Source organism: Macaca mulatta, chromosome 1 (genome assembly GCF_049350105.2).
Source record: "Macaca mulatta isolate MMU2019108-1 chromosome 1, T2T-MMU8v2.0, whole genome shotgun sequence".
Classification (NCBI taxonomy): Eukaryota; Metazoa; Chordata; class Mammalia; order Primates; family Cercopithecidae; genus Macaca; species Macaca mulatta.
In genome coordinates this window covers 65,042,052-65,186,230 of record NC_133406.1, presented here as the reverse complement: position 1 = coordinate 65,186,230, position 144,179 = coordinate 65,042,052, and the positions used below count along the sequence as shown (strand labels likewise).

Sequence of the window (144,179 nt, the reverse complement as noted above, 5' to 3'; positions counted from 1 at the left end):
ACTTTTCCTGAGTGGTGTCTGAGGTCAATACTCTTGGAATTTCTTCTACTACTTGCCTGAGAATGGATGCTCACATTCTGGTGCCAATTCCATCACTAAGGGAAGGACTTTGGTCAATTCACATTCTTTCTCTGGACTTCGTTTCCTCCTTTGTAAAAGGAGGGGTTGAACTCTAAAATTCTTAAGGGCTGTTTCAGCTCTTATGTCTTATGATTTTATAAAGTCTCTTCCTTAGCACTTTCAAGACTGATCTATTGAAAACGGACCTACAGCCTCACCTATAGAAACTCTGCCTTTGTCCTGCTTTTTCAGTTCAGCAATCCTTGCTCTAAGGAAACAAATTACTCTCCAAAACCCAGTGTCACATGTTTGAGTATACACAGTGAAAGAAGAATCCAGAACTAGATAACAGATATCACAGAAACAATTCTTGAGTGTTGCTGGCTAATGTTCATGCTGACTAAAGGACTTTTGTGCTTTGTAAAACTTTTAATCATAAGCAATATTCTTTCTAATATGTTTTTTAAATGAGTGCTCATCAGACAGTACAGTTGGATATTTGGACAAAAGACCCTGTTCTCCTTTTTGGAAAATCCCTCTAATCAAACCAAGAAAGACCGGTGCTTTCTGCAGGATGGTAAAGGGGTATTAGATTTGACCCTGGGACTTCCATGACATCTGACAAACATCAGTGTTCTTAGTCAACCTACTGGAATAACTAGACAATAAACAAACTAGTGTTTGTTCTTTTTCTTCATGCTTCCAAATTCTCTTTCAGGTGATATTTTTAGGATATTCTTATAAATTAAGTATAACAAAATAAATATAAATCAAATATTAACCTCACTGAATATTTTCTCAGGCCATTTGGCCAATAGCAGAATGTTTCATAAGCATTTGGAATTACAGGGTTTAGACTGGAATAGAATTTTACATTCAATATGATTCAGTGATTTCTAAACATGGCTGGCCATCACAATCACCCAGGAACATGTTAAAAATGGATTCTGTGTCTGAACCTAGGCTAAAGAACTTAGAAACTCCCAGATGAAGGATCTAGAACCTGTGTTTTTGATGATTTTCCAGGTGGTCATTTTGACACAGTCAGTTTGGCACCCATATTTGAAAATGTTTGGGGCTTCTGAACATTTCCTTCCTGTGCTTTATGCAATATACTCTCTTTTATTTTATTTTATTTTATATTTTTGAGACCAATACACACTGTTTTAACATTATCTGCAAAGAGCTTTATTAGTCCCCTCTTCACTAGAAATTTGTTTAGGCATTCTCTCCTTACTTGTAATTTTCTTGTTTTTGTTTTTTGTTTGTTTGTTTGTTTGTTTTGACAGAGTCTCGCTCTGTCGCCCAGGCTGGAGCGCAGTGGCACGATCTTGGCTCACTGCAACCTCCGCCTCCTGGGTTCACACCATTCTCCTGCCTCAGCCTCCCGAGTAGCTGGGACTACAGGCACCCACCACCATGCCCGGCTAATTTTTTGTATTTTTAGTAGGGATGGGGTTTCACCGTGTTAACCAGGATGGTCTTGATCTCCTGACCTCGTGATCCACCTGCCTCGGCCTTTCAAAGTGCTGGGATTACAGGCGTGAGTCACTGTGCCCTACCTCTCTCCTTACTTGCTTTGGCATGGAGACAAAATTGGCCCACTTGCTGTTTTCAACCATTGGCCTTACTGAATTCCGCCATTTGCTAATTCCCGTATCTGACACCAGCTATCATGTGCTTCCATAGGCCAAGCATTTTACTTCTTGCATTAATTATATTATGGATTCAAGTTCTTGTACCAGTTTCTTCACTTGCTGTTGGATACAACATATTTAGATTACTCTCCTTCTAAAATGTGGAGGCAAAGCTGACCTCAACATTGTACTTTATAATCAGCAAAGAAAAGCATGAGATTGTCGTCTTTTTTCCTGAACACTAAACTTGTACTAATGTGGTCCAAGATGACAGAAGCGATTTAGACAGTTCTACCACATTATTGACTCACTGAGTTAATTACATTGAGAAGTTGTTTTCATACGTGGTCTTCATAAGCCATCTTGATATCCATATTGAATTTATACATTTGAACATTTGAAGATTTTTATTAAATTAATAATGCAACAGTACTTATATATAACAAATAGTTATATTTGTAGTATTTCTATATGGTAGATTTGACCTAAAGCTTTCTTAGGTCAATATTATTTTGGATGCTTATGCTTTTAACCAGCTCTGGCTATTCATCCCTACCTCACCTCAATCACACATTTAACACATGTGTCATCAAAAATTCTTCCAGGTCAGTGAGAGGGCCAAAGTCAGGTTTCTTTTTGTAATAAACTATCAATTGCTAGGAATAATTATTTTGTGAGATTAAAAGAAAAATGAAAGCACACACTTATAGATCGCACGTAGGCTCCAGTAGTGTTTTTGTAGTTGAACTTTATTCCTAAACATATGGACTTCAAAAGGGTTTAATTTCCTTCACCTAGAGTTGGTGAATTTTATAACTATTTTAATCTGCTATTCTCTGGTTTGTCTGTGTTACGTAATTGAATTCACTTCCTCCCTTCCCCCATGGGTTTTGTCTTAGACTCTCACAAGAGTTCCCATAGGAAATAGGAACCAAGGTACATTGCACTTGCCTTTCAATTCTTCTTTTAGGTTAAAGTATGTGTGGTACAACTGCAAATTTGAAAGTTGGTTTTAAGTCTCTGATTATTTTTTGGTTCAAAAATAAGTTAATATTAGGAATAATTGTATAATCTGAAATAAGACTAAATATATTGTCTCAAACCAAAATTAAAAAGACTTCTACTTTGCAGCACTTAAAGATATGATTAATAGAAAGTTAGTTTTCAAACTCCTATAGAAATGTGAAGATATTATTACTAATCCCAACTTTTTCTATCCTATCTTATAAACCACTTTCAACCTTTCTCTTTTTTTCGGGTCCATTCTGCTATTTTTGTAGTTTTCACCATCGTCACCACTAACCTAGGCTTCTACAATAGCTTCCCAAGTTCTCTTTCTTTTTTTCCATTTCCAAAACTCAGATATGAGAGCATAGGTAAGAAAACAAGAAAACTTCGCAATTGATGTTACAAATAATTATGCCGTTTTTACTGTAAAGTCTACACACAATTATAATATAATAGTCTTGCAATAAAATTATCATCTAAGTGTTACTCTTATAAAAGAGAAATCATGAAATAGGTAGCCCCTTTAAAAAAAAACAGGTGGTAACATAATAGAATTATCTTAATATTTTAAAAGTATTCAAAACCCATAAATTAGCACTAAAAAGGAAAATTTTATCTCCATTAGTTTATAGTTTGTGGTTCCTTCTTCCAGCATTCAAGCTGGTTCCTTTGGGATGTGTAGCTCCAGAAATTTGTATTGAGGAATTGAGAAGTCAGTGGCAGATCTACTGAGGAATTCTTACCCATCTCTGAGGGCAATGGTTGTCATCCCTGACCGACTGTCAGAATCACCTGGGAAGGTTTTTTTTTTAAATGTACAGATTCTCATGCCCCACCTGGGAACTACTGAATCAGGTTCACTGTTCACTGAATCAGAACAGGCTGAGAATTTATGAATTTAAAAGTTCCCCAGGTGATTCTGATAACCAACCAAGGTTGTGAACCACAGTTTTAGGAAATTCTGATAAATGGGTAAAAAATTTGAATGTCATCAAGAGGAAGTATGCAACCCTAAATATAAATTGTTACAGTTGCTATCAGTTGAAGACATGTAAATGCAATTTGCGCGAATGGATTTAGAGACTGAATATGCAAACTTATCCCTATTGGATTTATTTATTTTTGACAGTATAAATGCCAATGCCAGGGTTAAAAATTATAAATATAATTATACTGACTTTGGAGAGTGAGGTTCAAATTTAGCATGATTTCAAGGAGATAGTTCCAACAGAATACTCCCTTGGTAACACCCTAGACTTTGTCATGTCCTAATATGGCACCCCTTCCAAAATCACTAATTCAGACATCCTGCTGTCTACATGCAACCTCATCTGCATTCAGCTTACCTATTCCAATGTCAAACTACTTGACCTTTGTTTGACTTCATGAGAACTTTCTGTCACCTTTCCCCCATTCTAATCTACTTGTCCACTCTATCTTCAGTTCCTTCTTTAATCAGTCTAGAGTCTATACCACAAGTTCAATAGCACTCCTGCCAATAACAAACTCCTTTGCCTGTTTCCTTATTGCAACTGTTTAGAAAATCCCAAACCTCAATCATTGTTACTTTCTGCTTTCCTTACCTAAGCACTGAGATAGAGTCACATGGCAGGTTGCACTAGTAGATAAATTCAGGATAACCAATTTCAAATGGATTCTCAACCTTGTGTGGCAACCTTACATTGTTTTCTTTTTTTTTTTTTTTTTTTTGAGACGGAGTCTGGCTCTGTCGCCCGGGCTGGAGTGCAGTGGCCGGATCTCAGCTCACTGCAAGCTCCGCCCCCCGGGTTTACGCCATTCTCCTGCCTCAGCCTCCCGAGTAGCTGGGACTACAGGCGCCCGCCGCCTCGCCTGGCTAGTTTTTTGTATTTTTTAGTAGAGACGGGGTTTCACCGTGTTCGCCAGGATGGTCTCGATCTCCTGACCTCGTGATCCGCCCGTCTCGGCCTCCCAAAGTGCTGGGATTACAGGCTTGAGCCACCACGCCCGGCCTGTTTTCTTCTTTTTAATTCACTTTATCAATGATTACTTTGTATCTTCTTTATACTCTTCACCCTTCCAACCATAACTGACCCTTTTCTGCCTGCCGTCTCTCCTCCTTCCTCACTGAGAAGCTGTCGGAGATCTAGTCTCCCAATTTCGTGCTAGCAACTCTAGGACCCTCCATCTGCATTCTTTTCTTTTTTCCATTTTATCTCTTCTCTTATTGAAGGTCAGTTCTTTCACATGAGGTCTTGGATTCTACTCTTTCCTGATTTTTCAGAAACATTTAACTATCAAACAATTCCACTCTTGCCTGTATTTTCAACTGTGTTCTAACATTGGATCATTCCCCGTGACATTTAAAGAGCTAAAAAATGTCTCAACAGACTTTCTTCCCCCAACTTCTTCTCCTCAGACTCTCTTCTAGCTAGCCCTTTCTCCGCACTTCCAGAGCTAAATTTCTTTCTTTCTTTTTTTTTTTTTTCCCTGAGATGGAGTCTTGCTCTGTCCCCCAGGCTGGAGTGCAGTGGTGTGATCTCAGCTCACTGAAACCTCCATTTCCCGAATTCAAGCTATTCCCGTTTCAGCCTCCCAAGTAGCTGAGATAACAGGCACGCACCACCACACCTGGCTAATTTTTTGTATTTTAGTAGAGATGGGGTTTCACCATGTTGGCCAAGATGGTCTCGATCTCCTGACCTCGTGATCTGCCCGCCTCAGCCTCCCAAAGTGCTGGGATTACAGGCATGAGCAACTGTGCCCAGCCTGAGCCAAATTTCTTAATGTCTTGAAAGAGTTACAGATGGCCTGTCCTTTTCAACACCTTTTATTAATGTTCAACCTACTTTGATTTAGCCTCTATCTCTCTCATTATGACTAACAATCACCTTCATATTGCCAAAGCCAATGAACATTTTTCAGTTCTTGGTGGAATTTGACATTAACCACTCTTTTCTTTTTGAAACAATTTGTTCTGCTGTCTTCCCCACATATCATTATCAACTGGTTATCTGATTAGCTCTCTGGTCATTCTTCCTCTCTATATACATATATATCTTTTTTTCCAGATTTATCCTCCTCTCGCTGGTGATTAAATGTTGGAGTTTCTCAAGGCGGAATCCTGGGCTCTTTTCACATTCTATTATATCTCCACAGGCAAATATATCTATTACCACATATAAGTATATGAACTGAAAAATTCTAAATTGAGCTCACACCTGTCTTCTATACCTAAGACCCTGTATACCTTATTTTGCCTCTCCATGTGGATACTTTAATATCAATATGTCAAACACCAAACTCAGTCCTCTCTGACAGAGCAGGAGCACCACATCTTGGACAAACACCACCACTTTAAGTTCCAGCTCTTTTTCTAGCCTCATGCATTTCAAGGATATCACTTCTCTTCTAACAACAAGCGGCCAGAAAGAGCAGACAATAAAATACAGATAAGACAGCTTGGGCACAGAGGGAGGTGGTGGGGAAGTCTCTTGGGTAACTGCCAAACTTCACCGTCACACAACAGGCCCCAGTAAAACAATGAGCCTTAATAAGCACATTCCTTTCCCTTTAAGTGCGCTAAGACAGGGAAGCTAAAAGTAGACTTGGAGGGCAGGGGGATGGGTGCGCCTGCAGCTGCAGGAAGATGTATGGGAACAGACACAAAACTCTCCCTCCCAGATAAGCACAACAAAGAAACACAGAAGCAGTACAAGTCTCTGATAAACGATTCCAACCTGAATCCTTAAAAACTCTTTGTCTGTAAGAAAGTGGGCTCTAACCTAACTTGGGCAGAAGCCCCCTCATGTTTGTTTTCTCCAAAATAAACCTGTCCTTAACTGTCAAGCCACCTTTCATGTTTCTTTCCTCTTTCTTTAATTCTTACTCCCTCCAAAGTTATTGGTTCCTGCCAATGTTTCTAATCTCATTGAATAGTACCATCATGCATACAGTCACCTAATTTACAAATCTCAGGTTCATCCATGACACCTGACGCTTTTCATTCTCCAATATCTAGTCCATCTTTGAGATCCATCTGTTTTTTGTTCAAAATACCTCTTTATCCATTCATACTTCCCAAATCTTCTGCCAGCATATTCCAAGCTACCACCAACTGTAGCTTAAAATAATGCACTAGTCTTTTAATTGATGTCCCTTCAATTTCTGTGCCTCCCATTTGAATTCATTTTTGACAAGTGATATCTAAAAAATACAAGTCTCATTTTGTTCTATTTGATAGAATAAATTCCTCCTTGTTATTGAAATACCAAAAAGGTCACCACCCCTCCCCATGCACACACAATTTTACCTATCCCTGAAGCTTTCAAAATTGTTAAAGGCTTTCCATTGTTTTTAAGCTATGGACCAACATCCTTAATATCCTCAAAGTTCTTGGTTCCAAGAAGCTGCATTGTATGGCTCTTGATGATCATCATAGCGCTCCTTCTACTATCCTCCTGAGTTTCTCTCTGCCCTAGTCATGCTTAGGGCTATAATATTCTTTGAAATGAAGAGGTGAACAAGGTTCCTACAGATAGATTAAGACAGATAGAGAATTGATCTAACCCTAAGTAGAACAGAAAAGATGTGTTAATAACCATGCCAGGTGAAAAGAAACTGTTTCTGGTGTATTTTATTAACAGGTCAAGATAAAAATATTTTTTTGAATCAACAGCTGCATTGCAGGTAGAAGGGTACATGTTTATTGGCCCTATCAATTGGAGTCAGGCTTTCATTAAGTTAATGTTAAGCCAATATCATTTTCATGACCGTTTCTTTTCTGCATTGGCCAAGCAGGTGAGATGAATGATGTTGTATAAATCATAAATGATGGTTACATTAATCTGTGCAATTTATCCAGGAAAGTAGTATTGCTTTTGGTTTACTCTTTTGGTAAGTACAGGAAAGTTCTAAGGGTTTCCATTGTCCTTCCCTACCAGGAAAATAAACTGAGTAGGAAAACAATATTTGTAGTCTGCAAGTTATTGAGCATATGTATTCCAGCTTTGCATTCCTGAATTGCAAAATAGCCATAAAATGTGTTCAGGGACCACATGTGCCCATTCATCATAAGGGACAAGTTACTCAACTGGCCAATGTCAAGTATATCTGTGGATCAACCACTCTGAGTACTGCCCTTTTGACTGGGTGTTAATTACAATAACCTCCTCCATCTGGTCTGTTGAGTAAGTGCTACCACTTGGTCTTTATCCCTTCAGGATCAAATTATCTCCACTGGATTCAAAGAGGCCTTCCCCTCCCCTCCGCTCCCCTCCCGTCCTCTCCTCTCCGCTCCCCTCCCTTCCCCTTCTTTCCCCTCCCTTCCCCTCTCTTCCCCTCCCTTCCCCTCCCTTCCCCTCCCCTCCCCTTCCCTTTTTTTTTTTTTTTTTTTACTTTAAAAGCCAGATATATTTTTAAAAGATCATGCTTACAATAAGTAAATTACATATTAAGGAAACATCAAAATAAAGTAGATGAATAAAAAGGCACACTCGAAAAATGTGAGCGCAGAAAGTACAGTTCTTTTTGTTTTGTTTCTAATGTCAGAAGAAAGAGAAAGAGATATATTAAAATCATTGTTTTCAAGTGAAGGTTTCCGTCAGTTGAAGTGGTTAGCATTGGCTTTTTTTCTCCTGTGTCCAAAGCAGGCTTTTCCTGTGCTGGCTTCTGAGGAGGTGTTCAGTCTTCTGCCATGTATAGGTGATACATGAAGGCGACGGCCACTGCAGAGATGGCAGGGATCACCCAGTTGGTCCACCAACTGGAACTAGAATCAACAGTAGTGATAAGAGTTTCCGGAGGCTTGTTTAACTTTGGTCTGTCATCTGGATGGAGCTCCCCAATGATGTATGTTTTGGACATTTCCCTGGCATCTGTAGAGTGCCCGACATCCTCAAAGTTCTCAGTAGTGTCACCTCCAGCTTATTACCTTAAGACTTCTTCCCCACCAGGATGCTCTTCCAGGAATTTGGTCAAATCGTACACCTTGTGGTGCAGGATCAGCCAGGTGCTGTTGCTATGGTTGTGCTTCTGAATCTCCTTTAGGGTGTAGTACTTCACAGCCTCCTCCAACTGCTCTGCCACCTCGGTTTGCCACAAGCCAGGCCCAGCACACACAGCCACGTCAGGTGGAGGAGAGCGCGCCACTCCGCCAGCCCCACCCAGGACATTCCCCATGCCGGACACAGCACTGGGGGCTGGGTCTTCTTTTTTTTTCTTTTTTTTTGAGACAGGGTCTTGTGCTTTCACTGAGGCTGGAGTGCAGAGGCATGATCATGGCTCACTGTAGCCTAGACCTCTTGGGTTCAGGTGATTCTCCTGCGTCAGACCCGTGAGTAGCCGGGACCACAGGGGAGTGCCACTATGACTGACTTTTTTTTTTTTTTTTTTTTTGTACTTTTTGTAGAGACAGGTTTTGGCATGTTGCCCAGGCCAGTCTGGAATTCTTGGGCTCAAGCAATCAGTCCACCTCGGCCTCCCAAAGTGCTGAGATTACAGGTGTGAACCACCTCACCCAGCCAAAGAGGCCTTTCAATGACAGAATTTCCCACTGTAATTTCTGGCCTGCAAAGGAAATCTAGTACAGGGGACTTAAAGAATGCTGGAATTCCTCTCAATGTATTCCTCAAACTCTTGGGAAGGTTGTAGCCTTTGGATTTCATGAGGCAAAATTAGGTAGCAGGTGCATAGCTTGAACGTATTTCATTTCAGAATTCCAATATCCCTTAGTGTTTGAATAATAAGAAAAAAAGCCTTATATGTTTACGTAGTTACCATTTCTGGTGCTTTTCATTCCTTTAGATAGGACAATATTTCCATCTGGCATTTTCCTTCTTCCTTAAAAAACTTTCTTTAACTACTATTAATATTATCTTGTGAGGTAAATCTGCTGGTGGTTAGTTCAGTTTTTGAATATGTGATATGGTTTGGTTGTGTCACCACCCAAAATTTCATCTTGAATTGTAATCCCCATAATCCACATGTGTTAAGGGTGGGACCAGGTGGAAGTAATTGGATCATGGGGGTGGTTTCTCCCATGCTGTTCTCATGATAGTGAGTCTCAGGAGATCTGATGGTTTTACAAGCATCTGACATTTCCCCTGCTTGTACTCGCTCTGTTCTGCTGCCCTGTGAAGAAGGTTGTAGGTACATGAATGTGCTTTCGTCAACGAATAGGCCAAGGTGGATATCCAAGCCTGCACGACTCAGTGAGTTTGGCGCTCAGGCGCACACCTCCACTTGTTATATAATCTGTTTGTGTAAGTTCATACTTGGCTCTGAGCCACTATTGTCTGTAAAATGTATAATTGCCCTGCTAATGCTGTACAGGGGCTCTTGGGGCTTGGCTTGGCATAACATGGCTTGACATGATGGGCACGCTTGCACCCAGACAAAGAGATAGTCAGAGCTGTCTGTCCTGAGATGGACAGGAGGGAGCCAGGACACAGATTGGCCCACTAGTGCCCAGAGACAGAAAGAGTTAAGCTGCTGACCCTAAAGGTAAGGGAGAGCCAGAAGCACAGCTGTATGTGGGAGCCAAAAGCTCAAGCAGTGGAGGCAGGTTGGACAGTGTAAAAAGCTACTGTGAGAAAGCTGTTCATGAGAGCTATTGCTGAATAAAACCATATTCACCTGCCTACAGTCCCCCCAGCGTGACAGTTGGCGTAGTCGTGGACCTGACATTTGGCGATTTCAGCAGGATGAAGTGAGTGATGTTCAGCCCCTGAGGACTCCTGGGTCAGCTATGTGGCAGCAGCATGGGCTGTGGTACCCGGTGGCGGAGGTGCTGCTTGGATAAGCTCCAGTAGAAATGAGGGAGGCAGTGGATAGGTCTTCCTCGAGTGTGGAGAAAGCTCTAAAGCAGCTGGAAGCATACAGAACCAAGAAGGAACACACCTTCGATGGCAGAGTCAGATGGGCCTTTCTGACTGCACTGAGGGAAGTACATGCTCAGTCCCACAGATAAGGGGCCTCCTGGCACAAGCCCACGCCTGGGGCCCCAGGTGCACAGCTTGGAGCAAGACCTAGGGGTAGGGGACCTTCAGGTGCAAACAGGGCACTTGGAGGCTCAGATAAACAGCCTGAAGCAGGAGATGGAAACAGCTGTCAGCTCAACCTTGAGCCTGTCCTCCTGGCCAGAGACTCCCGCTCCTCTGATGCTGAAAGGGAGAAGGCTCCTCCACCACTGCAGGGTCACCCTGTAATCTGCCCGAAGGTAAAACAAAAGCAGCCGATGGGACCCCAGTGGAGAACCCAGGGACGACCCCCCACCCCCTGCCCGTCCCAGCAAAGTGGTGGAACACACCTCTTTTTTTTTTTTTTTTTTTTTTTTTTTTTTTTGAGACAGAGTTTTGCTCTTGTCTCCCAGGCTGGGGTGCAGTGGCGCAATATTGGCTCACGGCAACCTCCGCCTCCTGGGTTCAAGCGATTCTCCTGCTCCAGCCTCCCAAGTAGCTGGGATTACAGGCACCTGCCACCATGCCCGGCTAATTTTTGTGTTTTTACTATAGACAGGGTTTCACCACGTTGGCCAGGCTGGTCTTGAACTCCTTACTTCTGGTGATGTGCCCGCCTTAGCCTCCCAAAGTGCTGGGATTACAGGCGTGAGCCACCACGCCCCGCCTGAACACACCTCTTATTGTGCTTATACCCCTACTGAGTAATGGGAGTTAGGTAAACAGTGCCGGCAGCGACCCAAGGAGCTGACAGTATTTCTTGCGCCTCCTCCAGGAAGGAGAATCTGGCTTGTATCACAACTCACCCCTCCCTTCATCAGCGGCTACACCTGTGCCAACGGTTGTCACAAGGGCAAGGTGACCACACGTTAATTGGGTGGTTAATGACAGCCATACAGACTGCTAAGAATAATGCCGGAGAGATAACAAAAACTGAGTAAACGGCAATCATGTACTGATTTGGTGCACATACTCTGGGAGATGCGGCAGGCTATGTTTGATCTGAATACCCAGGGGCCAAATAATGAACGCTTTACCTCCCACATGAGGGTTCTTGTGCTGGACTCAGCGCTCCCCAGTGCTTTTGGCTCTCTAGCTGCTATTTTCACTCCATATGTGGGGCGCTGCATACATGCAATGACTACTGCTGTAGGAGCCCTTGGGGAGGCACAAGGCCCGTCCGTGGAACCGGAAAGTCCGCGTGGTAAAGAAGGAGAGGTGACCTGCCCCCCACAGGTAGCCACCCCACGAGATCAAAAGGGGCCCCAGTGGGCAGCTTGCATGAAGAGGTGGATTGATTTAATTGCAGCTGGGGTTGCTTGGGAGAAAACTGACAGGCGACCCAATAGAATGCTGTTGGCTCTGTGGAGGCAATTGAACCCAGAGCAACAATTTCAGAGAATGCCCAAGATGGGGCAAAGCAATGTTGTTCAACTTACTCCCGCCCGGACACTGCAACTCAAGGACTATTTGCAGACAGGCGGAGATACAGGGCCTTTCCTGTTTGATTAGGGAACTGGCCGAGGTGCTGGGCACCAGCGGGGACCTGATGACCGGAGTCTATATGTGGAGCTGGTAATCCACTGGTCCCCCACTAATGTACAGCGGGTCCTAGCATTGGTGCACACTGCAGTCTTGTTTATGGGAACCCGGATACGTTTCCGGGCAAAGCTGCTTTCACTGAGGGTTATGGGGCCAGCCGGTGAAAGTGAAACCTGCCTTCCTGCATCTTGGCATTGGCCTCTTGGCGCCCCCCCGGCCTGTACACTGTGTATGTCTCTCCTATACCTGAATATATTCTGGGGGTGAACATTTTGCATGATTTGGACTTACACACCATGGCCAGAGAATTCAGACTCCCAGTTCATGTAGTGAAGCTGGTACTGCGGGGACATACACATCATCAGCCCCAAGTTCTGCCACAACCCCAGTGGGTTACCTCCACTAGTCAATACCTTTTGCCAGGGAGGCATGCCGATATAACTGAAACTATTTAGAAGTTAGAAGAGGTACAAGAAGTTAGAAGAGGTGCAAATAGTGCGTGGTACCCATAGCCCCTACAATTCCACGGTATGGCCAGTAAGAAAGCCTGATGGGACTTGGCAGATGACAGTGGATTATTGGAAACTGAGTAAAGTAACACCCCCACTGCATGCAGCTGGACCCTCCATCACAGGTTTGATGAACTGCTTGACAACAGAACTGGCACAGTACCACTGTGTGGTGGACTTGACCAACGCATTCCTCTCAATAAACATTGCTCCAGAGAGCCAGGAACAGCTTGTCTTCATAAGAAGGCAATGATGGACCTCCACAGTGTTGCTGCAGGGCTATATGCATAGCCCCACCATATATCACGGTCTTATTAATGATGTTATGCTAACCTCTGATTCTATTGCAGATTTAGAAGCAGCAACACCCCTCTTGCTTGGGATTGGATGATGTGACTGAAACAGTCTTTCTGGCACATAGGTTATTTAGCAGGCACAAGCCCTATGGGTAGTCGAATAGAGGTGCCCATTTAAGCTAGATGTGCATGTCACCACAGATAAGTTTCAGTTAGGGCTTAGCAGCACATGGAGTGCCTGAGCATGCCAATAGGTTTTTGGTCCCAACTATGGAAGGGAGCTGAGCTCCAGTATTTCTTGGTAGAGAAGCAGTTAATAATAGCAGGATGGGTATGTTCATGGGTAACCACTCCCTGAATTGGGAAAACAGTAAGTACATATGCTGCCCTTTAGGTTCAAAAAAGTGTGGCAGGATGGGTTACCTAATAGCAGGATGGGTGTGTTCATGGGGAACAACCCCCCAGACAGGGAAGGCACAAACATTCACTTTAGCGAAGTGGGGTGCCTACTTGGAGCAGCAAAGTATGCCAAGTACAAGTCCCTTGGCAGCAAAGTTGCAAAAAGTCTTGGGACCTGTAGTCCTAGTGCAAAATAAGGCTGTGGGGCCTAAGGCATCCCTAGATCCTATGCTTTCACCATTAGGAAGAGCATCCCCCCATTCCTAATAGGGCATGGTATACAGATGGGTCTAGCCAAGGTGCTACTGCTGCCTGGACTGTTGTTGCAGTCCAGCCTAGTACTGACACCATATGGCTTAAAACCAGTGTAGGCAAAGTAGCTAATGAGCTAAACTCACGGCAATGTAAATGGCAGTCACCAAGAAGGTAACACTTATGGTAATCAGTGCCAATAGCTGGGCAGTTTATCAAAGCTTATGTATCTGTCAAGCCTGTGTGTATAAATCGGGCCTGTGTGCCCAGTGCTTATGGGTCAGGCTTATGTGTCAAGCCTATGTGTATGTATTGGGTTTGTGTGCCCAAAGTTTGTATATCAGGCTTGTGTGCCAAGCCTGTGTATCAAACCTGTGTGTCCAAGGCCTATGTCTCCCTCGGTCTAGAGGATGGAGTGTAAGGTACATGGATGTACTTTGGTCAAAGAAAAGACCAAGGTGGATATCCAGGCCTGCATGAATCAGCAAGTTTGGCGTGCAGGCGCAAACCTCCACTTGTTATATAACCTGTTTGTGTAAGTTCATACTTTGCTCTGAGCCACTATTGCCTGTAAAATGTATAATTGCCCTGCTAATGCTATACAGGGGCTTGTGGGCTTGGCTTGGCTCAACATGGCAGGTGCACTTGTGCCCAGAGAAAGAGAGAGTCAGAGCTATCTGTCTTGCAGACAAACAGGAGGGAGCAAGGACACAGCTCGACTGGCTTGTGTCCAGAGACAGAAAGAGTTAAGCTGCTGACCCCGAAGGCAGGGGAGAGCCAGCTGTGCAGCTGTATGTGGGAGCCGCTAGCTTAAACAGCTGAGACAGGGAAGACAGTGTAAAGAGTTAGTGTGGGAAAGTTGTTAATGAGAGCTGCTGCTGAATAAAACCATATTCACCTGCCTAAGGCCCCCTGAGTGTTCTTTCTGCCCATCCACCCACTTCCCTCATACTTCAGCATGGGCTAGATCTAGACCCCAGGATCTGACAAAGGTGCCTGCTTCTCCTTTGCCTTTTGCCATGATTGTAAGTTTCCTGAGGTCTCCCCAGCTATGTGGAACTGTGAATCAATTAAGGCTCTTTTCTTTATGAATTACCCAGTCTCAGATATTTCTTCATAGCAGTGTGGGAACAGATGAATACATATTGTCTCTGACAATAAATGTGCTCTCGTATCATTTTTCCTCTATACATAAGTATTTCTGATTACTTTTACAATTTTTTAAATTGGTTTTGAGTAACTGGATTAAAATGTGACTTGGTGAATTTTTTTTCATATTTCTTGTGCCTGTAATTTGTTGACCTTCTTTGGTCTGTGTTATGATTTACAACAAATTAGTAAAATATTTGGCCGTCATTTCTTTAGTTATTTTTTTCTGCCTTCCCTTCTCTCTCCTTATCTTTGAGGACTCCACTTCCATATATATATATTAGACCACTTGAAATTATCCCACAGCTCACTGATGCTCTGTCCTTTTTTCTTATCTTTCTATGTTTCATTTTGGATAGTTTCTATTACTATTTCTTCATGTTCATCTTTTTTCATGAAATGTCTAATCTGTTAATCGTATCTAGTGTATTTTTCTTTTTTTCTTTTTCTTTTTTATTATACTTTAAGTTCTAGGGTACATGTGCACAACGTGCAGGTTTGTTACATATGTATACATGGGCCGTGTTGGTGTGCTGCACCCATTAACTCATCATTTACATTAGGTATATCTACTAATGCTATCCCTCCCCCATGCCCCGACCCCACGACAGACCCCAGTGTGTGATGTTACTCTTCCTGTGTCCAAGTGTTCTCATTGTTCAATTCCCACCTATGAGTGAGAACATGTGGTGTTTGGTTTTTTGTCCTTGCGATGGTTTGCTGAGAATGATGGTTTCCAGCTTCATCCATGTCCCTACAAAGGACATGAACTCATCCTTTTTTACGACTGCATAGTATTCCATGGTATACATGTGCCACACTTTCTTAATCCAGTCTATCATTGATGGACATTTGGGTTGGTTCCAAGTCTTTGCTATTGTGAATAGTGCCACAATAAACATAATGTGTGCATGTGTCTTTATAGCAGCATGATTTATAATCCTTTGGGTATATACCCAGTAATGGGATGGCTCGGTCAAATGGTATTTCTAGTTCTAGATCCTTGAGGAATCGCCATACTGTCTTCCGCAATAGTTGAACTAGTTTACAGTCCCACCAACAGTGTAAAAGTGTTCATATTTCTCCACATCCTCTCCAGCACCTGTTGTTTCCTGACTTTTTAATGATCGCGATTCTAACTGGTGTGAGATGGTGTCTCATTGTGGTTTTGATTTGTATTTCTCTGATGGCCAGTGATGATGAGCATTTTTTCATGTGTCTGTTGGCTGCATAAATGTCTTCTTTTGAGAAGTGTCTGTTCATATCCTTTGCCCACTTTTTGATGGGGTTGTTTTTTTCTTGTAAATTTGTTTGAGTTCTTTGTGGGTTCTGGATACTAGCCCTTTGTCAGATGAGTAGATTGCAAATATTTTCTCCCATTCTGTAGGTTGCCTGTTCACTCTGATGGCAGTCTCTTTTGCTGTACAGAAGCTCTTTAGTTTAATTCGATCCCATTTGTCAATTTTGGCTTTTGTTGCCATTGCTTTTGGTGTTTTAGACATAAAGTCTTTGCCCATGCCTATGTCCTGAATGGTATTGCCTAGGTTTTCTTCTAGGGTTTTTTTTGTTTTGTTTTGTTTTGTTTTTGACGCGGAGTCTTGCTCTGTGCCCCAGGCTGGAGTGCAGTGGCGCGATCTCGGCTCACTGCAAGCTCCGCTCCCCCGGGTTCACGCCATTCTCCTGCCTCAGCCTCCCGAGTAGCTGGGACTACAGGCGCCCGCCACCTCGCCCGGCTAATTTTCTTGTATTTTTAGTAGAGACGGGGTTTCACCGTGTTAGCCAGGATGGTCTCGATCTCCTGACCTCATGATCCGCCCGTCTCGGCCTCCCAAAGTGCTGGGATTACAGGCTTGAGCCACCGCGCCCGGCCTCTTCTAGGGTTTTTATGGTTTTAGGTCTAACATTTAAGTCTCTAATCCATCTTGAATTAATTTTTGTATAAGGTGTAAGGAAAGGATCCAGTTTCAGCTTTCTGCTTATGGCTAGCTAGTTTTCCCAGCACCATTTATTAAATAGGGAATCCTTTTCCCATTTCTTGTTTTTGTCAGGTTTGTCAAAGATCAGATGGTTGTAGATGTGCAATATTATTTCCAAGGGCTCTATTCTGTTCCATTGGTCTATATCTCTGTTTTGGAACCAGTACCATGCTGTTTTGGTTACTGTAGCCTTGCAGTATAGTTTGAGGTCAGGTAGCATGATGCCTCCAGCTTTGTTCTTTTGGCTTAGGACTGTCTTGGCAATACGGGCTCTTTTTTGGTTCCATGTGAACTTTAAAGTAGTTTTTTCCGATTCTGTGAAGAAAGTCATTGGTAGCTTAATGGGGATGGCATCGAATCTATAAATTACCTTGGGCAGTGTGGTCATTTTCACGATATTGATTCTTCCTATCCATGAGCATGGAATGTTCTTCCATTTGTTTGTGTCTTCTTTTATTTCATTGAGCAGTAGTTTGTAGTTCTCCTTGAAGAGGTCCATCACATCGCTTGTAAGTTGGATTCCTAGGTATTTCATTCTCTTTGAAGCAATTGTGAATGGGAGTTCACTCATGATTTGGCTCTCTGTTTGTCTGTTATTAGTGTATAAGAATGCTAGTGACTTTTGCACATTGATTTTGTATCCTGAGACTTTGTTGAAGTTGCTTATCAGCTTAAGGAGATTTTGGGCTGAGACGATGGGGTTTTCTAAATATACAATCATGTCATCTGCAAACAGGGACAATTTGACTTCCTCTTTTCCTAATTGAATACGCTTTATGTCTTTCTCATGCCTCATTGCCCTGGCCAGAACTTCCAACAATATGTTGAATAGGAGTGGTGAGAGAGGGCATCCCTGTCTTATGCCAGTTTTCAAGGGGAATGCTTCCAGTTTTTGCCCATTCAGTATGATATTGGCTGTGGGTTTGTCATAAATACCTCTTATTATTTTGAGATATGTTCCATCAATACCGAATTTATTGAGAGTTTTTAGCATGAAGGGCTGTTGAATTTTGTCAAAGGCCTTTTTTGCATCTATTGAGATAATGATGTTGTTTTTGTCTTTGGTTCTGTTTATATGCTAGATTACATTTATTGATTTGAGTGTATGTTAAACCAGCCTTGCATCCCAGGGATGAAGCCCACTTGATCATGGTGGATAAGCTTTTTGATGTACTGCTGGATTCAGTTTGCCAGTATTTTATTGAGGATTTTTGCATCAATGTTCATCAGGGATATTGGCCTGAAATTGTGCTTTTTTCTTGTATCTCTGCCAGGCTTTGATACCAGGATGATGTTGGCCTCGTAAAATGAGTTAGGGAGGATTCCCTCTTTTTCTACTGATTGGAATAGTTTCAGAAGGAATGGTACCAGCTCCTCCTTGTACCTCTGGTAGAATTCAGCTGTGAATCCGTCTGGTCCTGGACTTTTTTTGGTTGGTAGGCTATTAATTATTGCCTTGATTTCAGAGCCTGTTATTGGTCTATTCAGGGATTCAACTTCTTCCTGGTTTAGTCTTGGGAGGGTGTATGTGTCCAGGAATTTATCCATTTCTTCTAGGTTTCCTAGTTTATTTGCATAGAGGTGTTTCTAGTATTCTCTGATGGTAGTTTCTATTTCTGTGGGGTCGGTGGTGATATCCCCTTTATCATTTTTTATTGCATCTATTTGATTCTTCTCTCTTTTCTTCTTTATTAGTCTTGCTAGCAGTCTATCAATTTTGTTGATCTTTTCAAAAAACCAGCTCCTGGATAAATTGATTTTTTGAAGAGTTTTTTGTGTCTCTATCTCCTTCAGTTCCACTCTGATCTTCGTTATTTCTTGCCTTCTGCTAGCTTTTGAATGTGTTTGCTCTTGATTCTCTAGTTCTTTTAATTGTGATGTTAAGGTGTCAATTTTAGATCTTTCCTGCTTTCTCTTGTGGGCATTTAGTGCTATAAATTTCCCTTTACACACTGCTTTAAATGTGTCCCAGTGATTCTGGTATATTGCATCTTTGTTCTCATTGGTTTCAAAGAACATCTTTATTTCTGCCTTCATTTCGTTATGTACCCAGTAGTCACTCAGGAGCAGGTTGTTCAGTTTCCATGTAGTTGAGTAGTTTTGATTGAGTTTCTTAATCCTGAGTTCTAGTTTGATTGCACTGTGGTCTGAGAGACAGTTTGGTATAATTCCTGTTCTTTTACATTTGCTGAGGAGTACTTAACTTCCAACTGTGTGGTCAATTTTGGAATAAGTGTGATGTGGTGCTGAGAAGAATGCATATTCTGTTGATTTGAGGTGGAGAGTTCTGTAGATGTCTATTAGGTCATCTTGGTGCAGAGTTGAGTTCAATTCCTGGATATCCTTGTTAACTTTCTGTCTTGTTGATCTGTCTAATATTGACCGTGGGGTGTTAAAGTCTCCCATCATTATTGTATGAGAGTCTAAGTCTCTTTGTATGTCTCTAAGGACTTGCTTTATGAATCTGGGTGCTCCTGTATTGGGTGCATATATATTTAGGATAGTTAGCTCTTCTTGTTGAATTGATCCCTTTACCATTATGTAATGGCCTTCTTTGTCTCTTTTGATCTTTGTTAGTTTAAAGTCTGTTTTATCAGAAACTAGGATTGCAACCCCTGCCTTTTTTTGTTTTCCATTTCTTCCTCCATCCCTGTATTTTGAGCCTATGTGTGTCTCTGCACGTGAGATGGGTCTCCTGGATACAGGAAACTGATGGGTCTTGACTCTTTATCCAATTTTCCAACCTGTGTCATTTAATTGGAGCATTTAGCCTATTTACATTTAAGGTTAATATTGTTATGTGTGAACTTGATCCTGTCATTATGATGTTAGCTGGTTATTTTGCTCGTTAGTTGATGCAGTTTCTTCCCAGCATTGATGGTCTTTACATTTTGGCATGTTTTTGCAGTGGCTGGTACCGGTTGTTCCTTTCCATGTTTAGTGCTTCCTTCAGGAGCTCTTGTAGGGCAAGCCTGGTGGTGACAAAATCTCTCAGTGTTTGCTTGTCTGTAAAGGATTTTATTTCTCCTTCACTTATGAAACTTAGTTTGGCTGGATATGAAATTCTGGGTTGAAATTTCTTTAAGAATGTTGAATATTGGCCCCCACTCTCTTCTGGCTTGTAGAGTTTCTGCCAAGAGATCTGCTGTTAGTCTGATGGGCTTCCCTTTGTGGGTTACCTGACCTTTCTCTCTGGCTGTCCTTAACATTTTTTCCTTCATTTCAACTTTGGTGAATCTGACAATTATGTGTCTTGGAGTTGCTCTTCTCAGGGAGTATCTTTGTGGCATTCTCTGTATTTCCTGAATTTGAATGTTGGCCTACCTTGCTAGGTTGGGGTAGTTCTCCTGGATAATATCCTGCAGAGTGGTTTCCAACTTGGTTCCATTCTCCCCATCACTTTCAGGTACATCAGTCAGATATAGATTTGGTCTTTTCACATAGTCCCATATTTCTTGGAGGCTTTGTTCATTTCTTTTTACTCTTTTTTCTCTAAACTTGTCTTCTCACTTCATTTCATTCATTTGCTCTTCAATCACTGATACCTTTTCTTCCAGTTGATCGAATTGGTTACTGAAGCTTGTGCATTTGTCATGTAGTTCTCGTGTCATGGTTTTCATCTCTATCAGTTTGTTTATGGACTTCTCTGCATTGGTTATTCTAGTTAGCCATTCGTCAAATCTTTTTTCAAGGTTTTTAGTTTCTTTGCACTGGGTTCATAATTCCTCCATTAGCTCAGAGAAGTTTGATTGTCTGAAGTCTTCTTCTCTAAACTCATCAAAGTCATTCTCCATCCAGCTTTGTTCCGTTGCTGGTGAGGAGCTGCATTCCTTTGGAGGGGGAGAGAAGCTCTGATTTTTAGAATTTCCACCTTTTCTGTACTGCTTTTTCCCCATCTTTGTGGTTTTATCTACCTTTGGTCTTTGATGATGGTGATGTACAGATGGGGTTTTGGTGTGGATGTCCTTTCTGTTTGTTATTTTTCCTTCTAACAGTCAGGACCCTCAGCTGCAGGTCTGTTGGAGTTTGCTCGAGGTCCACTCCAGACCCTGTTTGCCTGGGTATTGGCAGCGGAGGCTGAAGAAGAATGAATATTGCAGAACAGCAAATGTTGATGTCTGATCATTCCTCTGGAAGCTTTGTCACAGAGGTGTACCCAGCCGTGTGAGGTGTGAGGTGTCAATCTGCCCCTAGTGGGGGATGTCTCCCAGTTAGGCTACTCAGGGGTCAGGGACCCACTTGAGCAGACAATCTGTCCGTTCTCAGATCTCAAACTCCATACTGAGAAAACCACTACTCTCTGCAAAGTTGTCAGACAGGGACTTTTACATTTGCAGGGGTTTTTGCTGCCTTTTGTTTGGGTATGCTCTGCCCCCAGAGGTGGAGTCTACAGAGGCAGGCCTGCCTCCTTGAGCTTCGGTGGGCTCCACCCAGTTCGAGCTTCCTGGCAGCTTTGTTTACCTACTTAAGCCTCAGCAATGGTGGGCACCCCTCCCCCAGCCTCGCTGCTGCCTTGCAGTTAGATCTCAGACTGCTGTGCTAGCAATAAGGGAGGCTCCGTGGGCATGGTACTCTCCAAGCCAGGCGTGGGATATAATCTCCTGGTGTGCTGTTTACTAAAACCCTTGGTAAAGCGCAGTATTAGGGTGGGAGTGACCCTATTTTCCAGGTGTTGTGTGTCAGGGTTTCCCTTGGCTAGGAAAGGGAATTCCCTTCCCCCTTGCGCTTCCTGGCTGAGGCGATGCCTCGCCCTGCTTCGGCTCTCGCTTGTTGGGCTGCACCCACTGTCCTGCCCCCACTGTTGGACATGTCCCAGTGAGATGAGCACGGTACCTCAGTTGGAAATGCAGAAATTACCCGTCTTCTGTGTCATTCACACAGGGAGCTGGAGGCTGGAGCTATTCCTATTTGGCCAACTTGGTGCGGATCCTCTAGTGTATTTTTCGTTTTTGGATGTTGTAGTTCTCACTTCCAAAAGTTCAATTTAGGTCTTTTTTTTTTGTACTTTCCATACCTTTACTTATCTTTTAGAACATACAACCTATGGTCATAACTGAGTAATGTCGTTATCTGCTCACTCCAACATCTGTGCCAGTCTGAGTAGGTTTCAAGTGATGGATTATCCCCTCATTGTGGACTGTATTTTCTTGCCTCTGCACATGACTGTTAATTTTTTTATTGGATAGTAGACTTTCTGAATTTTACCTTATTGGGTGCTGAATATTTTTGTACTTCTGTAAACATTCTTGCACTTCATGCTTTTGTGCAGTCTACCTAAAAAATGTGATCTTTTGGGGTCTTGATTTTAAGATTTTTTTAGGTGAGGCCAGAGCAGTGCTCAATCTGGAGATAATTATTCCAATTCCAGAGCCAAAATCATCTGGCATGCTACATAATCCCCCATGAATTGTTAGATTTTCAGTCAAGCTGGTGAGAACAGGCACAGTTTCTGCCTGTGTTAGGGGCTGCTCTTGCATTGCCATAAAGAAATATCTGAGAGTGGATCACTTATAAAGAAAAGTGGTTTAGGCTGGGTGCACTGGCTCAGCCTAATCCCAGCACTTTGGGAGGGTGACGTGGGTGAATTGTTTGAGTGCAGGAGTTCAGAACTAGCCTGGGCAACATGGTGAAATCCTGTATCTACAAAAAATACAAAAGAAATTAGCCAAGCATGATGGCATGCACCTGTAGTCCCAGCTACTCAGGAGGCTGAGATGGGAGAATCACCTGAGCCTGGGAAGTTGAGGCTGCAATGAGCCGTGATCACACCACTGCACTCCAGCCTGAGTGACAGGAGTGAGACCCTGTCTGAAAAGAAAGGAAAAAAAAGAGGTTTAACTAGCTCATGCAGGATTTATAGAAGCATAGTGTTGGCATTTTCTTGGCTTCTGGTAAAGCCTCAGGGAGCTTTCAATTATGGTGAAAGACAAAGGGAGAAGCTGATGTCTCACGTGGCCAGAGCAGAAGCGAGAGAGAGAGTGGGGGACCGAGGACTGCCACAAACTCTTACAAAACCAGATCTCACAAGAACTCACTCATCACCAAGGGAATGGGATAAGCCTTTCATGAGGGATACACCTCCATGACCCAAATACCTCCCACCAGGCCCCATCTCCAACACTAGAGACTACATTTCAACATGAGATTTGGAAGGGACACATATTCAAACCATATCACTGCCCTTTTGTGAATGGTAAGCACTGTCACAGCTAAACCTTTTCTCTAGCCATGAGTATTTTTCTCACATGAATGCATTGAATAATATTCAGCTAAATACTCAAGAGCACCTTTTGCAGATCTCCAAAGTTCTCTTTTTTCTGCAGTTCTCTCTCTTCTATGCCTCCGTCCTGTGAACTCTACCTTCCTAGCTTCCTTGACCTCCCCATACTCTCAGTATTGTCTCAACTCAGGTAGTTCACTGCCCTCCACTGCCCTCACTGATTCCCCTTCCCTGTGCAGCAGTCTAGAGATTCTTTGAAGACTGCAAAGTAGGGCAATCATAAGTCTTACATCATTTGTTTCCCATCTCACAGGGATCCCGGTCCTTCATTGTCTGATGTCCAATGTCTTTCATATAATTGTTTCCCATATGTTATCCACTTTTTTGTTATATCGATGGAAGGGAAAACCCAGTTCCTCTTTTTCACCTTTGTTGGAAGCAGAAATTTCCTTTACGGTTAGATACCTTCCTCTACAATATACCTAGAAAGCTCTGACATCTCCAATCTATTCAACATAGGTCACCTTTGCATTTAGGTTTTAGTCAACCAGTGGAGCAGATTTTTAGAACCACTCCCAGTTGTCTAAGCTAATGCATCAAACCCAGAATCTTTTGTTAGTGCTCTTATGCTAAAAATGCATTAATGCTAGCACTCACCTGGTAAAAATATGACATTTCTTTCACTCTGATCTAACATGTTTAAGATCCACTCCCTTTTATATTCCCTAGATTTCTATGGACACAAATAGAGAAATCTGGAAATTCTTTCCATGCATATAATACTGCCTCCCAGGTCACACATACAATCAAGCCTGGGGAGCTGAGAGAACTTAAAAATAATTATAGATCTAGAAGCAACGAGAGCTGCTGGAGGTGGGTCTTGATGAGGATCAGCATTCCCCTCCAAGGTAACTTCTTTGGGAAGTTCATTAAAGCCTCTTCAAAATAAACATTTCTCATTGTAAGTCAGTTACCCACAGGATATAACTTTAGTTCTTTTTGTTTTGTTTTGTTTTTATTTTAAGAAATGTTTACTCAGCTACATGAGATAATTTTGGGGGGCCTTCAAAAAATTTCTTGTTCTTTATTCAAGCTTGAATTGAGAATTTAAAGTCTTGAGCATATAATTTACTTTCTCCAAGTTCTCTGATTCAGAATTGGTTAGTAAACCATATACTCCTTATATTTATATTATCTTCATTTCCATTAAGATTAGCTCTATAGGCAGATGCCAAGATGAGAACAACATTTATTTTACTCACAGTCGTAGGTGTTGTGCTTGTTCATACAACTCCTAAATATGGCATTATTCAGTTTGCCCACTGTATGCTAAGTAGGTAGGGTTTGTAGCAAAGTTATTTAGGTATCTTCCTGTGGATTGTTACTACCATGTTTCAACAGTAAAGCCATTCAATAGGGTCTTGCTCTGTTGCCCATGCTGGAGTGTCATGGTGTGATCATAGCTCACTGCAAACCGTACCCAACCATAAGAGATAGTTAAGAAAAGTAGCGTATAGCTATGGAATATTATTACATACCTTTACAAAAAATAATAAAATATTTATGAAACATTGAGAAGTTAAAAAAAAAAAAAAGCAGTGTGAAACAAGAAAAAGTCATTTATAAAACCAAATTTTCCAGTGGCTACTTCAGCATTTTAGAACAATGACAGAATAGCAAAATTCTTCTTGGGGAAAAACTGCTGTTTTGTTTAGGGAAGCTTGATGAAGGAAGTCCTTTTGCTCTAGGAGGCAGGGCCACAGGCCAGTCTAGATAGGGAGAGTTTCAAAAAATCAGGAGCCAAATTGTTCAGCATGACAGAATAACAAGAGTTTTTAGTTTTTACGTTGATGGCCTAAAAGATAGAATGCTGGAGCACGTGATCAGGAAAGAGAGCCAATAAAAAGGTCAACAAAATTGTAGTAGGCCAGGGACCAGGAAAAGGTTGTTTCTGTAATGACAATAAACATCTCCTAATTGCATGAGAATACCTGCTCTGGATTGTTAACTTTATATTCTACCTATTAGATGATGTTTTTAATTAGAAGAAAAGATCGTGATAGATAGTCCTAGTCCAGTAATTCTTGGATAAAAAATAATTATTATCTTTCCTATCAGTTGCTGAACTGAGGCCCAATTGGTTAACTAGTTGGTTGGATTTATACACTGGGTCAGTGCAGGTTAGCAAATTTGTGCAATATTGGCACCTGCTATTTGTTTTTAAGTTGTTTTTCTGTTTTCTTTTGGCAATAATCTGCTATTGCTAAATCTTTATAAAGTGCTTTTAAAAAAACACGTCCAGCAGCAATGTGTTTTTGATGTTTGAGGAAATACAGGAATGGGAGCTAGATGGTAAAAGGAAATGATAGCAGGTGCAGAGGAGGAGTCAGATTGAGTTGAGGTCAGCTAGAACACACAGTTTAATAGAACTTTCTGCAACAATGAGGCGTTCTAGATCTGCACTACCTAATACAATAGCCACTAGCCATATGTGCCTACTGAATATTTAAAATGTGGCTAGTGTGACTGGGAGCCGAAGTTTCCATTTTATTTAGACTTAACTAGCTCAAATTTAAATAGCCACATGTAACTTATGGCTTTGTATTGGAGGGCATAGAACATCTATAGAAAATCAAAAGCAGTGGGTAAAAAATGAGGAATCAGAAGAAGGTAAGCATGTTCTCTTCCATTCAGAAAACTCAAAGCTAGTAGAAAGGGCACTGGGCTTCTGGAAATCACATAAAATAGAAGCTTAAAATATTTTCTTCAATTACTTAAGAAAAGGTGACTCTAAAATGTTGAAAGACAAGTAATATATATTGTATGAACCTTTTTTTTTTTTTTTTTAGATAGGGTCTCGTTCTGTTGCCCAGTGTGGTGGCACAATCATAGCCCAGCCGCGGACAAAACCTCTCAGACATCGGCCAAATAAAGCCAAATCCTTCCTTAACCCGCTGTCTGAGAGCACAGTTCTTGAGATATGAGTCTGCCGGTGCTCCCAGCCGAATAAAGTCTTCAGAGAGCTCAGTTCTTGAGACGTGAGTCTGCCGAAGCTCCCAGCGGTTTGGATGTGAATCTGCCGAAGCTCCTAGCTGAGTAAAGCCAAATCCTTCCTTAACCCGGTGTCTGAGAGGTTTTCTTTGGAGATAGGGTCTTGCTGTGTTGCCTAGGCTGGTCTCAAACTCCTGACCTTAAGCCATCCTCCCACCTTGGTCACTCAGAGTGCTAGGATTACAGATGTGCATCACCACACCCGTCCTGAACTCAAAGTTTTAAGGCACATCTCTGTTCTTACAGAAAAGACTGAAAGACTGTATATCAAAATGTTAACTTCAGGTGGTATGATTGGGAATAATTTCTGTTTCTTTATACTTGCTACATTTCTCAAATTTTCTCCCAGAGCATGTCCAAGTGTTTATATTTGTATTTGCTTAAAATCTTGTTATTTGTCTAGATATTTTGAGTGTAATGACCTCCTTACCCTTGCCCTACCAATTTCCCCCATTTCCTTCCTCATTCAATTGATCACTGTGACTGCACTTCATAGCTTCTGGGAAGGTATAAGGTTGGTAAGAAAGCAGAAGTTATCTGCAAGGTTTCCGGTCTTTTATTTGTGAGTATAAATGTTTTCAAACTTTTTAAAAGAAATTGGGAGTTTGGAAGAAACAGAAGGGGGTCAGTGAAACTCCCTCTGGAGAACAAAATGGTTCCCAGGGGCTGAGAGACAGGCTTGAGTGTTTCAGAGTAGAGGGGACCTGAGATTGACTTTCTGGTGGTGGTGGGTCTTGCATGACCTCGCAGGGAAATGGCAGCATGCTACAGCTGGAAAGTAGAATTGACAGGTGCTGGGTGCCTCTGCCTTATGAGAATGTCTCATGTGTCACGTGTGGTGTAGAAGCCACAGAAACCTGCCAACCCTGAAAGCGTCAGACAGCAGAAAATAACATTTCAGTGATAACTTTTGTGGACCCAAGGGTTCAAGCCCCAACACTTTGTGTAAGTTCCTTGAACTTTGACACAACCTTCGGTTGGGTGTGGAGGGCACAAGAAGGAATGAAATGGAATTCTTCACCATCTGAACAGGAAAAATTTAAACAAATTAACTTGCATTTTCTAAAAAGATGTGGAGAAATTGGAACCCTTATATATTGCTAATAGGAATTAAAAATGGTGCACCTGTTGTGGTAAACAGTTTGGCAGTTCCTCAAAAAGTTAAAGTTAGACACAGAACAGACATATAATTCGGCAATTCCACTTCTAGGTATATACTCAAAAGGACTGAAAGAGGAACTCTAACAGATACTTGGACACCAATGTTCATAGCAACATTTTTCATAACAGCCAAAAAATGGAAACAACTCAAATTTCCATCAACAGATAGTAGATTAAAATCTGATGTATATGTACCATGGAATATTATTCAGCCTTAAAAAGAATGATATTCTAATAAATGCAACAACATGGATGGACCTTGAAAACATGCTGAGTGAAATAAGCCAGAAACAAAAAGACAAATACTGTATGATTCCACTTATATGAGGTAGCTGGAATAGGCAACTTCATAGAGACAGAACCTAGAGTAGAGGTTACCAGGGGCTGGAGGCAGTGGGAACAGGGACTTATTGTTTAATGGGTAGCATTTCTTTTTGGGATGATGGAAAGTTCTGGAAATGGATAGCAGTGGTGGTTTCACAACATGGTGAATGTTCTTAATGCCATAGAATTATACACTTAAAGATGGTTAAAATGTTAAATTTTTTGTGATATGCATTTTACCACAATTTAAAAATCTTAAATGTTAGCTTTTTCCCCCCCTGTTCTGAAGTTTGTTAAAGAGATTCAGAACAGCCTTTAGTCTAGAGCAAGCTTGTCCAACCCATGGCCCGTGGACCACAGGTGTCCCAGGATGGCTTTGTATGTAGCCCAACATAAGTTTGTAACTTTTTTTTGGTCATTTTTTTAAAAATAGCTCATTAGCTATCATTAGTGTTAGTGTATTTTATGTGTGGCTCAAGACAATTCTTCTTCCAGTGTGGCCCAGGGAAGCCAAAAGATTGGACACCTCTGGTCTAGAGTGAACATAGCCTCAGTACTAAGACAATACCCCTTTAGTTTTCTACTCGATGTCCCACGTGCATGTGTAGAGTCCTTTCCACTCTAGCTAGTGAGAACACCAATTATTCCCAACCTAGCTGAGCTTCGAGAGTTTTCTGCCTATGTCTTCCTGGTGCTATGTCTCTGGCCTCAGGTAACTTCCTATACAAATGTAGATATACTCATCTAAAGACTTGAGAGTACCCCTCTGTAGGTCTCTGTGCAGCACCTCCCTCTGATCTTCTGCCCTTGTCCACTAAACCCCAGCCTCTGACCCCTCAACTCCAGACTGCTGCCTCTCTGGGCTGTAACTTGGTAACTGTCTCCAGGTAATGAGTTGTTCGTGTGATGCACGCAGCTCACTTTGTTTATTTTCCTTCTCCTAAGGTCACAGTCCTGTGCTCCCTCTTACATAATGACTTCAGGTGGCCCTTAGACAGATTTCTGCAGCTCTTTCTGTCTTTGGCTCTATTATGTACTTTCCCCAGGAAAGTCCTGCCACCTCAGACTCCCTGAACCTTGATCTCTATCTCTTAAAGTCTAGGAACCCACTGTGCTCTGCTTGGGCCTTCCCTGTCTCGGTTGTGGTCCAAAACTCATCTCTATGCAGAAAGCAGGACAATTGTTGGGGCAATTAATGTATGAAAAAAATCACTTTATATTTTATCCAGTTTACTTGTTTATGATAGCAGGGAGAGTCTGATTCTAATTATGCTGTCTGGATGTGGAAGTGTGAATTACTTTATTTTTCACTTTTAGAATTTCTGTTGTGTTCTTTCTTAAACGTGCCTGATCCTTTTCATTATGTCTATTATGCTTTCTCCTGCTTTCTTCTCTTTGAATATTGTAGACATCCTTAAACCATTTTCATATTTTTCTATTCTCTGTATTTCTTTAGATGTGGTTTCTCTAATTCATGGCATCCCAGATACCTCTCTTCCCTAGTTCTTTGTCTCCTCTTGAGGATTGTACATTTTTTTCTAGGAACTCGTCTTCAGTGGGAGTTTTTCCACAGGCATCAAGTGCACTGGTTTGTGGCGGTTTCCTGTTGCAAAGGGCACATTTGATTCTACCATGGGCACAGTAGTTTCAATTTATATAAGAATTTCTCAGTGGGGGTTTTCCACATAGACAGGATAATGTAAATTCATACAATAGCATCAGCAAGGTTCAGAGATGTGCTTCCTATGTCTTTTTTTCTCCCACAGCACAGAGTGGTTGACTTGCTTCTTTGCTGCTTCATTGGCTTAGTGGTAAGGGTGTTCTAGTTTTCATTTTATGGACTGGCTGTCAGATTTATTAAAGAGCCCATTTCTAGGTGCCAGTGTTGCATGGGACTTTAGACTCAAATCCAGAACCCTGGTATGTGCTAAAATCATGGGCTCCCCCTAGGGATTTACCTGGTTTAGCTCTTACTCACTACATTGATTTTGAATATTCTATTTATTTCCTGGCCCTGAGGATCTCTTTCTCTCTCTCCCTCTCTCTTTCTTGCCTCCTTCCCCCTTTTATTAGTCCCGAGTGTCTATGTCCATGAGTACTCAATGTTTAGCTCCCACTTATATATGAGAACATGCAGTATTTGCTTTTCTGTTCCTGCATTAATTTGCTTAGTATAATGGCTTCCAGTTGCATCTGTGTTGTTGCAAAGAAAATGATTTCATTTTTTAACGACTGTGTAGTATTCCATGGTGTATATGTACTGCATTTCCTTTATCCAATCCACCATTAATGGACACCATTAATGGACACTTAGGTTGATTCCATGTCTTTGCTATTGTGAATAGCATGGTGATAAATATACAAGTTCACATGTCTTTTGGTAAAATGATTTCTTTTCTTTTGGATATATATATATATGTATATATATATATAAGGAATGGGGTTGCTGGGTCGGATTATGTATTTTCTTTTGGATATATACCTAGTAATGGGATTGCTGGGTCAGATGGTAGTTCTAAATTTTTTGAGAACTCTTCAAACTGCTTTCCACAGTGGGTGAAATTACATTCCCACCAACAGTGTATAAGATTTCCCTTTTCTCCACAGCCATGCCAGCATCTGTTGTTTTTTTGACTTTTTCATAATAGCCATTCTGACAGGTATGGGATGGTATCTCATTGTGGTTTTGATTTTCATTTCTCTGTTGATTAGTGAGGTTGAGCATTGTTTCATACATTTCTTGGCCACTTATATGTCTTTTTATTTTTGAGATGGAGTCTCGCTCTGTCGCCCAGGCTGGAGTGCAGTAGCACGATCTCGGCTCACTGCAAGCTCTGCCTCCTGGGTCACACCATTCTCCTGCCTCAGCCTCCCGAGTAGCTGGGACTACAGGCGCCCGCCACCACGCCCGGCTAATTTTTTGTATTTTTAGTAGAGACAGGGTTTCACCGTGTTAACCAGGGATGGTCTCAATCTCCTGACATCATGATCCACCTGCCTTGGCCTCCCAAAGTGCTGAGATTACAGGCGTGAGCCACTGCACCCGGCCTTGTATGGCTTCTTTTGAGAAGTATCTGTTCTTGCCCTTTGCCCACTTTTTAATGGGGTTGTTTTATGCTTGTTTAACTGTGTAAGTTCTTTATAGATTCTGGATATTAGAACTTTGTTGGATGCATAGTTTGTAAGTACTTTCTCCCATTAGTCTTTAACTTTCCATGAATATAGTATTTATTTTATGCTTTGTTTCCCAAATAAATTTTAAGTGCTAGTATAGGAATTTATTACCTCCTTATTTGATTGTAAAGTACTGGCATGGAGCATGCTATTTTAATTTGTGTGCTCCAGGGCTCCTAATGGAACCCCAGCCTAATACAGTGATGAATAAATATCTGTTGAAAAGAACACCAGAAGCTTTCTAAAATTTTATTAAGAAATGATATTAAGTTTAATTTCTTTTTCTTTTCGTTTTTCTTTCTTTCTTTTTTTTGAGATGGAGTTTCATTCTTGTTGCCCAGGCTGGAGTGCAATGATGCAACCTCCGCCACCGAGGTTCAAGCAGTTCTCCTGCCTCAGCCTCCTGAGTAGCTGGGATTACAGGCATGTGCCACCACTCCCAGCTAATTTTGTATTTTTAGTAGAGACAGGGTTTCTTCATGTTGGTCAGGCTGATCTCGAACTCCCGACCTCAGGTGATCCGCCCACCTCGGCCTACCAAAGTGCTGGGATTACAGGCATGAGCCACTGCACCTGGCCAGTTTAATTTCTTTAAAATGAAACTTAAGACAAAATTTTACCTTTTTGCCTCCACATAATTGTTATATATTCAAGTGTGTAAATGATCTCTCAACTAGCAGCTATTTTTTATTTTCTCTAAATCCGATTAGAAATATAGCATTAGAAAAACTCAGTAAGAAGTTATACCTTCTCGAAGAAGCAGTGCTTTCATTAGCTAGTGTGGAAAATGATAAAATAGTTCCAATCCTTTTCCATTTTATTTGTTATAATTAATTCAGATATACAAAGATGTATAGAGACTGATACAATAAACATCTAACAACCAGCGAAATAAACAAAACCTTATAAATGGGAGTAGGAATGGAGAAGAAATGAACAGTGGCACTCTCATGTGGCTGTCATGGGACCACCCAGGGACAGTATCAGAATCTGGAGCCACAGCAGAGTGGGATGCAGGGGCAGAAAGACCCTTCTGTGAGAAGGAAGTGGGGGCTGGTGAGTGTCCTAAAACCGCTTCCTGCTTGCTTATGGCTCCAGAAGGAGTGGGTGTCTCCCAGAGGGTTCGTGTATGTGGGACTGAAAGAGTCTCTGGTTGGCCTCATAGCTGGAAACTTCAGGAGTAGTTGGAAGCACTTCATAACTCCTTGCTTTAAGAAAATCCCTAGATATCCCTAGCTGGAAATTTATGCAATTGGATTGTCCCAGATTTCCCTGAAGAAGACGGGACTTCTTGGGGTCTTCTGCAAAGGAATAAATCATTTGGAAACCATGGCACTCTGGATATTGTTTTTGAGAATTTTTGTAAAAGTCGGGGGGACAAAAATGTGGGTATAGGAGAGCATGACATCAACTTAGGGAACACAGCAGGGAAACAGCTGATCCAGGTGCCTGATTCCTCTATTGGGCTGTTAGGAGAGCCTCTCTCCAAAAGGATCCAGGATCACTGGAGGGGCAAGTAGTAAGGGGTGAGGGCAGGTTGGGAGTGAGATGGCCTTCGCACTGAACAGGGCAACCTTGATGGGCCTTGTTGGCTAATTGAGGACAAAGAGCAACTTTCTATCCATAGGCAACTCCTCTTTCAGAGAGGGAGCCCAGAAGAGTACCTTAAAGGAAAAAAACTCAAATTATATGTCGGAAAAAAACTGAAATAACCCAAATATCTATTTCCATGAAATTTTAAAATCTAGATTAAAGTTTACTAAGAAAAAGTAAAAGGAAGACCAGCAATGATAATTGTGATTCTCAAGAGGCAGAAAAAAACACCTCTGAAGTTGAGTGTTTATCCATTTGGCTCTTGAAAACACGAAGATTAATTATGTTAAATGACATGTTAAATGTAAGGGAAAGGTGGGATCCACTCTTGGAAGAGCTTTTAACAAGCTTGCTTCAGTTATCTTCACAGCAGGTTCTTCTGCAAGGATGGCTCAGAGAATCGATTCATTTCACTACCAGGGACTATGAAGGAAAGGTCAGCAATTCATCTCCAGCTCTTGCTTAAAGTATAATCATGTTAGGAGACAGCTTTAAGATTCTCTACTTTAACCCCTTAAATTCTCAAAGAGGGAATTAAGGTCCTGAGTGGTAAATGACCCACCCAGGATCCTATCTGCCAGTGACAGCTGGGGCTGGAATCTGATTTTCTGACCCTCAACCCAATGTCTTTTCTAAGTACAACTCAAAATTTCTTGTGGTTTGGAGAATATGCTAAACATTGGTCTATCTGTGAAATATGATTAAGATAATATTGACTTCAGGTTAGGAAATCACTTGTCTAGATGTAACAAAACCTTCTCAGGGGCAGGAAAAGATGTGCAGCAGCCCACATTTGTTTATTGCCTGTGATGGGAAGGGAAGATAGTCAATGTTTCCAAAGTCAATTTTAGGCCTTGTATTCATCCTAAAAGAAACATTTGTGATTAGTTTTGAGTATGCCTGGTTAGATTATTAGGACCACAGGTAATTCTAGTCCTCTTCTGTTTTCTGTAGTGGCAGAGAAGGAAGAGAGCAAGTATCATATTAGTTCTTTGGGTTTTGCTGCTGCTGCTGCTGCTGCTACTGCTTCCTCCTCTTCTTCTTCCTCTTCTTCTTCCTCCTCCTCCTCCTCCTCCTCCTCCTTCTCCTCTTCTTCTTCTTCTTCTTCTTCTTCTTCTTCTTCTTCTTCTTCTTCTTCTTCTTCTTCTTCTTCTTCTTCTTCTTCTTCTTCTTCTTCCTCCTCCTCCTCCTCCTCCTCTTCCTTCCTTCTTCTTTCTTCTTCTTTCTTCTTCTTCTGACACAGTCTCATTCTGTTGCCCAAGCTAAAGTACAGTGGCACAACTCACTTTAACCTCGAACTCCTGGGCTCAAGCAATCCTCCTACCCAAGCCTCCCCAGTAGCTGGGACCTCATATGTATACTACCATGCCTGGCTAATTAAAAAAAAAAAAAAGAAAAAGCAAAAGAAAACTTCTTGTGGTGGGGCGGGGGAGTCTTTCTATGTTGTCCAGGCTGGTCTCAAATTCCCTGCCTCAAGGAATTCTCCCACCTTGTTCTTCCAAAGTGCTAGGATTACAAGCATGAGCCACTATGCCTGGCATGCTTCTGTTACTTGTAAAGATGTTCATGGATTGGGTGGGGAGGGGGTGCTCAGGAGGCAGAAATTTGGAGAAATTGAGGTTGCAATTCAGCTTTCCTTCTACATAGAGCATATGCTCAAAATCTGCTTTTCTACAAAGACATACAACAAGTACTTAAAGATACCACTGAACTTAAAGACTGGAAGGTGACTTGTTCAGATGTTATGTGCAGATGTCATGAAACAGGAGCAAAAAAAAAAAAAAAAAAAAAAAAGGACTCAGTTTTTATTTCCCTTTCCCGTTCCTGTGGTTCTGTCATTTTATGCAAGTCAGAATCCTTTTGATGGGAACAAAGTGAAATGGGAAAGGGAAGTGGTGGAGAAGGGGAAACAAAAACTTCAAGGGAAAGAACCTGACATTACTGTTCTTTATAGCAGACTCCAGCTCCAACATACACACTTGTTACATACAGCATCTTATATATACAACCAACACATACAGGCATTTAGTTAGTTTGGGTTTGTTGTTGTTGTTTGCTTTTATAGACATACATTTGTTAAATTATGTAGCTTTTTTCTTGTTATTAATCTAATTTATGTAAGAAAACTTAGCAATAATTCACCTACTAATGTTTTAAGAAGATGGCCACAGAAAGAGAGTGGGAACATAGAAAAATATATATTTGAATAGATTATATAGGCTTCAAATTTCTAGAGAATTTTCATTTTGAGGGTCAGCTAAATTCAGCCTGATGTATATGCTTTTACGAAGGATTCTCTGTCTGATCTCCCCCTAAGTGTCTCACACTGAGGGACCTCATTATCTTTATTATGTAATTTTACAATAAATTATGGTTCTATTGGACTTAAGCATTTATAGAAACATTAGCTCCCTTAATCATCATAGTTGTAAATGGGGAAAATCTTACAAAGAGCATTGAACTTGGAATCAAGAAATCTAATATAAATTTCTAACTCTGCCATTTGCCAGTTTATTGAGTTTGGATGAGTTATAAGATCTCTTTGGACTACATGCTCCTCATCATAAGATAGAGACAGTAAACACTTTCTCTATTGCCCTCAGGGGGTGGTGGGAAGGATTACATGAGACAATGTATATAATTGCAGAAAGTATTATAGGTTTGTGAAGTGTTTATTGACATTGTTACATATGACAGAATGAAGGCTCAAAAGGTTCATTTAGTAAATGGAGAGTCATCCCAAAGGTATATAAATGTTATACCTGGGACCCTTCATATTTAAAAAGGTCTGAAGGCTATAAATAAGTGTGAATAAGAAGTCTTGGCTCTGAAGTTCAGGAAGAACTGATAAATGGCCTATATAGCTAACGAATCCATAACTAAGGGCCACTAGTGTTTTTAATATATATCTAAAATTTTGAATTTTAGTTAATGTTTGAAAAGACTTTGTGAATACCTCAAAAACTTGATGTTACTAAATTTGCAAGTAGGAATTCAAATGAAAGTTATCAGCAGAAAATATTATTTCATTCCTGTATTAAAAGCAAAACCAGGTGTGGTGCCCACACCTGTAATCCCAGCATTTTGGGAGCCCAAGGGGAGCAGATCATCTGAAGTCAGGAGTTCGAGACCAGCCTGGCCAACATGGTGAAACCCTCGTCTCTACTAAAAAAAATAAAAAAAAAATTAAATAAATGAATAAATAAATAAATAAATAAATTAGCTGGACGTGGTGGCAGGTGCCTGTAATCCCAGCTACTCAGGAGGCTGAAGCAAGAGAATTGCTTGAACCTGGGAGGTGGAGGTTGCAGTGAGCCAAGATTGCACCATTGCGCTACTACAGCCTGGGTGACAAGAGCAAAACTCTGTCTCAAAAAAAAAAAAAAAAGACAAATTGTGGTGACCCTGATGATGTGTACCCAATAAAAACCACAGACTTCCTATGTATTCAGCACTTCAGCTGTTTCAGTGTGACAATGGCCTCACTTATTGTGCAAATCCTTAGAGTACTTACCTACCACTAGATGGAGACATAACCATAACTGATCAAAGGCCATTTAGCTGTTTAAAATAAAAAAATACCTTACCTTCCAATAACCATATATGAAAAAGTACATATTCATTAGCAATACTAACTTTCTTTGATATTTTGATACACTTGCTTGAATTTTTAATATTTCAGAAATGTGAAATATTGTCAGCTGTGAAGGTTCCAAGTACTTTCTAGATGGCGTATTTATACCTCAAATCTCTGGAACTGGGTAGCAGAAGACAGTCAGTTATAAAAGCAAAATAATGTAAAAAAGTATATATATGTTTTTAGAATAGCGTGAAGAATATATTTTCTATTGGGGAACATGAAAAGATCTAATAAACCCAGTAGAAAACTTCCGTAAAGCACAACTTTCTGTCTCTGAATTCAGAGATTTTTTTTCCCAGAATAATCCTAGGTGGATGTATTTGCTTTATCAACTCTGCCTGAAAGTCTGTGACCCTATTCACTTTATAGATTCAAGGTTATCTTCAAACTAGGGACAATTTCCTTTATTATTTATATATTTATTGTCTACAATGAAAATGTTTTATGTATGTGATGATGTACTTATATATGTACTATGTTAGGTCGTTCTTGCATTGCTATAAAGAAATACCTGAGAATGAGTAATTTATAAGAAAAGAGGTTTAATTGGTTTATGGTTCTGCAAGCTGTATAAGAAGCAGAGCGGTATCTACTTCTGAAGAGGCCTCAGGAAGCTTCCAATCATGGCAGAAGGCAAAGGGGGAAAAGACATGTCACATGGCAAAAGCAGGAGCAAGAGGGAGAGTGGTGATGGGGGGATGCCATGCACTTTTAAACAGACAGATCTAATGAAAATTCACTATCATGAGAACACTACCAAGTGGACGGTGCTAAACCATGCATGAGAAATCTGGCCCCATGATTCAGTCACCTCCCTCCAGGTCTCACCTCCAACATCAGAGATTATAATTCAACATGTGATTTGCGTGGGGACAAATATCCAAACTATATCATGCATATATGTATGTGTAAACTTATATGTATCTATATTTTTATAGAATGTATCATAAAAGTGAGATTTATAGATTAAGCATTATATGTACTTAAATGTTATCAGAAACCGCCAGATTACTTTCCAATTACTTTTCCATTGTTGAAATTCATACTTCTACCACCGATGTATGCGTCTGTTTCACCAAAATCTTTTCAACAGTGAATGCTTAAAATTTTGCCAATCTGATAAATAAAGACTAATTTATAATTTTCCATTTTCACATCTCTAAATGCCTGTGAGGATAAACTTCTTTCCATGTATTTGTTAGCAATAGGCAATTTTCCCTCTGTAATTGTCTATTGCTTCGTTTTTGTCCAATTGTTTATTTGAATATCTTTTTCTTTTCAGTTTGTAGAATTTATATTGACTATTAATCAGTTGCAAATATTTTCTCTCTGGCTTGCATTTACTTTTGCCACATAATTTTTAATATTATGTTATTATTTTTCTTTATATTTTCTGAGTTTTGTTATGTTGAAGTTTATCCAATGGTTATTTTCAATTTTTACCATGTGTGTCTGTATCACACACACACAAAAGGGAATAAAATCATATACGTGTATTTAAGTTTTAGTATACAGTCCACCTGGATTTTCCTTTTACAAATGGTATGTGCAGCAATCTTTCTTCCAAAACTGTATACATTTATGCTGGCCTCACTTTTAAAATATAACATTAATTTCTAATAAATCGAGTTCATCCTAATTTAAGTTTTCATATATCACTGTATCTGTTTTTGTATTGTATTATTTCACTCTTGACTTATCTATTATGAAATATATGTTAGTACCCTTTATGGTTAATTTTACAGTTTGAGATATATTGTTTTAAGGAATTAAAGATATGAAACAATAAGTAGTCTTAAAAATTAATGACAGAACTCTCAAATTTAGTAAGATTCCTGTACTTCCCATAGTAAAGATGAACAATTATCACTTGTTCCTCTTTCTGAGGCATCAGAAGTTATAAATTGAGATGATTACTATTTTTCCTGAAACCTAAACATAACACAGAGGTTTTTGTTTTAATAATTTTTCCACAATGAATAGTTCTATTGTTTTGATTTGAATTTTTTCCCTACAATAAATCATTGTTTCCTTGGTAGTAGTGTGACATATTGTCTCATTGCAAATTACCTAAATTTAGCTCAAAGGCCTTTTTCTCTGGATGGGACTTCCAGTAAGGGAAAGCCTGCTAGTGGCTGCTTAACTGTATGCTAGCCTGGTTAAACTGTGTTTCTCCCCGTTCCTCCTACAAACACTCAGAACCACTATTGTGTCAAAGTCATCCCATCGCTGGTAACATGTCTCCTGAAAATACGGGTTTCTGATTGGTAGTTTTAATACTTTTAGCCCTGGATAAAATATTTAAATTCACATATCTGTTTCATCAAAGACATAAATTCTTGCGAGTCTTAGATTTAAGGAAGAGCTTTAGATTTTTCTTTCTCATTTTCAAAGGATAAAATAAGGCCCAGTGTAGTGGCTCACGCCTGTAATCCCAGCATTTTGGGAGGCCGAGGCGTGAGGATCACTTGAGATCAGGAGTTTGAGACCAGCCTGGCCAACGTGGTGAAACCCCGTCTCTACTAAAAATACAAAAATTAGCTGAGCATAGTGGCAGGCGTCTCTAGTCCCAGTTACTTGGGAAGCTGAGGCGAGAGAATCGCTTGAACCGGGGAGGTAGAGGTTGCAGTAAGCCGAAATCGCGACATCACACTCCAGCCTGGGTTACAGAGTGAGACTCTGTCTCTAAACAAAAACAAAAAGGATAAGATAAAATCCATAGCTTTGTTGGATTCTTTTTTTTTTTTTTTTCCCCAAGACGGAGTTTTGCTCTTGTTGCCCAGGCTAGAGTGCAGTGGCATGAGCCACCGCCCCTGGCCCTGCTTTGTTGAATTCTTATTCAGAGAATTAAAGATTCCTTGTCTCTTTTAAATTAATAGTTGTCTGAGGACTACATAATTCAGCTCTGATAGGCATATACAATGACAAACAGAGGTAAAGTTAACCTCTACCTGTGGCTCAGGAGGAGGAACGCCCCCTGCCATCTGTCCCTAACCTGCTGAGAACATCATTGACAATGAACTGTCCATGCTTGAGAAGATCTGCAGAGCCATGAGAATAAAGAGAACTTCATGTATGTGTGGCTGTTGCTGGTTGTTACCGAGGTTGGATCCTTAGGACATAGGTTTTCTTTCTTAATGACAGGAGGAAGACTGCACACCTTCAAACTTAAGGAAGAGTGGTCTATGCTTCTGGTTTGATAGTTCACTAGGTAGAGCCCTAGTCTGATTAAAGGAAGGCAACGGGTTTCTTTCTGTGTGCAAACTGAGGGCCCAGTAGAGGGAGGTTTGGGTTTTGCAGTGTGGGTGACCAGCAGCAGAGCCCTGCAGCTCTGTAGGCAAATCTCTGACCTCCCCAGATTCTTCCATCAGTAACAGGGTATGGCCACCCTCTGGTGGATGAATACAAAGCCATGTTCTGATTCCCCAAAGCTCACTCAGGGAAGTCAGGGAGCTCTGGATGAGACAGTCCCCAAGACCAGCCTCTACCAGATCTGGTTCAGGTTCCTATCTGATATGGTTAGACTTTGTGTCCCTGCCTAAATTTCATCTTGAATTGTAATCCCCAGGTGTTAAGGGAGAGACCTGTTGGGAGGGGATTGGATCATGGGGGCAGTTTCCCCCATGCAGTTCTTGTGATAGTGATGGAGTTATCATGAGATCTGATGGTTTTATAAATGGCAGTTTCACCTGAACTTTTGTTTCTTCTCTCTCCTGCCGCCATGTGAGATGTGCTTGCTTCCCCTTCTACCATGATTGTAAGTTTCCTGAGGCCTCCCCAGCCATGTGGAACTGTGAGTCAATTAAACCTCTTTCCTTTATAAATTACCTAGTCTTGGGTATTTCTTTATAGCAGTGTGAGAACAGGCTAATACACTATTTCTTTTCTTTCTTTTCCTTGTACAAAAAAAAGATAGCTATAACCTCCACTTTGCCCAAACATTTGATGCTTCACTTTTAGTGAAATTCTCTCACTAAAGACAATCAGTTCTTCTCCACTAAATAAAAGCCCATGAATTAAAAGATGGGGAATGGGGTGTACAAGTGAAATCCAGGTATCCTAAACAGGGGCTACAGCTTTTCAGGCACAGAGGCAGTTTGGCATCTCCATATTTCCTGAGATGGGAAATGAGTATATTGAAAATAACCCTGATATATTTTGAATAGAACCCAGTTTCCATAGAGAAAAAGTTGATGAAGATCAGTTTGTATATTTAATTCTTAAATACAAAGGCAATAATGTCTCTCAAATGCAATGCCATTTCCATAGTATTAGTATAGTATAAAAAGACCACTAATTGCATATATCAATCCGGGAGGACCTTCAAAGATTTGGACAAAATCAAGATAACATTCCTAATGTTCTAAATGTGCTATCTCTGAAACACAACAAAACCAATGAAATAACAACAAAACTTCTCTAGGTTAAGAGAAAGCCAGAAGTACATATCTTGCAATCACTGTGTTTGCAAAGATAATCATTATTTATTTGAGATAAAGAAATAAATATTCAGAGGATCAAGTTTTCTCTACTTGAAAAATGTTGTCTTCTAAATAAAAATGCTGACTTATTCAATTGTGTGATAATATCATTGGTTAAAGATAAAATTTCCCTCTGACAAAAGGAAAAATAAAATGCATACACATAGGTGTATAGGAAAATCTAAATTATTAATGAATGTTTTTCTTTTGTAGTATAAATGCTTTCTATTCTTTAGGAAGTTTTTGGATGAGGAAAGGGAAACCAACTATGACATAAAGGCTTCAGTGTCACTGATGAATTACAAGACAGAGAAAAATAATATATAAATTAACAACAACCCAGTAATAGTACAGAAAAGGAAAAGGAGAAAAACACCTGAGGCATTAGATCTAAACTGTTTTCTGTCATCAAAAAATAATATTTAAACTGATAATATACACATAAAAGGCAGTTAAAAGGTACTTTACTTTTATTTGTGTATATTTAATTTAATAAACACGTAGCTTACTACATGCCAGGAACTGTTCTAAGCATCCTACAGCTATTGACAGACAACCTGGCTTGCAGATGGCCACCTTCTGGTTGTGTGCTCATATGGAGCGGAGAGAGAGAGGAAGTTCTTAGGTCTCTTCTTATAAGGGCATTAATCCCATCAGGAGGACCCCACCCTCACGAACTCAGCTAAGCCTCATCACCTCACAAAGTCCCCACCTCCAAATACTATCACACTGAGGATTCAGGATTCAGCATATGAATTTGTCGGGGAGGGGGAGGCAGGATTCAGTCTATCCCAGCCATCTTACAAGTGATACTTTGACATACAATGAAATGACCCTACTCCATTTGGCAGCTCCTCCTGAATCCACCAAGGTCCAATTATTTTGGGGTATGGTTTTTATGAAATGGTATTTCTTTTTATTATACTATATTAAAGCAACTGAGATTCTTTTATTTTTTTGTTAGATTTACTAGAGATTATTACGTATTTCCAGTTCAGGGCTCTAGGCTACCAACTGTTCATTCCCAACTCTGGGGCTTGCAAATATGTGTGGGCCTTTGTGACAGCCCTTGCCTGGTGTTCCAACTGTGATGCCACATCTGGCACCTGTGGACTATGACACATGAGGATGGGGAGGGTGGTAACAGATGTCCTTTATACTGTGTGCTCCTACTATGGCACCCAGGCCAGTCACCTCCTCTTCCAGTCTCCCAGCCTCCACTCCCAACCCAACCCCCACCACTGGCTCCAGCCCATGTATCAGGCTGTTCTCTCCCCAGAGATTTCTAAAACACCAATGGGCCCCTCCTTTCAATGCCCTGCCTCCAGTGCATGTAGAAATGGGGCACTCTCCTGGGCTCATCTTAAGCCATGCCAGCAGACGGGTGGACATTTCTTGTGGGGATGGAGCTGCTCTATCACTCCTCACATGATCTGACCTCCCACTGGGTATAAGGGGTAGAAAGCAGGGATGCAGGCCCCATGGAAAGAAATCCCATTTTATCCATGTGTTGATTATGGCCTAAAGAGTTCAGATGAAGACAAATTATAGATTCCAAATAGTAAATTTAACCAGACTAGAAGAGGAAATATTATTTAGATTTTTCCCGCTTGGATTAATATTTGTAATTGTGGTTCTCATCAATGAAGCACAGAAGCTACCTTCGAGGGTCATTGGAAGGAAGCCATTGTTGGTGGTGGTACAATAGATGATCAACACTGTGGGTAATGACATACTTAACAATGAATACATGCTATTAGGAAACCAGAAGGGCAAGAAAATCTCTATCATTTCAACTTGTATAAACAGGTTCTAAAGGGCCATGGCATTGTAATGGCAGTGTTGTCATCTTTGTCTGGTCAGAGAAGATACAAAATTAGCCAAGAACAGCACATTGTGCACATTTGACAATAAAAAACATGGAGGATCTAGACTCCAAAAAGGGAGAGATGGTGCCTGGACACTATGAAGAATCTTCATGTGCAACAATTGGGCAATGAAAAAGTTAGTGTCTTTTGATACTCATTAAAAAATTTTTATTTATCAATGACTATACCTCACATGGGACCATGAGTTTTGTAATGCATTTTTAAATCAAATTGTTTTCATAGACAAAGAATACACACACACACACACACACACACACACACACTTTGCTGGGGCCTTGCATGCCCTAAGGATGGCCCTGTCTACAGAAAAGTCAATGCTGCGTCTCTACCCCACTGATTTTTGGTGCAGTAGAGAAGGGGGACCGCAGCATCAAGCTCTGTGGAGAGTCCTTTCGTTGATCAGCCTGATTTCTGCTCCATTTCCCAGTCCCCTAATCCCTGCCTGCCATCTCTAGTATGGGAATCTCTGTAGTTTCCTCCAGGAAGAGTGGCTCCTCACCGCTGTCTCTGTGCATGTTTGAGCTACAGCTCCCCCTACTCTGCATCATTCCTACTAGGCTTCCACAGGCATTCTCTCTTCCAAAACGTCAACAAAAGCTGGCAGCTACTGGCACCTCATTCAGTAGGCTACAGTGTTTGTGGCAATTACCAAGCCATGGGTAAAAACTGTGACACATTCCAGGGAAGGGTGCTCCTCCACATCAGGGAGTTGAGCCTGTTCTCCTGTGTCACTTAGCAATTGGGCTCAGAGCAGCTGCCCTAAACAGTGGTTCTGTAGTGAAATTGAAGATTAATCTAACTTTCAATAACTGAGGAATGTTGAAGGATATGACTAATCATGTCTGTTAGCTACACTGTCAGGGGTAAATATAGGAGATTTTGATAAAGAATTGTGAAGAACAGAATGTCAGAGCAAGCCTGATAAAGAATTACAAAAGAACAGAGTGCCAGAAAAAGCCTCATTGATGCAAAGTAAGTATCTGCAGATCATTTACTAAAACTAGGATGATGTATAAGCACTGTAGCCTTAATTGTATTTGATATAATAATATATGCACTCCTTTATTAACACCTTAAATAATACGATTTAGCAGTGGTTTAATAACTGTGATTTCAAAGTACTGATACGCGTAAGTGATATTTTGAAATATCTGTAACACCTGGAACATTTTAAAAAAATATTCCTGATTTATATTGAGGACGAAGTCCTAGATACTGCAAATAGTACTGTGGTTTGCTGTCACTGTATTAGTCTGTTAGGGCTGCCATAACAAAGTACCACAAACTGGGGGACTTAAACAGCAGAAAGTTACTGTCTCACAATTCTGGAAGCTTGAAGTCCAAGATCAAGATGCTGGCAGGGCTATGTTTCTCTGCAGGCACTAGAAAGTGGCCAAGATACCAGTCTACAGACACACCCTACATACAAGAAAGAGAGGTGGGAGTTGTGTTTGTAAGGAAAAAAGTCTTCAACTAGCCCACATTCTGTTGCTGGGGTCTTTTTCCTCACTGGCCAGTGCACTAAATACCTCCTTACTCCCAGTACTCTAACAATCAACTATGACAACCTCAAGTGACCCAATCCTCTGACACTGAAATCACCATCTGAGGGCTATATGGTGAAAGAGAACAACCTCTGTTTTTAATCTAAAAGTCAAATGTTATCCTGTAACCCCCTGGAACTATCCCTTTTAAGATAATAGGTGGGAATCTACTCTGGAGTTGGGGACTCATACACTAGACCAGATTGAGGACTAGCTAAAACAGGACCCAGGTGGAAGCAGCTTTCCATAAGAACCTCATCAGTGCATCAAGTTACTGTCGCCACTGCAACACCCAACAGTTACCAGCCTTTTCCCTGGCAATGACCTGACAACCCAGAAGTTACTGCTCTTATCCTAGAAATTTTGCATAAACCACCCTTTAATTTGTGTATAATTAAAAATAGGTATAAATATGACTGCAGCCCTGCCTCTGAACTGCTATTCTGGGCACACTGCCTGTGGAGTAGACCTGCCCTGCAAGGAGCAGTACCTCTGCTGCTTCTGTACACTGCCACTTCAGTAAAAGTTGCTGTCTAACACCACCGGCTTGCCCTTGAATTCTTTCCTGGGCTAAGCCCCAATTTTGAGGGCTCATCTGCCTGCATGACTTTGAAAACCTTCTCATCACTTTCAGAATTCTTAAGGTGACATTCAAGCCCCCACCACCTCCCTGGGCTCATTCCACTCCCCTCTAATACCTGAGACAATCAGCCACCTGCCTTCTCACAGGCCGCTGAACACACCCATCTTCCTTTGGTCTCTGGCTTCTGCATTTGCCGTTTGACCTGCTGTGATTCCGACGCCCTAAGGATTTCTGCAAGATGTCGGAGGAATGTACCTTTCTTGCATTTGAATTAGGAAGGAGAAAGACAGTGTAAAAACCCAGGAGTTTTGAATCCTGAGAAAGGCATCACGTATGAGTGAGAGTTCAGTTCATTAAAATAACTCAAATTTTATATTAAAAAAACAGACAATACTCCGTAGATCTGTAGCCATTTGCTGACTACCTACATGCATTTCCACCTGAATCATATTTGTTTTATTCAATAACAAAATCAATTAATTCTATATTTATGAAATAGTATGTTCCTTTGGGTCTGGATTTCTTTCTTCCCCCAAATACTTCAGCTGTTTTCAATCTGAGCAAAAGTAGAAAACAGTGATATGTCTATGTCATCCTGGGATAAATTGGAAGTGTTTTGGCGCCCCTATTTGGGCTTGATGAAAAAATTCATTATGTTAAAAATAACATATAGCCTTTTTTTTTTTAAACCATGAATTAGGAAAGGCCTCATATATTAAATTATTAAAAATTTTCAATATTTTAAAAAATTTAAATGAGAAGCAGCTTTCTCACTTACGTAGAGTTTTATGTAACTTTTTATTTGCTTTGTATAGCAAAAGGAAAATAAGATTTACTTTTTAGAGTAGTTTTAGGTACACAGCAAAATTGAGCAGAAGTTACAGAGAGTTCCCATGTACTTCCTGCCTCTATACATCCACAGCCTTCCTTATTATCAACATTCTTCACCAGAGTGGTACATTAGTTCCAATCAATGAACCTACATGGACATATCATTATTACTCAAAGTTCACAGTTTATATTAGGGTTGATTCTTGGTGTTGTACCATCTATGGATTTGGACAAATGTGTAATGACATGTGAGCCTCTATCTACATGACAACAGCTAATGATCCAACAAAACCATGCAAACCGGATAGTAAACCCTTCGTTATAGTATCACATAGTTTCACTGCCCTAAAAATTCTCTGTGCTCTGCCTATTCATTCTACCTCCTGATTCCGAACAACATCTGACCTTTTTGCTGTCTCTGTAGTTTTGCCTTTTCCAAAATGTCACATACTTGGAATCATAAGCATGTAGCCTTTTCGAATTGGTCTTTAAATTAATGAAGTTTCCTCAATGTCTTTTCATGGTTTGGTAACTCATTTCTCCCTTCCTTCCTTCCTTTTTTACTTTTTCTTTTCTTTTTTTTTTTTTTAACCATTGTTGAATTAATGCATAAGGAACATGTGAAGTTTATGAAACTCAGAAATGAATATAAATGGTTGAAAAGCAACATTTTTGCTTATTAGTTGATAGAAAAAAAAAACCCTTCATTTCAAAGATTTGGATCCATTTACTGTCTCATGCTGCACGTTTCTTTAGCACTGAATAATATTTCATTGTCTGGATGTCCCAAAGTTTATCCATTCACCTACTGAAAAACATTTTGGTTGCTTCCAAGTTTGACGATTATGAATAAAGCTCCTTGTGGCTGACTGCCACAATTACTACTTGAGACTGCCACTACTACAGTTACTACTGTTACTACCTGAGACCGTCAAGACTAAATGAAGAGAGACCAACGTAGAAATGGAAACGTAAGACAAAAGAAGCTGTTGTAGGCTGGTGCAGTGACTCATGCCTGTAATCCCAGCACTTTGAGAGTCCGAGGTGGGCGGATCACGAGGTCAGGAGATCGAGACCATCCTGGCTAACAGGGTGAAACCCCGTTCCACTAAAAATACAAAAGATTAGCTGGGCGTGGTGGCAGGCGCCTGCAGTCACAGCTACTCGGGAGGCTGAGGCAGGAGAATGGCATGAACCCGGGAGGTGGAGCTTGCAGTGAGCTGAGATCGCGCCATTGCACTCCAGCCTGGGCAACAGAGCGAGACTCTGTCTCAAAAAAAAAAAAAAAAAGAAAAGAAAAGAAACTGTTTTAAAGGCAGGGCCAGGAGAAGAACAAGAGAGCTCCCAGCTTCTAGTGAGCAAAGGCAGCAACCCTGAGCTTTCTATAGCCCTTCGTATTTATTGGATAGCAAGAGCAGGGAGGAGAAGGTAACGATTGGTCAGCTGATTAATTCATCACAGGTTCATATTATTACTAACAGACTTCAGATGTACCTAATCACAAGATTAGGGGTGTGATTGCCCTCAGCATTCCTTCTGGGTGACATATGCAGTTTGTCAGCTTGCCAACATTCTGCATCTATGAGTAACAGTTTGCTGCTTACTCCTACAGCCTCCAGTGGCATACTGAGTTGATCACAACCCTCATTCTTTCGGCCTCCAACAGCTGCTGCTATAAACATCTATATGCAAGTTTTTGTGTGGATATGTTTTCAGTCCTTTGGGTAAACACCAATGAATACAATTGCTGGATTGTTTGTTTGGTTTTGTAAGAGATTGCCAAACTGTATTCCAAAGTGGCTGTACCACTTTGCATTCCCACCAACAATGAATGAGAGTTTCTGTTGCTCCACATCCTCGTCAGCATCAGGTGCTGTCAGTGTTCGGGATTTTGGCTATTCTCATAGGTGTGCAATGACAACTTCTTGTGTGATTTTGCATTTTCCTAAGGACATATGATGTGGAGCATCTTTTCACATGCTTATTTGCTGTCTGTATATATTCTCTGGTAAAGCATTTGGTAAGGCCTTTGGCTTGTTTTTGGTAAGTCATGCTCTCATTTTCATTTAGTTCAAAATATTTTAAAATTTCCCTTGAGATGTCTTTTTTCCGCGCTTTTTTTTTGTCCTTTGATGTGTTACTTAGAAGTATGTTGTTTAATCTCCCAATATTTTGGGATTTTCTAGCTATCTTTCTGTTACTGAATGGCAGTTTAATTCCACTGCAGTCTGAGAGCGGATATTATATGATTTATATTCTTTTAGATTTATTAAGATATGTTTTACTTGTTACTAGGACCAAGTGGTAACTTCCAGTCTCCTTATATATAGAACTAGAAATTGGAAGTTCTATGTGACTTTTCATATACAGTTTTGTGCTTAAAATGCTCCATATAATTCCTGATCAAGAGCCTTCAATGGAGATCTTATATTCTTGATGGTCACCGTCAATGAAACATTCTTTTTGCAAAATTTAGACTGTTTTAAACTATCAACAAGTCATAGCACTTGAAATCACACTTAATCTACCAGCTCTCCTTTTTGTTGTAATGACAAATATGGTTATTGTGACAATGCACATTATTTTCATACTAAGTATTTTAAAGTGATGATCAAGCTATAATTTGCAGAATATGCATGATTGTTAGAGTAGTTTGTGTAGATAGTTTGAAAACCATTGCAAGGGCACATTTTACCTTCCTGCATCAAAGTATTCTATAATTGATTATACCATTATCTTCATGACAAAGTACAGACTACCTAATGACTTATGTATTAATAGTTTCTGCTTACATCTCTGACCTACTCTGTAGCCTGGTTCATACATTTTGAGTTATCTTGCTATGCTTGCTTCTTCTGACCCCCAGGGCTTTGCATGTGCTGCTCCTTTTCTTGAACCCATGCTCACAGGGCTAACATTTGCCTCTTGAAGAAAGGAGCGTATCATTTTCAGTACTGTTTCCTTAGTGCAGCCATTAAGATACACAGTAGGAAAGTTACTGTTTGTTTAATGATAGAATAATGCCACCTTTTGGTGTGAGGAGTTGGTCACTGTAGGGGCCGACATTTCAACTGTGAAAAATGTATAAGATTTGGTCATATTCGTATATGAGTGGGAAGACCCCTTGAGTGAACTAAACAGATAGCAAAAAGCATGGAGAGTGGGTTGTAATTAAGGAGAAGTTCTCTAGTTTGGCTGAAGAATCAAGGAGGAGTGCAAAATAGTACTTGATTGGAAGGCTAGGGCCAGATTTTAGTGATTCTTAAATAAGGATACAGTTCTGAAATTTATTCTCTAGATAGTTCAAGAGATTTAAGTACAGAAATCTTCAATTTATTAAAAGTTCTGAAAATAAGAGTAACATTGTTGAAGTTCTACCCCTAAGTTCTACCTCTTAATCCAGCATCAATGTGTGCATTAAATAACGAAGTATACACAAAACATGAAGAAAAGGTCCTCTTTAGCCACATGCGTTCAGTTAGGCTTGGAAGTGGTGATATAGTTTGGCTGTGTCCCCACCCAAATCTCATGTTGAATTGTAATTCCTAGTGTTGGAGGAGGGACCTGGTGGGAGGTGTTTGGATCATGGGGGCAGATTTCCCTCATGCTGTTCTCATGATAGAGAGTGAGTTCTCATGAGATCTGGTGGTTTTAAAAGTGTGTGGCACTTTCCCCCTTGCTCCTACTCTCTTTCTCATGCTCTGTTATGTGAGAATGTGCTTGCTTCCCCTTCACCCTCCACCATGATTGTAAGCTTCCTGAGGCCTCCCAGTCATGCTTCCTGTTAAACCTGCAGAACTATGAGTCAATTAAACTTCCTTCTTCATAAATTATGCAGTCTCAGGTAATTCTTTATAGCAGTGTGAGAACAGACTAATACAAGTGGATATCTACTAAACTTTCTGCCTAGTAATCTTCTTCCTTGGAAACTGACTTAGGCAATCTACAAGGTTACCAGATTGGATTCTGGATGAAATATCTTTTCATGATGACCTATGACTCTAGCCATAGAAACTGACTTAAGGGTGGCTTGGCCCTTAACTGACCAGTACCAGAGTTTAATTCCTGGAATCTGGCTGTGTCTAAGAGATTCTAGCTTCTGTCTGGATGTATCTCCTGAATAGAAATGCAAAACCTGGAAACAGTTGGTTATGTCTCCTGCTGTATACAGACAATGTAGCAGAACAGTCCAAAGAAAGACAAAAACAAAAATCAAAAAACAAAACCCAAACCAAAACCAACAAACAACAAAAATGTAAGCAGGTACCCAGAAAGAAAAAAGAAGAAAGATGGAGAGAAGACCCTGACTGTCGTCCAGGGCCTGGCTCCACTGCCCATCTGAAGGCAGCTATAGCACTGCTATAGAACCCCCCCTTCAGTGGGGCCTGTGAGACTCCTATGTCCTTATAAAACACCCTTCACATACATATACATTGAATTTTCCTAAAGCCACAATGGGCTGATTTATTTCACCTACCAGAAATGAGTTTTAACAAATCCACAACTACAACAATGAAGATCACTACTACTAAGCCTCTTTTATTATAATCATAAGTCAAGAAAAATAAAATCCCATAATTATAAAGCATTGGTGTCAACAACATATAAAATTTTCTTATATTAATTGCTTCCAAGATTTTCAAAATACTAAAAGTTTTAAGATGTAAAATACTACATTTGATTTATTATTTCATTATGATTCTAAGCAAACTAATAAAGTTTAAAATTTTAGTGAATAACCTACTTCGATAAAAGCGACAATGTATTTATTGAAATTATAATTAGGTTCTACTGAATGATTTAAGATGCTATTTTTCTCCATATCACTGAGCCAGGAGCATTTAATGTTAAAAATAGACTTGGAAATATTTGGCAAAATGTAAAAATGTAAAGTTAATTAGATTTCAAACTCAATTACAGTGACATCATAAATACTGATTTACTGTAATTCAGCATATTGTATCCAGAAATTAGAGTAGTTAGGCCTCTGGTAAACCTACAAGAATATTTCAGACTTTAACAGAAGACATTAAAACATTCTACTCATTTAGACAGCTATTCATTCTATACTCATTACATGTAAACAGCTACTCATTCTGTGCATATACTCATGTCTAAAACAGTGGCTGTTACACTTGGCTATATGTGAGTCACCTGTGACCTTTTACAAATTATGGGTTTTATTTTTCACCGCTGGAAAATCTACCTCAGGTGATCTGGATCTATGACTAGTGTCAAAGTCAAATAAAACTAGAGATGAATCTCTAAATTTAAAATGTTTTATTTGGGAAGCAAGACTTATAATTTGGGGCATACACACAGACTGGGTGGTCCATGGTATGGAAAGTTTATTGGCACTAGTAATGTGACTCTAGTCTTAGAGTCACAGCAGGTTGGTTCGTAATTAGATAAAACTAATTGAGGTATTTTCCTTCTGTACCTACTTTGTTAAGAGTTGTTTTTTTTTTTTTTTATCATGACAGAATGTTAAATTTTATTGAATGCTTTTTTGGTGTCTATTGAAATCATTTTTTCCTTCATTCTGTTGATGTGATGTATTACATTTATTGATTTGCATGTATTGAAACATCCTTGCATTTCTAGAATGAATCCCACTTAATCATGATGAATAGTATTTATAATGTGTTGTTGAATTCAGTTTGTGAGTATTTTTTTGACAGTTTTTCCATCTATGTTCATCAGAGATATTGGCATTTTGTTTTGTTTTTTCATTGTAGTTGTATCTTTGTCTGTTTTTGGTATCTGGGTAATGCTGGCCTTATAAAATGAATCTGGATGTACTCTCTTCACCACAATTTTTTGAAATAGTTTGAGTAGGAATGATATTAGTTCTTCTTTAAATGTTTAGTGGGATTCATCAGGAAAGCCACAAGGTCCTGGGATTTTCTTTGATGGAACACTTTTTATTACTGTGTCTATCTTATTACTTCTTATTGGCCTATTTAGGTGGTCTATCTCTTCATGATTCAATCTTAGTACGTATATATGTCTAGGAACTTATCCATTTCTTCCAGGTTTTCCAATTCATTTGCATACAGTTGCTCATAATACCTTCTAATGATCTTTTTAATTTTTATGGTATTGGTTGCAATGTCTCCTTTTTCATCTCTTCTTTTTTTTTTTTTTCCTTTGGAGACAGAGTTTCACTCTGTTACCCAGGCAGGAGTGCAGTGGTGCCATCTTAGCTCACTGCAAGCTCTGCCTCCTGGCCATTCTCCTGCCTCAGCCTCCTGAGTAGCTGGGACTACAGGTGCCTGCCACCACGCCCAGCTAATTTTTTTTTTGTATTTTTAGTAGAGAAGGGGTTTCACCGTGTTAGCCAGGATGGTCTCGATCTCCTGACCTCGTGATCCGCCCGCCTTGGCCTCCCAACATGCTGGGATTACAGGCGTGAGTCACTGTACCTGGCCTCATCTCTTCTTTTATTTATCTTACCTTTTAGAGTATTTCTAAATGCTAGGAATAAATAAAAAAAATTCTCAATAGCTCTACGAGCACTTCTTTGAATCCTTATAAATACTTTTGACTTTGTCCTTGAGATTAATATTACCAGCAGAAGAAGAGGCTAAGTCTGATAAATTAATGCAAAAGAAGATATGATAATCTGAAAAATAAAATAAGAAATATTTATCAGGAAACCAACAGTAGAATTCAGGATCTCACAAAAAAATAAAGTAACAATTAAAAATTTACTCATAACTCATGAAACTAGCTTATAAAATAATAAGTTAATTCTTACCACCATAAGAATTTAAAACAGATCCTTTAATAATTTCAGCTGTAAAACTAGCATATGCAGTCAACAACAAAATAAGATAAATATCACAAATATCTATATGAAGCAAAATATATAATTATAACAATAAGAAGTGATATGTAATATGACAGTTGAATAGAAAATAGTGTGTGTGGGATGTGAGAGTTTGCTTTTGACACAGCTTAAATTAAGAGACACAGAGAAAAGATGTGAGAGGTAAGATGCGGGGGAGAGAGGCAGGTCATAAAAGCCCTCTAAGCTAGAAACCTGTACAATAAAACTAGCATCTTGTGAGAAGGTGCTTAGGAGGGAAATAACTGAGAATAAACTGATGTGGCCAAAGCTTATGGAGCAAGAATAAGGTGCTTAAGATAAATCTTGAGTAAGAGATGGGGCCAGAACATGCAAGATTTGACAGGTTGTATATGGACAAGGAAATATCTTTATGCTTTCACTGTTCACTTAATAATCCATTGAATATCCTGACCTTAAAGTTTCTTGACTCTTTACCTCTTGTGATCTGAAACATCCTACATCTACTACCTCTCAAACTTCCAGTTCATTTAATAAAACACTTTCCACCTCAGACATTTTTTAAAACCTAAACAAGACTTTTAGATTGATTCCAGCAATTTACTCACCATCCATTAGTCCCTTTTACACACTCTTCTTTCTCAGTTTTGATGGTGTAGTACATCATAGTCACTCTTGCAAATTTGCTTGCATTAGTTGTCTCAGTTTCTCTCTAGCATACATATGCTCTAACCCTGGATGAATTCAATAATCTACTCTTTCTACATATGTGGACTCTAGCGGCTGAACATTGCTGGAAAAAAAATTCCACACATCTGGGTTGATTGTTTTCACTACAAATTAATGGTTAGAAACCTTAAACTGGCATTCAGCATTGACAATGCATCCTAAGGTTTTCATTAGATTACTGTATCGTGCCATTGTTCTTCTAAAATATATCATATTCTTTTCCACAATGTCCCACATTCAGGTGATAATTTTCTAATTCACTAAGAAAACGGCAGGCAACAGTAAAGAATACTCTCATTTTCACACCATGAAATACACAAACATACCTGTATGTTTAATTGTCTTCTTCTTCCCCCCATTAAGAAATATACATTGTTCATCTTATTAAACTCCAACCTATTTATACCTTTTAAATCAAGAAACAAAAGAAAACATTATTTTGAAAACAAAACAATGGGTAACAAATTATGTAAAAATCACCCATGTTCCTCCAAAAGTGGAAGTATAACAAATCTCATAGATAATAAAGAAGGTAGAAAGGCTAACTGAAGCTTTCTTTTCAATGAACAGTATTGAATAAAATGCATGTGTAAAGAACTCAAATAAACCTATGGATGCCAAGTTGGAATTTTTGATGAGAGAAAGTAATTTTGGATGGATCACACCTGTGGCCTTTTCATATTCCTTACTGAGGCACACATAACACCTGATATTTAAGTTGATTCATGCATTGATTTACTAAGCCAATAACATGCCTGGCACTTTTCTAGGCACAATGAAATCAGCAATGAATAAAATAAACAGAGCTCCTCATGATGCTTGTGTTCCAGTTGGGGGATACATAAAATAGCAAGTAAACAAAAAATATAATATTTCAGGTAAATAAATAGAATAGATTGGGAGTAGGGAGTATCAATAGCCCATTTAAGACCTTGGAATATCAAGGGAAGAAGGACTTAGCGGTAACAAAAGTAACAAAAGGTAACGTCATGCCTTCTTTGCAAAAATCAGGCTTGAGTACATTAGAGTGAAGGAGAAAAAGTGAAGAGCAGACAGCTTTGAAATAACTGTTATATAAATTTCCATGAGGAAACATACCGTACAACAATACTTTATGACCTAGAAAGACTTCCTATTAGCCTACAGTCCAATTACTGAGATGATTAGGGTAGGCACAGTGGCTCAAGCCTTTAATCCCAGCACTTTGGGAGGCTGAGGTGGGTAGAATGCCTGAGTCCCAGAGTTTGAGACCAGCCTAGCCAAAATGGTGAAACCCCATCTCTACTGTAATCCCAGCTACTTGGGAGGCTAAGACAAGAGAATCACTTGAACCCGGAAGCAGGGGTTGCAGTCAGCAGAGATAGCACCACTGCACTCCAGCCTGGGTGACAGAGTGAGACTCTGTCTCAAACAAACAAACAAACAAAAAATTCCTGAGATGATTAGAGTCAACAAACAATACTGAAGCACTCTCCTTGACTCACCCCGCTCAGTATATGCCCTAAAGATCATATCTTTTTAAGAATATTAGTAACTAGGAAAAAAAAAACTCATGTGACCTATGAAATGATATTGACATGCACCCCCTTCCCAATGGAGAAAGGGAACATAAAATATTATAGTGAAGATTATACACTAGAAAACTACACATGAAGGAGATTCAATTCATTCAGCAAATAGGTAACTTGCCCTTACTATGTGCTACGAACTATGATAGATTTTACAAATAGATTTTAGGAATATAGCAGTGAATGATACAAAGACCTTATATTCTATGGGTTGTAACAACTAACAAATAAAGAAATTCATATATAATAAAGGCTGCTGAGAGTTGAATCTCAAGAATTGGCCATCCAGTCTGGTAACATGGAAGTTATCAGAAATTTTGACAAGAGCCATTTTGGTGAGGTGATGGGAAAGGGAGGCTAATTAGATTGGATTCAAGAGAGAAAGGCAGGTGAGAAATCAGAGATGATGACAATAGAGAACTGCTTTGGAAAGTCTGGGGCTGCAAGTGGAGGAGAATATAGAAAAAAGAAATTGATTCCAGAGGAGAAAGAGGAGGAATGATTGCAAGAACATTCCTGGAGCAGGCAAGAGTGGATGGCATTGATTGCACCAAGTGGAGGGACTGCTTAGGAAAAGAGCACAAAGGGTATCTTCATAGTAACAGAAGATGATGATTTCATGGGGGTATAAATAGGTAAAAATGTATCTGATTGTACTTTTTAAATAAGTGCAATTTGTCAATCACATTTTAATAACGCCTTAAAATAAAAAGAAAACAAGTAGTAGAACTCAGAAATAAATTCAAAGCTAACTCTCTGACTTAGGAATAAAAATTAAACCACAAGCAATGAGAAAAAAGAGGCAAACCACAAATATAGTGAATCAGCAAAGAAAATATAGAAATAAATATAATTTAACCTCTTTCTTTTTAGAGCTTTTGGTATTTTCTTTCCTCTGGAGATATTATTTTACTAGATCTTCCCATATCTGTGTTGCTGGTTCCTCCTCATCTTTCAGGTCTCAGCTTAAATGTCACTTTTTCAAAGTATCCTTTTCTGACCACTCCAAAAAAAATTCCTTCTCCCATTTATTCTTTCTCCTATTACACTGCTATATTACCTTTTATGGCACTTACTCTACCTGAAATCACTTTACTGCTTTTTCCCATGTCTTTCCTCACTAACATTGAAGCCCCATAATAGAAGAAACCTCATGCATTTTATTCACTGATATATACTAAATATTGGAACAGTACCTAGAAACTTGCTATGCCCTCAATAGATTTTCACTGAAAAACAAATGAGCAAAAAAATGGAGGAAATTGAAATAATTATAAAGTAACAAATTATTCTTTTTTGTTTTTTTCTTTTTTGAGGCGGAGCCTCTCTCTGTCACCCAAGCTGGAATGTGGTAGTGTGATCTTGGCTCACTGCAACCTCCGCCTCCGAAGTTCAAGCAATTCTCTTGCCTCAGCCTCCCAAGTAGCAGGGATTACAGGCATGCACCATCATGCTTGTCTAGTTTTTGTATTTTTAGTAGAGACAGAGTTTTACCATATTGGCTAGGCTGGTCTTGAACTCCTGACCTCAAGTGACCTGCCTGCCTCAGCCTCCCAAAGTACTGGGATTACAGGCACAAATTATTCTTATAAATGAAAAAACTGGGATTCAAAAGTGATTTTTCTAAGAAAAATAAATTACCAAACCTTATGTAAGAAGTGAAAAAATGTGTAAACAGACCAATTATTTTTATTTATTTATTTATTTATTATTTTTTTAGAGATGGAGTCTCACTCTGTCACCCAGAGCTGCAGTGCAGTGGCATGATCTCAGCTCACTGCAACCTCCACCTCCCGGGTTCAAGCAATTCTCCTGCCTCAGCCTCCTGAGCTCCTGAGTAGCTGGGACTACAGGCACATGCCACCATGCCTGGCTAATTTTTTGTATTTTAGTAGAGATGGGGTTTCACCGTTTTGCCCAGGTTAGTCTCAAACTCCGGAGCTCAGGCAATCCACCTGCCTCAGCCTTTGAAACTATTTGTTTTTTAAACTTTTATCTTAGGTTCAGGGTACATGTGCAGGTTTGTCATATAGGTAAATTTATGTCATGGGTGTTTGTTGTGCAGGTTATTTTGTCACCCATGTAGTCAGCGTAGTACCCAAGGTATTTTTAACAGACCAGTTATTGCTAAAGAAGATCAAAGTGTCAAGCTGTCCTTATTCCTGTTCTTGGAAAAGAAGAATCCTTAGTGGAAATATGTCAATTCTCTTCAGATAAGATATATTTAATTTCAATGTGTCATTATTTTGAATGAGTGAAAACATTTAAGCAAATTAAATCTATAGAATAACCTGTATTGAATATAGAGGCATATAATAATGCCAATGACCTGGAATTTGTTAACTATGAGTAATATTTTGAGATGTCCTCCTTTAAATTCATGATATAATTGAACTAATGTCACATGAACTTAAGGAAGAAAAGTTCCGAATGAGTTAATTGAGCTTCCTTTCTCCTTGGTGCAGGAATAAGATTCCTGTGTCATAAAATAATGGCTTGTTAAAATTTTAAAACTCAATTTGCCTCACTCTTAAAATTGTTCTAATGTTGATATTTATCCAATATGCATATTTACTGTCTTTTTAATGATAATTTAAATCATAACACTTCTTTTGCTCATACCTGAGCCATGCAGCAATTCTAGGTGTCTTCCATTAGTTTTGAATATAAAAAATTTGCATGGTCTCTAGTTCCTTAAATCAACTTATTTGCAAGACTGTTCCAAATACATACTGGCTAACCCAAATGGAGAAAGAAAAAGAAAAGTAAGTTAAAATATGTCTGGTGACCTGAAGGTAAATTTATAAATCAATATGTTCATTTACAAAGACAAGTCTCTTGAGAATCTATTAAGAAATAGAGGTATTAAGAAAATCTAATTACAAAATTAACTTCCTGAAAGAAAAACGAATGGCTTGTTTTATCTATATAATATTTGACAAAAAGTGCTTGCCATAGATACATCTGCCTTATGCAACTATTGTGCAAAGTGAAGAAGGCAAAGGAGAGAGTACATCAAGTAGGAGAAAATAAAAATTTGCCATAATAACAGAAAATGCTCCCACAGTTGATTTAGGGCAGTCAACCATCCAGCTTCAGATTCTTCACTAATGTGACCCTGCTCTTACTGCTGAAGACAGTTATCAGTCATTTGCTTTTATATTTCCCTCGGAAGTTCTATATCACTTAACTAAAAATTATGCCTTTTGCATAATAAATTGCTCATGACTTATCAGTAATTTTAGATATATTAATCTGTTATCTCTCATATGTATTGTGACTATCTCCTGACATTGTATCATTTGAGTTACATTTACTGCATACAATTTTAATCTTTACTAAACTTGATACTTCTCAAACTTTAGCTTTCATCAAAGGCACCCTGAGAGCTTGTTAAACCAGATTTTTGGACCAGACACAAAAAATTCCTGATTCAGTAGATATAGAGGGGTCCATATCATTTTTCCCCTAAAAAGGAATCTGGGTCTCTTTCTTATAAGGTAAAGGAATGCACTGGTATTTTAAAATTTCCCTAAAGAGGAGTCAATGAATGTGTTAATATAATTAATGTTAACAGCATTAGAAGTAATGGCAAACACCGCAATGACTTTTGCACCAACCCAATATATACGTTGTTGTGAATTTGACCAGGAGTCACACTAAAGAGAATGACTACAGAGAACCAATTTACAACAGCATAGCCATAGCAGCAATAAGACATGTAAATAGTTCAGTGCCAGTGGGAAAGAACACAATACCATCTAATTGGACCTGCAATAAGAGGTAAATTTTATATATATATATATATTTATTTATTTAATATACATATTTATATAATATATAAATTCTCTTACAACCCCATTTGTTAAGCTAATGGTTATAGGATGTGGGGTGCTTCAGGGGCTTGGCCCAGCAGGCAGGGAGTGATGGAGCTGCTTGCTCTTTTCAGACTCTACGGTTAGTGCATCCTCATCCCACTATTCTTGGCTTATGTCATGTCTTCAATTTCTAACTAGTTTGATTTGATATTATGGTTCTTAGAGTGAGATTTTTATGTGACTAGTAAATATGTAGTACTTTGATACTTAGTGAATAATATGTATTAATATTGAAAATAAACATCCAACAAATTCTGAATGTTTCTTAATGTTCCTCTTTTTACTGTTACTAATATCAATCTTCTGAATCTCTGAGAAAATAAGATTATATTAATGTACTACAGCCTGGAACATCACCTGATACAGTAGACGTACACCTGATATAGTAGAAAAGGTTGCTGGGCACGGTGGCTCATGCCTGTAATCCCAGCACTTTGGGAGGCTGAAGTGGGCAGATCACAAGGTTAGGAGTTTAAGACGAGCCTGCCCAATATGGTGAAACCATCTCTCTACTAAAAATACAAAAAAAAAAAAAAAAAAATTAGCCAGGCTTGGTGGCATGCTCCTGTAGTCCCAGCTGCTTCGGAGGCTGAGGCAGGAGAATCGCTTAAATCCAGGAGGTGGAGGTTGCAGTGAGCTGAGATCGTGCCGCTGCACTTCAGCCTGGGCGACAGAGTGAGACTCCATCTCAAAAAAATAAAATAAAATAAAAAATAAAAAATAAAGTGCAGTAAAAGTCTTAAATCAGAAACATCAGGAAATGCCAGAAAACTCTTAAGTATCCTTTCATATTGAGGAAAAAAATACTAAAAAAGAAAATAGATGCAAATGGCACTTAAATGTTGTATCTTTAAAAGTGGAAACATTCATAGATTCACCAAAACAGGACTAAAATTTTGTAAAACTCATGCTCAAATAAAGAATAGTTATAATCATCAAGAGACATAATTAAAAGCACATATTAAATAAGTTCTACCTTAAAATATTTTAAATAAAATTTCTGAAAAAATCTTTCATCAATGTATTGATGAAAAGAATGTTAAAACTTAGAATAAACCATCATAATTTAAACACTATGATTATAGTGTTTTTAGTATTTTAGCATGTTTAACCAAATTTTATTTTTAATTAAATTTTAGTGTTTTAGTATTTTTGACTAAAGCAATTTCAGAGTAAAATACTTAATATCATTTCAAAAAATAATAGTGATATGGGTTTTTCATTGTTATCTAGGTTGTGGACCACTTGCCACAATGTATAGTCTATTAAAATTAGAAACTAACTTTTTTTTTTCTTTTTTTTTTTTTGAGACCGAATCTCACTCTGTCGCCCAGGCTGGAGTGCAGTGGCCAGATCTCAGCTCACTGCAAGCTCCACCTCCCGGGTTTACGCCATTCTCCTGCCTCAGCCTCCCGCATAGCCAGGACTACAGGCGCAGGCCACCGCGCCCGGCTAGTTTTTTGTATTTTTTAGTAGAGACAGGGTTTCACCATGTTAGCCAGGATGGTCTCGATCGCCTGACCTCGTGATCCGCCCGTCTCGGCCTACCAAAGTGCAGGGATTACAGGCTTGAGCCACCGCGCCCAGCCGGGTAGAAAATAACTTTTATGAAAACTTACAAAGCAAGGGATTACTGTTTTAATCAATTATCAATTATGGCAGCACTATTAACAAACCATACCAAAATCTACTATTTCTTCATCATATATTAAAATCTCTTATAGAACTGAATCTATTCCTAAATTTTATTTGACATAAATATATTTTTTATGTACTTTAAATGTAAAATTCCTTGTAATTTAATGATTTGGTAGTGCTAAAATTAATGCAATTAATGTAACATCTGAATTAAAGCAAAATTTATACTTATTTATTGATAAAAATAGTTTTGAGCTGTGCATGGTGGCTATGCCTGTAATTTGAACACTTTGGGAGGATGAGGTGGGAGGATCGCTTGAGGCCAGGAGTTCAAGACCAGCCTGTGCAACACAGCAAGACCCTGTCTCTACAAAAATAAAAATAAAAATAAAAATAAAAAAATTAGCGGGTCATGGTGGCTCATATCTATAGTCCTTGCTACTCAGGAGGCTGAGGTGGGAGGATTGCTTGAGCCTAGGTGTTCAAGGCTGCAGTGAGCATGATTGCACCACTGCACTCCAACAGCAGAGTGATACCCTGTCTCTTAAAACACACACACACACACACACACACACACACACACACACACACACACACAAATATTCTTAAAACAAAAAGTAGTGTCAATTAGAAATATTTATTTGAAAATGTCACTGAATTCTATACAGAGAGAACTAGTGTCATCAGTGCCATGCTAGGAGAAATGTCTGGAACTTTGGCCAAAATTCTAGAAAAATTTCAGATATTTTACTTTGGCACTAAAAGCCAATATATTTAATTGTTTCTGAATGATTCAATAGGAAACTGAAATCAAACAAAGCACCACAAATCATTTCTCAACAATTATTTATTCATTTTCACAATCCAATAAGCATTATATAAAATAATGACAAAAGAAAGAGGCAGACATCTAAATAATGAAAATTAAAGGATTATTTGGATGTTGGTGAGCAGGCTGAGGAGCGAGAGCTGAAAATGCAGCTTGGAAGTCTTTTGAGCTCTGTGAATTCACGTCCATACTAATTTGCAATGGGAGCAGTAAACATCTAAAAAACGAATTCTAACACCCCACGTTCTCACTCATAGGTGGGAATTGAACAATGAGAACACTTGGACACAGGGTGGGGAACATCACTGTCGTGGAATTGGGGGAGGGGGGAGGGATAGCATTAGGAGAAATACCTAATATAAATGACGAGTTAATGGGTGCAGCACACCAACATGGCACATGTAACAAACCTGCACGTTGTGCACATGGACCCTAGAACTTAAAAGTATAATAAATAAGAAATTTAGCTTTAACACGTGATACACTAAAAGCAATGTCCAAAAGTCCTTTATTGTTAAGAATATAGTTATCAAAATGAAAGATTAATTCAATAAAAATACACATATAAAACAGAAAATTATGAGAAGTAAAAGCTATCATTGACAGAAATACATGTGATATACCCTAGAACAGAATTAAATAATCAATTTTCAGAGAAAAACAATCAAATTAATTTTGTGAAAATACATTTGTTGATAACAAAAATAAAAAATGGAATTAAAAAATTTGCCAAACTGGTGAATCTTAAAATGTCATCAAATAAAACTCACGGATTGAAGGTGAGCAACATTTAACATAAGTAAGTCAGCTAACAAAATATTGTTACTGGATGGGAAGCCTTGACTGCAAGATGGGTTCTTGGCGTGTTGAACAAATAAACAAAACCCACAGACAAAGTAATGAAAGAAGGAAGCAATGAAAGCACAGATTTATTGAAAAGAAAGTACACTTCACAGAGTGGGAGCCGGCTCAAACAAGCAGCTCAAGAGCCCCAATTGCAATATTCTTTAGGGTTTTTATTAAACGAAAAGAATTTGGTAACACCACTAGATACACTTTAGAGGCCTCCAACTGGTTACACCCTATGCAAATGAAGGATTGGCCCCCCACTAATCAGAGGATGAAGTGAAGGTTCGGCCTGGGACTAATTAGAGGCATTTGTTATCAGTGACAAAGGGGAAAGGGGGTTTTGTAAAGTAAGGGGGCTTCTGGCCCCTTATCGCTTGGGCATGAAGAGGTGGGGTTTTCCTTTTGGTGCAATTCCAAAAAGTCAGCAGTGGCTTGGCTTTAGGCTCCCTGTCCCCAGACTCTATTCTCCCGCCTCAATATGACATTTCAGTAAAAAGCAGAGTTCTCTCCTTAGTAGATCGATGGCTGTTCCTCATTGCAAGGAACTGCCACCATCTGGAGAATAGGGCAGATGAAGGTCTGGTTGAGCAGAAGTGGAAGCTCAGGGTAGCTGAATGGAAGGATTTTTTTTTTTCCTTCTGAGTATGTGCTTCCCACTCGAACCCTGTGTCAAGCAGGCAGGCAGAAAGACAACTTCTATCAGCTTACCTAAACTTATTCAGAATATGTACAGTTCTTTCTTTTCCGTGGAAGAAAAGTATTGTAGACACTGATTAAGGGTAATTACCCCCTACCCTTTATGAATGCCAATCTGAATTTAGGGGTGGGATGTGGCCAGAGGAAGGTTTACCCTTGACGCTAATGCTGCAGGGGGCTTTCCTTGTATAGTTCATTCCAAGGCAGTAGAAACTAAATTTGAATTCATGGTTTTGTATTTTTTTCTTAAAAACTATCCCTGCCTTCAACATTTGTATAATTTTTAGTTCCAACAAAATTGGAATCCTCCCTGAAGAATGGGGAATTCCCAGAACTCCAAAAAGAGATTTCCCATTTGATGATGAGGCGCCTATGACTGCAGAGTTCTCCAGAAATGAAATAATTCCAGGGTAGGCACAGGTTGTGATTGGAGGATTTTTAAAATCTAGACTAGTTTGTGTGTTTTTAGATAATTCTGATAAGTCCCTTAAATAATGGAATCCCTGTTTTAATTGGCATTAAAAATCACTTAATAGTTGTCCAAATACAGAATGACTATAAAAATTTGCAAAAAATTAAGAAACAAAGCAAAACTTTCTAATTCTTCATATTTGGTCATGGTATAAGAAAACACACCTGCTGGGGAAAAAATAAAGGCTCTACAGTCACCAGGTCAATGTAGTTTTTATATATAAAATAGACTAATTAATGTATCGGAGAACTGTATCTCAAAAGTCTTTTCTCCTTGGAAACAGCTCCTGCCAAATTCATTTTAAAAGGACATTATTCAATTGAGTTTTAAGCCCTTTAGTTAATGATATTGAGTTAAAAATAGATGTTACATTTTTGACAAGAAAAAAGAAAAATACTCATAAGTCTATGCATGAAAACATCTAAATGATTAATTGAAAATTTATTTTTCCAAACTTAAACTCTTTCTGTCCTTCAGAAAGTATTTAAACAAGAAAAATGGAAATTTAAGTTCTCATCCATTTTTTCTGTAAAAAGGTAAATAAATTTTAAACCTAAATTTGTATATTTAAAGACTGAAAACTTCTGAAATAAGTATTTTAAACCAGGAATTACAAAGCTTTACTCTTACATGCTAAATAAACATAATTACATTTATAATCCAAGTTCATCATATCCTTAAGGTAAACCCTTGGATAAATTATATTTTATGTATTTGGAATATGAGAAAAAGCTCTAGGTATTCTCTCAGATGTTTCAGTGTAAAAATCAATGCATGGTGTGTTAGTCAGGGCTGGTTTCATGGGCATGCAACTCATATAGTCACACTGGGACTCATGCTCACAAGAGCCCTTGGTTTAGTGCCCTGTAGTCACCATCTTGAAATTCTTAATGATTTTGGAACAAGAGATTCTGCATTTTCATTTTGAACTGGGCTCTACAAATTATGTATCGGGTCTTGATTTTAGTATGTGCCAAGACTTTTTTTTCATCAAAAAAGCATAAATTAAATGAAACATAAATATTTGATGTTATCTATAATACTATTTGAATTTATGTAAATTTAATATATATGCTCAACTAAAATGATTAACAATTTACATAAGCAGTGTCATTCTAAATTATTTCTCATCAATCTTAGAGTATATTACATATTATGTAGCACTAACAAATTACTACAATTAGAATATCTGGGCACCATGTCATATGCCAATGGTTGATTGAAAACAAACCATGTTTGTTTTATAAATTAGAACACTGCGTGGACTTCATTCCTAAAAGTTACTTTTTTTTGAGAACTAACAAAATTCAATGTCATTTCTTGGGGTTATGAATAACGACCTCACCTGTTTTTGTTCATATAGTAGTAACACTTATGATTAAAAAGCTAACGATTAAAGTCAATTATAATTTTCTGGAAATAATGAATTTTCCTTATATAATCAATAATACAATTGAATTATTTCTTTAACACATACAAACCTTGATTATCTTTTGTCCAGCTCACTTCAACAAAAACTTCATTGGAATTTGTTTGGAATTGCACTGATTTTATTTTTAAATTTGTGATCACTAGTTATTTTCACATTTTTCAATAAGAAATTGATTTACCTCAAATTTTCAGAGCTGTTTTTATAATTTTAAAAGAAATGTGAATAGTTGCTTCACATATTTGAAGACTCTTTCTGGGTACCTACATTCTTCGATATTTTAAAATGATTACCACTCATAAACGGGGTTATTTTTGCATTATCATATCCAATTTATTATTGTCACTATTTACCTAATATTAGGTCCATTGTTTAATCCCATGTATTTTGTTAGAGTTTAATTGGATTGTCTAGGTAGTTATTCATTGAATTTGTAATTTTTTTTCTTACCTTGGCTAGAAGATTTTGAGTTTTATGGCAAACCATATTGTACAGACCCAGGGCGCAGGGGTCCAACCAGGCTTGTTCCCCTACCCGCCCCTTGCCAAGTGGCCTCCTCCCCTATCCCAAGCAGTGCCATCCTCAAGACTTTCATGATCCCCAGGCCTCCTCCCCTCTGGCGGCCTTTGGTCAGCCCAGTCCCAACCCGCACCCATACACCTCCCTGGTTTGTGGATCGATTCCTTCTCCAATACATGGTTAAGGCCAGGTTTACTCAGTTCCCATGACAACTAAAGGGGCCATATCCAGCCTTAGCCCTGAAATGCCATTATTGTGTGTTCATTCTAATGTCTCACGCCTCTGAAAATTATTTTGATTTTCTTTACTCTGACTCCTAGTGAATGTCAACATCTTTTCATATGTTCTTGATCAATCTGATTTACCTCGCTAAAAATTTTCTATTGGTGTACCTGTCCATGTTGTATTGGGTTTTATGTCATTTACCTATCAATGTAAGAGCTTTTTGTCCATTATAGACACAAACCATTAATCTCTCTTTTGTGTTTTAGCAATTTATTTCCAGTTTTTCTAGTCATTCATTATATTTAAATTTTCGCATTGTCAAAAATGTCTATATTTCATTATGTAACTCTTAGGATTCGAATCTTTGTTTTAAAGTTTTTTACAGACCTTAGATTGAGGTCTTAGGTCTTGATATTCTATGTTTATATATGTATCTTGACTAATACATTATGTTAAAACTTTTGATTTGGTTTGTTGCCCTTTAGTTTCCACAGATGAGTTCCAGATCCTTTATTTTCATTCTTTTCCTTAATAATGAAGGCATTTAAAGCTTTCAAGGTCCACTGAAAAGTTCTCTGTGTTCCAAATAACTTATTGTGAACTTCTTTTCACTCTTTCCTAAATAGTTTTTAATTTTTAACATTTTGTCTTTGATATAAGGGTGATCTAGGAGCATCTTAATTTTTAAGTGGTTAAGATTTTGTTGATTGCCTTCTTTCTTTTTCATATTTATCAACATGGTCTTTTAAAAAAGTGAATATACTTTATGGCCAAGTATATGATGTTTTTGAGCAAACGCTTCATTGATATATGGAATAACCCCTCATATCTTTGATTCTAAGAAACATTTTTCTCACATGTTAACATTTCTAGAATTGGGGTGCATCTCTTTAGAGCTGTTAGCCCATAGTAGTGGCATTGCACTTGTGTAAAACCTTCACTTGACATATTCTGGTAAGATCAAGAAATCAAGAAAGCACCGGTATCAAAGCGTCTTAGTGTAGAGGAAAGCCAACATATTGTCTTTAGATAATATAAGGTTGTTTTTCCCTGTCCCAGGTTTCTTTCTTTCTACCAAATCTGTTTGATTCTGGCAGAGATGTATTGAAATCTTCATTCGTAATTATATTTTATTAGCCTTATCAAATTCCTAATGATTTTGCTTTATGTATTTAGCTAGTTGCATGTAGGTTGATACATACATATTTATAAATGTTACCTTTTTCATAAATTTTTGCCTTTTATAATTGGTGTGACCTTACATTTTATCTTTACTTATCTTTTATTTTCCACCCTTTACTATTTCACCATGTCCCTCATACACAGCTTTTGTTTTCTAAACCAAACTATGTCTTTAAGCTTTAGTGAAATAAAATAATCTATTTACATTTTATTTAATGTCTGTATCTTAGTTTCTTCATTATCTATTTTAAATCATTATTTCCTTTTTTTCTTATTTTTGTGGCTTTTTTTCAGGTTCATCCCATTCTTTCAAAGATGAGTTGTGTGTTTCCATTTCATTCATTGTTAACAACATGTCTGCTCTCAAGATCAAGTGTATATGAATCTATCCCTTTTCCCACACAGCTGTATTACCTCAACTTTCTTTCCTATACAAACTAGATGAGACTGCTAGAGCACTTCTTCCTTTTATTCTTTTTTTCTCTGCCCTTTTCAGGTGATGAGACTTTTTAAAATGCTCTTACTTTGCCCTTCTACAGATTTCCTTAAAGTATGCTGTACTTCCTCAAATTATGTTGTTCAGAAAAAAATAAGACAAAATGAATTGAGGTCTGTAATGAGTTTGATGACACAATACTAACCCTTGACTGTTTCTCTTTTATATTTTGAGAAAAAAAATTAGAATACATAAAAGTATATATAAATAAAACAACTGCCCATGCACCCATCATTCAAATTATATAAATTAACATTTTTAGTCAAATGCTTCATGTCTTTTACTTTGTAATATAAGAAATAAAACATTACACATAAAGCTGAAATACTGTCACCTATTCATTTGTTTTCTTCTACTCCCCCATTTGTGTTCCTTCCTATGATGAGGTGAACACATTGTGGTTAGGAATTCCATTTTTAAACAATGGTGGTCTAAGTTATTGGGCCTCATCGCTCTATAAAAAGCAACCAAGTTAACTGGATTTTAAAAATTACAATCTTAATACTATAGGTAAGCCAACAAAAAGTGGGCTCTATGGAGTGCAGAAGTATATTCCATCTACTATAGTGGAAGGCACTGAAAAGTCACCTGGCAAAAGATGTCCAGGTATAATTCTGTAAAAGGGAAGGAGTAAAGAATTGGAAACATTAATACAATCTACCAAAGAATGGAACAAACCAAAAAGTCTACTTAAAAAAAAATTGCAAATCATAACTGTAAAATGTGAAGAAATGCAATGCCATGAGAGACAGCCAACAAAATCAACTTTGGAAAGGAACTGACTCTAAGTGAAATTTCTTTTAATAGAAAAATGTGATAAAGATATCAAAATAAATCTGGGAAATAAAGGACTAATATCCATGAGTAACTAAATAGGACCAGTAAAACAAAAATAGGCAGGTCTGAAGTACAAACTGTTAGATATAAAGTAATCTGAAATCTTAGAAATGAATAATGTGGCAATTTCAAATTACAATATAAATTAATAAGCATTACTTCTGTCGTGCTACTTTCAGTATGTGTGGTCTGCTTTCCCCGGATTGCTATATTCTTCTCTGTAAGTCTCATTGTACTGAATACTGTGTGCCTCTAGTGTGGTAGCTCTGCCCCAGGAGGATCTTCCTGGTTCATTTTCCTCCATGGCCCTTTCAAAAGTGAATGTTGAGAGAGAATCAACTATAGTGGAAGGCACTGATGGACTTAATGGTTTAACTTAATTGATTAGCTAAGGGGAAGGAAACTGATTGAAATAAAAATAGTTAAGAGTTGTGGAATATTTGATTAGCCACATTTCAGTGAAGAAAACAAAAATCCCTCTTAGTTTCTTTGAAAGAAAGAGCTGGGAATATTAGAAGTTAGAGAACTGCCTTTTTGAACTACTGGCTTCAGAATCACACCATCTAAGTCATGGAGTTCAGGAATCTGCTGCTGCTACAATCGCTTTCCTACCACAGATTTTTATTCCCATAAAGTTGATGACTAGATAAATGAAAGTAGAAAAAGACCACCACAGACAATCACCTATGTCTGATCTTATTTTGCTGGAAATAGAAGGAGCAGTGGGAAGTTGGCCCATACCTTAATTCTGACCTCCAAATATCACATAACTGCTTGTTACACTGTAGATCAAATTTTCTCCTAGACTCCTAGCTTCAATGGAGTCTGAGTAATACAGTCTTTCGTTTTCTGAAATCTTTTTTAAAAAAATTACAAGGGAGATTTAGGAGAGGCAATTCATTTTAACATAAATTTAGAATCACTTTCTTAAAATCTCTATTAGAGTTATAAATTGATATGTGGAGAATTACTATCTTAACACTATTGAGGCTTCCAACCCATGAAAATGATATATTAATAACATTTACTTGTCTGTAATTTCTCTCAGCAAAATTTTATACTTTTTTTAAAAAATAGAATTCTTCCCTTTTTAAAAAATTTTACTTTAAGTTCTGGGATACATCTGCAGAACGTGCAGGTTTGTTACATAGGTATACATGTGCCTATGGTGGTTTGCTGCACCCATCAACCCATCCTCTAGGTTTTAAGCCCTGCATATGTTAGGTATTTGTCCGTATGCTCTCCTTCCCCTTGCCCCCCACTCCCTGACAGGCCCTGGTGTGTGGTGTTCCCTTCCCTGTGTTCATGTGTTCTCATTGTTCAACTCCCACTTATGAGAACATGCAGTGTTTGGTTTTATGTCCCTGTGTTAGTTTGCTGAGAATGTTGGCTTCCAGCTTCATCCATGTCCTGCAAAGGACGTGATCTCATTCTTTTTTATGACAAATGGGATCTAATTAAACTAAAGAACTTCTGCATAGGAAAAGAAGTATCTTCCATGTTTTGTAAAATTTATCTCTAACATGTTTTTGGGTGCTGTTGGAAATGGAGTTGTTTTCTAAATTCATTTTGTAATTGTTCATTGCTAATAGACAAAATTATATTTTTTGTACATTAACATTGTATTCTGAGCCCAATAAATCCACTTATTAGTTCTAGTAGACTCTTTGAGCTTTCTATGTATTAATACATGATCATGTCATCTACCAATAAAAACAACTTTACTTCTACAATTCCAATTATATTGACTGTTATTTATTTTTCTTGCCTTACTGCGCCAGCAAAAACTTCCAGTATAACGTTGAATAGAAGTGGCAGAATAGAATATCCCTGCCTTGTTCCTTATCTTTGAGCTTTGAGGCTTTCATTATTGAGTACAGTGAAAGATGTAGGTTTTTGAAGATGCCTTTACTTAGATTAAGAGAAATTTTTCTTTTATTCTTCGTTTGCCGATAGATTTTTTAAAATCACTAATTAGTGTTGAACTTTATAAAAAGCTTTTCCTTCATTTATTGAAATGATTATATGGTTTTTCTTCTTTATTCTAATATGGTGAATTATATTGATTAATACTCTCTCATATTTTGATTCAGATTATGATATTTGGCAACAATACCACAGAAATGACAGAGTTCTTTTCAATAAATTGTCAAACCAACCTTTCACTCCCCAGATAAACCTCATTCCATCATGATGTATAATATTCTTTTACATGTACTAATTTTCCGTGTTAAAATTTTAAGTATATTTTTGTCTATATTCATAAGGGATATTTGTCTGTAGTTTTCTTACATCTTTGGCCTCATGAAATGAATTTGGAAGTATTCTCTATTTTCTCAGAATTTGTGTATAATTGGTTTTATTTCTTCCTCAAATGCTAGAGTTTACAAGTGAAGCCATTTAGGCATGAACTTTTCTTTTTGGAAAGATTTTTAATTAAAAATGCAATTTTTTGAATTAATAGGGCAATTCAAGTTTTGTATTGCATATTGGGTTAGTCTTGGTAATGTGTGTCTTTCAATGAATTGTTCATTTCATTCAGTTTATTGAATTTATTGGCATAAAGTTGCTTGCCATATTCTCATATTTTTCTTTCAATGATTATACTCTGCAGTGAGTGACATATTCTGTTGCATTATTAAAAGTTCATGGGTGGCAATTTCTGTCTTATCTCTTTAATATTTATCAATCTAAATGGAAGTTTACCAATTTTATTTTTTTGAAGACCCAGCTTTAGATTTCACTGATTTTCACTATTATTTTTGTTTTCTATTTTAATTTTTACACTTACCTTTATTATTTCATTTCTTAATTTTTAAAATTAATTTTTATTTCCCTTCTTCTACTTGATTTTCATTACCTTTCCACTCTGGAAGAGGTATTTTGTAGGATGATGGTCGAGTTGTCTTTTTTCTGATACTTCCTCATATTTTGATTCAGATTATGATTTTTGGCAACAATACCACAGAAATGACAGAGTTCTTTTCAGTGAATCCTATTAGGAGGAACCAGGTGTTATTTGTCCCATTATCAGTGATGTTAATTTTGATCACTTGTCTAAAATAGTGTATGTCAGGTTTTTCTTCTGCCAAGTTATTATTTGCAATTAAGTATTTTGTGGAGAAAAAAATTGAAGACTATTAATTATTTCTCATCAGACTTTTACTGATTTAGCATTCATTGATTCTTGCCTGAAATAATTATTACTGTGATGGTTGCCAAATGCTGACTTTCTAATTGCATCATTTTTTCTACATGTAGGTAATTGGAATCTTGCTATAAAGAAGATGACTTTCTTGTCTTTATTTATTCAATTATACTAGTATGGACTCAAATTCTTATTTTATTCTGTGTGCTATGATCCATTGTCATCATTATTTATTTATTTGCTGTAATTGTTTCAGATTTGGTCAGTGGGAGCTTGTTCACATTGGCTTCTGAATCCATTTGACATGTCACTATAATTTTTTCAGCACTTATTTCAGAACGCTTAATTTGTGATACCCACAAGATGTTCCAGGTTCATCTTTTACTTTCCCTATCCTAGCCTGCAGATCAGCCATTTCTCCCAGGAGCCGTATTTTTTTTTTTAACTGGAGAAAGATATTTAGAAATCTGGATCTGAATATCCGAATACAAAAATTAGCCAGGTGGAGTGGTGCGTGCCTGTAATCTCAGCTACTCCAAAGGCTGAGGCAGGAGAATTGCTTGAACTTAGGAGGCAGAGGTTGCAGTGAGCCAAGATCACACCACCACACTCCTGCCTGGGTGACAGAGTAAGACTGTCTCAAAAAAATAGAAATCTGGATCTGGAGTCTCACTGTTTGTAAGCTTTTTCAAGAAGACAGATTATATATGTTTTATATATTATAAATATATGCAATAAATTATATATAACATAACATATATAACAAATACATATAGCATATCTAATATACATAACTTATAATGTACTTATAAGTATATAACATATATTACATATATTTACATAATGTATAACATAGATTATAAAAATGTCTTTTTATAATATATATATTACATTAATATATAACATTATATATAACATATATACTATATATTAATACAGTGAAATATTTTTATATAATGTATATATATGTATATACACCCACACAGTCACAACATGCACACACATTTATATATATACACACATATATACGCACACATGCAAATACATATGTATATACACACACAGATGTCGTGATAGCTAATTTTATGTATCAGCTTGAATGGGCTAAGTGACAGGCCCATGGCTGGTAGAATATTATTTCTGGGTGTGAAGGTATTTCCAGAAGAGATGAGCACTTAAGTCAGTGGACTGAGTAAAGAAGACCAGCCCTCACAGTGTGGGTGAGCATCGTTCTGTCCATTGAGGGCTCATCTGAATAGAACAGAAAAGTGGAGGAAGGATGGATTCTTACTTTCTCTTCTTGAGCTGGAACATTCATCTTCTACTGCCCTCAGACATCAGAGCTCCTGGTTCTCAATCCTTTGAACTTCAGGACTTGCATCTGCACACCAGCAGCCCCTGGTCCTTGGGCCTTAAGCCCTAGATTGGGAGTTACATCATTGACTCCCCCGGTTCTCAAGACTTCAATCTCAGAATTACACCACCTGCTTTCCTGGGATTCCAGCTTGAAGATGGCGTATTATGGGATTTCTAGGTCTCCATAATTGCATGAGCCAATTCCCGTAAATCTCTTCATATATCTATATATCTCTTATTGGTTCTGTTTCTCTGGAGAACCTAATACAGATATGCACACTCATGTGTGTGTGTATACATGTTTCTCTGTGTATCAATTATGTTCAAAATCATGAGTTTATACTGATAACTCAAATTACAAATACCACAGTCTCCATGCTAGTGTTCCCTTATTTGCAATTCCCTTCAACAGTGAGAAACCTGACTATTTGCAATATATTTGCTTATCTACCCCATCTAAGAATGCACATAGTGTTGAAATTGCTAACCCATACTACTATGAAGAACAAACCCACTAGACAAAATCCAACATTTGTTCATATTCTTGTCTTTAGCCCTTTGTTTGTATAATCAAAATACTGTGTTCCGAGGTTAATTCAATTCTACCTCACAGCTCCCTCTTAACTGTGGTCAAGTTATTCACTTGAAATACAGTAAGGGGCAGGGTGTGGTGGCTCACGCCTGTAAACCCAACACTTTGGGAGGCCGAACACTTGAGGTCAGGACACTTGAGGTGGAACACCTGAGGTCAGGAATTCGAGACCAGCCTGGCCAACATGGCAAAACCCCGTCTCTACTAAAAATACTAAAATTAGCTGGGCATGGTGGTACACACCTGTAATCCCAGCTACTTGGGAGGCTGAGGCAGGAGAATCACTTGAGCCCGGGAGGTGAGGGCTGCAGTGAACCGAGATGGGGGTTGCACCACTGCACTCCAGCCTGGATGACAGAGTGAGACTCCATCTCAAAAAAAAAAAAAAATATATATATATATATATGTGTGTAAATATATAAAAAATATATAAATATATATTAAAATATATGTATACATCAATATATATTATATATATAAAATAAGTTTCATTTGTTGTGTTTGTATTGTGTTGAATTTTTTTCTGTTTTCATTGCTTATATTTACTTGGCTTTTTAATATGTGAGATAAGGATTCTAAAATTTGTGAGACAAAATGAAAATTAGAAGGAATTCCCATCTTCCCCATTGTTTCCACCCATGCCTTGTATGTAACTATCTCATTGGTTCTAGTTTATCCATCCTATGTTTCTTTTTGTACAAACAAGGACATGCATTTTTTTATTTCTTCTTTTTCACATGAGAAGTAGCATACCAAAGTCTTTTGTATTTACTTTTTTCACTTAATAATATTCTAGAAATACTTCATAATAGTTCAGAGATATTCCTTGTTCTTTTTCACAGCTGCATAGTATTCCATTGTTTGGATATAACATAGTTTATTCAGCAAGTCATTTAGATGGTTTCCAATCTTTTGCAATGACAAACAATGTTCTGGTGAATAATCTTGTACCTGTGTATTTTCATATTTTTGGAGGTATAGCCTCAGAGTTCATTTTTAGACATGAGATTGGTGGATCAAAGGGTAAATGTGTATGCATTTGTTTTAGATATTGAAAAATCCCCATATAAAATGGCCGTATCAGTTTGCATTCCCACCAATAATATATAAAAGCATCTGATTTTCCACAGCTACACCAATAGGAAGTGTGGTCATACAAAAACCACACTCTCAACATAACTAGAAGACAAAGCACCACCTTCAAACTGCCCATAAGAAAACAAACAAAACAAAAATGACCTAGGAGTTCTTCACACTGCTCCTAGAAGCCTCTGTGGTGAGCAAGGGTAGTCTGTGGGAAGACTTCATGAAAGAAAAAAGCTGAGCTAGCAGAGTCCTCAAATTGCTCCAAGACCACTGCCAGAAAGTAAGAGTCTGACGTAAAAATGAAAATGCTGAAAAGGTGTCCTTGTAGACCAGAGCACTAACTACAAGCACACCTTCAGGAAAGGGGCATAAACATAATGTGATCTGAGTTGACAGCTTTTGAAAGACGTAGTTTCTAAAAGAGGAAAAGGGCAAAAAGGAAGGGGAGCCATCCTTTGGTGATAGAATGGTAGAAAAAAAATGAAATAAAATAAGAAGTTGTGGAGTGTTTTGATACAAAACAAAAATTAGAAAGAATGCAGCTCTCTCTCCTCTCCACAGCTTCCATTATAGGTCAGCCTCTGAGGTCACAGCAAGTTGGAGTGTGCTACAGAGTGGTTCTGGATGAACAAACAGAAAACATCTATCACAGTAGGAGACTTATAAATAGGAAGAAAGTGGAGAGTTGATTAACATACTGGGGTAACTAAACTAGAACGCTGAATAGATTATAATAAGAAAATATGCCTCAATTAGTGATTTAAGAAGGTTCCATGGAGATGAGTGACTCAGGTACAGTGAAAGAGGTCATTAGAAATCAAAAGGTCAATAAAACCAGAGGCACGGATGTTATAAGGAGTCATCTTTGTCAATGTGAAATAATTATGGATAATACCAGATTGTAGGATGGTTGGGAGACAGTGAGCCAGGTTCCAAATCCCTCAACAGACAGGGGTGACCAGAAAGTAAAGGGATTGCAATAACAAGGAGTGGAAGAGGATCAAACAGTAGGTTTGAATGTGCAGACAAATCTCTAGTAGGCAAAAATATCTCATTGCACTTTTGTTCCACATAGTACCAGGCATAGAGGTGAAGTTGGTGCACTATTTTATTCATCATTGCTATTTGCAGACCAATCCTCTTTCCTTTCCACAAAACCCTTTCCTTTGAGTTGCATATCATCAGAATATAGCACCTGCTGTCTTGTTGTTTGCAATCATCTTCAGATGTACAAGCCACTCCTCATTTCTTGAAGATTTTAGCCCCTGACTCAGTATGACTTTCTAACATGAATCCTCATGCTTTTTGGTGATTTCAGTATCAATTAAGATGTTCCATGGCCTCCTCTGCACCAATACTTTTGTCCACCATTTTATTTCAACTTCTCACAACCACAGTTCTGTCTAAACTCTTGCATCACCAAAATCTAGAAGGCTTCAGTGTTAGTTTAAATAATGTCGACCACAATAACGTAACACACCAATCCCCAAAATGTTAGAAGTCAAACATGACAGAAGTTTATTTCTTCTTCACGTGAAATCTAAAGTGGGTGTTGCTGATCAGCAGACAGCTCTACTCAAAGCAATGACTCAAGCTCCTTCCTTTCTGTGGTTCTGTCATCTTTAGCATGTGACTTACTAGGTTACTAGAGTCACTTTCATCAACTCAGTGTAAGAGGCAAGGAGGATCGCATATGGAATGTTTTAGGGCCAGACCTAGAAATGCTCCACATCTGTGATCATGTTGCTTTGGCCAGAACTCAGTCCTTCTACACTTAACTGCAAGGGTGCCAGGAAATGTGTCTAACTTTGTGCCCAAAATGAAGGGGAAGTGTATTTGTAGACAGCTTTGTCCTCTGGTTGCCAATTCTGTTTTACCCTCAATTGAGGCATTCTTATTTCTCACTACTACATATTACCATTCTAGTTCACCCTAAATAGTACCCCAAGTCTAACAATGACACTACCCCATTAAGGCCTACAAAATATTGATCCTGTTACTCTTTGTTTCTTACCACCCATATGTCTTCACTTCCCTTCTCACACAGCTTAAATTCTATGGTCCATCATTTTAATCACTCCCTTGTGCACATGCTCAACTCATGTCATCAAATTCACCTGGGAACACCCAATCATGATTAAATCCAAGCAACTGGTTTTTTCTGAGACCGTCTCTAGAAAGCTAAATATGACTGCAGAAAAACTCAGAACGAAGCTTGATGATTGCTCTCTAAATTCATGAGCACTCACCTCAACTGGGTCTTTAGCATTGCCTGTTAATTGACTAAATGTCTCTAGTCCTTTCCTTCTCTGCCTGTCTTCAAACATAACACCTCCTCATGTGTCATCATCTTCATGATGACCTTGATGTATATGTCCCTGAGAAAACAGAAGAAATGTGAAATCAATTTCCAAAAGCTGCCACCATGGGCATCTCCAACCCACCTGCAAATAGTTCCTTCCTGGTATCTACAGAAGCCCTGCATGCTTCCACCGAAGGCAATCTCTCCACCTGTGCACCAAAAAGAGCTAAAACTTACTGAGCACTTCCTACATGACTGGCACCATTTTAAGCTCTATGTGTATTAACTTTATTCTCATTGCAAATCCTATGAGGCTGGTACTGATTTTAGGCCCACTTTACACATAGATAACTAAGGTACACTGACAAGGAACATCCCTTGAGTCCTGCAGCTGATAAATGCCAGGGCTCCGATTTGTCTCCAGAATCCATGCTTTTCACCAAGGAGAATTATAGGGAAAACATTTGACATTTTAGTAAATCACCCTACAGAGTGAATGGACAGCTACTCTTTTTAAAGAGTTGTGTGTGGGAGTACAGATGGAAGACATAACAGTGAGGAACAAGGAAAACACCTCCACCACCTCTTAACAATGAGTCATATGCATGAAAATAAACCAGCCGCCACTGGAATAGGCTGCAAAGGAAGCAGTACCTTCAGGGCATGGGCTGTTTTTAGTTTCAGGAAGGAGGAAGAAAACACTCAGGACGGGTGGGAGGAAAATGAGGCATTTGCACATTGGACATTAACCAAAGCAAACAGGGTTAGGGTGTGACAAGACAAAAACTATTCATGTTCAAGCGTTCCCAGAAAAGTGACAGTGATATTGGGCTAAATATTATAAAACTCAAATTTCTACGGTGAGCAGGTATAACTTGCTGTAACAAATACATCAGTCTCAAGAGGAAAAGCAATACAACCTTTGCAAAGTAAAATCTCATAGGAGACGTTATCCTGAGCAAAAATAAAACCGCTCAACCTCATAACTACAGGATACACAGTAAACAGAAATCCTACAAGAAAATAGCTTTACCCTTAGCCAGCCTATTGTTTATATTTTCTTCAAGGTAAATGACTGTTAAATAGCATTTCCGCTTTTACCCTTATCCAAAGATAGTAAGTTCTTGCTATTATAAACCTATTTTATGCTCATTGATTCTAATTTGATTGAGCAGAATAAAGTCTAGAGCTTATAATTTTCACATCTACACAGAACACATGACATAGTCTAGCCCTTGCTCTAAGCCTTTCCTACTCCAACCATCCTGCCATTATAATCTCATCTATTACTGCTTTCTCAATCAGCTTCCTGCCTTGAATGTCTCCCTCCCTGCCACTCAGTTACTTAACAAACAGCTTAAGCACCCATCATATTTGGGGCTCTAACACTTATAACTTTATCTTCTTTCTCTCAATAAATATATATTTTGGTCTTCCTGTAGCAAACTATAAGCAACTTGAGGGCAGACACTTGTATTTATCTTGGTAAGCTCACATTTAGCATATGGCAACTTGCACATAGTAGGCACTCAGCTTTTTTTCTGAATAAAAAAAGCACTCAGCTTTTTTTCTGAGCCAGTGTTACTGCTATCCCTGGAAGCACTGGGTTATTACAGAATAGGCAGAGCAGGCCCTCATATTTAACAAATGAATGAATGGATAGGTGGATATGTGCCTACTCTTAGAACTTCTAGGAAAGTTCAAAGAATTTCCTAATATTAGAAACTATTAGGAAATTATTGATAGTACTGCTAGTTGTGATAACTGTGGTTAAGGAGGAAAAAAAAGTTTTATTTTGAGAAATACACATTAAAGTCTTCACAGTGAAATTCCATGAACGTAGGAAATTTAAAGTACTTCAACAACAAAACAGATGAAGCAAAATGACAAAATAAACATTGCCACAATAAATCTAGTTATATTCTATATAACTAGTACATCTTAGTCTAGTCTAATACCTATAATGTAATTGGCAAGATGACAAGAATATGGTAAAAACCTAGAAATTAATCAGATTGTCTTCAGGTAAATCAGGAACAAGTAATATAGGTACTCTAACAGGAAAGGATATGACATGCTTGAGAAAGTACAATATAATTTTAAAGTAACTGAAAATTATTCGCACTAGGACAACCAAGAGACAGCATTCTGAACTGCTTGTAGGAGGCAGGTAGGGAATTTCTTATTCAGAAATAAAGTAGTCATGTTTAAGAATAAATTTCAAATACTACATGAGACCAAAAAATGGGATCACTCATTTATTTCTATTTAGGGAAAATAAATTTTTCTTCACATATCTTCAGCTTTTCTTGTTTTACATGTAAAATCAGTATGTTCAGTCATAAATAAATATAAATAAATATTACAAAAGAATAAGATTTACAAATTTGACTATGGACATCTCACTTCAGAAATAACATATAATCTTTTCTTATGTGAATACAGTAGTATCTCTGGATACTTTTAAAGACATTAAGTCAAAGAAGACATCTTTCACAGGCTTTTTCCAAACTGTATTTGTGCAACAAAGGAAGACTCAGTCTTTCATTCTATATTCCTCCCTTGTCACCATCAACACCCCTGGCTCACTAGCATGTTTTACCTTTAAAATATTTTGCCAACCTGAAGGAAAAATGAAAATGTCTTACAGTCAAACATTACTTTATAATGTGGTTCATCTCTCTTTAGCAATTTTGCTTAAAAGAGACTGTTGGGTTTTCATTTGCTTTTGATATCCAAATGTTTTTCATTTTTTATTTCCTTCATAAGTAGAAATAACATTACAGATCTTGTGGGAAAAAAAATCACTTTTCCTCTCTTTTCCTCGTGTTCCCATTCTAAATATGAACAAATCTCTATGCTTTCTTACACTTTTAGGAAAGGAATCACTCTCAATTCTGCAAGTTGTTCTATTTTCAAGAGGTAGAGGTGTGCTGAGAATGTGATTCTGGGACTGCCTTTTTTCTCCTTTGTTGACATTCCTAACACACCCTAAAGACAATGAAAGCATCCTAAATGAAAAGCACAATTGCATTTATTGTATCCAATATGCAGATAAGTCTAAGAGACTAGAAACAGTCTGTATAGTTGTGTGTATTTTCTTCTTAACTCTTCTTTGGCTAAGTCAGCCAGCCCATGGTTACTAGCGTCCCAAGCAAACCTGTCAACGTGAAACACGTGTACCCTGAAAATTCAAAAAAAAAAAAAAAAAAGTTAAAATCAAAATGATTTTATTTACTAGTGATAAACATTAATTTTTGGTTACTATGTGATAAATCGCCAAAAAGAATCAGTTAATTTGGGGTGCAAAACAAAAAAAATAATGGTAATAGAATATGGACAAGATTCTACAGGTAGGGTTTATCAGCTACAGCAACAACTAAAATATGACATGGAGTTTTTAGTTCTCGAGATGAAGAGTGGCTAAGCTAGAATGAATTAGGGTACCCTCAGATTAAAAGTCAATGAATTCCTAAGTGTGGGAGATGTTAAAAAAAAAATAAAAATAAAAACCCCTGAATACTACTACATGTGGAAGAGAAGATTAAGAGATGAAGACACTCAGTTTTACAGACACATTTACACAAAGTTATTTTTGTGTGATAATTTTGTATAAAGATATGAGATGTCTTTTAAGATCTATAAACATGACCTATAAAAGGATATCTTAGCACATATTATAATTTTTCTTAAACATTGAAAACTCTAAAAGCCACCAAGCAAAAGGAGAAATACAAGGTAAGTCAACCATCTCATGATGCAAATTATCATAATGAAGGCATTCTCTTTAAGTCCTAATATATCATCCCTTTCCCCCCAAATATTTGTGGCATTATACATCTAATCATTACAATAAACTGACTTCAAAACATAGGATGAGATAATAAGCATACTGCTACCAAGTCCAGAACTGACAACGTGTCACAGTAATGATTCGATGCGCTAGTCATTCATTCAACAAAGGAAAAAACAACTCTAACGCCAGTATTGACTTAAGCCTCTATTATCCTTTAAAAGTCATGAGGAACCCCCTAGCCAAGGGTATTAATGGATATTTTACAAGATACAGAAATGTGATGTTATTAAACCATATATACCTTTTATAATTTACCAGAAAGTCTTATTTCTGAGGGACCATCAGTCACACTTAAATGGTCAAACACAACATTGAGTACTTTGTTGCTCTCATGTGCATTGTAAGAGCTGAATAGTAGAGAAGAAAAAAACTATTGAATTGAATTATATAACTGTCATTTCCATCAAAAAACAAAGTCAGGCATCTGCTTACACTTCCATCCCTAAACTAAAATTTATCATATAGACCTAACTCTTCTAAAAGAAATAAGTCAACCCTCTGATAGGCAAACATGAAGAATCATTAAATGAAACCACATTATCACTTGCACATTAACTATATCCTGTCTTGATTAAGATCAAATATTTAATTAAATCAGTATGAAATCAGGAGGCTAGCCAAACATATGTAAAGCTAACTCTTACCCTCAACAGCTTATGCTTCCAAAATAAGGCAAGTGGAATATTTTTTATGTGCACATAAAAAAGACAAATTTTTCTTAGGAGTTTGCAAGAGTTTCCCTCTAATTCAGAAAATAAGCAATTAAGTTCACTGCAAAACCCCAAAATACAATTCAAAACAAATACACTAGTCTCCTTATCTGTGGTTTCAGTTACCCACAGTCAACTGCAATCTGAAAATAGGTGAGTACAATACAATAAGATATTCTGAGAGAGACAGAGAGAGAGAGACCCCATTCACATAACTTTTGCTACAATAAGTTGTTCTAATTGATTATTAGTTAGTGTTAATCTCTTACTGTGCCTCATTTATAAATTAAACTTTATCTCACAGGTATGTACATATGGGAAAAAAACACAGCACATATAGAGTTAGGCACTATCTGTGGTTTCAGGCATTCACTGGGGGGTCTTGAAACACCCTGCCCCCAACCAAGGATAAGCAGAAGTTACTATATTCCTTCCTTCTAAGTTCCTTAATAGGACATACAAGTATCACAGCCAATCACCTTACCAAAGTATGTAAAGAAACTGATGAAAGCCAAGAGACAGCACCTGGTAAACCTACCACATCCTGCTGTCCTGCCCCACCCAGTCTCCACTCCCACCGATCCAGAGAGCCTCAAAGCAGTAGCTTTGGTAAACTGATAATACTCTATACATTGATACTTGATAACTTGATAAATTGATAACAGTATTTCAAAAGGAGAGTTGGAACAAATACAAGAAAGTACATAAGATTGGTGGTTTAATTTTTTTTCAGAGTAGCTTTGCTGATGCTTCCATACCAATTCACTTTAGATGACTTAGAACTGAGTTTTTGTTAGGTTCTAAATCACATTCCTAAAACATTTCTGATATATCTGGAGAAAAAGTTATGTCTTACTATATTTGCTATCATGACAGCTAGAATATTTTGTTGATATTAAACAAATGCCTGTAAAAATTATTAATCACTCCCCTGGACCTAATGGTCAAATATTTTTCCAAAAGACTGACTCATTTAGTGAGTCAAAGAATATTTACATACTTTAACTTATAATAGGCTTAAGTAATATTGTTAATTTAAGTAGAAAAATTATAGAGGGTAAAAAGGAGATAGGTCACATCATCCAAAGAATTAAAACAGACAATTTAATAACAGCATTAAATTATAGTTTTCTTATTAATGCGAAAAATGGACAGGCATTAGGGCAGCTTAGAAATAACTCATTTGTATAAATTCCACTAGTTTTCTGAACAGTTAAAACTACAAAACAGAAGAAGGTCAATTTAAATCATCCTTTGCTACAGGACACATCAGAGCCAATGGTGACATTTATACTTAACATTATGTATATTCAATGCAGATTAGATATTTTAAATAATACTGATGTGTGTGTGTGTGTTGTCGTTGTTTTAATATCTGAGTGCTTACTATGTGCCAAGCAATGTTCTAAGCACTTGACAGGTGGCAACTCATTTGATCCTTACTATAATCACATGAGGTAGGTACTATATTTCCCCCATTTTACAAATAAGTAAACTGAGGTATAGAGAGGTTAAATTGCTCACAGTCAAATAATTCCCAGATGGCAGATCCAGGATTCAAACTGAGCCGTCAGGCTCCAGAGTCTGCTCTCTTAACCACTGCGCTGTTTTGTGCTGGACTGGCATCTATTAATATAACTGAGAAAAAGCCCTAATCACAGGCAATTTCACAGTATGTTAGAGGTTGATTTTTCCTAGACTTCTTTGCTTCTGTGCAACACTTAGATATTACCATAAATTATACTGAGTGGAAAAAAAAAATCAGTGGATCGATAGATCACAAAATGAGACTTCAAGTCACTTTGCTTTGAAATGTGCCTTTGAATATATTGAGGAAAAACAGACATGAAGTCTGTTAATCCAGGATAGTAATTACAGACAAAAATGAATACGGAGACATGCCAAAATTTAAATAAAGCTAAGAGAGTCATCTACTGATACAGTACCAAATTTTACTGGAAATAAACTAGGAATAAATTTTTAAAAATCATCAGAATTTCTGCTCACCCTGATTTTCCATATTCCAATGACTAGAATTAGGGTACCAGTTAATATAGTACCAGCAAGAAATCCTTGAAGGGGAAAAGATATGGTAACACAGTTAATAGAAACATGAGCAAGTAAAATTACATTATAGTTTCACAATGACAAACATACTGGTTATGAAGTGAGTTAAAAAACAGGAGATATTAATTGCATTTTATATATGGCTTCCTTATGTCATAAGGTTTTGACAAATGCGTGTTTTATTTGTCCTGTTTTCTTTGAAAGAAAAAGGAAGAAATGTATTTAGAGTATCACAATGCTCAAATAAAATTTTTTGACAGGTTTGAGAGGCTTCTAAAGTGTTTCAACCCAATCATGCTCGATTTTAAATGTTTTGATCGTTGAGCATTCAAATATGGTGACAGAATTATGTTATTTTAGAGCTGGAAAGTATCTTAGAGCTCACTTTCATTTTTTAGACGAGTAAACTGAGTCTCAGAAAGAAGGAACATTAACATATGTGGTTAACGGGAAGGACATTTACCTAGTTTATAGTAGATATAACAGATATGTAGACATTTTTCCATCACAGGAAATATGCTTGTACTATTATCATCTGAGATTGGAGGGCAAACTATATTTACTTTGCCTACAGAATATGCTTTTTAGTGTTCAGCCTATTGTAGATTAAACTTCATTTCAAAAATTTATATTCACTTTTAAGATTCAAAGCACTATTTTGAGCTGAACAGCAGCAAATAATTGGTCAAATAAGTTGGTCAATATCAAATCATTTTCATAGCTTACACAATCTTTCTTCTCAAATGTACCCATTTGCCCTTTTCTCTCACCATCCTTGTTCTCCCTTTCCTCACCAACACCCCCCTACCCCCACCACCATCAACCCTGTCCAGTGTCCTTGGACTCAACTCTGTTGGTCTGTACTACAAAGGAAATGATAGATGACACTAGAATAGTAACTGAATCTAACGTGGCTAATGAGTGTGTTTGGCTCCAAATCAGCAAAATAGAGACACTGTACAATTGCACTGCCAGATGGAAATTGTGATTTAAAAAACAGCTATTTCTACCACAGGTAAGCTTTTACAGTATTTCACTTTATAAGTTTATTTAACTGATCCCCTAGGATTGTATCATTAACTTAGAAAGACTATCCATGAAATAAATCACAGCTTCTAAAAAATTTTGGGTTTCCCCCTTCCTGTCACCAGTTCCCACTAATTCCATCATTTTCAATATCTTATTTTTTATTTGAATGCTAAATCAAGATAGAAGATTCAGAGTGATCTAGAACATCCAGATGACAGAAGGAAAAGGCTATTCCCAGAACAATGATCAACACATATACATAGTTCTAGAAGAAAGTATAGAAGCTGATAGTTTAACAGAAAACCAGGCCAAAACACAGAAGTATGAAAAACAAAATTCTACGTATCTTCTCAGTAAATTAATAAGAGCATATGATCTCCCAAATTAGAAACAAACTTTCAGGCTCAAAGGCAACTGTTTATGATCTCAAAATTCACTTGGTATCTACAGAAAACCAAAGGTGAATCAACATTAAGATTTATGCAACTTCGGATAAATGAAAGTATGAAATAATGAATGAAATAATAATTATGATTCCAATGTTCCTAAGATTAAACTGAAGAGCTCTTAGGTAGGAAAATAACATGATGTTAGAAAAAGGTTTTCTCCCCCACAAAAGGAGTATCTTAGTAAGGTTCTCCATCATGTAGAACTGTATCTCTGTAGTGTTGAAAACATTGCAAAGCAGTTTGCCACCTATTATCTCATTTGATCACCTCTCCTTATTAACACAGTGCATGGCAAACAGTAGAACAGTAGAAAGTGTTTAACAAATATGTATTAAATTGCACTGAATATCTTGTTTCCAGATAAGAAAACAGGCCAAGAAAGAATAAATCAAACAGTTTATTGCCGGAGAAAAACTTACTTCTAGCCCCAGATTCAGGCCCTAATTTTAACTGTTTGAAACATTTTCCATAAAATACTTGATATTCATCAAACAAAATTTACATTAGACAGATACTACATTAATATATAGGGTATCATCTTCACTGCCAAAGAACTCAAGTTAGAATTCCACCTACCTACCTACAAGAACTGCAGTTACCTAGAGGATGCACATCATCTTTTTTGAAGAAATGTGGGACACTTCAAAAGGTCTAACTTGCAGAGCTAACAAAGTGGAAATGCAATCCATGTGCTATGAAAAAGCAAAGTTGTGGAAAGGTTTTGTTCTTGCTTATATCATATGTAACGTAACAGAATACAGGGTCTATGGACAAGTGAAGTCACCCTGGGAAGAGATTTTTGTAGATGATCTGAAAAACAGTATGCTTGAGTAACCCTTAAATTTTCCATTTTGTAAATGCAGTTTAAATTCTGCTTCCTCAGAGAGACATCCACAGGAACCTTTAAATGTTTTGCCATCATCGCTGGATTTTCTGTACCTCTGTATTTCTTCAATTTTTTTAATAAGGGAAATTCACATACTTCCTTTTCCAGGCTAAACATATCACAGAAAGATTATATGATTATATTATCTGACTTAAACCTGAATAACAGACAGATAACTGATGTTACTTTATAATGGGACTTGAGTTTGTCATGTATAGGGGCATGTAATAAGACATAAAGACCCCTGTAACCACATCTTATTCATTTCAAATACCTACTTAAGCGTCAAGACTCTTGAAAGTACATTTAGATTTGGGCTAGTCTGTAATACATGCCATATTCAAGTTTAAAGGATAAATAAGTACACAATTGTTAGGGGATACAGAAAAAATATTTTCTATATTTCATTGAGTATTTCCTGACTTATTTATTATTTTTTAAATTGATCTGTTAGTCTCCATGAAGGACTTATGAATGTCTCAGTATAGGACTTTGGCAACAGACGGGAATAAAGCAATACTGTAGGGAATCAGGGCACCTTAACTGTCCAATTTGGGTTGTATAGTCTCTTGGTCTGTCACTAGGATGAGCATCTTTCCATCTTTTAAAGTACCTGGGAAGATCATCTGAGCCTAAGAAACAGAGGTTGCAGTGAGCTGAGATTGCACCACTGCACGCCAGCCTGGGTGACAGAGTGAGACCCTGTCTCCCCTCAAAACAAACAAACAAACAAACAAACAAACCTGGTAATAGAGAAACTAGTCATCTGCCTCTATTTACTGCCTACTAGCTCTGTGAAGGGCAAGTTACAAATCTTGCAAAACCACAGTTCTCTTAGCTGAAAATGGGGTATAAATGCTACACTACAAGATTGTTGTGAGAAGAATATGAAATAATTCATTTAAAAAATATCAGTACAGTACTTGCCACAGAGAAAACATGTACATATTACCTGAATAAAAGACTGTTTTACTCTTTGGTGTGGCCAGAGGGAGTGATAAAATTATCAGAAATCCAGCTTAGGAAAATAATAGTGATTGCATGCAGTGACTTCCTTAAGCTAGTATTTATTCAACTTTTAGGATTGTGCTTGGAGTTTTCATATCCACTAATCACATTAAGCTTCAAATACTTCACATAGGAATCACAATCTCTATCTCTTAAATGAGAAAATTGAGCCTCAGAGAGATTAAGTTAATCACTTGGGTTGAATAATTACTAAGTGAAAAAAATAGGATTCAAGCCAACATCCAACTGGTTTGACTCCAGAGGTTAAGTTATTTCTTCTATATGATTTTGTCTTTTAAAAAAATAAAAACAAAACCAACAGAAAACAAGCATTCTCAATGGGGGTGATACCTGATGAAAGTAAAAAAAAAATTCCTTTTTTAAGTATAGAGTGCAGATATAAATGTGATACATAAACTGATTTACAGTATATGTGAGTGGACGATGATCAAGAAAAAAATGTCTAAAAAGGTCTTTGGCGAGAAGAGAGCAAGAATTAATGCCCCTCCAACACACTAAAAAATTGGGAAACACTTATACAGAGCCAATGGAAGAATAGATTTAAAATTCACAACACACGCTTCATTTACAAGGCAAATTGGAAAGTTCTGTAACATTAGTCAGTCTTTCTTCCTTAGCAGAACAGGAAAAAAAAATCAAATACTTCAAAATTCAAAGATCATCTGTATCATTTTACTTACACTGCAGTGTAATCGATGAAACAATTTTCTTGCAGTAGAGTTAATTTATCTTTAAAGAAGAGTAACCTCATTCACGGAATACATTTAATGAATATAATTTTCAGGTTTATGTCCTACAAATATGAAATCACACACACACAAATGTTGCCATATGTCCAATTTAAGAAGGAAGGACTTCCTCTTTATTTTTTAACAGAAGCTGGAATTCCAACTAACACTAAGGAAAGTTTTCTAGAAAATCAAAGGGTATAATACTTAAAGAATTTCAAGAAAAAAAAAAAGGATTTCAAACCTTCATTGAGTGCCATTAAGCAGGTGAGAAAAACTCATGTGTTAAACTCATCACTTCTGGGATCATTAAATCATCAGACTTTCATTTGAAACACTTTTATTTCTATTTAAAACAAAGTGAATTCCAACAGTTGGACTCTTTCAAGATAAATCTTTTAGCTTAGAAGTTCATTCAAAATATAAAATAACCACAATAAATAATAATGGTAGTAATGACAATGTTTTTATTACTCTTTTCAGATCCAACACTGGATCATCCAGATTCATAAATAAGTTCTTAAAGACCGATAAAGAGATGGAAATAACCACACAATATAGTGGGAGACTTCAACACCCCGCTGACAATGTTAGACACATAATCAAGGCAAAAAACTAACAAAGATATTCATGACCTAAACTTGACATTTGACCAAATGGACTTAACAGACATCTACAAAACATTGCACTCAACAACAACAGGATATACATTCTTCTCATCTGCATATAGCACATACTCTAAGATTGACCACATGCTCAGCCATAAAGCAATTTTAAACAAATTAAAAAAACCAAAATCATACTAACCATACTCTTAGGCCACAGCATGATAAAACTATAAATCAATACCAAGAAGATCTCTTAAAACTATACAATTACATGGAAATTAAACAACCTACTCCTGAATGACTTTTGGTATTCTGAAAATTAAGGCAGAAATCAAGAAATTCTTTGAAACTATTGAAAACAAAGATACAACATCCCAGAGTCTCTGGGACACAGCCAGAACAATGTTAAGAGGAAAGTTTGTAGCGTTAAACACCTACATCAAAATGTTAGAAAAATCTCAAATTAACAAAGTAACATCACCTCTAGAGGATCTAGAAACAACAAGAGGAAACCAACCCAAAAGCTAGCAGAAGAAAAAAAAATAACCAAAATCAGAGCTGAACTGAATAAAACTGAGATGCAAAAATGAATACAAGAGATCAACAAAACCAAAAGCTGGTTTTCTGAAAGAATAAATAAGATTGATAGACAACTAGCTAGACTAATAAAGAGAGAGAAAATCCAAATAAACACAATCTCAAATGACAAAGGGGATATTACCGCCAATCCTACAGAAATACAAAACACCCTCAGAGACTATTTTGAACACCTCTATGCACACAAACTAGAAAATGTAAAAGAAATCATAAATTCTTGGAAAAATACAACCTCTTAAGATTGAACCAGGAAGAAATTAAATACCTGAACAGACCAATAACAAGTTCTTAAATTGAATCAGTAATTTAAAAAACCTACCAACCAGAAAGACCCCTGTACCAGATGGATTCACAGCCAAATTCCACCAGACATACAAACAAGAGCCAGTACCAATCATACTGAAACTATGCCAAAAATCAAGGAAGAGGGACTCCTCATTTTATAAGGCCAGCATCACTCTGATACTAAAATCTGGCAAAGAGACATGACAAAAAAAGAAAACTTCAGGCCAACATCCCTGATGAAAGTAAATACAAAAATTCTCAACAAAATACTAGGAAAAAGAATCCAGCAGCACATCAAATACCTAACGTACCACAATCAAGTAGGCTTTATTCCTGGGATGCAAGGTTGGCTCAACACATGCAAATCAATAAATGTGATTCATCACATAAACAGAACTACAAACAAAAAAACCACGTGATCATCTCAACTGTTGCCAAAAACGCTTTTGACAAAATTCAACATCCCTTCATGTTAAAAGTCATCAACAAACTAGGCATCAAAGGAACATACCACAAAATAATAAGAGCCATCTATGAAAAACCCACAGCCAACATCATACTGAATGAGCAAAAGCTGGAAGCATTCACCTTGAAAAGCAGAACAAGACAAGGATGTCCATTATTATCATTCCTATTCAACATGGTACTGGAAATCCTAGCCATAGCAATCAGGCAAGGGAAAGAAAAGGCATCCATATAGGAAGATAGGAAGTAAACTATCTCTCTTCACAGATGATATGATTCTAAACCTAGAATACCCCAGAGTTTCTACCCAAAAGCTTTTAGAACTGTTAAACAACATCAGTAAAGCTTCGGGGTACAAAAATCAGAAGCATTTCTATACACCAATAATGTCAAGCTGACAGCCAATCAAGAATGCAATCCTATTCACAACAACCACAAAAGGATAAAATACCTATGAATACAGCTAACCAGGGAGGTGAACGATCTCTATAAGAAATAGAAAACAAAGAAGACAGAGACAATAAAAACAAATGGAAAAATACTCCATGCTCATGCATAGGAAGAAACAATATTTTTAAAAGGGCCATACTGCTGGGCAGGGCGGTTCATGCCCGTAATCCCAGCACTTTGCAAGGCTGAGGCAAGTGGATCACTTGAGGTCAGGAGTTTGAGATCAGCTTGGCCAACATGGTGAAACCTCATTTCTACTAAAAATACAAAAATTAGCTGGGTGTGGTGGTGTGCACCTGTAATCGTAGCTACTTGGGAGGCTGACACAAGAGAATCACTTGAACCCAGGAGACGGAGGTTGCAGTGAGCCAAGATCACGCCACTGCACTCCAGCCTGAGTGACAGAATGAGACTCTGTCTCAAAAAAATAATAATAAATAATAAAAAATTTTTAAAAAGGGCCATACTGCCCAAAGCAATTTATAGATCCAATGCTATTCCTGTCAAACTACCAATGATATCTTTCAGAGAATTAAAAAATATATATTTTAAAATTCATATGGAATCAAAAAAGAACCCAAATAGCCAAAGCAATCCTAAGTAAACAGAACAAAGCTGGAAGCATCACACTACCTGATTTCAAACTATATTATAAGGCTACAGTAACCAAAAGAGCATGGTACTGGTATAAAAATAGACACATAGACCAAAGGAAGAGGTTAGAAAACCCAGATATAAAGCCACACCCCTACAACCATCTGATCTTTGACAAAGTTGACAATAACAAGCAATGGGGAATGGATTCCCTATTCAATAAATGCTATAACTGGCTGGCCACGTGCAGAAGATTGAAAATGGACCCCTACCTTTCACCATATACAAAAATCAACTCAATATGGATTAAAGACTTAAACCTAAAATGTAAAAGTATAAAAACTCTAGGAGAAAACCTAGGAAATACTATTCTGATATAGGTGTTAGTAAATATTTCATGATGAGGTCTCCAAAAGTAATTGCAACAAAAACAAAAATTGACAAGTGGGACATAATTAAACTAAAGTGCTTCTGCATGGCAAAAAAAAAAAAAAAAAAAAAATACATCAACAGAGAAAACAGAAAACCTACAGAAAAGGAGAAAATATTTGCAAACTATGCATCTAACAAAGTTCTAATATTCAAAATCTCTAAGGAACTTAAACAAATAAACAAAAATCAAACCAACCCATTAAAAAATGGGCAAAGGACATAAACAGATACTTCTCAAAAGAAGACATATGTAAGGCCAACAAGCAAATGAAAAAAATGCTCAACATCACTAATCATTAGAGAAATGCAATCAAAACCACAATGAGATACCATCTCATAGCAGACAGAATGCCTATTATTAAAAACTGAAAAAATAACAAATGTTGGTAAGGTTGTGGAAAAAAGAGAACACTTATATATTGCTGGTGGGAATGTAAATTAGTTTCAGCCTCTGTGGAAAGCAGTTTGGAGATTTCTCAAAGAACTCAGAATTACCATGTGACCTGGCAATCTCATTATTGGATATATACCCAAATCAACATAAATCATTCTACCATAAAGACACATTCATGCGGTACGTTCATCAGCACTTTTCACAATAACATAGAATCAACCTAGATGCAAATCAGTGGTGGACTGGATAAAGAAAATGTGGTATATATACACCATGGAATATTACACAACCACAGAAAAGAATGAAATCATATCCTTTGCAGTAATATGGATGCAGCTGGAAACCATTATCCTAAGAGAATTAATGCAGGAACAGAAAACCAAATACTGCATCTTCTCACCTATAAGTGGGAACTAAACATTGAGTACACATGGATGCAAAGAAGGGAACAACGGCCACCGGGGCTTATTTGAGAATGGAAGGTGGGAGGAGGGTGAGAATCACCAAACTACCTGTTGGGCACTAAGCTCACTACCTGGGTGATGAAATTATATGTACACTCAACCCCAATGACACGCAATTTACCCATGTAACAAACCTTCACCTGTACCTCCCAAACCTAAAATAAAAGGTGGAAGAAAAAAAATGTGTTTACCCATTTTCCCTTTGGTATCCATGAACACTACATGTTGATTGTTTTCCTAAGACAATATCATGGGGAGTGGCTTCAAGATGTCTGACTAGATGCCTCTGGTCCTCCCCTCTTCCATGGAGAGAAACCTAAGTAGTGATTACATAATCACATTTTGAAGAGATCATCAAAGACAGAACACTAGAATTTAACAAACATGTGACAGGATGCACCAAAGCAAGGAAGGAGACAGAAGCAAGGCAGCCTGTTTGGCTGAGATTGCCTGGGAGCCTGGAGAGACTCCCTAATGCAGGAAAAGAGTAAGTGAGAGAACCCCAGCAGTCCACATTCCCTCTGAAGACTCTCACAATGGGTAAAATGGGTAAAATGGGACTCCCTACAGGAGTCCCTTGATTCTCATAGACCCTAGATATAACATAGGAAGCTGCCTGGAGACAGTGTGATGGCATTACTCCAGAGAGTAAGTTCACACTGAGTACTACAAATCCCTGAGTCCTAAGCAGCCACAGCACAACACTATTTTGAGAGTCCAGTCCCTCCCAGATTGCATCTTGCTTTGGGGCCACTGTTGCCTGAGCCAAAGCAGAAGCCACTGGCAGCAACCTGGCACCCCCAATAGAGGAGCAGCCAGGCATTTTTTGGTTCCTTGAGGACAAATTCTAATGCATGAAGCTATGGCTGCTGCTGGCTGCTTTGGGCTGAGGCATGAGCAAACTGCATGTGCCCCAGCCACCTCTCTGTGGCTGCTCCCAACTGAAAACAATTCTGCTCTCCCAAGTAGCTGGTCCACAGCACAGCCACACTGTCCTCACCTAGGCATTCCACCAGTGGCCGAGGAATACTCTACCCCGTCCTACCACAGCCAGCACTCACAGGCACCACAGGGAGGCCTGAGGACAAGTCCCCCTGGCCCAGTCTCACCCTCTCAGTACCCAAGCCTGCCATCTAGGTGCCTGGATGCTCAGCCAGTACACCACCATTGGCAGCTGAGCACTCATCCTGGGGTCTGAAGTCAGGCCCACTCAACCTGCCACTAACATCACAGCTGGCAAGCCACCTGCAGACCTGTAAACTGACCCGCCCAATCACCGCAGCCACAGCCAACACCGGCACAGACTGCTTGTGTCCCACAGGGTTGTCCCACCACTACTACTGCCATCACCCATGCCCCCACTTGCTGCCAAGTAGCCTGAGAACCAGGTCACCTATCATTTCTGGCACCCAAGCGAGCCACCTGGAAACCCACCTGGAGACCCACCAATAACTGGCCCGATTGGGCTTGCTAACACTGGTGCCAGCAATATCATCCTGGGCCCAAGGACAGGCAAACTCAGCCCACCACTGCCAACACTTGGGTCTGAAGACTGGCCCACATGGCATCCTATTCCCTAGCAAATCTCCACTAGTAACTGCATCCTAAGGCACTGAGGAAATGACAGATACCACTGATACTATTTACAGCTGAAGGTCATACAGAAACTACACTACTGCATGCACCCAGAATCAAAGCCAAAGTGCCCCACCTAACTGACACCATAAATAGATCTTCAGGAAAAGTCCTCCCCTACAAAAGCAAATTCAAAAACTTAGAAACCACATATATCACATCAGATACACATATATCAACTTCAGGAGGCAGGAAACATGAAAAACCAAGAAAATACGATACCACCAAAGGAACACAATAATTCTCCAGCAACAGATCCCAATCAAAAGTAAATTTACAAAATTCTGGGAAAAGAATTCAAAGTTGTGATATTAAAAAAGCTCAGGGAGGTGAGATACAAATTTTAAAATTTGTTTTAAAAAAAATACAAAGAAATCAGAAAAACAATTCAGGATATTAATGAGACGTTTACCAAAAAATATACATATAAAAGAACCAAACAACTTCCGGAAATAAAGAACTGACTGATGAAATACATAATATACTTGATGAAATATTAAATACATAATATACTTGAAAGCATCAATAATAGGCTAGATCAAGCAGAAGAAAGAATCTCAGAACTTGAAGACAGGTCTTTTGAAATAACACAGTCAGATAAGAATAAGGAAAAAATACTTTAAAAATGTGCAAAGTTTACATGACATATGGGATACCCTAAAGTGCCCAACTATTCAAATTTTAGGAGTCTCAAAGGGGAAGATAAAATGAAAGGATTAGAAAATCTATCACTAAAACGACAGAGGAAAATTTCTCAAGCCTAACAAGAAATTTAGACATCCTGACACAGGAGGCTCAGAGATCACCAAGTAGATACAATTTAAAAAGGTCTTCTCTGGCCCAGCACGGTGGCTCATGCCTGTAATCCCAGCACTTTGGAGGCTGAGGCAGGCGGATCACCTGAGGTCAGGATTCGAGACCAGACTGGCTAACACGGTGAAATCCTGTTTCTATTAAAAATACAAAAATTAGCCAGGCATGGTAACACACACCTCTAATCCCAGCTACTACTCGGGAGGCTGAGGTGGGAGAATCGCTTGAACTTGGGAGGCAGAGGTTGCAGTGAGCTGAGATTGTGCCACTGTACTCCAGGCTGAGTGACAGAATGAGACTCTGTCTCAAAAGAAAAAAAAAAAGAAAAAAAAAAAATGTTTTCTCCATGGCAAATTATAGTCAAACTGTCAAAAGTCAAAGACAAAGAGTTCTAAAAACAGCAAGGGAAAAGCATCTAGTCACCTATAAAGGAACCCCATCAGACTAACAATGGATTTCTCAGCAGAAACCTTACAGGCCAGGAGAGAACGGGATGATATACTCAAAGAGCTGAAAGAAAAAGACTACCAGCCAAGGATTAGGAAAGTTATCCTTCATAAATAAAGGAGCAACAATGTCTTTCCCAGACAAAAGAAAGCTGATGGAATCCATCACCATGAGATGGCTTAAAAGAAACGCTTAAGGGAGTGCTATACACAGAAGAGAAAGAATGATATCTACAATCATGAAAACACACAGAAATTTTAAAAATCACTGATAGAGCAAAAACACAAAGAAAAGACTAAAATGTTATGAAAGAAAAACTCTATATCACAATAATAAGAGAGAACAAAAGGAACAAAACAACCACAAATCAATTAATAAGATGATGGGAATAATCCCTCACATATCAATAACCCTGAATGTAAACAGATTAAATTTTCCTCTTAAAAGATGTATACTGGTTGAATGGATGCAAAACACAACCTGACTACATGTTTCTTTCAAGAAATTCATCTCATCTGTGAAAACACATTGTGACTGAAAGTAAAGAGATGGAAAAAGATACTCCATGCTAACACAAACCAAAAACAAACAGGAGTAGTTGTACTTGTATCAGATAAAACAGACTTTAGGAAAAAAAACAGTAAAAACAGACAAAGAAGGTCATTACATAATTGACAAAGAGATCAATTCAACAAGAGGATATAACAGTTCTAAACATGTATGCACCCAATCCTGGAGCACCCAAACATATAAAGCAAATATCGACCGATCTAAAGGGATAGACTCCAATAAAATAATTGTGAAGAACTTCAACATCCCACTGTCGGCATTAGCTTATCGGGACAAATAATTAACAAAGAAACATTGGATTTAAATTGCACATTAGACCAAATGGACCTAACAGACACTAACAGAAGAGTTCACCCAATAGCCACAGAATTTTCTCAATGGCACATGAAACAATCTCCAGAATAGAACATATGTTAGGATACCAAACAAGTCTCAATAAATTTGAAAAAGTCAAAATCGTATCAAGTATCTTCTCAAATCATAATGGAATTAAACTAGAAAATGACAACAGGAACTTTGGAAACCGTACAAATAAACGGAAATTAAACAACAGGCTTCTGAATGACCATTAGGTCAAGGGAGAAAGTAAGGATGAAATTAAAAAAAATTTCTTGAAAAAATAGTAATGGAAACAGTGTAGCAAAACCTATCAGACACAGCAAAAGCAGTGCTAACAGGGAAGTTTACAGCAACAAATGATTACATCAAAAAAGTAGAAAGATTTCAAATAAACAATCTAACAATGCATCTTAAGGAACTAGAGAAGGAAGAACAAACCAACCTCAAAATTAGCAGAAGGAAAGAAATAAGAAAAATCAGACCAGAGCTAAACAAAATAGAGACTAAAAAACAATACAGTGAAAACCTGTTTTTTTGAGGAGATAAACAACACTGATAAACTACTTGCTGGACTAACCAAGAAAAAAAAGAGAGAAGCCCCAAATAAAATCAGAAATGAAAAAAGAGACATTACAACTGATACCACAGAAATACAAAATATCAGAGACTATTATAAACAAGTATACATTGACAAACTGGAAAACCTAGAGGAAATGTTAAAATGACTATACCACCCAAAGCAATCTAAAGATTTAATACAACCCTATCAAGATACCAATGCCATTCTTCACAGAAATAGAAAAAAAAAAAAAGTCCTAAAATGATTGTGGAACCAAAAAAGAGTCCAAAGAGCTAACAAAACCCAAGCAAAAACAAAGCTGGCAGCTGACTTCAAAATATAAGGTTATAGTAACAAAAACAGCATGGTATTGGTATAAAAACAGGCACACAGAATAATGGAACAGAACAGAGAACCCAGAAATAAATCCACATATTTATAGCTAACTGATTTTTTACAAAGGTGCCAAGAACATACGTTGGGAAAAGGATACCTTCTTCAATAAATAGTGTTGGGAAAATTGGATATCCAAATGCAGAAGAATGAAACTGGACCTCTGCTCTTTACCATGTTCAAAAATCAAATCAAAATGTATTAAAAACTTAAACATAAGATCCACAACTATAAAATTACTAGAAAAAAACATCAGGAAGACTCTAAAGGACATTAGGCAAAGGTTTAATGGCTAAGACCTCAAAAGCATAGACAATAAAAACAAAAATAGATAAATACGACTATATTAAACTAAAAAGCTTGTGTACAGCAAAGGAAACAATCAACAGAGTGAAGAGACAACTTGTTGAATGGAAGAAAATATCTATAAACCATTCATCTGTAAAGGTACTAATATCCAGAATATACAAGGAACTCAACTTACTAGCAAAAAACAAATAATCACACTAAAAAGTAGGCAAAAGACATGAACAGACATTTCTCAAAAGACAACATACAAATGGCCAGCAGGTATATGAAAAACTGCTCATCACTAATCATCATGGAAATGCAAATCAAGACCACAATGAGATGTCAGTTCTTACCCTCAGTTAGAATGACCATTTTTAGACAAAAAATAACAGATGCTGGTGAGGATGTGAAGAAAAGGAAATCTTATATACTGTTGGTGAGAATGTAAATTTGTACAGCCACTGTGGAATACAATATGGAGGTTCCTGAAAACACAAAAAATAGAACTATCTTATGATCTAGCAATTATACTACTGGGTATTTATCCAAAGAAAAATAAACCAACGTATCAAAAAGATATGTGCATTCACATATTTATTGAAGCACTATTCACAATAGTAAAGATATGGAATCATCTTAAGTGTCCATCAATGTACAAATGGATAAAGAAAACGTGGGGCCAGGTGCAGTGGCTCACACTTATAATCGCAATGTTTTGGGAGGCCGGAAGAATCGCTTACGGCCAGGAGTTCGAAACCAGCCTGGGCAACATAGGGAAATCCTGTCTCTACAAAAAATAAATTTAAAAAACTTAGCCAGGTGTCGTGGCACACACCTGTAGTACCAGCTACTTGGGAGGCTGAAGTGGAAGGATCGCTTGAGCCCAGGAGTTCGAGACTGCAGTGAGCTATGAATACACCACCGCATACCAGCCTGGGTGACAGGATGAGGCCCTGTCTCAAAATAAATAAATAAATAAATAAAAACAAATCTAGCATATATAGAATGAAATACATTCAGCCATAAAAAGAATAAAATCATGTCATTTGCAGCAACATGAATGGAACTAGAGGCCATTATATTAAATGAAATGAGCCAAGCAAAAAAGACAAATATCACATGCTCTTACTCACATGTGAGACCTAAAAAAGTTCTCATGGAGGCAGAGAATAGAATGTTAGATACCAGAGGCTGGGAAAAGTGTGTGAGTAGGAGGGAGGATGAAGAGACTTTGGCCAATGGGTATAAACATACAATTAGATAGAAGGTTTATGTTCTAATATTCAATAGCAGAGTAGGGTAAGCATAGTTAGCAATAATGTGTGATATATTTTTAATAGTCACTAGAAGAAAGGACTTAAAATGTTTCCAACACACAAAAATAATACTCAAAGTGATGAATACCCCAAATACCAAATTGAGGATCACACAGTCCATGCATGTAACAAAATATCACATTTACCTCAAAAATATATAAAACACTATGTTTCAATTAAAAAATTGTAAGATAATCAGGGAAATTTGGATACTGACTAAATATTTGCTGATATTAAGGAATTACTGGATTTTTTAGTATGCTATGTGGTTTTTATAAAGGTTACTTAGTGAAATGTTTATGAAGGAAATGATATGATGTCTGGTATTATTTTCCAAATAATCTAGGGGTTGTGGGGAACGTGGGTATCCATGAGTGGAAAATTGCTGAATCCAAGAGAGTATATGAGGATTCACTGTACTATTTTCCCTATTTGAGTGATGTTTAAAGTTTTCCATACTAAAAAGTTTTAAAATAAATTGTAGGATAATTTTTTTAAAAAACAAGAAGACAATATTATCTCCCAGGAATATGGATTGTATATCCCACAGTGAAAACAATTTCTTTTAACTGCCTGAGAGCCAAACTTACCAGATAGAAGATGGGTAGCACCTACAGACGAAGGGAAAAAAAAGGATTAAAAACAAAAATTTGTTAAAGTCATTGATTTGCTAGCAATTTCATATACTATCAATAAACTACACTACAAAACTCAAAAGCAACTCAAATTTCCATAATTAAAAATTTATAAAAACAATTACACATTATTAACTTAATCAAGTAGAATGTAAACATTACTGTTTATATCTGTTCAACAGAATCAACACTATAAATACAAATTATGATAAAGAATTATTGACCACCAAAACAAACGCCATTTAAATTGGATTATAAGACTTGAGGGCTAGAAACATGTTTGAAAACGTAAACAGCAAATAATTGCTGATCCAATCATACTATCAAGAAACTATAAGAAGACTAAGTCCCTTTCAACAGACTATATCAAAACTCAAAACTACCACATCACCTTATTGTTTATATTTTTCAATGATTATGGATGAGACATTGCAAAAATAAATTTACTTTCAGATAAGCAAAAATAAAACAATAAATAAGCTGCTCTCCTAAGTGAGGTGAACACATTGACTCAGAGTGTCATTTAGAACAAGCAATATTACTCAGCAGAAAAAGTGCAGGATTCAACTGTGCACTGTATATGAACTGTATAAATTAATCTCTAAGCCTCTAATTCCTCATCGATAAAATCAATCTAAAGATACTTTGCAAGGTTGTGGTACAGACGAGTGGCATCAAATAGAAGGTGAATGGAACATATCCCTACAGTATATACTCAGTAAGTGGTGACTACAATTTTTTTTTTCAATTAAAAAGAGTTAAATATGGCATTTTATATTGCGTCCTGAAAGAGTAAATTAATTGTACCTAAGAGTAAAATTTGATCCCAAATATTGATATTATTATTGACTCATTAGGTTCAGTTTAAATTTGTTAAATTATCTTATACTTTTTACAGAAGAAAATATGTCAATAAAGTTAGTTCTATAACAAATTTATAAGTGACGCTTATTTCTCTTTGCCTTGCCCTATTAAAAACTGGACGTATTCAACCTAGAAATTTTAGACCAAGAGATATCATAAAATTGTAAAGAAGTAAAAAACCTCATAAAGAATTAAAATTAGTGAAGTAAATCTAAATTAATCAATGTAAGCCACAAAACCAATGCTGAGTGCTAAAAGGCAATGAAACATATACAGTTTCTGTAAATTATTTTAAAAATATGAAACATTATTATGTACTACTTATGGAAACATACATGGAATATAAGAATGAAAACAGACAGGAAGTCAGCACATCAGTTTCAGGGCAGTAATTGCCTTAGAGGGAGAAAAATGGGCTGGCGAAATGTATTAAGGAACTTTAACAATAACATCCATAATGTTTAAATTCTTAAAAATATCCAGGTGCTGGCAAAATAGGCTTCAAGGTAACAATTATGAAATACATAAAATCATTTTGAAAATAGGGTCATAATGGGTAAAACTATACAGATAAAACACAATTACTTGGTGCTACTGAGAACCTATCGTTTATAGAGCTTGTAGTAATACAAATTAGTTGAAAGGATCTCTGTATTTTCAATTACTTAGACGACACTATTGAGATGCTTTACCAAATTTGCAACTCTAGGGAATCTGGAAAGATTCCTTAGCAAGCTTTGAGGGATGGGTCTCTATCAATGAACCAGACCCAGGACTCAACCTTAAAGACAGTATATATTTGGTTCTTTGAAGGGGTCTTGAAGAATTCGTTGACTCCCTAAAACTACTACAGAAAACAGAATTTCTTTTTTTACCAATTTTAATTTAGCAGTTTTTTATGGGGCCACAGTCTTTTTCTCTATTATTGTAAATGTTTCTTTTTTTAAAGATTTGCCCCAGTATAATCCAAGTCTGCTTCCAAATAAAGTAAAAAGTATTAGTATGAAAAAACCCTGGCTACAATAAATTAGAGACCATTTAATCCTGCAATCTTGGTCAAGTTCCTATTTCCACCATAGCACATTAGATCCATACTCAGTAAACCTGAACAGTGTCAACTGACCTGAACTGGTTCCACTTCCTTTATCTGGGGTTGTTTTATGAAAATGCTTGGTTGTCCTGGAAGCAGGTGTACTCCGTGTTGCTGTAATATGATCAGAAGGGAATCTTTGTGTACTCTTGAGACCATTAGTCATTGGGGAATGTACATTGGTGGACCTTCGTGTTGCTAGAAGACTCTGCGTAAATGCAACTTTTACTGTGGTGAATCTTTGGGCTGTTAGTGTGGCCTGTGTAGCAGAATTTGTCATTGTGGGATTCTGAGCTGCAGGAGGGGTCTTTGTAGATAGGGTTTTTGATATGAAAGATGTGTGAGCTGCTGCTGGGGCTTTGGTGGCTGAAACATTTACTGTGGTGGGTTTCTGAGGAGTTGGTGAAACTTCTATACCTGAAATATTTACAGTGGTGTTTTTTTGAGGTGTTGATGGGACTCCTGTAGCTGAAACATTTACTGTGGTATGACTTTGAGGTGTTGATGAGACTCCTGCAGCTGCAACATTTACTGTGGTGTATTTTTGAGGTATTGATGAAACTCCTGTAGCTGGAACATTTATTGTGGTGGGTTTCTGAGGTGTTGGTGTGACTATTGTAGCTGGGACATTTACTGTGGTGGGTTTCTGAGGAGTTGGTGGGGTTCTTATAGCTGAAACATTTTCTGTGGTGTGTTTTTGAAGAATTGATGGAGTTTCTGTACCTTGAGCATTTGGTGTGGTGGTTTTCTGAGAAGTTGGTGAGACTTCTGTAGTTCGAACATTTACTGTGGTAGGTTTCTGAACTGTTGGTGGGGCCTTGGAAACTAGAGAGTTTGCTGTGAAAGGAAAGGTTAAGAAACAAGTTAACTGAATATTGCTGGCCATGTTAAGATTCTTAGTCATTGCTTGCTCTGTGGCTATCCTCTCTCTCTCCCACAAACAACTAGGTATGACTTTCAGGAAACCAAGTCTTATTGTGTATTTCTCAAGGAGCTGAAGTTCTAAGTCACTCTTGCTTTGATATAAATCATACCTACGGGTGACTAAAGAAGACATATACCAAAGTATACTGAGGTGCTTAAGCTGCTTTTTGTGAAATAAATCAAAGTTAGAGTCACTAGTGATCTTATTCTGTGGCACATCTCTATTTTCTCTCCCAAATTATCTTCTGTGCTAATACTAAAGAACAACAGGATGTTGTTCTAGAACAACTAAGCCAACAGAGACAATCACAGTCTTTTCTATCACTTAACCTTAATGAGCTTGAGAACTTGTTTTGTTTCACTTCTTGTTTAAAGTGATACTTAAGTCTGAGTAAAAATAGCTCCTTTTAATTCTCTTGTGCTGGTTACCAACTTTCCATATACTAGTTCCTCTTTAGATTTCAGACTAGATAACAAGTCACGTGAAACTTTCGTAAGAACATATTCTGAGAGGCATAAAGCTAACAGCAGAGCAACTTTTTGGGTCTTCAGAGCCCATCTGCCACTGGGTCACTTATACAAAGTTCCTGTTGAGACAGCATTGGGTAGTGCCGAAGCCTGATTTCACCACGTGTGACCTCTAGCAAGTCCCTAACCCTTCTAAGCTATAGTTTCCTCATCTGTAAAATGAGGATAAAAGCAGAACAGATTAAGTAATTATTATTGAGTAAGGATTAAGGGAAATAATTGAGTAAGCTATTTCACAGTGTCTGTCCCCGAAGCAAGAGATTACATCATCCAGGATGACTGTTGCCAGCCCCATCACACACGGGATGCCCTAGGAACTCAGACGGTATCGGTCTTTTTTTCTGCCTCCTAACCTATCTCACAGGCTGCTATAAGGGATAAATTGAGTAAAACGCCTAGCAAGTAACACAGCATTTAGTAGGCACTCAATGATAATCATTATTAAGTAAAGTTTTTTTTAATGAACTTTTCATTCTAAGACCCTCCTATATAAAAATTATTCTAAATTATTCTTTGTTCTATCAAGTTAGTTCTGTTTTGATCCAGAGAATGTATACACTACCTTAGAGTTTAAATTTCCTAGAAGTTAATTTTTTAGTTATTATCTTTTTGTTACTGACATCTAGTTTAATTCCACTGTGGCTAGAAGGTATGCTCTGAATAACTTCAATCTTTTGCAATGTATTGTAGTTTAGAGCCCAGCATAGGGTCAATTTTGGTAAATATCCCATGTGCAGTTGGAAAAAAATACTTGTCATCGGTCCTATGTATCTCATATATATATATATGTTTAATATCTCATATGTATATATGTTTAATTGTTGCTCAGCTCTTTAGTCTCACTGATTTTTGGTTGTTTGTCCTATTAGCTATTAAGATAGGTGTGGAATTTTCCAACTATGAGTGTGTATTTGTCTATTTTTTCTGTCCATTTTTGCTACATAGATATTGAAGCTATTTTATCAAGTACAAATAGATTCCAGATTGTGATATATTACTGTTGAGTTGGCCTCCTTATCATTATGAACTGTTTCATCGTAAAATATACATTGATATTAATATAACTGTGTCAGCTTATTTTGAAGGGTTAATGTTTGCATGGTATATTTTTCCATCCTTCCAACTATTCTGTGTTCTTTTGATTAAACTGTGTCTCTTGTAAATAGTAAAGAACTAGGTTTTTTAAAAATCTTTTTTAAGTCTGACAATCTTGGTCAAATTGCACTTAATGTAATTATTGACATACTTGGGTCTATATCAACGACCGTATTAGTTTTCTATTTCTCCCATCTATTCTGTGTTCCTTTCTGCTTCTCTCTCTCTTGTTCTCTTTTGGATTAAATATCCATTATTATTCTTTTATTAGCTTGTGATTTATGTATTCTTCTGTCATTCATTTGTAGCAACCCTAGAGATCACAATATTTATTAGACTATAAGTCAGTCATGCAAACTATCACTTTTACCACCTTTTCAGTACTGCTAGAACTGTGTAACCTTCACATGAATTTACCTCTTTCTGCCTTTTGCATTGTTATTGTGCATTTGTATTCTATGTATAATTCAGACCCCACAGGACATTACATTCACTGTTTGTAAACTCAGTATTCATTTATTATCCTTGTTAGTGTTCATTTCCTCTTGTATTTTCATGTTTTACCTGGGATTATTTTCATTCTACTTGAAGAATTTCCTTTAGTTTCTCATTCTGTGCATGTTTGGTCTGCTAGTGCAAAGTTTTCTTGGTTTTTGTCTGAATACATCTCTATTTTGCATTCGGTTTTGAATGTTGTATTAGTTGGGTATAGAATTCTAGGTGAACAGTAATTTTCTTACTGTTTTCTAAAGAAGTTTTAAAGTTTTTAAAGTAATTTTAAAGATTTCTTCTTATTGTCCTTTGGCCTGCATCATTTTTTTGCTGAGCAGTGATCAGTTTTACTGCTGGTTCTTCAAAGTTTTTGTTTGTTTTTGCTTTTTCTCTTTGTGCATCAGTTTGGGTATTTTTAACTGGTATTTCAGTTCCTAATACTGTTTCCTGCTCTATCTGAATAGCTAAACCTATTTATTGTGTTCTTAATTTCAGATATTTTCCAGTTGTAGAATATTCATTTTACTCCATTTTTACAGATTCCAGTTGAAGTTCTCTTTTATCATCTTAAACTTGTTCATCAGTTATTTTAAGGTCTTCATTTGCTAACTCAATTATCTGGATATTCTTTATTTGGTTTTGTTTTCTCTTGATTTGGTCATATTTTCTTGCTTCCTTCCATATCTAACAGTCTTTTGTTGTATGCCAAACATTGTATATAAAACATCCGGATGATACGATATGCCTTTCTGATAAGCAGACTGCATTGAGGTAATCATATCTTCAACCTATTAGGAATTGAGCTGGGTTTCAGTTTCGGTAAGACTCCATCTACTTCTGCTCTTGCCTCTGTTCCTTGGGAGGGGCCCTTCTGGGCTTCTGATTGAAAGCCTGGCAGATTTTTGTTGTTTCACCTTTGGAAGATGGCAGGAGATCTAGGTCTGTCTTTCAGAGTTCTCCCAGCCATCTAATGTTCTTCCCTACACAGTTTCAACATGAGCACAGATGTGCTAAGGGGAGACCTGTGGTATGCTACATAAAAGCCTGTTCCTCTGGTGGGTATATGCCATCCAAATACCATCAGGTTCTGAAAGATTTCATTTTGTACTTTAGAAGCTCTGGGTCAAGCTTCCCAGCCTCACATGCAGCCCCAAAATTAGCAAATGGCCTTTAGGAAAAACTGGTTCTGCATTTGAGGGCCTCAATTTCCAGTGTATTACCCTATCGCTCCATAACCATTAAAGCTTTGCTGATTTCTCTTTCCTTGAAGTGGTCTTTTGTCTGGGTCAAGGTGAATCCTTAGTCCAGGTTCAGAATCAGCAAATGTCCCTAGGGAAAACTGGCTTACGTCAGAATGGGTTGCCTTCACCACCCGCCCCAGGAATTTTAGTTCATTCAGACCTTGTTATTTCCACAGCTATACCTTATGCCTTAAAAAATATAAATTTTTGGTAATCTATTCAGATTTTATAGTTGTTTTAATGGAAGTATTAGCCTGCCATGACCTACTTGGGTACTTCCATATGGTTTTTAAGCTCTAAATAACTGATCATTTAATAAAACTTGGAAAAATTAATATGAACTGGATCAAATGGCCAAATTAAAAAAGCACACACTAAACTTCATAACTAAATGAATTCAAATAATAAAAATTTTTACCATTTACATTGTCAAATCTCCCTAACAATCATTATCATTAAAGGTGCAAACACTACAATGATGTAATATTAGTGGGAGATTAAATTGGTACAGTCTTTTAAAAAGCAACGTTAGTAATGCGTATGAAAAATGTAATTCACATACCTTTGTTACAAATAATTATACTGCATGGAATTTATTGTACAAATGTACTTGCATACATGTGCAGTGACAGATGTACAAGAATATTCATTATAGCATCATTTGTAATAATAGTTCATTAAAAAAACAAACTAGAACAAGAAACCTAAATTGCCATCAATAGGGGACTGGTGAGATAAATGAATACCCACACCATTGGTATAATAAATAAAAAATATTTGTATGTTTATTTATATTCTAGAATAAAACAAAAGAATTTGTAAAAATGGTTACCTCTCAGAGTAGAACTAGTGATAGAGAAGAGGCTTTCACTTCCCCTTTTGTACTCATCTCCATGGCTTTAATATTATGTCATTATGTCTACATATAATACTTATAATAAAAATATTTTTAATAAGGAATTTTTAAAATTCACACTAATAAAATTTCAATTTTAATTATAAAAGTAAATACTCAAATGCTTGAGTCATGCTGGTATTCACCACTACTTAAACAAATGCCATCTATTGATACTAGGCAATGTTTAGTTCAGCTTCACTGATCTTCTAAATATTTCTTTTAAAATATATTTAAAGAGCAGTTCTAAGGATTCTGAGAGTACCTTCTGGGTATAAAAAGACATTGAAAGAAAAAAGTCTAGAAGGATGAAGGAGAATGGATAATAACAGAAATTCTGGAGGCAGAAAAGAATTGAATGTTAATTCAGGGAAGTCAACAGATGGCAAGAGTTTCTCAGTTGTTGTAACATGCATGGTCACTATCTAGAGACTTCAATCTAAGATTCTCCCGCCAATAAACCACTTTATATCCTCTTTGTATAAACAAAGTACCTGTATTAACTTACTGAAAGCAACATGGTATAAAACAGCAAATTTAAGCAAATTCACCAAAAATATGAGGCCTATTTTATATATACACATCGTAATGTGTGTGTGTGTATGTGTGTGTGTGTATACAAGCCATAGACCCTTCTGAGCAGCTTTAGAAATATTGTGTCCCACAGAAAAATACAAATATGTTTACGTAAACATTTTACATTTTTTTCTTAGGGGGTTCATAGAATGTCTGCAACTCACATATAGACTTAAGGGTAAGAATAAAGCAAAAATATAACTATCCAAAGTGATTACCTCTACATGCAGGTGGTGGGCCACTCCACTCTCCTTCATCGTCATTCACAGTACAATAAATAGAGTGCTCTCCAATCATGGTGAATCCTCTATTACATAAATACGTTATAGACTGTCTATATCCATAATGTTCACGTTCCCCTTGAATTATTCCATTGTCAATTTGTGGTGGTGCTGGACAATAAATTTCTTAAAAAACAATTCCAACATCTTTTAAATAAATAAAACTAGTAAAATATTTTTACAAATAAGACCAAAACATGTTAAAGATTATATTTTAAAGAAATCAAAATATCATTTTTCTAAATTCAGCATTATCAACAAGAGATGCTTATAAATGCCTATTAAGTAATTGGTAGTATACTAGAGCTTTGAATGCAAATGGTGTAGAAGACAAATGCTAACCTTGAAATTCATAAAAATAATAAGATTCAGAACATGTATGTAAAGGAAAAATTATAATAAGATTTGGGCATATCAAAATGGTGCTAGGAAAAGTGAATGCTGCAGGAGTTTAGGGATGAAAGCAGTATAGTCAGAGAAGACTTGGGCAGGGAAATAGAACTTCAGTTTAAACCTAATATGTACCATGCTTTTGAGAGAGAACAGAGGAGAGAGCATTACTCTTCACTCTAAGAAGGAAACGATAGCAAATGCAAGGAGTTGAAAATTCAAGCAGCATGTTTAAGAACTAAGTACAGATCGTTTTAGATAGAGCAGAGATCTTAAATGTCAGGATTACATTGTGACTTCTAGAGTAAACATTTTTAGCACATATTGACTCACAGAGACTTCATTCAAAACAATCTTACTGAGCAGTTGAACTTATAAAATAAATACAAGCAGAGGTTTTTTTAGTTATAATGTAAAAAGGGACTACTCTCTGGCAATTGCCCTGAGAAAAAATTCAATGGTTCCACATACTCCAAAGGCATGATGTTGTTGTCCTTTTTTTTTCCTAAGAATGGAAGGCAATTTAATATGTGTGTATGTCAAATTATGTTACACGAAGCATACTTAAGAACACAGAAAATACTTAGCACATTTATCAATCACTCTTCAGTCTTAGATCAAAACAAGCAGCAAGAACAAGCTGTTCTGATTTACACCAACTTAGAGTATGCAGAGACACACATACCATTGGTTCAGTTCAAACATTTTCTAACTGCCTAACACATGCCAGGCATTTTTCTATAACTGGAAGTGTAAAGCTGAACAAGATATAGTTCGTATGTCTTAAAAGCTAGTGGGGAAAAAAGATTCAGAGATGATTTCAATAAAAATTGCAAGGGTCATCATAGAAGTAGCCAGCCTGGGAATCTCCCTGATGGGCTAGAGAACTAACTCTTAGGAAAATATAGCTAAGTAAAGAAGGGGCAACAGGGCATGGTGGTTCACACCTGTAATCCCAGCATTTTGGGAGGCTGAGGTGGGCAGACTGCTGGAGCCCAGGAGTTCGAGACCAGCCTAGGCAACATGAGGAAGCCCTGTCTATGCAACAAATACACAAATTAGCTGGGCATGGTGGTGTGCACCTATAGTCCCAGATACAAGGGGGGCTGAGGTGGGAGGATCACTTGGGCCAAGGAGATTGAGGCTGCAGTAAGCTGTGATCACACCACTGCACTTCAGCCTGGGTAACAGAATGAGACCCTGTCTCAATTTAAAAAGAAAAGAAAAGAAAAAAAAGAGGTACATGGAAACCACAGCAGTTTGCATGTATAAGGCATAAAACATGAGGGCAAGACCTGAGTGTCAAGCAGTAGGTAGACCATGACTGTCTTGTACACTATACTAAGGGATTTGGGCTTTGTAAGTGATAGGAGATATGAATAAGCTCTAAGGAGGAAACAGACATCTAAGTCACATCTGTGTTTCAGATCGCTCTGGGTAAAATATGGATGAAACATTAATAGAGTGAAAGAATGGAGGCAGGAGGCCATTGCTATCAGTGTCACTCTTGAACTCAGGCAACTAAGACTGCTGCCTCAGACCCCATATTTTAAAAGGCTGTGCTCTGGCCCTCCTCTGGATGCGTCTCTCCCCTGTTGGTGGGATATCTGTAGGCTGAGAGCATACACTCAATGACAACCTGTCCTACGACTTCTCCTCCATTCCAGAACATGCTCCAGGAACTAGCACCCAGAATTCCCTGTGCCAACACCCTTTCCAGGGCCTGAGAGGGTCCCTCCCACTGGTCCACATTCTTAGGGGTGGTCTATCCCGCTGATATACTTCACCTCTAACCCAATAGACAATGGAGGGTGGATACAAGTTATGGTGGATGTGGTGGACACGACTTGGGTATTTAGGCTGAGTTGTCCACTTATTTGCACCAGAAAACCCACACAGTGTGGAAAGAGGAAGGCCTATTTGAAAGAAGGTGGGTCTTAGGCCAGTGACCTCCATTTATATTCTTGCCTGGGCCCTGAAAATGTTAGAGGTGGCCCTGATTGCAATAGTCCACAGAAGGAATAATAAACTATGCCATAAGTATACAGATGGAGGGCAAAACACAAGTTTGAAAAACAGATTGAGGAAGTAAAGCACAATGATTTAGGGATGAGATGTGAGGAGTTAAGATAAAAGAGAAGGGTCTGGGATGATAGTCATTATATAGCAGGGATTGATTCTAGGTTAGCAGATACCATCAGTCAACTAAAATTTTGAAAAAGAAAACATTGGCAGAGAGATAAGCAAACAGGTTCTCTGACAGTGAGGCTCCATTCACAGGTAAACTAGCATCACCTCTGTTTTCTGTATAACTACAGACAATTAGTGGATGTATCCATTGTTCTTTCCTTCTTCATATCCATATTCACGCATGGACATTGAAGCAACCTCATGTGTTTATAGGCTAGGGCTACATACTTGAGGTGAAGCATTACATTGTTTAAGAATTTACTTTCCATTCAATCTTTTTGGTATGGTCAAAACAAGTTATGTAGAAATTCAAAATGATCCTAAAAGAAGTAAGGCCTTATGGGGATATTTGAAGGCACTGGGATTGCTTAAGAACAGGGGCTCTTTCCTACAGGATGCAGATGTCAGTGGTTGCTGAGTCAGAGAGGATAGAAGAGTCAAGGAGGAAAACATGAACATCAGAATATTCAGCATGGAGTTCAAGACACCAAATAGGGAAGCAAGGCTGAGACCTAGATGGCGCAAGCAGGAAAATAAAGTGGGTTTGCATTGCTGTCAAATTCATGACACAGCAGGTGCTTGTGCAAATACTGGCTTCAGATGGGAGACTGTTTGTCTGAACTTTGTGACATGCTGCCTGGGTCAAACGAAAGATACGGCCCAGTTTTTCCTTGTTTTCTATCTTTAATTTACTATCATTTACAGTGTCTCTTATTGGACAAGGAAAGTGGGAAAGGTGCTACTGGGTAGCAATGATGAAAAATTTAAAAACAACTACAATGAGAAAAAACTGGTGGTAGTAGTATGACATCTCGAAAGAAGGGCACATGGTGGGTGTGGCAGGGGCAGGCTCCTTGATGGCACAGCTTCGTTTTATTTGTCTTCGTATCAGTTGACCCTACACGTTGCCTACCAGCGCGTCAGTCGATAAATGTTTGATAAATTACACTAAATCTACTCTAGTTTTCTTCCCCTAGTAACACACAAAAACTAACTTATCAATAATTTTGACAATAGGGCCTTCAGAAGTCATTTGCAGGAGGGCACATTGTGTGTAGAGAAAGAGAAGGATGGAAAGAAAGCAAGCCTACATTTTAAAATATTGCTGTATTTTATTCCTCTCAATTTCCAAGAGACACGTTTCTCTAATTGACATAAATCTGACAGGATATATACCCATTTATAGCATTATTGCTGCACCATATCTTTCTTTGAGAAGATTCTCAAATACAGAAACAGTATTTCTCCTTTATGGTATAAGCTTATCTCTCTCATGATAAGAATATATCACACCTTAAAACCCTTCTAGATAATTATCTCAATTATTTTAATCCTAAGAAGCAGCATGTAGGCAACACTGGGTTTTAGAAAAATGCTGGGTCTGAAATAAGAGACCTGGGTTAAAGGCCTTCCATTGCCACTTGTTTTAGGATATGGGGTCAAGTCTTATAGACCCTCTGATAGACAGTATTTTCTTACATTAAAATTGTGGGGTGGAAATCTTTTACCTATCATACTTGACTTTAGAAGTAATGGTTAGACAATAAATGACCAAGTGCAATACAAATCTGTTTGTTTTTAATCCTTATTCTATTGTTTGGGAATTGGGACTCAGAAAACTTGATGGTTTATCTCCACAGCTAATAAATTAAGAAGCATCACTAGAAAAGGTATTAAAATTAGCAAAGCACTCATATCTTGAAAGCTGGGTTTGCTACAAATACACACTGTGCTAATTCTTAAGGGGCAGAAATTAATTTATCATTGAGTACTCAGCCTCACAACCTGAGTGCTTAGATTTTTAACTCTTACCTCTGCACTCTGGCAACGTGTCACTCCACTGGACTCCACTGCCTGAAACAAGACATAAACTAGAAGTCGGGCCAAATAATTTGTACCTAAAGCAATAGGGGAAGAAAAAAGAGTTTGTTACATTCACACGTATTTGACTTTCCTCAAATTCTTCAGGTTATTATCTTGAAATATTTACTGCAGCAGCAGGTGAAAATAAAACAGTAGTTGACAAAAGTCCACACAGTAGTTTAAAGGAAAAGAAAAATTAAGTTTAAAAAGGTGACATCCAAAGAGTAAAAACGGGTAAGACATGTACATTTTTTATTTGCATGGGGAATATGTTAGAAAGCATAAAAGTGTTTAAAACATTTTTAAATGACAGAGATGATTGAACATTTTATACTTCCGAGTTCTAAATACAGGCTTCATAGAATAATAGAATGTACTTGTATTTCAAGGGTTCAACGTACTTCCCAGATTTTGTGTTCGTGACCTAACTAACATCTGTTCCGTAAAGGAGACAAGTGATACTGATATTTTTACTTTATAAAGAATAGGGACACACACACAGTAAAATAGAATTATTTAATTTACAGATATGAAATGAGAAAATAAATGTAAAGTTTTCAACAGTGTCTGAGACATTGATGGTACTCAATGAATGAGTTGCTTTTTCCTGTATAGAGAACTTATCAAAGAACTTAGGTTAGAATATTTTCACACTAGGAATGTCTTTAACTCATGCTGTTTTGTAACAGCTTGTTTGCATAGAGAAAAACTCATGCAAATTCATTATTTAGGTCAACTAAAGATTGGTTTAGTATTTAACATTTGAAGAATTATTTCTGCAAGTAACATCATCTCAAAATTTTTATTAATCACATTTAAAATTCTATATTGAATCACATATTTACTGAAATCAGAATTTAGAGAATTTTGGTGGTATAAGAAATCTTCCTTTCTTGCCCCATTTTAGTAAATTTAACTGTGATGAGCTCATGATGAAGGGTCTTTGAGGAGAAGGATTGTTTTAGTTGCTAGTAGCTGTGAATACCAGTCATGAAACTAACAATCTCATCTTAAGTCCTAATTTGTTTCCTCATTTCCTAAATACAGGGTTTTAGTATGCCCAAACTTACCCTGTGTTACATGAGAAGGAGATGGCTGCACCAAATAATATGCCATTTGATGTATCGATCTGACCATTTGGTATTTCTCCAGGATTAGGGCATGATTTCTCTAGAATAGAATACAAATTGATTTTTTTTTAATTAAATTATCAGGCATACACACAAAGAAGGTAACTATGTGAGGTGGTGGATATGTTAATTAGCTTGACTGTGTTTATCATTTCACAAGGTGCACATATATTAAAATATCATGTTGTACACCTTAAATATTTGTTGATTATACCTCAATGAAGCGTGGGAAAAAATTTTGAAAAAATTATCAAGCACATATATGTAAATTCATCATCTGAACCATTGATAGTTCTTATCCTTAGATTTTTTTTTTTTTTTTTTTTTTTTGAGATGGAGTTTCGCTCTGTTACCCAGGCTGGAGTGTGTTGACATAATCTTAGCTCACTGCAACCTCTGCCTCCCAGATTCAAGGGATTCTCCTGCCTCAGCCTTCCAAGAAGCTGGGATTACAGGCATGCACCACCACGCCCAGCTAGTTTTTGTATTTTTAGTAGAGTCGGGGTTTCATCATGTTGGCCAGGCTAGTCTCAATCTCCTTACCTCAAGTGGTCCACCTGCCTCTGTCTCCCAAAGTGCTGGGATTACAGGCATGATCCACCATGCCTGACCCTTAGACTTCTTTAATTCTAATTTCTCTTTATAATAAGTTTTGAAAAAGCAACGTATTTAGAATATATACTTGTTTCATTTTAGGTAACCTCAAACTAATTAAATGTGAAATTTTTGAGTGAATAAGTATTCCTACCACATAAATATTTAGTTTGTCTAATTCAAAATAAATTGACACTCATGGTCCTATCAAGAAACATCCTAAATAATAATATATACACACAGAGTTCTAGCATGAATGAAGGAAGGGATACTATTTCCCCCAAACACCAGATGGTTGAAAATACTTAAAAAAATTTTACTCACTTTTACAAAATTCAGCTGCTGTGGACCATTTTAAATTCTGAAGGCAAGTTAGTTTTGCTAATAGAGAAGGGTCTCTTCTGTAACCTGGACGACACTCATATTCCACAACAGTACCGACTGGAAAATAACTCTGAGGGATATAAAGCTGTTTGAGGGATGCAAACTTTAGCCTGGTTGGTGCACCGCAGCTACCTAAATGTATTAACAAAAGCAGCAACAAAAAAAGTAGTATCAATGTTTGTTTTATAATCTATATTTAATTATCTGGACCCTAATAACCCCCTTTCTTTACTGCTTTGCACATATTTGGTACTTAACTATATTAATATCACCATGGCACTTGCAATGTAGCAAATGCATTCACATGTATACTTTATTTCCCAGTTACTAGAGGCTTAGGAAGTAGAGTTGGTACACAGATATCACTATCCCCACTTGAAAAAAAAAAACAAAGAAACAAAAAAACCATTTAGGTTGCCTGGCACAGTTCTGGCATTCAATAAATGTTGGTTTCCTTACCCTACCCTAAAGAACTACACAGCACCATACAGTACAGGAATAGGGTATTTCCAGACCTCTGGACTAATGTCCTGCACAACAATAATAGCAGCTAACATTTATTTACATATAAACTCATTTAATTCCCACAAGCCCTGGAGGCAAGGATGAGTTAATTGTATACATATTTACATCTGTAAACAGCTGGGCAAATGTGAATCTAGAGAGGCATGGTCAAGTGGAAGGGTCACTGGATTTGTAGTCAGAAGACCCAAGTTTACACCTTGGTTTTGGCATAAAAGCTGCTGTGCTCTTAATGAAGTTATTTAACTACTGGGGCCTGTCTCCTCCACCATTGGATAAAGTAACAACATGGGGAAGAGTTAAAACATGATACGTGTGCAAAGACTATGTACTTCATCCTACTGCCTCTATCGTGGATAAAAATAAAAAGTTAAAGCCTATTTCACGCATGGCTTCTAAAAGTATTTGTGCCAATTTCTGTATTTACTGTAGCTTCTATTGATTTAAGTTGTTCAAAGTAAGGTTATTGGGTCTCTTTAACTTTACTCATGTATCTCAAAGCTAATACAGGGCTATATAAGTAACAGATTTTTTTCCTCCAAGATAATGCCGATATATATTTTATGAAACCAAAGGGCACACGAGGTGTGGATGACTGTATGTATATTCACCTAAAACAAGAAATCTTCATTTCTTTTAATTCTACTAGATATCAATACCAAACACGGTTACTGTGTTAGCCCCAAAACAACTCTTCACTGGGCCTCTTATTCATTTTTAACAATCAATCTATCTACCTGTCTATCTATATCCCAATTTACATATATCTCTCTCCCTATATATCTCTCTCTCCATATATACATACATATATGTCCCTATATATATCCCAATTTTTATATATATATATATATTTTTTTTTTCAAAGTCGCAAGAAGAGAAGATTTGGAATATTCTCCACACAAACGCCAAGTGTTTGAGGTACTGGCTATCCCAATTACACTGATTGATCATGACACATTGTATGATCTATAAATACCTATAAATACGTACAAGTATAACAGATTTTGAAGTAAATATTGAGAGCTTTTAAAAATGCCACCACAGAGTTGTATTTGATAAGCCCTACTTTACAAAATATTTAAGAAAACAGATCACTTACGCTATGTGTCTCAAGGCAATTGCCAAATATATTTTATGTATTTACTCCCTAAACAATACATATTGTTTAATTTCTCTACTAGTTCGTTCAAGGGGTACAGTGTTAGGAAGAAAAACTCTTAACGAAGCAGCAGGACCTACTCAGGGAGGTAAATGTCTTCAATTAGCTGGAGTGTGAAGTGCCAACAAGGTATACCCTGGGGTTTAGTAACACTAGAAAACTATCAATTACTAGTCACTCCAAAGATACATAAAAATAAATTTTAGATACATTTCATTCCCATAACTTTTCTTAAAAAAAATGAGGAACTTACGATTGCAGAACTCTTCAATATCTGACCATTGACTGTCCGGAAGGCACATCACTGAGTCCTGCTTACCAGGAATTTTCATAAAGTTTTCATCACATCTGTACGTTATTACGGTGTTCTCGGGAAAACTTGTAAGGCCTTTCAAAGCTGGCTGGGCATTAGGTACAGCGGGGGGAGGGCCACAGTCAGCTAGGGAGACAAAAGCAGAACTGAAGGAAATGACTATCAAGGGTCCTCACAGTTGCTGTTTTTAAGACACACGCCCCCTTGAAATGCCACACCTTAAAGAGATGACATGCAAGTTTGCAGCATGGTGTGCTCTACACGGCTGGACTCTGTCGAGAGTGGGCAGCGGTCAGCGGTCTGGCCTCCCATCCTTTCAGACCAGATTTTTGGGGGTTAAGGCTCTCTTTGAGCCCTCCCTTTCGATTTTCCCAGGCTTGGCCGCTCCGCAAACCCAGCTGGGGCCTCTTTAACCTTACTCCACGCCAACTCCTAAAGCCAAGTCAGCTGGGGGCCGACACAGCAGGAGCCCCAAATGCTGGTGAGCGGCGACAGCCTTAAAGGTACAGGACGGGTGAACCAAGACCGAAGGCCACGCTCCCCACCTGCCAAGTCCCCGGTCCCTGTGCGTGTCTCGGAGACCGACTTGGACCTCCCACCCAGCCCAGGGGCGTCCCTGGCCGCCAGGCCCCCAGGCCCCCGGGCCCCCACTCACCCCACACGGCCGGCAGGCACAGCAGCAGCAGCAGCAGCAGCAGCAGCCGGGGCAGCTCCCCAAGGAGGGGCAGCGCCGCGGGCACGCTCGGCCGCGCGACAGTCATGGCGCGGGAGGTCAGAATAAGTACGCGCCGCCGGGACTCCGCCGGGTCGCAGCTACGCCCAGCTGCCTAAGCGAGTTGCAGCGAGCAGAAGCAGCGCCTCGCAGCTCCGCAATAACAGTTAAATGAGTGCTTTGGGCGGGGCCTGGGCTGGGGTTCTATGTCACCAAGGGTGGGACAAAGAAGACGGGTGGAGTAGGGATTTGTTGTAGTCAGAGGTGCGGTCAGAGGGCGCTGGCGTCATACGCCCCTGGGAGCCCTAGACTCAGGGATAGCGGGAAGGGGAAGGAGGAGGAACTCGCTGGCAATCCTCTCTGGGATTCACTCTCTCCACCGCTGGGTGGGGCCTGCGATGACCTGCCTTCTGGAAACCTAAATGTCTCCTCGCTACGTAAACATAAACGGGGTGGAAACGGGAGAGGGGGAGGGGTGCTCAAGTATCGCAGGCCTTGCTGCCCGAACGTGAGTTCGTCTAAGCGGAGCATCCGCGCGCTTGAGTGCTGTCAAGCAGAGCTGCACGTGCGGTGGAGTTCGGGGACTGAGACTCGGGAATTGAGACGCGGTGCCCTTCCCGTGTTGTGGGCCTCTACTGCGAGGTCTGTCAAACGCCAGCACGAGGGTGGGGAAGTAACTAGGGAGCGAGGGCGTTATCTCCTAGAACACTCTCTAATGTGACAACAGAGAGCTAGGGAAAACAGGTTGAGGAACACAGTAGGGAGTGAACGTTGTTCATGCCTTGTTCTGGTGGGAGTCACTTGCTTCACCCGGGTTCTCCTTATTTACCAAAGACACCACTTTCGGATTACTCCAGCCTGACTGTAGAGAGAAATTCATCAGTGTGTGTGTGTCTGCCTCGGGGGGGAGGGGGGTGTGGGGTGGGGGAAAGGGGTGGGATAACAACAAAAACAAACCCCAAAAAACTGAATGGTGATGGGGTGGATTTTAAGAGGAAGGCTTGTTACAAACCTTTAAGAATAAATAGCCTGAGGTTTGCAAGAGTGGCCACACATTAGAATCATGTGGGGAGCTTACATATATATATATTTTTTTCATATATTTATATATATTCATATATATTTATACATATATAAATATATGTACTTTAAGTTCTGGGATACATGTGCAGAACATGCAGGTTTGTTACATAGGTATACACGTGCCATGGTGGTTTGCTGCACCCATTAACCTGTCATCTACATTAGATACTTCTCCTAATGCTATCCCTCCCCTAATCCCCACCCCCCAACAGAACCCTGTATGTTATGTTCCCCTCCCTGTGTCCATGTATTCTCATTGTTCAACTCCCACTTATGAGTGAGAACATGCAGTGTTTGGTTTTCTGTTCCTGTGTTAGTTTGCTGAGATTGATGGTTTCCAGCTTCATCCATGTCCCTGCATAGGACATAAACTCATCCTTTTTTATGGCTGCATAGTATTCTATGGTGTATATGTGCCACATATTTTTTGTCCAGCTTATCATTGATGGGCATATGGGTTGGTTCCAATCCAGAGGCCCAAACTACACCTTAGACAAATTAAATCAGCATCTTTGGGGATGGCACTGGGTATCAGGATTACTTAAAATTGCCACACTGTGCAGCCAGGTTTGAGAACCACAGACCTATATGGTACTGGTCAGAGTAAAGATCTATCCACTCTAGGACCACCCCTGTCAAAAATAGAAAGGATATAGATGGCAAGGTGGGTTGCCCTTCTTCATAGAGAATAGCCTCAAGAACGTGCTTCCCTTTAATAATTTGTCTGGGTCTGGCTAGCAGAGTCCTAGCCTAGATTCCTTTTCCCTTAAATGCCTTGCCTGGTTAAGTGAAATTCCCTACTTGGAATTATACTTTGGTCCATGGACCAGCTGTGGGGGTATTTGTTATATCCTATCATGATATTCTTTCCTGAAGGTTTTCTGATAGCTCTTTACTGGTTGGTATGAACTTTATAAGGAGGAAAACAATTTTCAATCATAGCATTTTCTTTGACCCATACTTACTGTATAGAACCAAACCCTGTGTTGCCCATTGCTGGAACCAATCCTACAGTGATTCCAAGCAAGGGACTACTGTAGGATTTCATTGAAACCTAACAATACTCAAACATTGTGGAGTTTAGAAGTTAGGGTGGGGGGCTTTTAAAACCATCTAGTGTCATCCTCATATTTGATGTTAAAATACCTTACTTTTACTCCCATATTGGATATAAAAACACAAGGTCAGGGCCTGGCAGTGTTTAGAAGTGGCACCAGGTCTTCATTTATTCCCCCTAATAACCTCTAATAACCTTAACCACCACTCCCTTCTGTCGTGCCATTATACATAGGTAATCTTCATTTCTGCTTGGGCTCACAGAATTGGTGTGAAAGGCAAGGTAGCATTGTGAAAAAGACAGGTCAAGCAAGATCAGTTATGCAGCTGCCAGAAGACTTAACATTGAAGTCTATTAAAGCTCTCTACGTGTTTATTATGTGAATGTCATAGCTTTATATGCAGAGAAAACAATGAGCTCTGCAAAGTGTCAAAAATATTATCTATCACACAACTTAGTGACACTAAATGTCCTAAGCATTCACCTTCCAGAATACTTAGTTATTGGCAATAACTATTTTTAAAAGGAAATTTTGGCTGGGCGTGGTGGCTCATGCCTGTAATCTCAGCACTTTGGAAGGCCGAGGCGGAGATCACCTGAGGTCAGGAGTTCGAGACTAGCCTGGTCAACATGGTGAAACCCCGTCTCTACTAAAAATACAAAAATTGGCTGGGCGTGGTGGCATGCGCCTGTAATACCAGCTGCTCAGGAGGCTGAGGCGGGAGAATTACTTGAACCTGGGGGGCGGAGGTTGCAATGAGTCAAGATTGCGCCATTGCACTCCAGCCTGGGGAACGAGAGCAAAACTCCATCTCAAAAAAAAAAAAAAAAAGAAATTTTATGAACAATTACTGGATGGAATCTTAAGTAATAGTTACAGCCACCCAAATGTCAACATTCTGAGGGGAAGGAAACAAAGAAATCCACTATGTATTTACTCAACTTAGAAAAGATATCTATGATAAAATCTAAGCATTCCTCAGAAAAAGCAAATATGTGAATTTATAACTTACTAAAGATTATTTTAAATAAATGGACTCATTTGTTGTGTTCCAGTTGCTTTATACACATTATACCATTTCATCAGCACAACTTCATGAAGTGAAGATAACTCTCCATATTTTGCAGACAAGGAAACAGGCTGAGAGGCTGTTTACCAAAGTTTACCAAAGTCCATGCACTAACTAGCGACTAGGTCAGAATCTAAACCTAGTTTGATTTCAAAACCTATACGTCTGTCCTACCATACTGCATTCTTTTTACTGGAATCAGCAAAAGTTTCTTGTGTGCAGAGGACAATGACTGAGGTTCTTGGGGAGGTGATTTGGGAACCCAGGGGCTCATGATATGAGCAGTAGTTCCGAGGCTTCATACTTACCTACCAGAAACTAGCTGTGTGTCCTCGGCTGAATCACTGCACGTCTCAAGGGCTTATTTCCGCATTGATTAAAAAGCATTTGGCACTAAAATAGTCTCTATAGAGCTTCCAATCCAAAACAAGCTTATGTAATTAGGCCAAAATACAAAGAAAATAGGTTTATGATTTTGACAGAGCAAGGGACCACGGCTCTTACTCTTGTCCCAGGAACCATACAATGACTAAATCAAAGACGGTTTAATAAACTTCCTTAGCACACAGAAGCCCACTAAGTGTCAATACTTGTGTTTGAGAATCTATAATCTAGTAGGGAGGTTTTTCATGATAAATGCTTTACAAATATCGCAACTAAAGTGGTATGGGGCTTCAGAAAGGAGAGAAGGGAGTGTGGTAATTGGGGTGGGGAGGCTAAAGGCCCAGTGATTCAACTAAATATGACAAGTGTCAATGCAATAGGGCAAAAATAGGAAAAGAGATATGAACAAATGTTTGGGGTCAGGAAAAGGCCTGTTGATTCCAAGAGTAGTAAGGAGTTTAGTTTACAGAGAGTATGGAGAACTGAATTGAGGCAATGGAAGAAGAGGGTGAGAGAGGCTGGAAAGAGATTTGAGGGAGCCTTAAAGGTAAGGCCTGTGCCTTTTACACCATTCAGAAGCATTAAAGAACTGTTGACAGTTGTAAGGAGGAAGCACCTGGGTAATTTGGAATTTGCATCTAAGATGCTGGAATGAGAATGACTGTGTAAGCTAAGATCCAGTTTAACTAACTACAACAGTTCAGGTGTTTAGGCTTAGAAAACAAAAATGTCTTTTAGTTTTAAAATAATACATCTATATTAAGGAGTCCCAGTCCTGTTGCTCTATAAAACTCCTGACACAATTATTATAGACTTTTGAATTTCCATTCCTGCTCTGACCAAACAAGTTTCAAAGTAATAACCCACAGAATTTGGCAACTGACTCGATAAGGAGCAGTGGGGAAAAAGATGTTACAGATGACTCGGAAGTTTGGAGTTTGTGAGATTAGCAGCCCTATTTAAAAGAACTATCCATTCCAGAGCCAGGAGGTAATTTAGAGAAAGAACAACAAAGTCAGCTTTACACTTGTTGAATTTTAAATGCCTTGGCAGAGTGTCTAATGGAAACGTCCAGCATGCGATTGAAATGGAGGCAAGATGGAGGTGGAGTGGGTGGAGACGTGACTGCAGGCAAGGTTTGAACCAAGGGAAGATGTGGAAATACACAGAGAAGCCCAAGGTGTGAGACTTGAGGAGCCCCACGTTAGAAGGTACGAATGACAGAGAAAGGGAAAGGAGAAGGTAGTAGAAAGGAAAGAGAATCGTGCAATTTCCTGAAAGCCAAGGGATACAAAACTGTGAGCAAATACTGTCACCCTCATTGCAAGTGAACCAGCTGGTGTTTAGGGAAGTTAAGAAACTAGCCCCAAACCACATGGCTTGTTGGCAGTAGAACTAGTGCTTAGGATCTTAACGCCTCTGTTAGACTGGCCAGGCATCATTCTTCCAGGAAATCTCCCTTGCCATGACATCATGCCTGGTACCTTCCTCTATGCTACCAAAGTATGTAATGTGCCTATCTGTGCCTCACGTCTAATGAACCAGTCTATTTCATATTTACATTCTAACTCAGCCTAAATATATTCCCAACTTATCTTAAAATATCCAATGGGCCGGGGCAGGGTGGGGTTGGAGGGAACTTTATATTGAGGCATTTTTGTCATGCAGCTGCAAATACAGGTAATTCTGCTTCACAGAATAAGGGTATTTTTTAACAAATGAAAACAAATGAGTGGACTCTCCTGTTTCTTATACATGAGTTCTTTTCTCCAGGAATTCACTAATCAAGGTATCAGTGTATTGCAGCAGACATAGTAGTTTTCCTTTTCACTAGATGCAGGTTCAGCAGGACCTAGGAAAATGTGGTCTAATTCCATGTGACATGTTCACCTATGTAATGGCATCCTGCCCTGCAGCTGACTTCCCTGTGTGTGTGAGAACAGGCTCAGCAGCCAGGGGGAAATGCAATGCTTGACTTATGTGAGCAAATATTTATTTGCCAAGACCTAACTTTCTGAGACAACAGTGAATTTTTGCTACCTCCACTTTGGAGGTAGTGGTAGGAACAAGGAAATGTGTGTGTGCACACACATGTGAGACTATGTGTTAGTGTGTGAACTTCAAACACAAATCTTAGGTTTTGCAATAGTAACATTATTTATAGGAGCAATTGGGAAGGTTAGGAATCTTGTGGCCTTTAGCTGCATGACTCCTGAGCCACAATTTTTAATCTTGTGGCTAGTTTGTTCATTTTAGTGTGTGTGTGCAAGAATGTGAGAGTGTGTTTGCATGTGAGTGTACATATATGAGTGTGTAAGCATGTGTGTGCATGTATGAATGTGTGTGAGCATGTGTGTTTATGAATGTGTGTGTGAGCATGTGAGAGTGTGTGTGCATGTATGAATGTGTGTGAGCATGTGAGAGTGTGTGTACATGTGAGAGTGTGGTCCAGCACCCAACCGCTCTGAAACACAAATTTCTCACTTATAAAACAGGTGTAATGATATTACCTCATGGGGTTTTGTGAGGAATAAAGGAAATAGTGTATGTAAAGCATTTGGTCCATTGCTTGGCACACAGTACTCAATAAATATTAGCAATAATGAATGATCATGGGTGACATGAATGAATGTTTCCTGTAACAAGACTTGGACACTTTTCATGAAATCCATAAAAATAGTCATGTCATGACATACAGTTTTAAAATTCTGTAAAAACAATAGAAAATTCTCATATATTAGCAATGTGGAGATCATTGAGTTGTTTTCCTTATTCTTTCCCCACCCAGTAGTATTTTTCCTTTAGCAAAGATTAGGTCATTTACCAAGATTCAGAATTGTTTAAACATTGGATTCTTTACCTCCACTGTAGTCCCATCTGCAGTTTGTTTCCCTTGATTTATCAGCTTGCAAGTTAAGAAGCAGATTTACAATTTAAGCGTATTAGAATTGCACAAGGGTAAGGAAGGAAGAAAGAAGAAATTCACATTGAAGGGATCACCTTCCACTGATACTCTCACTTTGAGACTTAACCTTGGTTAACCATCCAGCAATGCCATGAGTAAACTATTATTACTTCCAGTTGCACATGTTGGGACAGGTTCAGAGGGGAAAATGATTGGATAAAACAATACAGATGGCAAAGCCAAGCAAAATTGAACCAGGTCTGGGGAGATTTAAAATTATGTTCCATCCACTCTACATGTTACCTTTCATTTGTTGGTGCATAATGAAGACTAAAGGGTTCATTGATCTTAAAGTGTTCATTGGTGAGTATTTTCCTAGCACTGTTCTTTCAGATGTTTTTCAGATGTCAAAACTCCATTTACCTAAATGACGATCATTTCTCTCGGATAAATTTTACTTTTTCATATAGCCAAATGTTCTGCTATGAAGAAGGTAATTTACTTCAGAAAAAACAATAATTGCAGGTTTTATTGAAAACACTTCTGTTTTCTCAATGCCCCCATCTGATATCACCTCCTCTACTACTTCTGTGACATACTTTCCCCCTTATGTTTCCAAAGCACGTGGCCTCATTTTGATGTCACTTAGTCCATTCAGCCCAAAGGTCTATAATAATTATGTCAAGGTTTGTTTGTGTGTGTGTCAGGGTTTGCATGGAAAAAAACCAATTTGGAAAATACTTCAGTAACTTCTTACATAACAGACACTTACCATATGACCTTATATTTCCAAGTATGGACCTAGGGAAAATAAAAATGTCTACAAAGATTTGTACATAAATGTTTATAGCAGCTTTATTTCAACAGCTACAAGCTGGAAACAATTCATAAATCGCTGAATGGTTAAATAAATTGTGGCACTTCCATACAATGAAAACTACTTCACATTAAAAAGGAACAAATTAATGATACACACAATAGGGATGAATTTAAAAAACTTGCTGAGCAGAGGAAACTAGGCACATAGAGTGGATATTATATGATATCATTTATATGAAGTTCCAGAACAAGTGAAATCAACTTATGATGATAGAAATCAAAGTAATGACTGTCTGGAGTGGGGAGTGCAAGAGGGTAGGAGAATTTACTGCAAAATGGCAAAAGGGAACATTTGGGGGAAAATGTTCTATATATTTATTGGTGTAGTGGTTACATGCTGTATACATTTGTGAAGACTCATGAAACTGGATAATTTGAATGTTTCCATTTGTTTTATGTAAATTATACCTCAATGAAGTTGATTAAAAATCATAAAGTAGAATCAAAGGTTTCAGATGTGGAGTTGGTGGGCTTTGGCAACAGTGAATCAACTGGGTTATGTGTCAAGAATAGCGCAACTAAATACACCTTTTCTCATTTTGCCCCCTAATTTTGTCAGTCAGTTTGAAATAGTGTTAACTATGGATGTGAAATAATTTGAGCCCATAAAGAACAACATTGATGGGCTTTGCTGACTTGCAAAACACTGAGTTGTTATATATATGAGAAAATTGGCAAAATCACAAAACAATTATAAGCATATTGCATTAACCATTTGATGTGGATAGTATAACCTTGGTTGTTTACTATATTCTGAGAAGCACAGTGTTGAATCAGAATGCTCACCAATTACCAAGCCATCCACAGGAACTTCTGATACAATTTCCCATGAAAGGAGAATCAAGGAGATTCTGTTCTCCATACTGTTTGATCCCAGCCTGTTCTCACTGCTCCATCTGAAGAGCTAGTGATAGGTTCTCAGAGCTAATGAGGTAATTTTATGGATCTTTTCCACATCACCTCTCACCTGCTCAATGAATCCCCACTAAATCTTGTGCCAGGATAACATGGCAGACAGAAATAATGACAGCAACAATTTAGATGAAGGTAGCACTTATCATCTCTGGAGTGTTTTTCACTAATATCTCACTTAATCCTCAGATCCACTCTGTGAGATAGGTGTTATTATTAATTTCTAAATGAATTTCAGCGATTCTCTAACAAGTCCAAAGTCAAACACTTAATAATAATCAGGGTAAAGCATGAACCCACATCATCAGCTGTCTGCAAGTTTTGTGCTTGGCCCATCACACCACCCACACTTCACAATAAACTACAAGATAAAAAGCAGATCCCTGCAAGCACCATATTTTTAAGGGTGTTGTGTATTTGGTCTGCTCACCCACTGATTTTTACTTTGTCAGTGGGTAATGTAACTGCCCAACAGATTCTTCTTGCCCACTGTCCAGATGGAGCTGATTTATCCAGATGGGAATTACAGTAGACAAAGTTTAATACATGCAGAGTTGGCTAAATGGGAGACTGGAGTTTTATTGTTAGTCAAATCAGCCTCCCCAAAAGTTCAGAGGCTAGGGTTTTTAAAAGACAGTTTGGCGGGCAGGGGGCTAGGGAATGGGGAATGGTGATAAGTTGGGTCAGGGATGGAATCACAGGGAGTCCAAGCTGTCCTCTTGCATTAAGTCAGTTCCTGGGTGGGGGCCACAAAACCAGATGAGCCAATTTACCAGTCTGGGTGGCACCAGCTGGTCTATCAGAATGCAGGGTCTGAAAAATGCTTCGAACACCAATCTTAGGTTTTACAATAGTAATGTTATCTATCAGAGCAATTGAGGAGGTTAGGAATCTTGTGATCTCTGGTTACATGACTCCATAATTCCTAATCTTGTGGCTAATTTTGTTAGTTTTACAAAGGCAATCTGGCCCCCAAACAAGGGGGTTTGTTTTGGGGAAGGCTGTTATCATCTTTGTTTCGAAGTTAAACCGTAAGCTAAATTCCTCTCCAAGTTAGTTCAGCCTGCACCCAGGAATGAACAAGGACAGCTTGGAGGTTAGAACCAAGATGGAGTTGGTTAGGTCAGATTTCCTTCACTGTCATAATTTTCCTATGTCACATTTTTCTCACTGTTACAATTTTTGCAAAGGTGATTTCAGTAATATAACTGGCTCAGATATATCTTTGTAATAATTCTACAGATTCCATTAATTCAGAAATTTAAAAGAATAAGATGCATTAAGAGAATAATTATATCCATGCTTCAGAATTTTACCAGTTAAGTCTATTTTACTAGTTAAGTTAAAATACATGTAAATAAATTTAAATGCAATATAAAATGCATTCAAGTGTAGATGTAACTATAATGTCATTCTATGGCCGGGTGCAGTGGCTCATGCCTGTAATCCCAGCACTTTGGGAGGCCAAGGTGGGCAGATTACAAGGTCAGGAGTTTGAGACCAGCCTGGCCGATATGGTGAAACCCCGTCTCTACTAAAAATACAAAAATTAGCTGGGCATGGTGGTGGGCGCCTGTAGTCCCAGCTACTCAGGTGGCTGAGGCAGGAGAATTGATTTAACCTGGGAGGCAGAGGTTTCAGTGAGTCAAGATTGCGCCAGTGCACTCTAGTCTGGGTGACAGAGTGAGACTCTGTCTCAAAAAATAAAAAAAAATAAAAACTATAATGTCATTCTGATGTTAATTACTAAACACTAGTTATGCCTGCTTAGATATTTTCTACACTATAGTTACTTCCCATATATTATTATCAGCTGTCCTTCAGGGACAGTGTGGTTAAAAATAATCACTCTGGTGACTCACTAAGGTTTTGCAATTTAACCATTTTATGCCCTCTTAAATAGAAGTTATGTTTAAACTGTTTACTTCTTTCATTCTCCATTGTTTTTCTTAGGATTTCTAGCTAGAAAACTGGCCTGAGGAGGTAATCCACAATACAGAAAATTGATTTTGAGCAAAGAGATACTAGGCTTATGTAAACAGAGAATTTAGAATGTGCTTAAATATCCAACTACACGGGAATGGTTAAAAACCTTTTAGTACATATACATACATTATTAAATATTATGCAATTATTAGTTATGTATACATATAAATTTGTAATGGAATATGAAATGCTTTATTAAAATGTTTAAGCAAGGCCGGGCACGGTGGCTCACGCCTGTAATCCCAGCACTTTGGAAGGCTGAGGTGGGCGGATCACGAGGTCAGGAGATCGAGACCATCCTGGCTAACACGGTGAAACCCTGTCTCTACTAAAAATACAGAAAAATTAGCCGGGCGTTGTGGTGGGCGCCTGTAGTCCCAGCTACTGGGGAGGCTGAGGCAGGAGAATGGTGTGAACCTGGGAGGCGGAGTTTGCAGTGAGCCAAGATCACACCACTGCAGTCTAGCCTGGGTGATAGAGCGAGAACCCATCTCAAAAAAAAAAAAAAAAAGTGTAAGCCTGAAGAAAATTCAATTGTAACTTTGTATTAACACGGAAACAAAGTTATTCAAAGAAAAAACTGAAAAATGTTTTATTAAAATGTTTAAGCAAGAAGAAAATTATATCTTCTATATATATTATGATGATCAGTTGTAACTGTATTAACATGGAAACAAAGTTATTCATAGAAAAGATTTAAAAAAAAAATAACCAAACTAAGGGTATTGGAATAAGTTTACTGATTTTTTTCTTTATATATTTCTCCACATTGAGCATGCTTTATTGTTACATCTAGAAAGCTTTACTTTCATTTTAAAAGAAGTCCTGCCAGCCGATTCATAATCATAATAGTTAAGTATTTGATTATGCTGTTTTGTAACTTGTTGAAACTTAGAAACTCATTTTTTCAAAGCAGATACTCTTACTTGAACTTTTTGAAATTTGATTTCCTTTTAATTATATCTAGCCTTTGTAGTTTGAAAAACTTTTCTCCTTGGTAGAAAGATAAAATGCAAATTGTTTCTGTAAGTCCTTGTGGGACTTCTCATCCAGGATCCAGCCAATTCTACTCTCACCCCAGGCTAGTTTGAGATTTTGATAAATCTTATCCAGACTGCCGCAATAAGCCATTACTTATTCTCTTCCTGTCAGTTGATTATATGTTCAATGTCCAGATTAACTTCACGTGCTCAGCAATCACTTCCCGTTTTCACAAAATAAAGTCCAAGCTTCTTAGTCTACTTTCAAGGCCATGTATAATTTGATATTAGGCCTTTCCTGCTTTGCTCTCACAGGTTTTATTTCTGGATGAACAAAATGTGCTATCCTCGCCGATCCCTGGCATGCTATGGTTACCACCTCTGCATGTTGATTCACTTACAAGGAATGCTCTCCCCACCCAGCTGATCCAATTAAATGTTTCCTTGGCTATCAATCTGAAGCGTTTGCGCTCTCTTCTGAGCTCCTAGTGTAATACAGCAATTTCCCCTAAAATATGCTTGCGTTTGTTTGTGACATCTCTTCCAGGATTATGTTGAACTGCTCCTTAAATCATATGAGGTTGTTTAGCTCTGTTTCTTCTCCCCCTCAATTAGATTATAAAGCAATTTGAGACTCCCAAGCCTTCTGCTTGGATTGGAATCCTACCTCCCTCTTTATATGAGCTCTATGACCTGGACAAGTTACTTCATTTTAGTGTGCCTCAGTTTCCTCATTTATATGATAAAATGGAGATAATAGTGTCTATCTCATAGAATTAAAAGAGATAATATGTAAAGAACTTGGGACAGTACCTACTGTATATTTAACACCAATTAAATATTAACTGCCATAACTGTTATTAACGGTATTTTAATGTAAGGATTATGTTTCATATTTCTTTATATCTTCCACAACACTTGGAAAACTTTACTAGGGACTGATGAGTAAGGATTTATATATTTGTTGACTGTTTTATTAACAAGATTAACTTTTGTTACTAAGACTATCCCAAGCGGGCAAATCTTGGGGACTTTATTAATATTCTGTTGCGTATCAACATTGTATTATGTGCTGTGCATACATTCTTCTACTAAGCATTCACAATAATTCTTTTCCCACATGGCTTTTTATATGTGGTTTTAAAAATTTAACTTTAGATTATGTATGTGTATGCATGTGCACAGGCAATTTAAAAAGCCAAATAGTATTTTAAGGAAATGAAACAGTAGCTCCCCAACCCAACATCCCTCCAAAAAGTAGAAATATTCAGTAAGTATTATCTGTTGACTTCCTGTTATGAAGATTATAATTTAACTCTCTTAACACTCCTACTTCCCACATCCTTCCAGCATAATTAATTGCAGTTTGAAATTAACATTGTATTTATCGTATTGGTACTATGTAAAAATTGTTAACAAGTTAGCATGTAGTGCATAATTAATTTCCTTTTTTGTACCAAATTCCTTATACTTCTTTTAGTTGGTAGTTGCCTGATTTTGTTTTTTTTCTCATTTTTTTAAATGTACCTTTTGCTAACTTTGCACAGAACCATATACTTCCTTGAAACATGATCAAAAACTTTAGACAAACTGTGAATTCCACTTTTTTCCTTCTTCTTTTTGGAGTACAAACCTCTTGTAGTTCTTCATTGTCTTTCACCAATCTGGACTTTCTGTTACATCATCCTGAGAACTACCCTGCCTCTTTAGTTATTATTGTTGGATGCCCGGCTTCTTGAATTCTTGTCTTCCTTTTCTTGTATTTCTCCTCATTTTGAAGATGTGTATTCTCCAATAGCTTCCTGCAAAAAAAAGGGGGCATGGGAGGTAATTTTCTTTTTTAGAGTTTTTAAATGTTGAAAAGGCTTTATTCTGCCCATAAACTTGATTGATAGTTTGTCTAAGTCTTAAAATCTAAGTTGAAACCATTTTCCTTAGGATTTTGAAGGCATTTCTCCATTGACATCTAATTTCAGAATTACTCTCAGAATATTAATGTCATTCTGATTCTTAATTCTTTATGATTGATCCACTTTTATTCTATTGAAAGTTATGGTTTTGTCTGTGTAAACTTTGAACTCCGAAATTTTAATCACAATGTGCCTTGTGTTAGTCTGTTTTCATTCACTGTGCTGGTCCATTCAGTCTAGAAATTTGTGTCATCCAATTTTGGAAACTATTCTTATATTATTCTTTTGATAATTTTTTTTCAGTATTCTCTTTTTAGAACTCTTATTAGTCAGACTGTTAATCCCAGAGCTCCTATTAGTTCTCTAAACCTTGTATCTTTTCTATTTTTGTTTCTCATCTTGTTATATTTTTCTTAAAATTTCTCAACTTTTATCCAGTGCTTCTGTTGAACTTTTATTATTGCTATAATATTTGTAATTTCCATGAGTTCTTACTTATTCTCTGAATACTTTTAACCAGAATTATTTACTCATTTAACATATATAGTATCTTCTTTTATATGTGATGATATTAAATATACAGGATTTTACTTTGTTTTGATGGTGGTTTGTTTTCTTCTTCTGTTTGCATTGTCTATCTTCCGAGTTTCTTCTCGTCTGTGTTTGTTAGTTTTGTTCTCTGTATTTCATGTTGGAGGCCTCTCAAGCGTCTTATGACCAATGACATTTCTTTCAATATTTACCAATGAGACTCCAAAAAGCTACTTGTAAACTGTGTGTTTCCTGGTTGGGTTCAGTGTAGGGTTATTGGGTTGGGAACTTGACAGTGTGGGAAACAACCCCATATGTTAGCATCTGAAAATATTTTCTCTTAGACTCATTCATTTCCCTAAAAAGAAATCCTCTGAAGTCTCACCTGGAGTGGAACAGAGAGGTCTAAGCCTGGCTACCAATATTCTGGGATCTTAGTCTCACCAGGGAGTTACAGGTCTCACCATTCAATGTTTGCCTTTCCTACCCTTCTTCTTTCACTGTCAGTTTTCCTAGAGTTGAGAACTACTCTGGTTTTGATTTTTCCATTTAATGCCCCCTGCCTCCTGTCTGGGTAGGAGAAATGGTGGCGAAAACCTTCTTTGTCAGACGGCACTTCAATTAGAAGCAAAACCATTAGTGCTTTGTGCACACACATTGAGCAGCTGTGATCCTTCAGGATTGGCTGCTCTCAAGAAAGAAAACTCCCTGTGGGTCACCACACCCCACGCCACTACTTTATCCATAAGGGAAGCAGTGGTATCAAATGGCCAATGGTCCTAGTTCCTGGATCAAAGTAAAAGCATGATAATAGTCTCCTAAATGCTCTGCATATGAGAAGGGTCCTTCAGGTCTGTCAACTTTATATAGACTTTCAGCTGATTCTCCTATTTTCAGTTTAATTCCTCATCTCCAGAGGTTCTTTGTGCCTCTAATTTCTGAGCCTTTCTGGGGTTCTGTAGCATAAACAGACTGGCTATAGGCAGGAAGGTTTTAGCTTTCTATGTTCTACTAAATCAGTAACAATTCAAACACCTTTCTGCATCTCCTCTGCCATTTGTTTTTTTGTGTGTTTATGCCTTTAAAAAATTATTTTTAATTTTAGTTAAAATGACATTGTCATTTTAGTGGCATTTTGAGAAAGAGTGGAAATAAATATGAATAGTCACATCATTTTTTCAATAGAAGTCACTATATATATATACACACATATACTATGTATATGTGTTACTGCTTAACCATTTCATGAAATGCTCTCTATTATCATCTTAAGAACAGAGACTCCTTTATCAGCCAATATGAATTTAGCATCTGGTTAGGCACTTTGAAAAAACTGGATATGTCAAAACAGAGAACAGAGGTACATGTTGAAAAATCTTCTTTGCCCCGGGATAGAAATACCTAGCAAATAAGGCAAACTATGAGTCTTCTTTTTCCTCTTAAAAGGCTTAAAGAAGGGGCTCTTCTTAACCAAAATGCTACCTAAAATGCAACAAAGTACATCAACATTTGTCTTTTGCAAAGCCAATTAACTTGTAATTTATATTTTTAAAAATATTCAGATTTGACTCATGTTTCTTAACAAAATTCCTTGATGAAAAGTGAATTAAAGGCCCAGGGTTTGCTGGAGATAACAATCCACCTGGTAGGACATAGATTTAGACTAATTTTTAATCACTAATTTTATATGTTTTCTATGTTTAATATGTTTAATCACTAATGTTTATCATGCTTCTACTTTGTGCCAGGAACTAGGACCATTGGCCATTTGATACTGCTGCTTCCCCATGGATAAAGTAGTAGGGTGCGGTAGCCCGTTGGGAGTTTTCTTTCTCAAGAGCAGCCAATCCTGAAGGATCACAGGTGCCCAATGTGCGCACAAAACACTAATGGTTTTGCTTCTAATTGAAGTGCTGTTTGACAAAGAAGGTTTTCACCATTTCAAATATGTAACTGGAGTCTCAGTTTCCAAAAGGTGCTCCCAAGATAAAAAATTTCTGTGATGATATCAGCTTGTACTTAATGGACAAATCAGATTCTTTGAGAAATGTCAGTAGTTTTAATTCAGCAGCTGAAATCTGAATATGTTTCAGTGTTTCTTAGTGAAGGCTTTTCTGATGGGAAGGATCCACAAAGTCCAGTGTAATTTCCAGATAAGCAGATATGATGTGTGGAGGGTGCAAACTGGCAGTCTGCCTGCTGCTTCCAGAATGTGACGTGCATTGCTTGTCTAGGCTCCAGCCCTTCCACCTCAGCTGCTTTGCCCTTTACCTAAGATGTGATTTCTTTACATACCCGCCTAACTCATTTTACTTCAGGATGCAGATTAACTATTATCAGCTTCAGCAAGTCTTCCGTAACCTTCCCACACACCTTGAACAATATTCTATTACAACATTTAACAAAGATCTATAATTATTTGTTTTTGCCACTAGACCATGGCTTCTCAAGGACAAAGATTAGGAACGGTCATATTACCTCTCTACCAACTAATACAGTGCATGACATATAAGATAGAGTCAATATACCTGTGAATGAATGGACAATGAGTGACGCTGCCAAGAACAGAGATTTAGTTTAGTTCCCTTTCCTTTGATTAGCAGTCTTGGTCTAGGGATTGTGTACATAACAGCTATCATCTTATGGGCTTATAATAAAATAAATAAAACAACATGTCACTTAACTATAAATGAATGATTCATGTCTCTTAATCTTTCCTGTCGTGAGTCATAGGATCTGGGCATGGTACATAATATGTGCCATCATAATATTAAATATATTGCAGGGCGGTACAAAGAAACCATTCTACCGGGCACAGAGAAGAATGACGTAGAGCCTAAGACTAACACAAACTCAAGGCACAGAAAATAAGACAAAATATGCAAGCAAGGTAACAAACTACATGCCATTTACCAGATTATAGTTGATTTTCCATTTAAAATTTAAATTTCATTTAAATTCCATTTAAAATAAAAGAAATGGTTAAAAAATATCAATCCAGCCTTACCAGTTCTGTGATTTCTATTAGTAAATGAAACCTTTATGCTTTTTCCACTCCGTCAGTTTCAGATTATTTCTCATCTTCCCTCTCATATAAAGTCTCCCAGCTTCTGTGGAAATCGTTCCACTGAGCAATACTGCCGTTCAACACCTTCTGCTTGCTGTTGGGTACTGACCTCTCTTCAACCCTGCTTTTGACACCCTCAGAGTCTTCCTGTCTGTCCAACATCCACCCATTTTCAGGATGACATCATATCCTTATTTGATACTCTGGTCACTTACTGCCTTGACTTACTAACTTCCATGGACCTCCTCCACGTCAGCCAGTCATTCCCATAGACACACCCTGGAACATGTCATTTTCTGGAAATGCTTCAGCTCCAAAAACATTTTTTCAAACGTCAGACTCTCTCAGCATAACCTTTAATCAAATGACTTTCAACCTATCACTCTTTTTCCTCATTGAGATCTTCCAATTCAAAGATTCTTTACTTTGTATCTTCCTCTCAGTTCCTGACTATCTTCATTTCTTCCTCTCCTGATTGACATTCTATGGCCCATCCCTTCCTCCTTCTTTCCAATACCCTTATCTTTCCTATCTTGCTTTTCTGTTGTACCTGCCTGGCAAAATACCAGAGCTAGATGAACCTTACTGTTGCCCATTTCTAAATCTTCAGATAATCTGCTGGAGAAAATAAGACAACCAAAGGGACACTAAACCATCTTAACTGAACTTGGAACACAGTATATGTTTCTTCCTCAATCCTCTGTCCCATCCTCCCCCTCATCTATTTCACACTTTTTTTGCTTTTCTCGAGTTTCCACCCTTCTTCTCAATACACCTTTCACTGAGCCTCCATAGATTTCCCCTTTTAATTAGCAGATGTAAGGCGAGCATCTGCCTTCCTACAAACATGCTCTTAAAGGTTAATTTCTCTAGACTTTTAGGAGAAGGAAGGTTTTGCCTCTCAGGCTTCTGGAAGTTGTTTTTCATGCATTGCCTGTGTCTCCTCTTCTTTCCAAACTCCATCAAGAAAAAGCCTCCCTTACTGCTGGCTGCCTCCTAGAATACCTGGGTACCACCTCCTCAAAGTCCTGCATGGGTTTCAGCAGAGGAGTGAATGTGAGGCAGGCCACACTGTTTTTAAAAATTTCATACATTTATTACTTGCAATGGTAACAGGTAAAGCTATCCTGATGCATTAGATTTTTCTGAAGAGTTGGTGGTAGATACTCTATTGTATGAGGGAAATTAAAAATGAAAACAAAATAGAAACAATAACAAAAACACTTGGCTAAATATACTGGTAACCATAGTCCAAGAGAAAATAAGAAAAAAGTCAACTTATTCTCAAGAGGTACCCTCATGAGCAAATCCCATTTAAAAGCATTGGTCCCTTGTCTTACAGAGCTACAGATCAGTCCTACCTTTCGAGAGCTCCTGCTTCTTCAAACCTTTGCAGTGTGAATATCTGTCCCAAGTTAAGGACGCTCCAGTACCCACCTTTGGGGTTTGGTCTGGCCATGGGATCTAGTCTCCAGTGCCCGGGCAATGAATGTGTGGGAGTGATTTGAAGGAACAATTGTCAGGTCCAGGAGGAAGGAGGTCATGTCTATCTTATTCAGTCTTGTAATCTAAAACCCAGCACAAAGCTTGAGAGATAGTAAGATTTCAATAAGCATTTGAGGCAACGAAGAAAGAAGACGTAATGAAGACAGTCTCAATGCTGACTTTGCCTAAGTTACGTATTGGGTATGTTTTGTATTTTCTTATGGCAAATGCAGCCAGTCTTTGACTTCATCTCCTTGACTTCATCTCCTTTTCCTTAGCCTCCCATCTAGTTCCTTTGGAGTTCAAGTGACCCTCCTACAAATGTCCATTTATTCTTGGCCCTGAAGTTCTTGGACCACCTATGACTAGCAGAATAATTGTGGACTCTGCTATCTATCAATCATCCTTGCAGAGCGCTATATTCCTGACATTTACTCCCAACCCTACACTTAATAGTAAATTAATATATAGCTGAACAACAGGAAACAAATTAATGTTAACATTCCCCTATAATTTATGAGCACTACTCCCTCCCTGGTAGCATACAAATACATCATTAAAGAAGCTTAACATTTTGAGAGGCAGCAATTCTTTTCCATATCTAACTAATGGATTAAACTAAGGGAATGGAGAAAAGGGTGTCAGTAACAGCATTATACATGATAACAGAGCCCATAGCTTTTGACTCCCAAATGTCTGCTCTAACTGTAAGACCAGAAACTCCCACTGTGACTTACTAGAACCTGTGCAAAATAAACAATGTTTTAGCTCAGAGGAACTAGCTGAGCTATGTCTGTATAAGACAGAGACACAGAGAATCATCCGCTTTGAAGAGAGATTTTTTTTTTCCCAGAATTCTGCACTTTTCAACATCTCTATTTTCTAATTATTTGGCTCTTAGACCACAGTTTGCCTGAAGTTTCCATTTTTTCCCTGTCTTAAAAACTCTTTTTGGTCTCAGTTCCACATGTGGCTCTGTGTGTGTTTGCTATGTGTTACAGTAATTGATATGACACCGTTTTCACATTGCTGGTATGGGAGAATTTTTAAATTTCCTATATAAATATGTAAAGTTAACGTAGAATTTGTGCATGTTATTATAAAATTATTATTGGATTTATTGGGAAGCACACTGACTCTCATAACTTGATCCAAGGATTTTCCTGGGCCAGCATGACAGGTCTTATACTGGGTTTTATGGTCAGTCCCTCAATTGTTATCAGTCTAAACTAGTGGTTTCCAACCCAGTATTACAACTCATTTTGAACATCAAAACCTGAATCCTTGTAAAATAGTAGTTTTACTTTTTGGCGCCCTTTGATTAAAAAATATATAATGACAAAAAGCTAACACAGATTCAGAAATACAGTACTTCTAAATGTATTCTGCTTATTAATCAAAATAGCATTCATATACTTTCATAAGTATTAGTCTATTAATTTGTCCTACAGAAAATGGTTTAACCGAGCATGAAAATTCCTAGACTTCTTAAAATTCCTGCAACCCCTCATTGGAACTCAAGGTTGCCCTCTTCTTTTCTTTTTCTTTCAGTCTTCATTTTCCTCCGAGATATTGCCAGTCTCCTTCATGCAGACTACAAAATCACATTCTCCTTTACTTCTTTCAATTGCACTTTCATCCTCATGAAACTTCTCATGCCCATTCTTCAGTATGTTCTTTTTAATTCAACAAGTTCAGATTTAACAAATTGAGCCCCTATTATGCATCAAGTACTATGCTAGACGCATCTACGCATAATTTCATTTAACCTCACAATAATTCTTCACGGTAACACTTTGAGGATGTTATTATATCACAACTTTAGAGAGGAAGAAATTAATGACTTGGTCAGGTTGCAAAGTTTGTAAGTAAAGGAACCTGAATCCCGAACACTACCTTGGAGGCCTCTAGTATTTCCATGGCACAGAATCTGCTGTTGTATGTCATAGTACTCTTGACACCTATGTGAATCACGTATCAATGTAGTAGCTCTTCTGTACCAATTTCTAGTCTAGGTGCCAGATGAGAGCAATAAGATCAAGTTCCACACATCGAGGTTCTTATAATCTAATAAATATGATGAAGTTGTAGATTTTTAACCCATTTCCCATTTGCCCTGAGAATACTCTTGTCTCTAATCCTTATAACATCTACATTTCTGTTGCATTAGGATTAGAGACAAGTTCTATTTAGAAATAACTTCAGCACTTTGGGAGGCCAAGACGGGAGGATCACGAGATCGAGACCATCCTGGCTAACATGGTCAAACCCCGTCTCTACTAAAAAAATACAAAAAACTAGCCGGGCGAGGTGGTGGGCGCCTGTAGTCCCAGCTACTTGGGAGGCTGAGGCAGGAGAATGGCATAAACCCAGGAGGCGGAGCTTGCAGTGAGCTGAGATCCGGCCACTGCACTCCAGCCTAGGCGACAGAGCGAGATTCTGTCTCAAAAAAAAAAAAAAAAAAAAGAAAGAAATAACTTCAAGAACAGTTTTTATATTTTATTTTCATACTGAAAATCAGTCAGATTTGCTTCAGCCTCAAACAGCATGTTTATGTGAAATTAAATGAGCATAGCAGCAAGATGCAGTGTTTTTTTTTCTAAACAGGAAATGAGTTAAAAAGATGACTGGGCACATATAAAAGCAACCTGTTATTGCGAATGTAATTTATCTAACATTCTAAACAGTCAAGTATAGTTCCCTCTTATTCACATAATAGGGATTTACTATATATAACCAGATTCATAGAATAAAAGCATGCAGAATCAAATTGTAGAGATGCTATAGTTATTTCAAATTCAGCACCTGCTAACATCTTGCCAGGAATATGTGGCCTCTGTGGAAGTCCTTGTAACCAGGCAAACACCACATTGCCATGGCATTGTCTCGTGGAACAAAATAAGGCCCCAGTGTCTTCAGGGAGCTGAGGCCACTTTGGACTTCAGATCAAATTAGAGTCTAAAGAAGTCAACCATAAAGCACACCAGAGGCATATATGCACTTATGTGCCCACAAATAGAAATATGTGGCTTCCATGGTTAGTATTCTACATGTGTCATTTGCTCTTCTGCTAAGGTGTCTATTTTGTCTTTTGAAAGAAGAGTGGAACTCTGAGAGTAAATATTTATCTTGGAAAGCATGTTTGGCTTTTTGTAATAATGGAGGAAACAACTCAAAAGAAATGAAGTAAGTCTAAGAGGTGGAAAGCTGTGGTTTTTCTGGCACGAGGAAAGGCTTAAGTATGGAAGAGTTTCAACTGATCAAGCAGCAGTAATTATGCAGGAACTGGGTGCAGTTTCAACAATGAAAGTACTTATTTGTGAAGATGGAAATCATTATTCAGGCCTGAGAATGTTTGAGCAAACATTCTATTATTTCTGCCCAGCTGGGATTTTCATTTTGAGGTTCTCTTATGTCCCAACACTTCCCAGTCTAGCACAAAGTCCTGAGCTGAGAATCAAGAAACGTGAGTTCTGGTATCAGATCTCACATTAACTAGTAGGCTTACTTTAGGAAAGCCAAAGAATAATAGAATTGCAGCCTTAAAAGAAACTTTAACATTTTCTTAATCCTATCATTTCATTTTATAGCAGCTGTAATGGAGCTGAAACCCATCTGTGCTTTGCTTTTTCCAGTTCATTGAATGCCTTGATCACTTCCCCTGCCTCTATTACAGAATTGTAGTGAGGTCCAAATGAAACAGAAAGTTTGACCGCATGTTCTCACTTTTAAGTGGGAGCTGAACAATGAGAATACATGGACACAGGGAGGGGAATAACACACACTGGTGCTTGGGGGCAGGAGCGGCAATGGGGAGAGAGCATCAGGAAAAAGAGCTAATGCATGCTGGCGTAATACCTAGGGGATGGGTTGATAGGTGCAGCAAACCACCATGGCACACGTTTACCTGTGTAACAAACCTGCACATCCTGCACATGTATCCCGGAACTTAACATAAAAAGAAAGAGGAGGTTTGAGAGTGTCTCACTCTCATAACCTCTTTCTTCACTAAATTGCTTTGCTATTAATGTTAGTCCTATTGTTTCAGGTTTTTTGTTTGTTTTTTAATTGTCTAGGCTTGTTTGTTACACTGCATTTGCATACCTTTTGGTCTCATCTTGATTTTGAAGGCAAGGACCTATACTAAGTTGAAAATAAAGAGCACAAAACATACATCTGTAGAGCATTTGGTAACAACTGAACTTGACTATGTGGTTACTACACACCAAGTACTAGGCTACTGTGTATAACAATCCTTAGAAGTTGGTAGCATTGATCCACCTAAGGAAGCTGAGGGCCAGAGAGGTTGAGGAGCTGCCCAAGAACACACAATTGGGAAGTAGTGGAGTAGGGACCAGACTCATATTTCTCTGGCACCGAAGCCTTTACTTTTCCGTGCAAACACGCTTGATTAAGTTAAAATGATTTTGAAATGTTAGACATAACTATAGTAACTATTGCATTTCCCTGAGGGACCTAGGAGATGAGTGCAGGAAAAATCAGGAGAAAGCAAAGAAAGAGAGAACCTTTTGCGATTATTAAAACCAACTGTGAGAGAACTGGAAAACTACTCTATATCTCATAGTCCCAGGGTACTGCGCAGGAAATTTCATTCAACCTTATCTTCTACTCCTTTCTTTAGCCTAGTTACTGGCCTAAATTATGTTCTCTAGCTTTTTTCTTCATATCCAAATAAGGCATGGATTTGTAAATTACTAAATCCCTTAAATTTTATCACCATTCATGTATCTTCCATTTTATATTCTTCAGATCCTCTTACCTCTTCTGTCCCTCTCTGGTGAGCAGTACCAACGAGCTCAAACAGGAGACTGGCTCTCCAGGCTTGGTTCCATAATGAGTGGAAAGCTACAAGCCATGCCCTCAGGGAGCACTCGAATCCCACTCTCTGTAGTTTCTACACTTTCACTAGGCACTGGCCACCAAGGATACTTGGCATTAAAAACAGTTGTGGTTTTAAATGGCAAATCCTCCAGGAAAAGACTGTGTTTATACTTTTCTCAGCTTTTTCTACTATATTTAGCTCCTTTTTGGTGGTTACTTTTTCAATTGCCCCTTTTTAGAAAAAGTAGAATCCATCTGAACAAAAACTCTAAAGAATATATTCTGAATAGGTGAACTATGAACCCCCTATGCTTTTGATTCATTTAATGCTTATCAGTTGTCTACTATGTGCAAAGCTATGCGTAGTGAACTTGGCACTCACACCAATTCTGATTCCCAAATAGACTGTCAGAGAGCTACAACATCACCTACATCTGGACTTTCCCAAACTTCCCTTTCTCCACTCACTACTTTCTTTTTCTTTTCACCTATGTCCTACACAAATACTGACCACTTTTTAAATCCATTGGACAGAAAAGCAATCAAAGTTTTGTCGTAGAGAGGTCTGAAGATATATGACTTATGCTGGAGTATTTTTCACATAATGATAAAAATATAGCCATATTTATAGGCTATAAATAAATCCTATTGCATTGACTATAGTTTTCCTAAGAGAGCTAATATTTATGCTTTTACAAAATCAACTTAAAAATTAATGGTATAAACATTAAGATACATTTTTGTGTGAATATTTTAAATAATTTTGTTTGGAACTCATCCCTGACCAATTCTCATTTATCCAGCCACAAAAATCTTGACTATTCAGCTTCTTGATGAAAATCAGGATGTTGGATCGGCATGTGGCAAGCCAGCTACCTCCCATGCCCACTACCAAAAAGAAAAACAGTCGGGTGCGGTGGCTCACGCCTGTAATCCCAGCACTTTGGGAGACCGAGGCAGCCGGATCACGAGGTCAACAGATCGAGACCATTCTGGCTAACACGGTGAAACCCTGTCTCTACTAAAAATACAAAAAATTAGCCGGGCGTGGTGGCGGGCGCCTGTAGTCCCAGCTACTGGGGAGGTTGAGGCAGGAAAATGGCGGGAACTCGGGAGGCGGAGCTTGCAGTGAGCCGAGATTGCGCCACTGCACTCCAGCCTGGGTGACAGAGTGAGACTCCGTTTCAAAAAAAAAAAAGAAAAGAAAAGAAAAGAAAAACAAAACATGTTTTAATCTGGGTGTGCTTAGCTGTCTAAAAGTTTGATTTTTGCCCTAAGTCTCTGCTAGTTAGAATTACATCTAAATAGAGGAATCAATTAGTGTCAAAATCACATATTACATACTAATGTGGGCTTCATATTATTGACATTAAGCAAATTTGAAAAATAAAAAGGGAAAAGCTGAGGGAGAAAATCAATCCTAATTGTACCATCAAAAGTAACCACTCAGTATTTCCTGCTGTATTTCCTCCCAACGTTTTTCTCTCATTTTTTTTAACTTAATATTATATTGTGAATATTCTTAAATAAAACCTCTTCTAAAATAGTTGTATAATAGTCTATTTCTAGTTGGTCAGTGATTTATTAACCATTCTTGTTGAATGTTTAAGTTGTTTCCAGTTTTTCACTGCTATAAACAAGGCAGAGATGAACATCCTGTATACATATTTCCTAGTATTTAAATTATTTCATCGGTGGATACTTACCTTACATCATACACAAAAATCAACTCAAAATGAATTGAAGACTTAAATACAAGACCCGAAACTTTAAAAACACTGGGGAAAAAAAAAAGAAAACACTGGGCTAAAACCTTCATGAAATTTGTCTTAGCAATGATTACTTGGACTTGATACCAAAGGAACAGGTAATAAAAGCAAAAATAAACAAGTAGGACTACACCAAATGAAAAAGCTTGTGCACAGCAAAGGAAACAACAAAATGAAAATACAGCCTATGGATGGATTGGAAGAAAATATTTGCAAACTATATATCTGATAAATGGTTAATATCCACAATACATAAGGAACTCCTATAGCTTAATAGCAAAAACACAACCCAATTTAAAAATGGACAAAGGAACTGAATAGACATTTTTCCAAAGAAGACACACAAGTAGCTAACAGGTACATGAAAAGATGCTCTCCATTACTGATCATCAGGGAACCAAAAATCAAAACCACAATGAGATATCACTTTATTCCTACTAGGGTGGCTATTTTTAAAACAAAACCAAAAGATAACAAGTGTTGGCAATGATGTGGAGAAAAGGGATCCCTTGTACACTGTTGGTGGGAATGTAAATTGAAATGGCCACTGTGGAAAACAGTATGGAGGTTTCTTTAAAAATTCAAAGTAGAACTATCGATGAACGAACAAGCTCACATCTGAATATATATCCAAAGGAATTAAAATCAAGATCTTGAAAGGATATCTGCACTGTCACATTCATTTCAGCATTATTCACAAGAGCCAAGACATGAAAGCAACCAAATTGTCCCTCGACTGATCAATGGATAAATAAAATGTGGCATATACAAACAATGTCATATTATTCTGCCTTTAAAAAGAAAGAAATGCTGTCATTTTCATCAACATAGATGAACCTGGAGGACATTATGCTAACTGAAATAAGCCAGATGCAGAAGGACAAATACTGTATGGTACCATTCATATGAGAAATCTAAAATAGTCAAACTCATAGAAGCATATGGTAGAATGGTAATTGCCAAGGGCTAGGGGTCATGGGGAAGTATATTAGTCAAGGGTACAAAGTTTCAGGTACACTGGTTGGTGGAAATGTAAGTACAGGATAAATATACAAGATAAGCCCTAGAGATTTGTGGTACAGCATAGTGCCTATAGTTAATAATACTGTATTGCATACTTAAAAACTTGCTAATAGGGTAGATCTTATGTTAAGTGATCTTATCACACATACAAGTAATAATGATAAAGAGGGTAGAAGGAAACTGTTGCAGATGATATGTTTATGACATTGATTGTGGTGATGACTCCACATGTGTATACTTCTCTCCAAACTCATCAAGTTGTGTATGTTAAATATATACAACTTTTTGTATGTCAATTCATACCTCAATATAATAGTCTAAAAACAACTTAATTAGAATGGAGTCTCAAATACAAAATTATTACAGCCAAGCCTTTTGATACAAATTTTTATATTGCTTTCCAATATAATTATATCAGCTTGCAATCTTGAGAGAAAAAATAAGTCAGTCTTACCACACCCTCAAATTTATATTCAGTTACTCTGTCTGCATAAGAATTTACATCGTTGCCTAAGAATTTATATTTTATCTCACTTCAGGTTCCAGGAACTTAATTCTTGACACAATGTGAGGTACTAATATAAAATGTTTCCAAAAAAACTAGCAAACATTTCCTGAGCACCTACCATGTGTAAAGAACTGTGCCTGGTGTTGTACAAAATATAGTACAGGTATATGAACTGTACTTGTCCTTATACTACTTACTCTTCAGTAGGAGAAGTAAAATTATAGCTGTCTACCAGTGTCCACTTTTTGCTCTTTTGTATTAGTTACACAGCTAATACAAAACAGAAAGTAATAAGAGCCATAGAAGAATTACAAATAGTTTAATGAGAAGGCAGAACAAAGGAAACATTTGATGAGATAAGGAGATCTAATATCAATTGCTTTGGGCCTTATGCTTTTTGTATTAAGAGGAACACAAAATGCTGAAGATAGAGCTTTAGGGCCTTAATATTCCTTTAACGAAGACTCTGGCAGAAGTAGGACTTTCTTTAAAAATTTTGAATTATTATTATTATTATTTTTTGAGATGGAGTCTCACTCTGTCACCCATGCTTGTGTGCAGTGGCATGATCTCAGCTTACTGCAACCTCTGCATCCTGGGTTTTTAAGTGATCCTCCTGCCTAAGCCTCTTGAGTACCTGGGAATACAAGTGTGTACCACTATGCCTGCCTTATTTTTGTATTTTTAGTAGAGATGGAGTTTTGCCATGTTGGCCAGGCTGTGGATTTCTTTAATGCATCGTACACCATGGAACAAAGTCCTGTGATTATGTTCATTACTATTCCCACTAGTATAAATACTTACTATGGTGTTTCAAGTAAAATGGATTAACATATCAATGTTCTGCTTGAATCAAATGCTGTTGACTTGATATGTATTTTATGTTCTTTCCTTTCTCTATATTTAATAGAGATGAAATTGAGTGATCCTGGAGCAAGATGGCCGAATAGGAGCAGCTCCAACCTCCAGCTCCCAGCATGAGCAACACAGAGAACGGGTGATTTCTGCATTTTCAACTGAGGTACCGGGTTCATCTCACTGGGGAGTGCCAGACAATCGGTGCCGGTCAGCTGGTGCAGCCCAACCAGCGAGAGCTGAAGCAGAGCAAGCTATCACCTCACCTGGGAAGCACAAGGGAGAAGGGAATCCCTTTTCCTAGCCAAGGGAAATTGAGACACACAACACCTGGAAAATCGGGTAACTCCCACCCTAATACTGCGCTTTACCAAGGGTCTTAGCAAACAGCACACCAGGAGATTATATCCCACACCTGGACGGGAGGGTCCCATGCCCACGGAGCCTCCCTCATTGCTAGCACAGCAGTCTGAGATCTAACTGCAAGGCAGCAGCAAGGCTGGGGGAGGAGCACTTGCCATTGCTGAGGCTTAAGTAGGTAAACAAAGCCACCTGGAAGCTTGAACTAGGTGGAGCCCAATGCAGCTCAAGGGGGCCTGCCTATCTCTGTAGACTCCATCTCTGGGGATAGGGCATAGCTAAACAAAAAGCAGCAGAAACCTCAGCAGAGGTAAATGACCCTGTCTGACAGCTTTGAAGAGAGCAGTGGATCTCCCAGCACAGAGGTTGAGATCTGAGAATGGACAGACTGCCTGCTCAAGTTGGTCCCTGACCCCTGAGTAGCCTAACTGGGAGACATCCCCCACTAGGTGCAGACCGACAGCTCACACCTAATGTGGCAGGGTACACCCCTGAGACGAAGCTTCCAGAGCAAGAATCAGACAGCAACACTCACTGTTCAGCAATATTCTATCTTCTGCAGCCTCCGCTGCTGATACCCAGGCAAACAGGGTCTGGAGTGGACCTCAAGCAATCTCCAACAGACCTACAGCTGAGGATCCTGACTGTTAGAAGGAAAACTAACAAACAGAAAGGACACCCACACCAAAACCCCATAGTTCATCACCATCATCAAAGACCAGAGGCATATAAAACCACAAAGATGGGGAAAAAGCAGGGCAGAAAAGCTGGAAATTCAAAAAATCAGAGCACATCTCCCCCTCCAAAGGAACACAGCTCATGGCCAGCAACGGATCAAAGCTGGACAGAGAATGACTTTGACGAGTTGAGAGAAGAAGGCTTCAGTCCATCAAACTTCTCAGAGCTAAAGGAGGAACTAAGTAACCAGTGCAAAGAAACTAAAAATCTTGAAAAAATAATGGAAGAATGGATAACTAGAATAATTAATGCAGAGAAGGCCATAAATGAACTGACAGAGATAAAAACCATGACACAAGAAATATGTGACAAATGCACAAGCTTCAGTAACCAACTCGATCAACTGGAAGAAAGAGTATCAATGATTGAAGATCAAATGACTGAAATGAAGTGAGAAGAGAAGTCTAGAGAAAAAAGAGGAAAAAGAAATGAACAAAGCCTCCAAGAAATATGGGATTATGTGAAAAGACCAATTCTACTTCTGACTGGTGTGCCTGAAAGTGAGGGGGAAAATGGAACCAAGTTGGAAAACACTCTTCAGGATATCATCCAGGAGAACTTCCCCAACCTAGTAAGGCAGGCCAACATTCAAATTCAGGAAATACAGAGAACACCACAAAGATACTCCTTGAGAAGAGCAACTCCAAGACACA

The 144,179-nt window shown here is 38.0% G+C and overlaps 1 protein-coding gene, 2 long non-coding RNA genes and 1 pseudogene across 26 annotated transcripts; 1 reads left to right on the top strand and 3 right to left on the bottom strand.

Moving 5' to 3' along the window:
• Positions 1 to 8,191: 8,191 nt before the first annotated feature.
• On the bottom strand, positions 8,192 to 8,864 carry LOC718160 (cytochrome b5 pseudogene; annotated as a pseudogene).
• A 34,180-nt stretch (positions 8,865 to 43,044) lies between these two features.
• Positions 43,045 to 88,359, top strand: LOC144341558 (uncharacterized). Its single transcript, XR_013418567.1, has 2 exons — positions 43,045 to 43,270; positions 87,136 to 88,359. It is a non-coding gene; the product is annotated as an uncharacterized LOC144341558 (long non-coding RNA).
• Positions 75,091 to 115,323, bottom strand: CD55 (CD55 molecule). 24 transcript variants are annotated; one of them, XR_013418522.1, is made up of 12 exons: positions 115,126 to 115,323; positions 114,411 to 114,596; positions 112,417 to 112,608; positions 111,439 to 111,538; positions 110,318 to 110,403; positions 105,863 to 106,051; positions 100,617 to 100,730; positions 99,927 to 100,007; positions 97,895 to 97,915; positions 96,342 to 96,473; positions 75,846 to 75,974; positions 75,091 to 75,713 (listed from the first exon to the last, which is right to left on the bottom strand). XR_013418522.1 is itself a non-coding variant. In XM_078005141.1 (12 exons), exons 1-11 carry the CDS (start codon positions 115,229 to 115,231, stop codon positions 96,344 to 96,346), a joined length of 1,323 nt encoding a protein of 440 aa, XP_077861267.1. In that variant the 5' UTR covers positions 115,232 to 115,323; the 3' UTR covers positions 78,144 to 79,082; positions 96,342 to 96,343. The 24 variants fall into 24 exon arrangements, 12 of the variants coding, with proteins under 12 accessions (XP_077861267.1, XP_001112168.2, XP_077861308.1 ...); XR_013418529.1 differs by lacking the exons at positions 75,091 to 75,713; positions 75,846 to 75,974 and adding exons at positions 78,144 to 79,082; positions 96,824 to 96,945; XM_078005141.1 differs by lacking the exons at positions 75,091 to 75,713; positions 75,846 to 75,974 and adding exons at positions 78,144 to 79,082; positions 96,824 to 96,941.
• A 10,854-nt stretch (positions 115,324 to 126,177) lies between these two features.
• On the bottom strand, positions 126,178 to 132,071 carry LOC114680263 (uncharacterized). Its single transcript, XR_003732375.2, has 2 exons — positions 131,887 to 132,071; positions 126,178 to 128,240 (listed from the first exon to the last, which is right to left on the bottom strand). It is a non-coding gene; the product is annotated as an uncharacterized LOC114680263 (long non-coding RNA).
• Between the last annotated feature and the right edge of the window lie 12,108 nt (positions 132,072 to 144,179).

Coding starts and splice junctions, on each gene's coding strand:
- CD55 (XM_015117701.3), bottom strand. CDS start 115,231: ATGACTGTCGCGCGGCCGAGCGTGCCCGCGGCGCTGCCCCTCCTTGGG. Junction 106,052..110,317: donor CACGTTGCCAGAGTGCAGAG/GTAAGAGTTAAA, acceptor TTGTTTTTTAAG/AAATTTATTGTCCAGCACCA. Junction 100,008..100,616: donor CACCACACCAAATGCTCAAG/GTACAGAAACTC, acceptor ATCATATTACAG/CAACACGGAGTACACCTGCT.